Source organism: Aphelocoma coerulescens, assembly GCF_041296385.1.
Source record: "Aphelocoma coerulescens isolate FSJ_1873_10779 chromosome Z unlocalized genomic scaffold, UR_Acoe_1.0 ChrZ, whole genome shotgun sequence".
NCBI classification, from domain to species: domain Eukaryota; kingdom Metazoa; phylum Chordata; class Aves; order Passeriformes; family Corvidae; genus Aphelocoma; species Aphelocoma coerulescens.
The window spans coordinates 28,019,002-28,149,317 of NW_027184085.1; the positions used below are offsets into that span (position 1 = coordinate 28,019,002).

Genomic DNA, 130,316 nt, shown 5'->3' on the forward strand with positions numbered 1-130,316 from the left:
GCTTTGTGATGTAATCTGGAAACAAAGTATGTAATGAGGTGATCTAGAGAAATGGGAGTTTTAATAAATCCAGTGATGCAGATAAACACTGCTGCTTTCTACCCTGCCCTTGTTGCTAAATGAAAACTAATAGGATTTGCAATACCCTTTGGAATTAAAAAGTCTGAAAAAGTGGTGAACTGAAAGGTGATGACTATGCTCTCTGCACACCCCAGGTGCTTTAGGAAATTTCCATATTCAGGCTTAGTGAGTTTTCTCATTTGCTTCACTGCATACTCAGTACAGACAAGATTATTCATGATAATTTATGATTTACAACTCCAGATTATGCTATGACCCAGTAATATAGTTCTGGGCTGAGAGATTTGGTTTATTCTGTTTTGTTCAGTTTTTTTTCCTTTCTGCTTTTGTCTCACTTACCTATGTTACCTCTCTCTTCACAAGCAGACAAACAAACCTACAGATTAGGTTCTCAAAAGCAGATTTTACATTAGAAACTACTATGAAAAATTCCAGTATACATTTTTTTCTTAAAACTAACAATGCATAATTAGTCCAGTGAAAGGCTTGCAACACAAATAACAAAACAAAACAAAAAAATAAAATGTGATCCCCCAATATGGAATGGAATGGAATGGAATGGAATGGAATGGAATGGAATGGAATGGAATGGAATGGAAATTGCCCTTTGAAAATGTTATATTCATAATCTGGATGATGTTAAGGTAGTATCAGAAATACACATAAGAAAATATGGTTTTAAAGAAAGGTCACTATTGAGTGTACATCTCGGTTTCTCCTTTGAAATTCTTGTGTAGGTCTTGAAGTTGTATAGAGAAGGCAAACAAAGAGTCAAATATGGATTTTCGTATTTTATTTTGATTTCATGGAAAATATCATCAGTGCTAAAGTACTAGGGGCCACCACTCCTGAAAGACTCACCTAAGCAGCTTTTTGCAGGGCCAGTTGCTCTCCAGCAACATATTTTGTTATATACCAGTTTTACTATGCCTGCATTATTGATCTGGAGCATTGTGCACAGTTTGAGAAAGAGGAGCTACACATCATTTATTTCTTTTGATTCTATGCTTACCTGAGGATTGGAACTGTAGAAAAATTTCATTGTTTTCTTAATTGTCTTTTTCCTTTTATTCTTTGGGCAATATAGGAACATTAAACCATCCCCAGTTAAGAAAAAGACTTGACTGTACTGGTTTTGGTGACAGTCATATTCTATAGATCAAAACAATTTTTAAAATTCTGTCAATTCAAAATTCAGAAGTAATTTTCTGCTTTAGATCAGAAAGATTTCCCATGTTTGAAAGACCGACAGCCCTTTTATCATCTGTTCTGAGCAAAGCATTTGGGAGGGTACTGTGTGATATGAATTATAGTGCTTACATGTTTTGACATGAGTATGACATCAGGGTCAAATACATCAACAAACACAGTGCCCTTTATTGCTCTGTTAGTCTGGAATGGCCAATTTAAGATAATTGGATTTAATTTTCAATCAAATTATTCAGCATAAATTCAGTTTGACTTTATGTCAAGAAGGCTGGTGTTTAACCTAGTATCTTGCAATCCAAGCTAGTTCATTTTGTCAGCTCACAAAAGAGGAAAATCCTGTGTTCACTGAGCATAAATCATACTTGTAAACCTTATTTTAAGCAGAAAAAGTAAAAAGGCAATTCCTTATCCATAAGGACTACGGGTTGGATTTGTTTTTCCTAATTTAGTAGCAGACACAAGTGAAGTCATAGCAGGTTAACATTCTTGCTTAACAGAAAAGTACAGATATGAATGTTTTATATGCTAAGGCCACCATCAGCTATTTACGGTAAGAGAACTAGAACGCTATCTTCAGAATACCATTCAGTTTTGATTAAAAATAAACAGTGATGAAGTAATAGGTAAATTGTTCCCATTGTCACCTTTCTTATTCAAATGTGACTTACTTGCAGTATTAATTTCTTAGCTTCCATTTCCTATACATCAAATCCTCCTGCATCATTGACCGATACATTGAAAATCCCTTTGTTGCAAGATTTCTAGTCCACTGTAGGTATTAATACATTGTGATCAAGACCCCTTTTACATTCATCATTGAGTTTTACAAACTGTTGATTTTCAAGCCCTTTCATTCTCCTACTAACCATTCTGATGATTTCAAGTTTTCTAGTAACTTTCCTGCATTGCTAAACCAAAAGAAGTGGTATCACGGCACCTACACCGGTGACAAATACAAAGGTAAAATCATTGCTACTCTGCAGAGAGTCAGAGATGTTTATTTGCTTTAACGTAAGCATGTTGCCACAGCTTTGAAGTGACAGTTCTGTCCAACTCTCTTGGGAATCTGGTTCTGTCACTGCAGCATGTTCCAGCCATCCACTTAGTGTCCCACAGTTTCTCTGACAGACTAGCTTGAAATGAAATTTGGACTGAGCAGGAAACCCTGTGAGGAAGAAGAATGAGATTTTACATTCTGAGTTTCCAGGGCCTATTATGTCAGTCTTTCTTCAGTGACACATGTGGGCTTGGAAAAATCTTTCTTCCCTGTACAGAAGGTGGTGTTGGATCACTGAGCCTTCCTGCCATAATGGAGATCAATCTTCACTCCTCCCTCAGACACAGATCTATCATCTCTTCAACCATATATCCATCAGTTACCTCACTCCTGTAGCCACAGTGTTGTAACTAGAAGCTCGTATTAAATCAATTTCCTGCCCTGTCTTCAAGGTGGGTTTTTTGGTCACTACTACTGACAGTCCAGCTCCCATCCCATAATTGTGGCCTGGCTCTCATTCTGTGTACTGCAAGCTTGAAAATGTTTGCCTTGCAAACTTGGTAAGCATTCAGTATTGCTCTGAGTCGACAGGCATTCTTCTTCATTGTCTGTTGCCATCCTAGTCTTAGAAACGAAACTAGGAAGAATATTTTAAGGCCTCAGTGCAAGAATCCATTCTTACAGAAATACAGGGTACCCTTGTGTAACCTTGTATTCAGTTCAATACAAGCAGCTGTTCACTGTGAAAACTCTTCTATACAGGCACACGTCACGCTGTCAAGGAAGCTTGCATTTCTTCTTCTTGGGCTTTATTTCCTCACTTTATCATAACTTCACAATGGATAGCACAGTGTGTCACAGGCTAGTTTAAGAAAATAGCGCAGGAAGTCTAATGAGCTTATATCCCTTAATGTCTGTGTTCTCAGCTGACTCCTTGTAAAAATCCTTCCCAGGTATCAACCAGACAACATTTAGGGCTCATTTAGCCAACACATCCATCTCTTTCCTAAGGTACGAGGACAGAAAATGCCTCATTGACACTCCTGACATACCCAAGAATTGGGCATTTTCACCTTCATCCTGTAATTAAAGCAGAATGATTAAACTCTGGTCACTTATTTCAGAACAGGAAGTGGAAGAAGCCACCCACAGATGCTAGATTGATAGGGCACAGAGAGACTCTTGTTTGCATCAGCACTGTACTTAACCATTTTGTTTTGATAAGGTTAAGCAGTGCCTTTGCCTCTTCCCTGTTTAGCAGTACTCATTTTCTGTGCCCCCTCTTCTTCTTACCCTATTATTTTGTAATGGAAGCTATAATCACAACCAAGAATTACACAGAGAAAATGAACTGATTATTGCTTGTTGAAAAACAAAACAAACAACCTTTGTTTAGATGAATATACCTTCCCTTCACAGCCAAATCAGGCTCTATGTAACCTTCTTCCCTGTAGATACCCTGCCCCCCCTTTCCATGCAGGCTGAGCATTCCCTTTGTTATAAAGGAAGGCCAGGGATTGATATTGCCCTGGACAGGGGAGCAATCAGCACACCTGACTGTAATTTCAGGACAGAAGGCTTTTTCTTCATTTGTTGCAAGCCTGTAAAGCTTCAGTCAATCTTAAACTAGTAAGAATTTGTTAAACTGATAACAGGATAGCCAGAACCCAGTCCAAAATCAAGCCACTTATTCATCTTTATCTATTAAATAGCTCACTTTTTACAGTCTGACAGATTCTGACAAACCCTAATCACTCACTTGTTTGCTACCTCATTCTGCTCTTTAGCCCCTCTGGTATCTGCCAGCTATCACTGCCAGCTATCCTATCTCCATAAAATGCTAGCAGTCACCTCCTTCGTCATCCTAACTTTATGCAACTGAATCACCACCCTGGTTGTTCTTCTCTAATCACATCAAGATAAAACTGTTTTTTTCCTTCAAGACCTTGAGTACCTCCACACTCATTCACATTTCTTACCCAGGTTCATTTAGCATCCCATGTCATCTATTTTGATAGTAATGTCAGCCTGTTTATTTCTTATGTAATAGTTTCCCAGTCCTTTCATCTGCTATCTCCCCTGCACACAGTCCGGAGAATATTTATGTTCAGGCTACTCATATTACATCAGTAATCACTTAACACCACAAATCAGTAATTTTGATTCAGTTATTCAATCAATATTCTCTTAGCTGACAAATCATATGACCTGGTGATGTTTTATCTTGGTTTACTATCTGTTTGTCAATGCTGCGGGAGGCTTTGGTCAGGGAAAAAAAAAGAGGATATATGTGATAAGAGCTGGTAGTTCCAGGTAGAAGGACAAGCATGATTACCACCAAGGACTGATGAATGCAGGAGGCATGGTTTCATAAGGTCTCTGCCTTTCCATCTGAGCACAGCTGACTACAAGGAGACTTTGCCAGGATCTGTGTGTATTTGTGCCAGGCTGGCTTTCTACATTTGTGCAGTTTATTTAAATAAGAATTACATTTCAGAGACTTGTTTCCCACATTTTATATATACTACAGTAATAATAATAAACAGGCAATAGATAGAGATGTTGTATCTTCTTCAAAGGCAGCCCTGTTCCAAGTGAGAAATCTGTGAAGAAATTCTCTGGTGGTGAAAGGGGTGAAGTAAATTTGAAATTAGGGAAGCTGAAATAATTTACAGCAGCAGAGAACACAGTCACTATCAGTTTTGAGAATATTGAGAAAAAGGCATTTTAGAAATACATATATATCCAGCCTCTGTTTAAACCATTGCCAATTTCATTCTGTGAGTCTAGTAATAAAAGCCAAGACCCACTAACTCCTGGATGGTTAAATATTTCTTTATGACTTGACTGGACAGCATGTAAGCATAATCTCTTCATAATCATGAATCACTGTTATTATCTGAAGTACAGATGTTCCAGGGAGATTCTCATTTCACTCTACACCAAATATTTCATGAAGCAGTCTACCTGTGAACATATTTTGTGCTTACTCAAGCACTCAAAGTGGAAGCTAACCCTTGGAATTAGTGAAAGCTGAGCTGACAAACTAGATCTGAGCAGAAGTGACTCTTCTTGCCACCTGGAATAAACTTTTTCTTTCTCCAGTGTATGAATGTAAACCTGACGTTTTCTAACCTAAGAGTTTTCTAAAATGCTTAAATGTTGAACAAGAAACAGTATAAGCAGTATTAATACAAGTGCAGTCTACAGTTTTCTAATTTCTTAAGTAGAAATAAGAGATACTTAAATTTTATTTGTAAATTTGACATGTGGAGAAAAGCGATAGATGATTAAGGAGAAGTACTGTACACAGGTGTAGCATAAAGATTCCATGTGTTGCCAGAAAATTGGGAAAATATTTTAGCCTGATCAGATGAGCAAATTCTACTATGGTATTAACTCATAACAGTAATTCTGGAAACCCAAACTGAATGGTATGAGTAAAGACTAAATGTATTTAGTAGGAAGGACTGTAGAAAATGAACATTCAGTGTAGTCCCACTAAGACCATTCTGTTTTTAAGCCAGAGTCATGACAGGCCATGATGGTATTCCTTTGCACGTAATCCCCAGTAATTTCAGTGAATATAATGTTAAAAATAGTCTGATGGATTGACCAGTGAAATATTCTAGACTTTATTATTTTGTCTGTAGACTTGAACTCCCATGACTATAATATAACATTCAAGGGCCACCTATATTCCAAGCATCCCGACAATGAGGAAGTCAGACGAAAACCCAGGCGGCTTGTCTGGATGAGCTGCGGATTCTGAGGGAATGGGCAGGGGACATGGCTAAGCCAGGATGTCCTATTTGAGAAGTAAGTCGTGGCAGTCTGGTGATGTTGTCAATGACTGGCAAAGGGGAAGCATAACCACTGTTTTTAGAGAAGCAATCAGGAACACCAGGGGAACTGTAGGCCAATTAGTCACACCCATGGGTCAGAATTTGGTTGGCTCATGGGGCATGTGGATAAACTAATTGTATACAACTGCCATGTGAATTTCTTCTCTGGATTAAGCAGTCTCATCTGCCAAGTTTCATTCCTAGCTACTTTTTTTCTGCCTTCTGCATTGTAAAAAATGCAGAGTGAATTTCTCCAAATCGGGAAACTGCCCCAGTGTAGTGAGAGGAAGGGTCAGTTCACCAGTCTGGTTCACTGCATGAAAACCCACATGGTAGCAGGAAGGTGGAGTGGCAGCAACTTTTATATCAAGACTGCACACTAATTCCACTTCAAAAACTACCCCATAATTTTCCTTTGCCATGATTTTGACTTCTCCAGCCCTAAAAAATAGCTCTAGAGAATTTTCCCAGCAAAAGAAAATTAGGATGTCACCACACAAACTTGCTGGCTTCCCATTCAAATATGCCAAAAATATGAAATATATATGTTTCTTAGTTATGCAGGTCAACTGCATATTTATACTTCCCCTTAGCACACACAAATTACACAGGTTACTGATCAAGTCATGAAGTAAGTACACAAACATGTAAATAAAAATATTACAAAAAGCAACAAGCTACTGAAACAACCCACCCTGCCTCCCCAACAATTACAGTAGCAGTACAGCCACCACAACCTTGGTGCAAGGCAAATTGGTAGGAAAGGGAATAAGTTACAATAAACTAGCAGTGAGAGCTGGGAGAGGAAAGTTTTGTGAGGTCCAGCAGTATTTAACTGTGGGCCCTTAAATCACAGAACTAAGGCACTGCTCTGATGTGGTGAAAGGTTCTGAACATGCATGTATCGTGCTCAGGAGAGCACATTCAGGCTTCCTATAACTTCTTTAGTTGCTGCAGGCTATGTGATGCTCACTGTAGCCAGTATCTGCCCAACAGCACAATCATAGGGAAGCCACAAATGAATTTCAAATTTAAATAAACATTTTCAGTAAATGCAATAGAACACGGGAGTTTGAAGCCAGCTGACACATCTGAACTTTCTGGCTGGTCCAATAGTTGAGTTCAATAAAAAACGTGGACAGCAGTCCAAGGCTAGTATAAGTACAGGGCAGATACATAACAAAATCTGCCTACCTCCTCTAGTTTCCTCCACCCACTCCTGATTTTGTTTCTCTGATCTCTAGTCAGGACAGAACTTTGTTTTTCTGAATATAGGTGGAGTCAAATGACTTTTGAGGAGGGGAGGAGGGGATTCTTATAAAATCTGATGCTTATGCATTCTGAGGGAGACAGATTGGTTTGTTCAGATAGCCAGATGGTAGTTCAGGTGAGAAAGATGACCTGGTGGTTTGCAGCACAACTCATGAACTTACATACAACTGGAAGGTGAAGGAAGAGCTTCGTATCACATACAAGCCTTGGCTACCTGAATAAGGTAATTTCTTGATGCAATACTTGATTTTTGTTACTTCTAAGTGGTTGCTCAGAGCATTCAGCCCCGCTTTTCCATCCTAATGTGCTTTGTCAATAAACTGTTATAGATCGTGTTAGACTGACTCCTTCTAAAATGATGTTCTGAAGTTAGAAAGGAAATGAAGAGTTAATGAAGAGTTCCTCCTGAATTTGTGTCTGAGGAGCAGTGATTAGTACGACTCTATTGTAGTTGAGGCTCTAGTGACAGGTGAGCATCAGCCAGAGCCAGTCTGAGTGTTAGATGAAAATCCCAGGGTATCTGAATGTGACACAGTGCCTGTTCCTTGCCTGAATACCAAGGCACAAGTGTGGAGGAAGTTTCAGCATAAATGACAATTGATTTCCTTTTTTATTTCCATCTTACTTCTAACAAAACCAATAAAACAAGACTATATTATTTAATCTGTTGTTAATTAATTAAAGTTCTATTTTGTATTTAGTTTTATATAGTTCCTGTTTCAAGGTATCAGCCTTTAGTAAAAGTAGTTTTGTGTCTGTATATGTTAAGTATGTTTTTCTTCCTTTTCTCTTTTTTTGGTAAGTCCAAATCCAAGGTAAAGTACAATACTTGTACTGGAAACCCAAACCAAATACCCATTACCAAGTCACATTTCTTTATCTCAGTGTAGAAAAACTAAAAACTTGCCTTTCTTTGTCTTCTTGGGGAACCTATATCTGTAAAGTATCACCAGCTCACAAGAAGCCCACTCAGCCTCCATTCAGAGAGAGTGAATACACTTACTTGGGGAGTGTTATGTATGAGCTGCATTAGAACAAGAAGTTTAGGATTCGTACTAACAACAGTCTTTTCTTGATTCTACCACCAAGTTGTTTTGCAATGGGCAGCAAATGTATTCAACTCATTTGCTCTTTTGTAAAAAGTAAATTAGAATATGGAGCACAAGATAACCAAGTATCCATCTTTACAAGTTTATGTGGCACCCTAAAATGCAAGCAGTGAGATAAGCATTTTATAATTTATTTTTAGAATTGTCTGATAAGCTTTTTGAATCACTGACATGAATCAAAGCAGAAACAGCTTGGAGAACTTGCATAGCATGAATAGAGGAACAGCCCCGGTGCCTCAGAATGTGCCTTTGTAGCTATCCATGTGCAAAGATAAAGGTTGCACTCTTGCCCACGTTCCTGCTGGCAAATTTTGCCATGTGCATAATGACACTACTAACAGAGCTGCCTGCTCTTGGTGATGCACACACCAAGCACAGGCTTTTCTGATTTAAGCCCCTGTCTCACAGGACATCTGTTCCAGCTGCCAGGACAAATCTTGGAGGTAGGAGTCAGTGGGATGCTAGACAGAATGATTATGCTTCAAGGCACAGCTTTAAATTTTTGAGGGATCTTGTGTATGGCCAGGCACAACAGAAGGAGCAGTTTCTCTACAGGTCTTTACTCCTTTTTATTTAGAAGGTTAGCTCCAGGGAAAAAATGAGTAAGTGAAGATATTAATACCTTACTGCTTACCATTACTCAATAGCTAAGAGCAAAAGGAGATCCTATGTAGGTTTTTTTCAGCTTAGGGTGTTTGCATTGCATCATCTTATAATAAACTTTCTCTTGCAAGTGAAGGAGGAAGAAAGCAAACCATGGTGTCAGAAACAAGTTCTCTTATTGTAATATCTATGCTTTCTTCTGCCCTCTTCTGGCATTCCAACAATTCCCTTAAGTATGTAGCTGCACTGCTTTCGAATCTGTAGGGCTGCTGGAAAATAACAACCTCATTAATTAATCATGCAACTGAAATAGTAATTTTATTTTGGAGTTACACATAACATTGGAAGGAACTGAAGGTTGAATTCTGAGCTGTGACATAAAAGATGTATTTGTCGTAAGGAAACATGCTGTTCATTTAAGTTTTGTGAGCAGTAAGGCCCAGTTTATACTCCTACTGGGAAAGTGAAAGGTGCTGGGTGGTGTCAGGAAATAGATTTTATCATGCCTGTTTTAGTCTGGGTGCTGCCTGGTAAGTAGCAGGATTTCTTCTATCTGACTTGTGGCACAAATCGTAATCCCTTGCCCAGGCATGTTCATGCAGAATGCAGAAATATCAGTATCACTCTACCTAGGCAGGCTCATTTAGCTTGAGTGTTGCATCCTTTTTATGTTCTTCCGGGCCTCAAACAAATTTATGACCGTGCTGCTTCAATTGTCAGAAGACATGGCTACAGCTTGATATAATTTCTGTATTTTCTTATAGTAACTGAGCACTAATAAAAGTATTAATGCTTCCAACTTTACAAAATTTATGACCTTTGAAAGCATCAGCTGCATTTGACAACTGAGAAAACAAGCACAGCAAGATCAAACAACTTGCTTAAGGTCACTCAGAAACTGTGGGAATGAAAACCTACATGATTCTTTCATATAGACCTCAACACAAAGCAGTCTCTCCCTCTCTTGTGGCTGTTCTAAGATTTTTTAGGACGTGCAAATGTGTCCAGTGCCGCATCAGTCCAGACCCATGGCAGTAGAATGATCTTTATTCTGATCCCTACAAGGCTCTGATGGCTTCTTTTCCCCATTCTGCTGCAGTGATTCAAGTCCTCCTGTGATCATGTACCTCAATGGAGCACATCACAGGACTAGTGACTGCTCCTTTGAAAATTTCAAGTGGTATGGATTCCCTCATGCAGCTCATTTTTCCCAGCTGCACAGAGGGAAGAATAATTTTAAGTACAGTACATCTTCAGCTATCTCAAGTTTCCATTCTCCTCCTGAGATAGGTCTTTTTTGGTCTTCTGCATCTTGTACAACATGCCTGCTCAGAATTTAGTGTCCATGAAGAAACCAGAAAAATATATGAATGTTTCTCTCCCTCCAGCCACATCCCGTGTCCTCCATGCACTGCATGATTACTGCAAGTTTGTCACAGAACTTTTAAGGGGAAATACACTTTTTCAATTTTGTGTTTAATAAGATGTTCTTGCCTATGAATATAACTTCACAAGGATGGATGTGAACCATTTTGGCAAAAAAGCTTAGTGGTGCAGGAACAATTAATAATTATAAATGCTAAAATTTTGAGGACCCTAAAATTCTTCTATCTTTGAAAATCTTCATGTCTGAATCTTTTCCCATTGTCTTCTCTCCTTTGTTCACATCTGCATGCTTCTTTTGTTTTTTTCACTCTGTACTTGAATTATTATTTTTTTTCTTTAATTTCTTTATTCAGTTTTCTGTCTTTTGGGGCATCTGTTCCCCAGGTAATATTTTCAGTCAAACCACTGTAATGCATGTTGTGTTTTAACTTGGTAATTACTTGTGTAAGCCATTCCTAGAATATTTTAATTAATTTCTTTAACAATGGGCCTTCTACCAATTTGCAGATATTTTAAAAAACCTCATCACCATCACTATCACTCCAGGAAAAAAAAAAAAAAGAAAAAACAACTCAAAATCCAGAGAAGATCTGAGAATTAGAAAACATGCAGGCTAAAGACAGCAATCCACCAGACGGTGGCTATGGATGGATTGTGGTAGTGTCAGCCTTCATGGTGATGGGCCTCACTGTTGCTGTCCTCAAGACTTTTGGTCTATTCTTTGTTGAAATCCAGCAGCACTTTGATGAACTTGCAAGCACCACTTCCTGGATCACATCAGTAACTATTGCTGTCTTTCATTTAGGAGGTAGGTAGTAGTGCTCCTCTAGCATTTTATTTTAATGTATTAACTACCCGAGCAAGTTTGCAAATTTTCCTTAAAAAAACCCACCCAGAAACATATAAGGTCTAGACTTCCTTCTTCTGTCTCTATCAAAAACACAGAAAATTTTCTTACAGAAAATTGGCATTTGCTGCCTCAGATATGGAATGGGCTAATAACAGAACTCTATAGACACAGGAATCTGATTGCCTGAAAAAACATCACGTACCTAAACTCATGATTAAGTTTTGCTACAGGCTTTGAGTTAAACTCATTAGAGATAATTCTAATAGCCACAGAGCTTGTTGAATCAAGCTCTTAAACCAGTTTGTGCAAGTTCACTGATCTCTCAGAGTGACTGTCACTTTTTCAAAGTACTTCAAAACATAAGGATTGTGACCCTGTCTGGCAGGTAAACCATCTGCTACCAGAATGAATGTCAGTCCTGCTTTTTCCCACTTCTCCTTTTATCTTCACCAAGATCCCCTTTCTTTGCATGTATTACCAATCCTGTATCTTCTTTACCCCTGTATGATTCCAAGTTACTGATCTACCAGAAGACTCCAAGAGTTAAAAAGAAAAAGAAAAAAAAAAAACTTCAGCTCACCCAGAGAGAGGTCAATAAAGACATGACCATGCAAGCAGAGAGTAGGAGAAGAGAGAGTGAACTATCCCAGTTAAAGGCAGTGAGCTATGAGAACAGGTCAAATACCACATCTCACCAAATGAAGGAAGGAAAAATAGGAAACATTCTGCATTTGACTCAACTTGGTTGTTTAGAGAGTCCTTAGTGCCCTTGTAAACTGCATGATCCTTCACATGATGGTGAGGATTCCAAACATGTGCAGGCTTGAACTCTACAGAATTTGTGAAGTCTGCTCTGCATATTCTCATAGAGATACATGGTTGCAATAGGTAAATATCCTTACATAATAAATGCTATCATAATTTTGTTTATGAAGACACTTCATTACATAGACACTGTATAATTACATGCATCCTACTCAGTCCACACCTATCAGTACTATTGCTTGGAACTGCAGTACTTCCAAACATCAAGAGCAGCTGATCTTGCTTTGAAAAGTGTATTCAGAAGGAAAAAAGAGTAACCCCAAGTCAAAGTAAAAAGATAAAGTAAGTCATGAGTTGAAAAGATTTTATCAGTTCCATAAACTGCTATCCTTGATGCTTGCTTTACAGTGACAGATGTAATTAACTGAAAAAAAATCATTGAAAAACCTGCTTCACAGGCCACAGAAATTAATAAATGGTAATCTATCTATTTGGTTTACAAATTAGACATATCACTGACATACTGTGATACTATTTTGTCATTCAGGCATTTGAGCTTCATGAGAAGAAAAAGCCACCATAGGAGGAAAAAACCTCTAAGTCCTGTTTTAGTTAGGTTTTGTTTTGTTATAACATATATTTACATTATATAGGAATGTATCAAGGAAAACAGCTTAAGACACATTAATATCAAGTATAAACCAGCAAAAAAGTATTTGCCTAGCCAAGTGTGAGGCCAGCCTACTTCAAAAAGGGCAGCTATAATTTTCAGCAGAAACTGTTTTTCATCCTTTGAAACACTTTGAAAATAATCCTCTTTCAGTGAATAAAGCTTGATGGTCAAACATTCCAAACCCCTTCTGTATAGTAGTTTATAAATGTCTCAGGTCAATACATAATTGTCCTCATCTTCTCCTGCCTTTGCTTCATTTATAGGGACCACAAGACTTCCTGATGAAGATCACCTGAGCCTCCAGTTCTTTGATCATGTTTCCATGCCTGGCTTAGTCTTTCTTAATATGTATCTCTGGGAAACCTTAAGTGTCATTTGGCTCAGTATGAAGGATGATCACTGAATTATTATTTTTTCCCATTTGGATCCTTTCAACAGCAGGTCTGTTTCTTGTGTCGAAGGAGAGCATGTGCTTCCACTCGCAAGGTCTGCACTTGCAACAGGCTGTTCAGTTTACTACAGCAAGGATTCTCCCCATCACCTTGACCAGCCTTCTCTCGGTACTGATGTACACCTCCCAACACCTTTCTCTTTGCACTCTGGTTGTCATCCCTTTCCATTGCTTGTGTGTTTTCTGTGTATTGCCCTTACTCTTTCAGACTCTGGAGTCTAGCTGTTCTACCCATTTCCAGTTCTGTGGCTAGTTTCTTTCTCTTGCTACCCCATGTTTAATGTCTGCCTGTTTATTCTTATTTGCTATTTAAAAATTGAGGTTTGGTAGTATTCCTGCTCCAACTGCAGATCTTTTTCTTGTCTTCAAGCACTTTCATGGAAGTTATCCTGTGTCCTTGCTAGCTGCTCTCTCTTAATCATTGTCTTCCTACTTATTTCAATTTAGACGCCTGGTCCTCGTTAATGGAATTCCGTTTTATGCACCAACTCCAGCTGCCAGGATATTTAACACATTGTAGGGAGCTGGTGGTACTTGGGAATCCCCTAGTGGCCATGGCTATTTAAAGAAATCCTACGGCCTTGAACTCAACTCTGTGATGCTGATGGAAAAACAGCCAGGCAGTAAAACTAATCCTTAATTAAGCAAAAATATGCCTGACATTTCAGGTGCTTCCAGACAGCGACTAGAGACCAAAGCAGCAGCTGCACCATCAGATCTGTACCACCTACACCTTTGCCCTTCTGTTGAAGAGTCCCTGCAGTCTCTTGAGAGAAACTGTACCACTAAAATAATTATTTAAGAAATGAACTGCCAATTTTCTGTGAAAAGAATAACCACAAAATAAACCCTAATTTTTGGTCCTTTATAAACTTTTAAAATTGCATTAAGGGTTGATTTTTGCAAAATTCTAGAAAACAAAAGTTAGTTTTCTCCAGAAAGTTTTCATGCCAGCCACATCAATAATATATTCTCAATAATACAGTTTTTATAGATGAACCTATAGATTCTATGGCTGAAGTTTCACTTTCTGCTAAAACAGTCCATGAGGTTCTGTCATGGTGGTAGTTGCATACTTACATGAAAATCAGTAGAACTGTCCTACAATAAGGAAGGCACTAAAATGCTCTTTCCCTTTAAAAGAGTCCACATATGTTAAATATATTTTCAAATCTGTGCCTCAGGGACAGTCATTTCTCTAACAGCAAGGATACAATTTTGAAATTTTGATTGACCTCCTACCCCATCCAGCAGAGTTAAGGCTGTTTGTGTCAAGCATTATAAGGCTAGTCCTCCTCCAAATGTTTTATTTATTTGGCTGTGTTAATCAGATTATTGTTCCTAATGTATTTTTCTTTCTCCAATTTTGCTGCTGATCCAGCCCCTGTTGCCAGTTCACTATGTGTACAATACACCCATCGGACAGTTGTGATCACTGGAGGACTTCTGGCTTTTTCAGGAATGGCACTGGGGTTTTTTGGATTCAACATGGTCTGGATGTATGCAACGACCGGCTTCCTACAAGGTATGAATTTATGGCTTTATGGCTTTCTTCCAACAACATATTATTTGAGGGTGCTAGTGGTAGGAGTTTTAAAATCTGGTATCTATCTTGATTTTATGAGCAGCTAGAACCAGCAATGCTCTTTAAAAGAGATTTCCCTCCCGTCCCACTTTGGAAACAAGAATTTGTACAGGAAACCTGCAACAATGAAGATGACAAATAGATGCCAGTAATTTGCACCTGCAAATGATATGCAAGCAGAAAATTAAGTATTTTATTTTTCATTCAGAGACAAGAGCTTTGTGAAGGTTTAAAGAATCTTCATAAAGGGTGCTGAAGTTATAAGACATGGAGATTTTGTACTTTCTATCATCTTATGTTTTGAACAAAGTCCCAGGCTTCCATTTGATTCCAGTCCTTTCCTTTACTCCAGGCAAAACCAGGCCAGAAAATTGTCTCCAACAGCTAGCAGATTTTCCTGGAACAGGAAGCAAAGCTAGCAGGGAATAATATAAACCATTCTGAATTCCATACTGGATGCCTGAGAAAATGTCTGGAATTTGAGCCCGTTGGCAGTCCTGGGCTGCTGAAGTCTAGGGAGACATCAAAATAACTCTAAGTTAGAGCAGGTTTTAAGTTTGCTCAAAGCAGTCAAGCGAGAAAATGAAGAGCAAACAGAGGCAATACACCAGCTTCCTTCATGTCCTGCCTCGCTTTCTACCCTGAACACAGCTCAGCTTAACCTGCTGGTCTGACCTAGTACCAACCTTAGCGCAGACAGCATGGGCACTGAGATCTGTCTAGCTTCAACCCCATGACCATGTGATTTCTCATGCACTGACAAGGCTGTGAAACCAACTTCTTTTTTTTTTTTTTTTTAAAGTGAGAATGTAATAATATATATACTTCATGTTCCTGCTTTTTCGCTTGAATATATACAACTTACAGAATATAACATCACAAATATACTCTTACATCTAATCCAGCTAAGCTCATGCTTCTGCTAGGCAAAAATGTTTTCCTTCTAACACTTTTTAACTTTGTAAATGTAGGAGCACTGACTGCTTTAATGTCCACCTTCACAAAATACCTCAACAGTATCTAACCAGTGCTATTTCTATTGGTGATTTTCAGGTCTTGGCATTTCCTTTTCGTGGACACCAGCCATTAGCATTGTTAGCCACTATTTCTCCAAGAAAAGGGCTTTGGCCAATGCTATTGCCAGTGCTGGAGAATGTGCCTTTGCATTCACGTTTGGGCCATTTTTCCAGTGGTTGATTAGTCAATATGGATGGAAAGGTGCCCTCTTGATCATAGGTGGCATCCAACTCAATATTTGTGTCTGTGGAACACTGATGCGACCCCTGGCAAGCAGCTGCCTTGAGGCCAGCCATTGTAAAACTGAAACACCACTTCACAACAGCACATCCAGGAGAGACAAAGAAGATAAGTCTCCTATCACACACAAAACTTTCAACTGGATGCTTGTGAGGCGACCAGAATTTGCACTTTATGCCATTTTTGGCGTATTAGCCGCTATGAGTTTTTTTGTTCCTCCATTATTTTTAGTTCCACTTAGCTACAGCCTGGGAATAGATGAATCATGGACTGCATCTCTCCTATCCATTTTGGCTATAGTGGACTTTGGAGGCAGATTGCTGTGTGGCTGGTATGCCAACCTCCATATTACCAAAACCATTCATTTGCTGGCAATGACGATTACATTGATCAGTACTTCCCTGATGCTGTTGCCACTGGCTAACAATTACCTTTCCTTGGCAATATTCACTGGCTTCTACGGATTCTTCTTTGGTACAACAGTCGCCATTCACATTACAGTGCTGGCAGATGTTGTAGGCATGCCAGAATTCGACAGTGCTCTAGGGCTTTTCATGCTCATCCGAAGCACTGGAGGTTTTGTGGGGCCTCCTCTTGCGGGTAAGTTAAGACAACTCTATGCCAAATACAGTTTACAAGAAGAAAGGGGAATGGTAATACAAACTGGAAAGATCTGGATCTGCACTCAAAATTCCCTGTTTTTTAGCTCAGGGGTATCTGAGCAAGACGTATATAAAAAAGAAATAGTCAGTTTAAATCCTCTTCAAAATATCTTGCTCCCTCTCTTCTCTGTGATTTCAGAGATACCTTTTCAATGAGAAAACAGGGATGAAAGGCAGGGTTCACATGGTGGAACTTCCTGCTTCCTGAATCTCACATAATGCCACTTGATGGCCACCAACTGTCTTGCTATGAAAGTGTGCCTCTGGGACAAACAGCAGACCCACACTTTCAGAGGAGAAACTGAAATCTGAGACTAGTGATGTTGCAGAAATGCTGGTATTGTTGGGAGGGTTTCTACAGAAGTTCAAATTGAACAGCCTGAAACATTAGGCTATTAAACCTCAAGGAAATACTCAGAGAGATGCCTGCTGTTTTTAGACAGCATTTGCGCCAACTAGTATAATAAGTGGGGAAGGCAGCACATAAGAGCAGTGGGAAGAAAGACTAGACAATGAGACAGCACATGGATTTATGGGCTGGCAACGAGATATAGTCATCTTGGAAAAATGCAAGACAAAGGAACTGCAAGCTGTAGCGACTTTAAAAAGTGATATGGCAAAAAAAATTGACCTGTGTGTTCTGTACAATGCAGATCTGATTCCTCATCCAAAGACCATTGTTCATGCACTACAAGTGACTTTTGTGGTAATGACATCGCTGATAGGTTGCAAATGAGTCCGACTGAATACTAGAACATTTTAATTCACTTTTGAAAATACAGGAATCAGGAAGATTTGTAGAGGGTTTGAAACAGAACAGTATCAAAAGTGTGTTGGAAAGATCTGAATAAAATACAGATTATAGTGGCTGGTCACCAGTACTAACTATCTGGGGACCAGTGTGGCCCCTTTTTGTCTATTTAGTAATCTACAAAAAAGGCATGGAAGAGCAGGGAACCCTAAGTGCCTCTCAAGCTCTCCTCTCCTCCTTTAAGTGTAAAATGTAAAACATTTGAGTTCATGGTTCCTGGGCTGATGTTAGTTTAGAATGTGGGCTAGGAAGTACCCTAAGCATGGACAAACTTCCCACAAGCAAGCAGCCTTCATCAGCCCACAAAAGAATGTGCCATCATACCCACAGGGCAGCTGACACACTGCTGCAGCGCTACTACTATACTAGATTTCTCAGTACAGTACACAATGGCATTACATACTTTGGTTGGCTTAAAGCTCCCTGAAAACCAAGGTCTTTTTGTTAACATCTGTGACTCTTTGTAAAATGACGAACCAGAAACCCATAACACGTCAGACAAATTCTCCAGCTCTGTCTCCAGCAGACGAATCTCCTTTCCTTCTTTAAACTAACTCGTGCTGTAGTTATGGTCCAAATTACAGCAACAGCTACACCACAGAACATGGAGCTACTCAGATACACAGCTGCATGGTCTGTCTTTTTTTCTGCCAGTACCTGCACTGTCTGCCACACTTTAGGTGGGAAAGTGCTTCAAACTGTGTAGTATATTGTTTCACTAGTAATGCACATATACAAAGCAATGAGATGTGAATTGTATTTCAAAAATGCTTTAGTGGGGTGATGTTCCATGTGCTCATGATGTAGAACTCTGCAAGACAAACACATAGCCAGCACACTGTCTTTGTGAGAGGATATATTCACACTGCTGAGCTAATTTGCATTAGCCTGTTCTCCATCAATCACATTGCTGTCATTTGTTTCTCCCCAGGTCTGATTGTGGACATGGCTGGAGATTACAGAGCATGCTTCTACATGGCAGGAGCCACTCTTGTCCTATCAGCTGGATTTTTAGTTATTTTAGATCGACTCCAACAGAGAAAAAATAAAGGAAGCAAGATTAGAGCTAAACCAGAAAAGTCAACATTACCTTACCCTTCCCTCCATCTCCTGAAACATCAAACCAGAAGGTTGAGAGCATGATGTTGTGGTGTGACTACATGAGACCTCTGACAACATTTCAGGACATATGGAAGTATTTTATTTTTTGCCAAACTCACTACTAGTAGGATTTACAAAACAACAGAAGTTTTGGGTAGGAATGTTTGAAACAAAGGAAGAAAGTAATTAATGTACATGCAAACTAGAGCAGTAACCATTACCATATTATTTCGATATTGAAGTTGCATTTTGACTATGCAAGTCTTCAGCAGAGTCCCACAGGGCAGTGCTAAATGAACTAGGGAAACCATGGTGTAAATTAAATTGCCATGAAGCATGTACGCAGCAGATAGAAACTCTACCCCCAAATGCAGACTGCAGCTATCACTGAAAAAGAGGAAAAGGCATCAGCTCACAGATATTTACTTGGGGAAGTAGTGCCCAGTATTTTCAGTAAACAAGCTGGATGTGAAAGCACAAGTAAATGAATACAGTTTTGAGCTAAAGGGTTTGCAGGTACTCTACAGAGCAGGGCTGGAATAAGATAAATAAATAAACCTGATATAAGGTAAAAGTTACATGAGTAATAGAATACAGTAGAGAGAAATGCAGTCCTAGATATCAGAAGTAAAAAGCAAAATATACCCACATAAAATGGAGAAAGATTGATGAATATTAGAGAAGACCTAAGGCCACAGTGGACTTCAAACTGAGTAACAATCCCAAATGCAACCCTGTATTAAAAATAGTAAATGCCTTTGTGTGTTACAGTAATATAGAGGAGATAATGATGCTTGCAAGGCTTTAACTGGAAGAAGTACGTGAGTTGCAAAGAATTAATTGGAACATAAATGAGAAGATTAAGAAAGCACAGTCAAGGAAAAAGTGTAAGAAATAAAGTTTGTCTGATTTAGAAGACAAAACTTTTTACAGGGCACGAGAACAGCCTTCAAATCTGTAATAGGTTGAGATAAAGAAGACATGATTAATTCCTTTCCTTGTTAAGACAATTGGTAATTGATATCATTCACAGAAAGGCAGAGTTATGTAACTCTGTACAAGCTTCCTTGTAGCCTGTTAAGTCACAATGCAGACTATGGGGAGAATATGAAAACACAGAGGCATCAGAGAATAAGTAACACATGATCAAGAATCTAAATATATGTGCTTCCAAGTAGTAGTATGGACTAGATGACTTCCTGAGGTCCCCTTCAGTCCCATGTTCCAATTATCCTAAGGCAAATACTTTGAGTAAATACTCTACTTATAAGAATAAAAAAGAGTCTGTATCCAAACAACTGGTTTTTTTGTAATTTTATTTTATCAGGGGGAAGACAGAACTTAAGGAAGAAAAGGCTGAATCACATTTAGAAAGAAACATTAAAAGGAAAAAAACCATAGCAACTGTTTAAAGCTTTCAAACTATTATGAATGTCATATCTGCTCTACTTACAAACTTCAGAAATTTTTACCATTGAAACACTTCCTCTGTGAAGCCAAGTTGACATAAATCTCTCATGGGAAATAATTACTTCTTGTCTCATAAGAACAAGTATTTCAAAAATTTAATGTAACTTACAGGGAATCAGCAGAATCATTAATAAATCAACTACCTGTAAGAGCTTGATTGCAGAACATATTGGGAGGAACACACCTGGGTGGGCAAAGTCTTGTAGTAAGGCTCTGAAATACCTGACAAAATCCTTTTCAAATTTATCAATTGAAAAATTTGAATTTTTCTAGGAGTATTATTCTTCAGTCTTCTGCAGTTTTCCACTACTTAGTATAACTCTTCATAAAATAGAAGTGGTATTGCTGGAGGTGGGAAGAATGGGGAAATGTTTAATAGATGCAGTTTCCATCTCTGACATTCTGTTAAAATTCTATATTTTATTTACAAGCCCTGTCACTAATTTATTTTGACATGTCCTGATGTTTGACATGGGCAGTAAAGAAGGCATTTAGTGGCATGCTGTGCTGGATGAACAGGGGCACAAGGAATAGATCAAGCGAGATGATTGTTCCCCTCTGCTTCACAGTTATGCATACATTTTGGAGCAGCAAGCACAGGAAAGAAGTTGACAAAGATGACTGATCTCAGCAGAGGATCACTGAGAGGCTATGGAACCAGGACTGGTTCAGCCAGGGGGAGCAGCAGCTTTGGGGCACCAAGCAACATCCCCAGCATCAACAGGAAGGATAGAGGAGGTGCAGCTGGGCTGTTCACAGCAGTGCATGGTGTGAGGGTGAGGCAGCAGCAAAGCTGAACAGGAGGAGCTCAGGCTGAAGCCAGAGGACAGCCCAGCAGCAGGGACATAGTCCAGCGTGGTCATGCTGATGCCATCCTTGGGGCTTTCATGGCCCAACAGAGTGAAGTCTTGAGCAGCCTAGTCTGAGCTCAGAACCGGCTCTGTCAGGGCTCAGGCTGGAGATTTCCCCAGGTTCCCACCAGCCTGCACAGGATCTTGTGAGAAATGAAAAGTCATGCTTATATTTTCTTTGCTAAATGCACTAAATAGTATTAGTCGCTTGGACACTGTCATCATGTTGCTATGTATTTGTTTAATGGCACAAAAGAAGTCAAATCATAGACTCATAGGATTTACTGAATTGGAAAAGCTCAATCAGGATTATCAAAGTTCAGCTCCTGACCACCCCAAGAGTCACACCGTGTGCCTGAGAGTGTTGTCTGAATGCTTCTTGAACACTGTCAGGCTGGTGCTGTGACCACTTCCCTGGGGAGCCTGGTCCAGTGCCCAGACACCATCCGGTTGAAGAACTTCTTCCTGATACCCAACCTAACCCTCCCCTGACACAACTTCAGGCCATTCCCTTGGGTCCTGTCACTGGTCTCCAGAGAGAAGAGATCAGTGCCTGCCCCTCCTCTTCCTCTCATGAGGATGCTGAAGACTACAATGAGGTTTCCCCTCAGTCAATTTACTTTTGACGCTGTTGCTACAGGATTAAGACTACCATTCCTTCCTTACTGTAAGATTCAGGGATGGAGCAGAGGAAGATGGGTCTGACAGTAAGGACCACAGCTTCACTTGGAAATTACTTGAGGAGGAAGTTTCTGTCATGAACCAAGCTTTCAGGATGAATGTATTTATGGTGTTTGAGCAAGGCAGTCTACAGGATATGTTACTCCCTGGAAGGGCCTTCAGTCAAGGCAGGAACAAGTTGAGGAATAGTTTATTTTCAAAAAGCTTCAAATCTGGCCTATAGCGGAACTCTTCAGCCTGGAAGCCAAATACCTCCTTCAAAGTAAGTCCCCAAACCATGGAGAGATACAGATCCTCAGGACGAACTGAAAGGGATATAATTCCTTATTCTCTCTTACTGTACTGTGTTACTGTTAATGTAGATTTAGCAGTGAAATACTTGTTTCCACTGAATTTCCCATAAAACTCAAAACTAAAGTCTTTACTATATCAGGTGTCAAGGTACTTGTGTTTCTTTGCTCTGTCTGCTGTAGGAAGCCTCAAATGTCAGAGAAAAATAATTATCAATTAATGGAAGTAAATTAATAAAAATCCTAGGATCTTGTCCTAGAAAGATGGAATCACAATGTCAACATCACAAAACCAATCAACAGCTATTCTTTTTCAAAGGTCAGGCCTGTCATTTTCAGTTACACTACAAGCATTTATTTCCTACCTTTCACCAAGATTCATCAGTGTCCTGGGTTTGCCACAGGTTTAGCAATCACAAAAAAACCTGGGTTACTTCGGGGTTTCTCCAAAGTACTCCTCTTCCACCCACTTCTCCTGAAATACTATTTTTGAAAAGGTAGCACCTTTGGAATCTATATAGTCAATACCAGTGACTTTACAATGATGGAGTTAGCAGCACTACATCAGAGAAGTAAGATTTTGTAAAAAGCTTGAGATCAGAATCAGGATGTGGTGATTCACGTCCTCATCCATCCATTCAACTCCTCAATAGCAGCATTCTGCATTTACATTCCAGATGGCACCACAGATCCATGAAAAGTTGTTATTTTTTCCCCTTTTTTGTTGTACTATTAACAACAGATTCATTCAGAACACAAAATATTCAAGCAGTTGACATTTTGCCCCACACATCATTTGAGGCAAATAAGGGTAGGAGACTGATTTTGCTACACAAACAAATCACATGGATTTTCTTTATTACCATTTTGATTCTCACAAGATCAAACAGTGCCCTTCAGTTAACATCCTCTTCCAGAAGCTTTTCTTCAGGAAAACACATGACTTGATAAGGAACTCTATAATATTTTCAAAATGCACAAAGGCTGGCATGTTTTTTGGGAGCTTGGCAGACTGTGATAGCGTCCATTTACAGTTTTACCCACATGGATATTTACAAAAACTTCCCTGCACCTCTTTCACCTTTGAAATTCCTACTGAGTTCATCTGGGATAACTTGGCCAAATTAGTAACTTTATGCTCCTCACTGTTCATTTTTCTTGTACCCTTTATTTTCCCCTCTGAAAAAACTGTGTTGTTTCAAACTTTAATGGGTGTAGCAAAACCAACTAGATCCTTCTGGTGCTAATCACAGAATGACTGAGTTTGGAAGGCACCTCTGGAGATCCTGTGGTCTAAGCCCCTGCTGCAGCAGAGCCACCTGGAGCTGGTTGCCCATGACTGTGTCCAGATGGCTTTTGCAGATCTCCAGTGAGGGAGACTCAACAAACTGTATGGGCAACATGTGCCAGTGCCCAGTAACCCTCACAGAAAAAAAAGTTTCCTGTTGTTCAGAGAGCACAGCCTGTGTTTCAGTCTGTGCCCACTGCCTCTGGTCCTGTCATTAGGCACTCTAATGGAAAAAGTATATAAAGACAGGTCAGATTTTTACTATCATTAGGAAAAATACATAAGCAGAAAAAAAAATACCGATGTTAATACTTTTCATCTGACTTCCTAATGAAATGGATGTTGGTCACTCACATTATCTGTTCTTTCCTATTTTCTTTGGAGTGTGTCAGCCATTTTCAGCACATTTAGAGCCTGGTGCACAGCTTCAAAGACAAGTGAAAACTTAAAAATGTTTAATCCTTCAAACTTAAAAAATCTGTGGAAGGACAGAGAGGCTCAGATTAATGATTCATTAGGATAAATGACAAGCAGAACGTAGTTCTTGTATCTTGTCTCTCTTCTAGCAGTAACTAACTGCTGGTATATCATAGTACCCAGACCTCTGAACCAACCACAGACTGCCATTTCTTGCCTGATCTTGTCAATGGAACACACTTACCACAGGCAAAGGCCAGGCTTCATTAGTTCTGCAGCCCATGGGACAGACTCTCTTTTTGTTGCAGTGTTTGCTTCTCTGTATAGAATTAAACTGTATTTACCTTAATCTAAGACACTTTTGTCATAGTATAATGAATTTTGGTCCACATATGCTAGTTTGCACAGTGTTAAAATGGTGCAAAAAGTGTGCATAAACAAAGCTGTAGTAAATACATGCAAATATACCAGTCCTCTGTAACAAAATAACCAGCCTTAGATCAAAATATGTTTGAATCTATAAACAGTCTGCCCACTCTAGGAGCTTGTACTTACTGGACAGGTAAAAAGGTGTCGGTCTGTCTCTCAGAGCACACGTAAATAATCAAGTAATAACAGATTTTTCTGCTACTTTTTAAGAGAGAAGAATGCAGAAGAAAATGAGAAGTTGTGTCCTCAGCCCTTTCAAGCTAATTAATGCATTCAGAGGCTGTACTGAAAGGAATTTAAACTCGTGATAGTCATAAGAGGACAGATCAAAGGAGAAAAAACCAGACCAAGTCAAAGAAAGCTGCACATGCCTTCAGTTAACAGACAGAATACAGGTCCGAAGGAGGTAAGATTTATATTTTTTTATTTTACACAAAATTTTCAGTTTTGCTTTAAAGTTATGCTTTAGAAGAGGCTTGACTGTCTCTAAGTGAACTCATGTTTTCTTTCATTGGCTAGAATTCTCTTCAGTAAAGTCATCATGTTTTATAATTTACCTCTATAGGATAGGTAGTTTAGCCAGATACTATCAAGTAGCATCCGTTGTTGTGCTCTTCAGATTATAGAAACATGATTACTTGTGGATTCCTTCTTCATTATATTTGATTGAATGTATTTTTAACTGTTCAAACAGCTGTGATCCTCACCTTAAGACTGGGAATTAAGATTGTAAAGATTGGGAATTAAGACTGTAATATAAATTCCCTACACATCTGAGTTTAGACTGTCAGCAGACATAAATCAGTATTTCCATCTGAAGTTCAACAGATCTCTGAGAGTCTTCAGTGACTGAAAACCTGTCCCCTGAGTGTTTACAGGGAATAACAGAATAGACAAACAACTATTTGTAAGAACAATATTCGTTTTTCTTAATAGATTTTCTTGACCAGGTAAATTGCCCTTTTTTCTATAGCTGCAAACACCTTGATGTCAGTGGTGATACTCATATATATAGTTACGGTTTTGAGTTTTATCTTAAATTGGGACACTTGCATATGTATATGGATCTAATTGATTCTGAAGGTATCAGATTATCCTGCCTCTCTAAAAAGTTTCCGTTAAAACAAAGAAGCTGATAATACTATGCTTTAAAGGTAATAAACTGTTTATCACACTGAGACACTATGGTTCTACCCTGTAGGTTTGAGCTGGACCAACCTCACAAAATGTCCAGAAGATATAACCACCTGGATGGCAACTATTTCAAAGGGAAAGGACACACCTATTTTGCAGCAGAAGAGTAAGCACAAATCAAAACCTATGTTAGCATGTAAGCTGGTGAAAAAATTTGCATTGAAAGAAAACCAGAAAACTGTATTAAAAAAGTCACTGTTGGATACAGAGTGAGTGCATTTAACGATCTTTAAGATTGCACAATGACAAACATTAGAGACAACTGCCTCTAATGTCTCTGTTTGTCATTGTGCAATCTTAAAGAGCCCTCAAAGTTAAGAAAAAACAGAACTGTAGAATTCAAAAATCAAAAGTTAAATCATATGATCACAAGTCATTAGCCTTTACCAGGTTTATTGAGGCTTATTTAAAATTTACTTTTGACGCTGTTGCAATGTGATCTGTATACTAAATTTATCCTTAGATTCACAGACCTCTCTTAGGAACCTCAAAGGGACATTGTCTCACCCTAAAGAAACTCCGTGGAGAAATGGTTAAAATAAAAAGCAGATGAAGACATCAATGCCATACAAAAGTGACTTCCAAACTATTTCTGGCTAATATTTTTTATCTTTGAATTACAATAAAATATGTTTGGTCTGGGATTATTAGAGACACCACCCAGCTGGTGATGTTTTATTACATTAGACAAATAATTCCAGTGTGCTTCAGATATCTCTATGTGGATTGTACTGCTGGTACTGGCTTACTGGGCCTCAAACTTAATTACTTGTTCATACTGCAAGATAGTTGCTCCTCCAGGATCAGCTCTGGGAAAAAGAATAAATAAAGAGGAAAGCTCTCTCATAGTACATACAAAGCAGTTCCGTTCTTTATAAAAAAAAAGCTGGTTAGTCATGTTTCAGCACTTGAAACTAGGCATGCTCACCTCTAACTGCTGTGAATTCTAGTGGCTGCAATTATAAGTAGTTTTTCTAGATATGCAAAAATGACACGCTCAGTACAAAGTGTAGTCCAGATATGAGCCCAGATTCCAAGTAGCACAGCTTCAGCTTTAACTGGAATTGCAAGAAGTTGCATACACGCTTTCCTTACTAGCCCCTGAGTAGTTAGGGAAGGAGTTAGATGGCAAATGTGCAGTCAAAAGTACCAGCTCCAGAAATGACATACGTTCTGGGGGCATGCAGGTTAATGGATAGCTAAAACTACTCAACATGTGAAAAGCAGAAAGTCTAAAAATGTAGAGAGGGCAGCTGCCTGGAGAAGCGGTCTCTCCAAGTTTAAACCATCCTGGCAAGAGTAGCAAAACCAGTGGAGCCATCTCATATCTTTGGCTGCATCAGAAAGTGACTGCTGTGAGCTCTGTTCTTGGGTTAAACAGGCCTCCAGGCCACACAAAGTCTTCAAGGGACAGGAGCACCTTACAAGAGCCATGTACTTCGGAAAAAGAAAATCCCTTTGTCTCCAAGGGGCCTCATGATTGAAATAGCACACGAGATGTTCAGACAAAAAGGCAGCCTGTTCTGCCACACAAATCTCCTTGCATCTCCTTTCAGGCTTCTTTGTTCACTCCTTCATGAGACTTGGGGTCAGTGAAAATGACAGCAAATAGATATAAAACCTCTCTGATAAGTCACATATGCCACTACTCAGTCCCAATGGAAAAGCCTGGGGTAATTACTGCAAGGCAACTGGGCATAAGATACACAGAAGTATGTTAGAATGGGTTTATCCTGATTCACATAGTAATTTTTTCCCTGCATACTCTTTTCCCTTTAACCATTTCACCATATTCTTCTGTTCCTGAATAGGCAAAGAACAAAAAAAAGGGAATTAATTACATATGTCTCAACAGGGAGGATATTAACACTGAAGGAAGGGTTTTTGTGACTAGGAAATTTGCAATTACTTTGTCAGCTTGCTTTTTGACATAGAGTGGAACTGTGCTGCTTTTGCCAAGTGCCCAGTGAGCAGTGGGAAGGATGTTTTACAGCACAGTTTGCAAAGTGCATCTTCCCTAAAATGACCCAGTGACACCAATACTGTGCCTGGTATGTCACACAAGAACTAAATCCTTATAGAGCCCTTTATGAATAATGCAAAGTTTCTTAGACATGTTTTAAGGTTGTAATGTGTTTTATGTATCCAAAAAGCCCTTCCATCAATAGCAGTTGTTGCAGTATGATGCAATTAGTATAATTTTTAAATACTTGTTGCCTAGAGAAATTTAGCAAATAAACATAAGCTGCATCATTGCATATGTGGCATTTAATTTATTTCACATTCACTTGCAATATCACAATGCTGTGATTTGCTAGATTTACAGACAGGCATCTTTTTGGAATCAGTAGTCACTGGAAGATAATTATTTTCAAAGAAATATATTTTTAAAATGCTTAAGAACTTGGTAGAGAAATTAGCTAACTGCTAAATCTACAGAAACTGGCTGAAGTTGCTGATACTTTGCCTATTTTCTGAGGTAAATTCTGCTCCATGCCTTCCTCTTACAACAGGATGATGACACAAACTTTTGGCCTAACCATTCTTGCTCCTGGGAAGATGCATCTAGTTGCAGTGCTAATGATTTTATTTTGCTTTCCCAACAGAGCTCTGGGTATTGGACTTTTCATTTTGGTGCTGGCAATTTTACTTGCCTTTGGCTGCTGGTATTACAAAAGACGTAGTGGCTACAAAAGTCTGCGGGTAAGTGTGGCAGCTCATTTTCTATCATGCTATTATTTTGACAATATATTACCTTGACTTGCATGACATTGATGCAGAGAACATCAAATCTGTAACATGACATCATTATCTCAGGTAGTGTTTTCACTGACATATGTCACAGACAAAACCACACAATATGAAACACAACCTTTCCTGAAGAACTTGCAAGCCAGACAAAGTGGTAAGAGGAACCAGAAACAAAGGGACATGAAACCAGTTGCCCAACTTTGCACAACATGTCAGTAGAAAAATTTATTTCTAGGAATTATTATATTAATATTTACACAAAATGAAGAGGTGTTCTGTGTCCTTTCACTTAAATAAAAGTAATATATTCACTATTCATAAGATTTACCCCTAAATAAGGACAGATATGATTAGAGTAAATCTAGGAAGCAGAGAAGAAAAATAACTAACTTGTTACAAGCAAGTAAATATGCTCACATATGGGTGGTGTGTGATTCATCCATATTGAAATTTGACTTGCAGTTTTAAGGTTTACAACAAAAATGGGGCAGGTTTGAGATTTGTTTTCTAAACACTACTTTAAAATATTCTAATTTGTGTCTTCTTAGAAAATATTTTTAAAAAAGGTACGATCCTTCTCATAACATCTGCTGTTAGAAGTCCCAAACCTTTATTTTTGAAGTTTTGCTCCCCCTCCTAACAAAGGAGGTCTATTTTAATCCTTTAAAGTGAAAGCTTGTTACGGTTTAACCCCAGACAGCAATTAATCACTATGCAGACACTTGCTTACTTCCCACTGCCACCCTGGTGTGGAGGAGAATCAGAAAGAAAAGGTGAACTTCATGGGTTGAGATAAGAACAGTTAAATAATTGAAACAAAATATAATAATCTATTACTACTACTACAACTCATAATAATGAAAAAGAGACAGAGAGAGGAGTAAAACCCCGAAGGAACAAGTGATGCCCAATACAGTTTCTCACACCCAACTGATGCCCATCTCATTCCTGAGCAGCGATCAGCCCCTCCCAGAAAAATCCCTCATTTATATACTGGGCGTGATGTTCTCTGGTATGGAATATCCCTTTGGCTAGTTCAGGTCAGGTGTCCCAGACATGAGCCCTCCCACCTTCTTGTGCACCTGCTCTGTGACAGAGCATGAGTCACTGAAAAGTGCATGACTTAGAGTAAGAGCTACTGAGCAAAAACCAAATCATCACTGTGTTATCAGCATAAGTCTCATAACGAATCCAAAACAAAGCACCGTACCAGCTGTTTAAAAGAAAATTAACTCTGCTCCAGCTGAAACCAGGACAAAGCTTTATCCAAATATATGTTTTACAGTAAGTATCTTTTAGTTTTCCTAATATTTTGAAGAAGATATGAGTAACTATTTGGGATTAAAAAACCCAGCAGAGCTCTCATCTAAGTCAGCAAATCCATTTCCTTGCTGTTTCTGATAACTTTGTCCCATTCCCTTTCCAATTACCTATCCAATACACGTATCAACTGGCAGAATATCTAAAAACTGAACTTTCATAGTGAAATGTTGCAAAAATGAAATTAATACTCAAAAAACCCTTTCAAAAATCAAACCAAATGCCTGCTTTATACAGCCTGGCAAAAAGCATAATCTGTTTTTTAATTCTTGCTCATCACAGATTACTACTTTCTGGTTTGGAAAATCACATTTTACTTAGGCTATTTTTGGCTAAGGGAGAACTGGTACAGCATGTGTACAAAAGAAATGTGGAAAAAATGGAAAACAAAAAGGTTGGGGATTAAGGAAAGAAATGGGTGGCATAAAAAGGAGGAGGCATTTGGGTACATGAGATGTCAGTTCCTGCATCAGTCCAGGACCTAAAAAATGTGATACTTATTTTTCTGGCAGTGTAATTGGATTACATAGGAGAGAGAGAGAGTATGTCTCAGCAGAGACAGCATGAAGTGTTAGGTAAACACACTTGCATTGTGTCTGGCCCTAATCCCAGATTCTAATACGTACTGTAAATGTGCTGTCAAATTTTAAATTATGCATAATTTGCTCCAACTTCACAGTCTTTTCTTCCTTTTGCTTTCCCCGTATTTTTTTAATGATCTGTCACAGAGCAAAAACACTAGTATGAGCACAATACGAAAGGTGGTAGGTGAGGAAGCAATACTGGACTGCAAAATGGCTCTGCAGGACTACAGAGACTTTAATTCTGTGGTAAGTTGAAACTCAAGATCTTACTTACTTAAAACTGAGTAAGACATGGTGAGACAATATTGTTAAACAGGCACTTGATGACTTCCCCCTTGGTGTATGCTCTCATAGACTGAGTCTTCAGTGCCTCAACTTATAAAATAGTATTTTGAAAAATTTGTACTATGAAAAATATAAAAAATGTTAAAAATCTACTATTTAGAATTCTTATTTCAAAAATTACTTTCTTCAACTTACATTTATTCTTAAGTCATATGATCATTATGTAATCTATTAGAATAAGGCAAGGCTGAAATATACTGAAAAAACCCAAATATCTCCCTAATTGATTTTCTGCCATTCTGACAAACAACAAATGGATTGTGTCTGGTATACTATACTCTGACAAACATTGTCAGGGAACATTATAAAACTTCAAGGAATTAGCTCTTCTAAGCATTATGGAAAGATGAACATTTAAACTTTCAATTTTCAAAAAGGTAAATTAAGTGATAAATATATATAAATGGGTGTGTTCAAATTGCTTTAGAATTAAGAAAATGCTAACTTACAACCAATTTCAAATAAGCTGCTCAAGTTTTTAACACTAGAAATAAGACAATGTGCTTGCATCAGGACTCTCAACGAAAAGCTTCAATATTTATCTGAATTATCAATATAAAACACCCCAGATATACATAAGAAAAATATTCCTGCCTTTATAACACTGGAAGTTCTCTCTTTGGATGAACAATAGCAATAAAATGAATCTGATGCAAAACCAGAAAACATACTACCAAAAAGGTAACCTTAAAAAAATAGACACGATGAATGAGCTCAGCTACTTTAAGTCATAGAACTGTAACTAATATGGGGGTAAACAGCTTAATGCATGTTTAATGTAATTTTCTTGTCATTTTTATTGTAACTCAATTGGTTTTTTTGATCTTTCACACCCATTTTCCTTACCATAGGTACCTGATGCTCCACCAGCTTATGACAAAATTGCTGCAGATCAGAGACCACCACCTTATTCACCATGATAACATGAAATTTGAAGTCCTAAACATACTGATTACATTTCTTCATGCTCGCTATTAATTTCCCGTATATGCTTAACTTTCTCGAAGCTCAAATCAAACAAAAGAAAACAACATGTTTTCATTAGCAGTTGCTGAAAAGTATTCCCGCTTAATTTACAGAACTGGTCCTTGAAATGCCTTAATAAATCTGAATGTGCTTTCGTTTAAAGCTTTTTACTTCTTGTAGTCAGATTAATACATTAGGGTCTGGTCATCTTGAATTCTTTATAGGTCTACAGAGATCTGTAATCACATACTATTCAGTATCAGAGTAAAAAGTGATGGCACCTTTGTTTTCATCTTCCTCATTTAGTCTCCGTTTCTTTAAAAAATTTTTAAAAACCCAAACCAACTATTCCTTAGAATGTGAGGTACAAGAATCTGAAACAAAATGAACCAAACCATTTGACTATGTCTTCTTACAGACTGTTTTCTTCACCAGCAGTTTTAAAATTAACTTCCAAAAAGCGACTGTTTTACAACACACTTTTACCTCACATCAGTTGTTTATGTACCTGTAATTGATTAATTCCTTACCAAAAAAAAAAAAGATCAGTGTAGGCAATCTAGGAGTTTCTGCTTGGAGTCCATATTATTTCATACCTGTGAATGGGTATAATGACATTACCTTTAGTTCCTTGTGGCAGTCATGTGAGAGAGCAAAAGAACTTTGTAAATACAAAGCTTTACATGTAATTTCTTTCTAATATGATGAAACTATATAAGAAAATGCATGAAAACCATGTTTCTTGAAGAATACAGAAGACAGCAGACTCCAAGATGTTAATTTTCCCAGCTTGCCAGAACACTAGCAGTAATTAAAAACAATGAATTTTGATATGCATAAATTGGCTACAGACATTTGTAGTTATTGTTTATTTAGCTTTTTTGTTACTGCTTGCTTGCCAGATTATTACTTAGTATTATATGCAGATCAACAAATTTATAAACAAGGCGTGGTATTTCACATGGTATATAGGAGGCAGCTAAAACTATTCAACACTCATTAGAATCAAAAGTAGTTACAGAAGAAAACTAATTTCATAAAGTAATTATTAACTATTAGTAAAGAATCTAGTTCTTTGTCATCAATTATGCACATACAAACACCTTAAAACAAAAAAAGTTTTAAACACAAGGCACATTTACTTGCCTAACAAACTCCATCTATGTTGATAAATAATAAGACATAGCTTTTTTTAAATGTTTCTTTTGTAATAAAAATGTTTATATAGATTAGTAAAATTGTTGGAAGGTAATAAATATCAGTAATTGCTGTGAAAGGTTATAATCTATCCAAAAATTTTCATAAATTTAGTTGATACATTTATTTAGAAACTTAAGAGATACACTTTGACTTAAAAAGCTGTCTTACCTGTGTCATTTCTGCCCGTCAGGAAAAAGACTATGGAATTATTTAGCAACAGGAAGAAGAATACACAGGAAAATATTAAAAATTCCAGCTTATAGCTAGTAAGCACTAGAGATGTAGAACACAACGGCTGATTAATTTTTTTGCAGGACTGGTAAGCTAAAGCTTGGGGCTGATATATTAAGCAACTCAGCACTCTGCATTTCTCTACTCTAGGGCAGCATTCTTTTAAAAAACTGTAGTGCTACAGTGGAATAGAACTGACATACGCATTCATGTCTGAGAAAAAAATTATTAAAAAATTAATAGAGATTATTTACTATAAAGTAATAAAGTGCTTAGGGTTCAAAAAGCTTCACTTAATTTCACACATTTTTAGTGTCAGAATTAAATATATTACCAGCTGTTGCAAAAGCCCATGAGGAAGTTAACATTGATGAAGTAGGAATATTAATTTCTTTGTGGAACTATGTAAGGCCAAATTGTTAGAACTCGTCAGCAGCCACAGCTAGAGCAATTAAACTTAGACGTGAATTTATAGATACTCAAAGGATAGATAAGCCCTCTTGGAAATCTACCCTTAGTTTTCACAAAGTCCTCTCCTTTCTTCTCCCTGTGAAAGCACTAGTTTTGCTTTATAGACACAGTTAGACAGTGGTCTCAGATTTAAGTGCATTAAAATAAGAGCATGAAATAGAGCTACACAGACAGAGCACTCTATTAAATAGGTGTAAACGTCATCACTCATGCTGACCATCACTCTAAATTCCGTTTTTCAAATCTGGCTCTATACCCACTGATGGTACACTGCAGAGTCTCGTTGCTGACTCATTAAATAAACACTGATACAAGACAGATCAGACCTTGAAAACAAGAGACCTGTAATTGTCAAAGCTGCATGCTGCAAGAACTGGTACTTTTGTATTACAATTACACTCAATAACACTGCACTTTACCAAAGACTAGTTAAAACATTCCAGGACATCTGTTCCTTTAAAGAGAAAGGCATAGAAATGTCTCGACTACCATACATGGAGAACATTGTATAGGGTGTTCAACCCCCTTGAAAGTCTTTCAGATTAGACAGTTGTATGACCCCAGAGTAGCAACTGGTCACCAAATTTTAAATTCATGATTTCTTTAGTTTGGTCATGTATGTAACAGGGAGGATGTAAAAGTCACAGACCTTCTACTCCTCTGGTTTTTACCCTCTTTGCAATCAGGCTGCAATCAGATGCTTTGTATTACAACCATAATTCTGAACAAACATGGTATTTGTGCTTCATTTTCTTCCATCAAAAAAACCTAATAAAGAAATTCATGTGTAATTTGAGTTTTTCCCCAGGATGCTGATGAAGAGGTGCCTGGTCATAGCTGGAGAATGAAGCTCTGCTTGCTGCTCATCTGCACTATCAGAGCAGCAGACAGACTGTTATTAAAGCTTACCTGTACAAAAGGATCTTAGGAACTTCTCCATATCTATGCATGCAACCCTTACATAGATGCAATTAATACTGCAAAAACAGACCCCTTGCTAATATAGTGTGCTTTGGTCCGATCAGTAAATTAGAATGGCAACAGGAGTTACATTGTCTGCGTTTGGATTCCTGGTAAGATCCTGCTGGATCACCTACTTTCTAAGGGAGCTACAAGCCTCAGTGTAGTCTTCAAAGATTCTAGAATATTGGTGAGCCATCCCAGCCATTGAACAAAGGTAAAATGCAGCAGGTCCTGATGAGTTCAATCTTCCTGGCTTTCTGCACCATGCAGCAGAACACTCGCTGAGCCAAGAGCCAAAAGGTATATTCTACACGTCAGAGAAATATGCTGAAAGAAAGAACCATAAACTTCCCATAGGAAGCACTTGCTTTTTTAGAGTCTCACTAGTCCAGTGTAACATGACTGGTATTTGCATCTGGTTGGTAGGACAATCCAGTGACATTGACCTCAGCAATCTCTTTTGGCTTAACTCCTGCTAGAGCTGGGGATGTATGTATATTATCCTGGCCCTAAGAACTGTATTAGTATTAGCCATATTCCTTGTAATTTTTCAGTGACATCTTTTGATTCATGTTTATGTCTAATCTTGGTAAAATATCCATTACTTTGTTATTGTTATGTCAATGTACTCACATGACATAAGAGTATATATATTTTGCCTTTAAAAGCAAACTTCTTTTCACTTCTTATGTAAAGGAAAAGGTTAAGGAGTTTCTCAGTCTTTGGAGAAGTAGCATTTATTCACTTTTACTTTTCTGCTGACTTCATACTGAACTGTGCAACAAGGTTGAAAGTTTGTTGTGTGTTCACGGCATTTCATTAAACATATTTTACTGCCTGTTAGAGCTGAAAAGTGCTTGAAAATTTCCAATGTTGTCTTTTGGACACACATCTGCACTGAACTTCATATGCAGTAATAAAGGTAAACTAGCAGCTGTATAAATTTTAAAAAGCTATCTACAGCTATTATCTACACATCCCATACGTGATGCCAGCTAAAATCCAGCACTTGTGCACTTTTTGGAATTGACACTCCATATTTTGCATCCTTAGAGAACCTCCAATTTTCACTTTACTTCCTTTCCCCAAAAAGTCTTTGGCTCAAGGCAGCAGCCTTAGATTTCTAATGAACAGAATAAACTATTGCTTCCCTTGCTGTCAAAATCTAGCTCTTCTAGATGTTATGTCCATGTAGACTCTACTCTTGTGCCAGTACAGAAGACTACATTTTTGGGGGTAGTGGTGTTCCTAACTGCCTTGTGCTCGAAGCAATATGAAGGAGAAAGGCTTATTATCCATCTCATCCTCATCCACCATGAACCATCTCTCAAATCACACTGGATCACATCTCTCACACTTTAACAGATTGCCCAGAGAGGCTGTGGAGTCTCCCTCACCGGAAATATTAAAACCATCTGGAGCAATCCTATGCAATGTGCTCTGGGATGATCCTGGTCGAGCAGAGAGATCGGACCAGGTGACCTGCTGTGGTCCCTGCCAACCTGACCCATTCTCTAATTCTGTGATTTTATTACATTTATTCATCAAAAAAAGAACCAGAGACTACTGGGCCCTATTTAACTAGAGAAAAAAGGGCAGAATGTATAATCCCTTGTGGCAACACTATTGACATTAAATGCCACAAATACTATTGACATTAAATGTCACAGTTATTGCCTCCTCTAGTTGCCCCAGAAAGCTCTTTGCATGGGATAGCTGCAAACTCCAGTCTTGGTGGATTCACATGGATGAAAATCTGAACAATGCTTGAACAGCACATGTGCCTTCACAATTCCAAACCATTTTAGTATAGCCCCAATTACATGTTGGACCACGTGCTTTACTTGCTCCTTTCCTGAGAGATACACCACAAGAACTCAAATCAGTACAAAACAAAGAGTGATGGCCTAATATAAATACTTCAGTCTTTCTATACTAATGTTATAAAGTCTTTTCAACTCCATTAGCTTCCATCTCTGGAGGCGAGAAACAGAATTCTCTGCTGCACGTTTGCTATGTTCTCTGCTTACACGGAAAAGCAGCCTTCCCTCTTCACAGTTTTTTTCATTTACCTCACCATCAGCTGCATTCTTGTAGCTATAAGGGGAAAGATCTGACTCATTTTTGTTGAAAATAATTTTCTTAAGAAAAAGGTGTAATTTTCCAAGTTCTATCAAGTTGTCCTTTCCCACTTACCTTGGCAAAAGTAATTGATTTCTGTTTCTCCATAGCACCACATACACCTCAAGTAACTCATTGCTCCTGACACTCTGGAGCAAAAGAGTGGCCCTTTTTAGACACTCTTCAGTGCTAGGTTTGATTCTATAGTTGTTTGCAGGAGTAATTTTAGGATTGTCATCTGGTAGCCATACTCAAAAAAACCTTAGAACTGCTTCAGAATTTGCATTAAAACAACAAAATCATACGGTAAGTGTGAATATTCCCTGACATTGATCTCCTGTAGAGAAATCCTTGCAAGGATTAAAAGGTGTCTGTCTTGAAATAAATTACTCCAATTTCTGTATCTCCAGGAAACTCAACCTGAATGTTTTTGGTATTGATCCAGATTTAAGAAGGCTGTCTTTCTTACATTTGTAATTCCCAGGATATGCAGCCCACATGACCTTCACTTACTGGATTTTGGCCCCAACAACAATTTTGCTCAACTCCTCATTCCAAACTTCTGCTGTTTAACAGGATTCATGCACATCTCCTACCACTTCTTATAAATGGAGAAGCAGTTTTATGCTTTTATATCACTGTTTTTCTGCTCTGATTCTCTGAATCACTGCTCACCTTTTTCCAGTACCTCTTTCTTTGGCTGCAAAATCGGCCCTTTCACGTCACAGACAAGCTCAGGCTGAATTCACACAATTCTCCTGGAATTACTGTTGGAGGCTGTGTATACATACTGGGAAAATTAACTCATACTTCACTTTCTTAATTCTTTCCACTAAGCATTCTCTACTGGCCACTACAGTGAGTGAAACGCCCAGCCCAAGGTGCAGCTCATACAAGGACAGAACTGCTGCACCAGTCATATCACTTGCATTTCATGTGCCTAAGTAAGAAACTCACTTTCAGACATGGGCTCTCTTTTAACAAAATGTTTTGGTTTTCCATCAGTTTCTTAGGCCACGGCAGGAGGCAAATATTTCAGACAGGCCTCTGCCACTTTTTGTTCTAAGTTCACATTGCAAAAAGCACCCTACTGGCAAGAAAAATATTTTGAAGGCATAACATGTAGTTGAACTGTAGAATACTGTCCAGACAAGCCTCAATCACGCTACTGTAACTTTAGTATTGGTGTGTTGCTAATATGAGTTGACAAGGTTTTTTAAAAATAGACAAAGCAATTCCTCCTTCCCAGTAGCTAAAACTGATTATAATACTCAAAATACCTGCTTTTTATATTGTGTAAATGGAATCCACCATGATTATTTATTATAAGGAAGACACCCTGTGGCTACATAGTAGTACCCAGTCACTAATCCCTCTCTGTTATTCAATGTCACTTCTGCATGTGATTTTTAAAGAGAGTGAAAAATGATTTTAAAAATAACAGCATGTTACGTGGACAGATCTCAATGTATATGCTGGCACCAGATGCCAATGACCTACTGACAGCCAAAATAGTCTGATTTTATAGTTGTTTATTATGAGATGGAATCAATATGAACAACTAATTAAAGAAGTATATTGTCTTCTTTTCATGATATCGGCATTGACAAGCAAAGCTCTAAAGCCTGAAGACAACCACAAAAATCACAGTTGCTCCTTTACTATCTTGCTTCCTTTTGCTATTTAATTTTTATAAATGCTATTTGTCAATGCTCCTCACATTCTTGAAAATAATTGCATTTTCCAGACATTTTCTTCATTGTTAAAAGTCAGGGGAAAAGAAAGCAGTAATCTAGGTATCTAACCTTTAGTTATGGATGGGATGCTGGAAGGAGTCAGGACCAAGGATTCTATTCCCAGTTCCTTCATGTTGCTAAGAGAACTCAAAACTTCATTGTCTTCATCTGTAAAAAGTGGGAAATCATATTTATGCACTGTTTAATAGACCTTCTGTGTAGCAAACATAATTTCAAGAAATATTATAAGCAATTAATTACATTTTCTTTGCATTACTTTTACATACCATTTTCATTTAATGTGTTTGGTTCAGCTGAGATTTTAATAAAAGATACTGTAAAGAACACCAACTTTCTGAAGAACTTCTGGACCAGTCACATATGAAAGAATGAAGCTTCCCGGTTTCCAAGTTTATGCAAGACACTCAGGTGCGATTACTGACCAAACAATTCAGTATTTTGAGAAAAGAAGAGAATACATAGAGATTTATCAAGATCTTAAAGTCTGCTTTTATGCCATTGTAGTTTCAAGAAAAAATTTTTTAAAAAACATTGCTCTGTGTCACATTTACAAAGTGGCTTCTTCAACAACTAAAAAATCTTTATGTGGATGCCAATCTGTATAAAATGACCATATACAGACTTTATCTTGTATCCTATGCACAAAAATGAGATTTGAAAAGCATCATGTTGAAAATCATTACAGCAGTTTGTCCTTTTACATCTTCAAGAGAGCTAAACCAAGCAAAAATAGGAATAGAGTGCCAGACTTGCAGTCTTCAATAATCTGGTTTAAAGATCATGACTTTACAGCTACAATATTCTACAAGTGGTATAGTTTTATTGGATGAGTTGGGTTGACACTGATGCGAAGTTGGTTTACAATTTATATTTTTACAAAAATGTTAGTACGAGGCTAAATAATAGTCAGAAACCAACCCACAAACATTGAAATAATTATTATGAAAGAAAAGTCATCAACACACTGCTGAATAGCTCATAGGGCTTTTAGAACATGCACTCTTCTGATACCACATCTCAAGGATATAGTGAAATTGAAAAGGTACACACAGCAATGACAGCAACTGATTACTTCCATAAAATAAATAATTGAATTCACAATTTCTCTTTATTCTAGAAAAGAGACAACCAACATGGCAAAGGTCTACATAGGCCACATGGAAAAATAACAAAGAGCAAAGGTTTATTGTATCTTACAATATAAATATTATTTGCATCAAACAAAACTAGCAGGTACCAGGTTTGGAAACCAAAAACGAGATTTATTTACAAACTCCTTACCACCGGATGCTGTGAATGGTAATAGTTTGTTTACATGCTTCCATGAATTCTTGAAAGGATTGGTAGATTTCATCAAGAGAAATACACTGAAAGCTATTAAATTGAAAAAAAATCACAGCTGTGTGAGGAAGACTCTGGCTTAGTGGATAGTAAAAGACTATTCAGGCCTGTTATTGTGTTCTTTTGGAATGCTGTTCCTGAGTGCTTCAAGAGACTAGGTGATGCTGGGATAGATAGCCATAATAATCAGATAGACAGACCTTAAGTCTGATGCAGTATTATTAATCTTATTTTTCTTATTATTTGAGTCAGTAAACTCATTTGAGGTGCAGCTTACAGGGAGCAGTCTACATGAGTTTAAGTCTTTGTGTGCACCTCTGGCCATTCTATTTAAAAGAAACAGTCCTTAACAAATGCAACAAATATTCATGCTTTAATAAAAATAATTAATTTACTTTAAAATTCATTTGGGCTATTAAAATTCTGCACTACAACAAAGTACAAGCAAAATCAACTGTGAACCACACACACTGTGGGAGCTATGAACACCCTTCAAATACTAGTTTTTATAATTTTCTGACCTACTCCAATGGACTGATTCTCTTCACTCACCAGGAGAATTTTTGCTTCCCTTTTTGCATTGAACCCTTTGCTATGTCGCATAGTGAAATCAGTACAGGTTTGAATGACTTGATAGTAACACACTTGGCTTGAACAGGTACTTCTATGACCCCTAAGACTTGTGAAATTTAATTCCTTCTAGTGTGGCAGAATCCCTATGAGAAAATGGCAGCACACATGGGGGTTTGAACTGTGGAGCAATATTAGTGTCGTTTTCTACTCATAACAAAGCAAAACTATTGTGCAGAACATGTCCATTCAGGTAAATGAAAGGATGTAATTCAAAACATTCGAAGTCATTATTAAACCTATAATTTTGAATGTAATATAGTGTATGAATACTTGTATACAATATCTGAGGGTGTCTAAAAGGAAGGCATTTTACAAGCTCTGAAAAGCTGAACATGTTTTCTTAAAAGGCTGATTTATATATCTATGTTTATATGTTTCATTAAATGTCTTTTTAACTTCAAGTCAAGATGCAGGCAGTTCTGCTTTTTCATTGTGTCTGTGAATATAATTTACTTTTTTACAGTTCTTTTTGTGGTACTGGTAGCACTACACATTTGCTAGAGAGCAAAATGTACATAGCAAATTGTCAATGGGTATTTACGTTCATCTGAAAAAAAAGCCTTATCTCTGGCAGACATTCATACTATCAGAGAAGAGTATTGGGAATAGGAATTTTATTCACAAAAATTACTAAAATTTGGTTTTACATAATGAATGTTGCAAGTCCATTACATAGTAAGTCTCAAGACTTTCTCCAATAGGATTTGGAATTTGAACACATGTCTAGCAGAGAATAAAAATCCATGAAAACGCTAATCAAACGGACTCAAACTATTCATGTTGTAAAGTTTATGTCTGCCAAATTATAAAATATTTATGAAAATCATAAAATACTATAATATTAATTCAAAAAACTTCTTGGAAATCATTCAAGCAAGTTACTCGAGTCCTGAGTTCCTAAGTTCAGCTTTTCTAAGTTTTCTCTTTATTAGAACCAATTATAGCATAAATCTTCCTACTACATTAGCACACAGAAAAATGCCACACAATAATTTTTTCTCCATCAGAACAACTCCAATACTAGAACCAAGTCTTGAGTTCTCCAAACAATGTAGAGAACTCATGCTACAGTAAATATATAAATTTTAAAAAAATAGGAAAAAACAACCACTGCAAGAAAAGAGAAAAATCCAAAAAACCAACTCCCAAGGTTCAACCAGTGAAATGGAAATAAGATGAGTTGCTGGTATATATGGTTTTAGAGTATGTAAAATGTCCATGAAGAAACTGCCATTCTCTGCCATCTCCCTCTGTTGGAAAAGTCACCTGCAGCATTCAACTGTAAAATGCAGTCAGACTTAAAAATCTGTAGTACTGTGAACTCTGGCAGGCAGACACCCTTATTACCAGGTGTCTTCAAAATCAGTTACAAAACACCTTTCATGAGAAGTAGGAAAAGCATAACAGGTAGCTTTCTCTAAATTTAAACAAACCTTCTCTCCTTCCAAAACTGACAGCTTCCATCTTTCCCAGTCCTGAGGTAAGATGGAGATTTCTGGTCCACAAAGATGCAATTTCCCAATGCAATTCTTTCAGTTAGTGCAAAAGGAAAGGTCCCTATGGAAGGCACAAGCCTTTCTTCCCCCCACTTTCCCAGAACTTTAGCTAAATACCTACCAGGTTACTTTTCAGAACAATTTAAAGGCAGCCGACACAGAGGAAGTAAGATGTGGTCCTGTTCTTCAACCCAACATCTGAACTGCCAAACTGTGTACAGCAAAAAGGGAAGGGAAGTAGAAAATTCAACAGGATGAGGAGCAAAGGTTGAAGTTTCATCTTTATGAAACTCAGTCTAAGAACACTACTAAATACAGATATATAAGCTTTTATCCCCTTTGAAGTCATAGCTATTTAGAAGGCAACTATCATTCATAAACTCTTCTGAAATCTTCCCTTCTAGTTTCTAAAAAAACCCCAAACCAACAAACTCCACAGAAAAATTCAACACATACGAAGACAGCAATTCTAAAATCATCATCTTCCATAAGATGGGCACCCTTTTTCTGTACGCAAAGCCACAAAAGATATCAAAAATCTTATCGCCATGAGCACTGCAGCAGGCAGCTGTGAACTCAGCAGATCTGCAGAAAATAACCCAAAGGCTTTATCAGATCAAATGCTGAAATCTAAGCCAATAAATACTGAATACACTGTACAAAAAGGGAAGGTTTATGCAATGTGTGAATTATCCCCATTCAAAGCATTAATAAAGCTTCTTTTAATCTCATGTGATGTTTTAGCACTCTCCTTCCACATAGACCACTTACAAGCTAAAGAAAAAATACAGATCTAGAAAGCATGACCAGTGAAAAAAATGGGTAGTTTGTTATGGCTAGATGGAAGATAAGTGAGTGACCTTGTTACAGTTCAGACATGTGGAAATGCATACAAGGCTGTAAAACAGAGAACAATGAATTGTTCAACAGATCTTTGAACTTTAAGACAAAGCATGGCAGTCAGTGTGACTTAGACTGGTGTTTAGGAAGCCATTGTAGCCTTACCACTTCACTGGAGTTATTCAGGCAACATAACCAAATCATTAAGAATGGATGAAGTATGGGTTATCCTGCCCTATATCATGAGGAACAATAAGGAGGCCTTCCTTCCAAATCCTGTCAAATCATGTGAAATGTAAAATCAGAGAAGAACAGAAGAGATTAAATAATTTCATTCTACCATACACCAAAAGAAGGATGTATATATACACACACACACATATATATATTTATGCATGTACATATATGTATGTATGTATGTATTATCCCACGGTGTAATATACATATTTTTAACTACTGCCAACACAAAGCAGTACAGCAACTTGATTTATTACATGCAGATTCCTCTGCATTGTTGCTAAACAGTACACTGGTCCAATGTTACTAAAATACTTAAAAAACTATACATTATGTAAACAAAACATAAATAAGACAGCATAGTTCTTTGTACATATTGTTTAGTTCAGGTTTTTAGGAGTTCAGGAATATGTACAATTCTATACTACTGATTTGCATTTTTACAATGCATAATTTTTTTTTTAAAGAAACAAGTCAAAAATAAATTTGACAAATAAAAAGGAGATATATACTGTCATAAACACACTGGCAAACAGTCAACAATGTAAGATGGAACATGTGCAAAAGGCGAGATTTCACCAAACTGTTTAATGAATTCATTGGTCATTTCTTAGCCTTTTACTAGAGAACTCTCTGAAAACTTCTGGCAAACTAAAATTTTTCTTTCTCCAAATCCCCACATGTAAACAGGTAAGGACCGTAACCTTAGTAATATTGAGTAAATCAATGTTTAAAACATTGTAAGAAATTATTCAATAGTTACAACTTCCAAAGTTTGAAGAATGCCCCAGAATTTCAAAGTGGCTCATTTGCAGTAAATTCAGGATGCAGCTTTGTCAGGTTTATCAAGGCAAGATGACTGAGATGCAGGGAAGACAGTGGTAGGATTTCTGCTTGTGGAAACAACAACAGGAAGCAGTGATGAAGACAGGGAAGAAACTTTTGGTGCTGGAGTATTTAGAGCATTCAATATGGCTCCCTCTGGACTAACCAACAGTTTTTTGATAGAAGTGTCCGAGTGATACACTGAAGTGTTGCTTGGTAAATGAGAATTTGGAGGATGAACAGCAGAAACAGAAGATGTAGCAACATTAACAGGAGATTTTGTCACTGAAGATACAGGCAGAGTTACCGCAGACAGTGGAGTGCATGATCCAGCTGGAGTACTAAATATCTGGGGTGTTGCATGTACGATGGGTAAAGCATCTGAAGCTCCAAAAGAGTTCACAATTTTTGTAGAGCTTTTCAAAGGATGTTTTGGTATCTGCCAACTTAATGAATGACTTGGTGCTAGGACAATTTTCGAGGTTATTGTATTAACAGTTGGTATACCTTGAGGCTCTTGACCATGGTTAATTGTTAAAGGAGTCTGTTTTGTATTACAGGAGAGAAGAAGAACATGGCTGCCAGTTCCAAGGCCTTGCAGTGGAACAACAAAACGAGTACCATTAATCACTATCTGAGTTCCAGGTGCCAAAGGCACACAGGTGTTAATGACTATTTTCTGTTGAATGGAAGGTTCATTTAACTGACCTCCTGTTTTGCTTGTTACAGGCGGCGAAGCTCCAGATATCTGAACGGTAGAAGCACAAGTGTAAGCATGACTTTGTTTCTCTGTACTGGGAGGCACCTGCTGGCAGTTTAGGGCAGAAAAATTGGGAAAACTAATGACTTCACCTGTATTTGGTGATGGAGGGGGCAACACACCCTGAGATTTGTGAATACTTGCATGACTTGACACAGCAGTTGAAATTCCTGATGACTGAAACTGAACCAGTGTGGGCAACTGGCTTTTTGGTACTGGAAGAGGAGCTGGAACTGCTGCCAACTGAGGAACTGTATGTAACATCTTGTGGGGGGTGGCTGCAGATCCAGGCAAGCTAATGACTGGAAATTGCAGAGCAGATGCTAAATTTTGAGGAGATGCTGTTGGCTGTGTTGAAATCAGCACAGATGAAGCAAGATGTCCTGTTTTCACAGTGGATATACCCACAGTATTTCCAATATTTGATGTACAAAGTCGATTACCCAAAACTGGCCTTATTCTTGAGGGATCATTGCCACCAATCAAGACAGTAGGCTGTGTCCCAGAGGAAGTCCCACTTGATGTTACTGAAACAGATTCTACATGTGCACTTGATGTTGTTATTGTAAAGGCATTTTCGGCTTTTGTTGCAACACAAACAGATTCATTAGCTGACAGAGTAAAACTTGGAACAGGAACCACACTACTACTTGTCAAGGATGGGGCCAAGGCTGTGCTCTTTTTGTCTTCTCCTTTAGAAATGCCAGAGTGCAATATATTAACTGGTAGGCCCTCCTGTGCACTGCCTTTAGTATTTACAATGGTCTGACCTATATTTAGTCCAATTTTCACATCTTTTACTTGAGCAGTAGTTGGTGTTGAATTAATTTTTATCGGTGCTCCTACTGTAGATGGGATCAAAACCAACTGTGGTTGCTCTGCAGCATTAACAAAGGTTTTGGTTAGGGAAGAAGGAAGGTTCTGTTTCAATGTCTCTGCAGGTAGATTGGTGGTTGATGGGCCATTGGCAATTTGTGTGTTAATGAAAACCAGCTTCTGAGCATTAACAGCAGTGGATGCTGGAGAGGGTATAATACTGACCCCTGATGCCCTAGAGGGAGATAAAATTGGTGGATTTGTGATTAATGTAAATTTCTGGACTGGAGTACCACTGATTAAATCTCCATTTGTTGTGGAATTAGACTCAGATTGTGTAACAGATTTTGTTTTGGTTTTAGTATCCTCTTGATGCTGCACAGAAGAATTTGGAGTTTTGATATTATTACTTTGTCCAGTGCTAGTCACACTAACAGGACTGTGTGGAGTCACAGACACCAAACTGCTAGCTAATGAAATGGAGGATAAAGGAGAAGACATATGGCAGGAGTTCTCTCTTACTTGACACAAAGAATCCCGAACAGCTGGCTGCTGTAGTGTGAATTTGGTATTTTTCTCCATTGTCTGGGTAATATCAGCAGGGAAAGCTGAAACGTTAACAGAAGAAGCTGTTGAGGGGGCAAATCCAGAAGGAGATGATTGTCCAATATGCGGGAGACCAGATGTGGCTGTTGCTACAGATGGAAGACTAGAGCATGGTACTGCTGTGGTTTTTGGCACAAGAAAGGCCTGAAGCTGAGATGCGTAAGTGAAAACTGAACTAGGACATAAACTACTAGGTGAAATCTGACCTGGGTTTGTTTGCACTTTAACAATTCCGGTGTTTCCACCTCGTGTTGTGACCAGAATAGATTGTGATTCTCTTACACACACTGTCTTCAGCTCTTGCTTAGTTTCAAGGGATTCAGTTTGCTGCTGTGATGCAAGACTATGAGAGGCAGAATCAGTGTTTGTAGATGCACTTAATCCTGTTGCTGTCAATGACTGGCTAGCTGTGGAAAGAGTAGGTGAAGCCAAAGACACAGGCAATGTAGCAGTTGAAACTGTAGGCTTGATTTTGTCACTTTCAGTTTGGCTTACCTTAATTGTTGATGATAATAAGTTATCTGCTGAAGTTACATCAGGCAATGGTTGTGTAGTGTTCATGGGACCAGTCACTTGTGATGAGTGGGTAGTATTCATGTTAAAAATTGTAGTGGGTGACTGAGTGGCATTTGCAGGGCCTGTTACCAGAACAGGTGTTAAAGAAACACTGATGTTTGACATTTTTGGTAAAGATGTACAATGCATCTCAAATGATTTTTGTTGTAGTGACTGAATGTCCTTGGACACAATTTTTTCTTCCTTCTCCTGAAGAAGAAAATTCTTAGGTAAAATAAGAACTTGTTGCATGACTTTTTCTCCAGTTTTAGGGTCAATCATAGCTTGCATTTGAATTTTCACTGAGCTGTTGGGAACGTCTATTGGTACACAGTGGCCATTTGGCATTTTGTATACCATTTGTAAAGGAGTCTTAGAACTGGCCTGGCAGGGCAATGCTGGTTTGATCAGTGATGATTCCAAAGGTGGTAAAACTGACTTTTCAGAAGAAGATACGTTCATGCCTGCAGGAGGCAACAGTTGATTTGTTAAGGTCACTTTGTTCCCAGTATTCTTGGCAAGCAAGGCCTGGATGGGTTTGGTCCCTTTTGGAAAGTTTGTTACTAATGTTGCAGGATCTGTCAAGGAAAGCAACTCTAGAGTTGACCCTTCAAATTGTTTCAGCTCAGTCACGCAATCTGACTGCAGGCTACTTTCTGAACTCTGGACCACAGCCTCATTAGTGTTCAGTTTAGCTTTCTTCCTTGGTGAAAGCTCATTAGTGCTTTGATCAAGACAACTATTTTGCTTGAACTGTCGTTTAATGCATTTGGGCAGTGTCTTCTGTATTTCTTTAGAAGCTGATTCTTTTTTCAGAATTCTGTTTTTTCCTGAAGGTAAATTCATCTCTAATAGTTTCGTTTCATCTGCAAGGATATTAAAACACAAACACTGTTTTACATGTTTGCAACTGATACCCCTATAAAATAGTTTTACAGTGTCTCGCTAAAGGCAATACACTAGTTTGCAAGAACAAAGGTATGTGGAAGGAAACGTCTGATTTTTTAAGGGCATCTGGTCAAGGACCTTTGCAATACAAAACCAGGGTAATCAAGAAAGGAGGAAGTAATAAACAAGAACATACACAGATTGAAACCTGACCAGCAATGGGAAACAGTGAGGAAGACCAAATCTGGTCATTCACATTAATTGATAATAGAATGTGAGAGCATGAGAATGTATATTCCAGCAAGGTAATCTGGAGGGGAAAAAGGGAAAAGCTAGGAAAAAATACACAGAGACACAGATCTAACCAAACAAAAATGGAGACAAAGTCAAGAAACAACTTCATCAATCACAGCAACTGATCGGTTATCAGGAAAGGCCTCTTGCAGGAAGATCAAATTTTTGAACCTAATATGATTATAAACCAAGGGAGATCCTGGCAACGAGGCCGGGAAGGGTGAGGAAATTGGCTCAGCTATACAAACCCATGAAGCGATGTGTAGAGGTAAGGGGGGAGCTGCAAGGACAGCTGCAAGAGGTTACAGCATGTGGACCTGGTGCCAACTGCTGGGGGGTGAGTGTCTGTATCCTCCCCAAATCCAGTATGAGTGTATTCACTGATAAACTTCACGCCGATTAGCTGGTGAGTAGGAAGGCCTGGGGGTCTGGGCTGGCCTAACAGGTGGACTTGGGAGTGGGGGATGCCTGTGCGACACAGATGTGAATGCCATGTTTCATACTGAGCATCAAGCTGGACTAGCCAGTAAGCAGGGGATGCATGAAGTGGTAACACAGCTGAGGATGCATGGAGGAGGGCCAGGTGGACACAAGGGCCATGCACTGAGGCTTTGGTTGCATGGGGCTGCAAGGAGTCCTCTGTGAAGAGAGAGGCCAGGAACTGCCTTGTGCCAGACACAGCTGGCTCTAAAACAAATCCACTGCAAGACACAGTTGAGCCTGTCAGCCAAGCTGGTGATGTCTCACGGATAATGCTTTGCAGAAGAGTGTGACAGAATGGACTGAGGAAAAAACGTAGAGACACAATCCTGTAGACATCAAGGTCAGCAAAGAAGGAGGGGTAACTGGAATGGATTCTCCTGCAATCCAGTAAGACCCCTGATCAAGCAGGTTGACCTGCTCCCATGCAGGATCATGCTGGAACAGGTATGCACATTGCAAATGCTTGAGGACCCCATTCTAAGCAGGTGAGTGTGCCTTGATGGAAGTTGCAGCCCATGAAGAGCCCACTCTGGAGCAGGCTCCTGACAGGAACTGTGGCATATGGGGGACCCACACTGGAGCAGGCTTATGCTGAAAAACTCTAGCCTATGGAGAGGACCCACACTGGAGCAGTCTGTGAAGGACTGTATTCCACAGGAGGGACCCCACACTGGAGCAGGGATGAAGAAGGAGAAGAGAACTGATCTCAATCCCCAGACTCAATCCCTCCTGTGCCACTTGACAAGGGAGGAGGTGGAAGAATTGGGAATGAAGATGAGCCTTGAAAGAATGTGGATTTGTGAAAGGGAGGAGGTTTAGCTTTTGTATTTGTTTCTCACCATCCTACTCTTTTTTTAATTGACAACAAATTAAATTAATTCTCCTCAAGTGAGTCTGTTTTGACTGTGACGGAAATTGATGAGTAATCTCCCTGCCTGTATCTCGTTCCTTGAGCTTTTCCATATTATTTTCTTTCCCTATCATATTAAGGAAATGGGGGGGGGGGAGGGTGACAGTGGCTGGATCTGGCAGCCAGCCAAGGTCAAACCACCATAAAAGTAAATTCCACACAGACCTACCATGTTATCACAGAAATAGTTAAGCAAAAAAATGGTGAACACTTGAATAAAGCAGAATTTTCATTTTGGTGATGTCTGCCCTCTTCAAGCCTACATCTGACAGATATGCACCACAAGCTATTTTCATATTATCACAGTAGTAGAATTGAGGTAAAAAGTAGGACACAAGCTCACATGGAAAAATTAGCTTGATTCAGCTCCTGAATCAAATTCAAGCTACTGATTTCCAGTAAATGCTTACCATTGTCTGAGTGATCTTTTTTGGGAACTTCCATATGTTCTGCAGAGTCTGATGATTTAGTGCATACTACTGCAAAAGATTCTTTGCCAGAATCAACTTCACTTTCATCATTACTCCACAATTCTCTGGTAAATTTATCATGGTCTGGATGTCTTTTAAAGTCATCATAGTCCTTCTTCAACCTAGACCTTAAAAATAACAAAACTAACTTTACTAAAAAACCACACTGTTTTAAACATGATTTTTATTTGTATTTGCTGCCAAATGAAAAGTTTGTGTAGATTTAATTGCCTGTGCCTTCAAAAAATTACAGTGTAGCCCTGTCTGCAAGTCTCTAAAACCCAGAAAATGTGAAGTGACAGCAATGTCCCTTACTTTACAAAAACTGAATTCTATGTCATTAAGTCCTCTAGGCAAAAAGACTGAGTCAAATGACCATTACCGTTTTACTGCATCCATCTTCCATTTCTTCCTTCATCTTTCATGTGACAAATACATCTGCATGGACTTGAGTATTAACTGTAAAAAGTTTACTTCTTACTTTGAAGACAACCCCAAAAAGAGAATTAAGTGAATCTTGTTTTTCTTAAGCACATCACACTTCTGGCTCAGCTATGAGACTGCAATGCAACTTTCTCCTTAAGAACACTTTCTTTTCTCTGGTCCATTAGAACAGCTGCTGCTATTATATCCATAGGTTCACACTCCATTAAAGAATGTGCATACGACAGAAATACATAGGTACTTCACTTACTTGAACGCCATTCAGAAACACATCCACTTACCTTGATACTGCTAACCTCCTACATGTTTTCATTGTCCCTTCTTCTAAACCACTGTTTAGATGGGAGGTAGTAGCTATTTTAGTGTACAAATACATTGAACTTCAGGATTCAGCTGGTTGAAATCAACACAATGCCCAGAAGGATTATTCAGCAAATGAGTAAACAGATTATAGCAATTAACACCTTGTGCGGAATAGAATCTAGACTGTTCTGGACCTAACCCTTATGACAGTAAGAATAAGATCTTAAATTTACTCATTCTTTTGTATTAGTGTAACAGTTACTTGCATTGAATGCAGCAATCACCAGCTGCTGTCTATGAGATGGGGAGGTAGGAGCCAAGACTGATGTTACAGCTGGCAGGGCATGAGCCTCACCAGCCAACAAGCCATTCCACTTGCCCTGAATGAGGCAGCAGGGCATGCCTAGGGATGGTAATTGGGTTCAACCAAGAGCCCAGATCAACAAGCAAGTTCCCGGTGCTGAGGCAGGTCTGAGATAAAACTGGGAAGTCAATTCAAATTTTAAGATCAGGACCAGGTCCAGTGATGGCTGCCAGGGTCAGGATCCAGTTGAGTGATTTCTGGGCATCTCCACAGTGATGATGCAGGTAGAAGGTCAGTCTGAGGGTCAGTCCAGATCAGTAGGACCCATGGGCAGGCACAGTAACTGCTGTAGTTGAGATGAAAACTGTCATACCTACAGCAGAGATTGAAGACTGCAGAATGACCTGAAATGGGGATCCTGGACCAATGGACAGGTGGCATAGATGGATGGCCAGGTGGGGCTGCTAAGGGTCAATGAGATCTAGTCATTTACTCCCAGCTGTCACACTCTCAACTCAGAGCAGACAATATTGAAGCCTGTAGGAAGATGTAGTGTGAACAATACTTCAAATCTGTCATCAGGATTTTGAGCCTGAAGTCTAGGTGTAGAAGAACTATAGGAGGACACCAGGGAACCACTGCTGTACAAAAGTTTTCTTTTGAGGAACCTCTGCTTGTGAGGCCAGTGAACAACTGTAATCAGTGGGCACAAGTAACCTTCCCTTTTAAGCCTTCCTGCTATTCAAATACAATTCAACATTATACTCTGTCATAAACATGAAAAGACCAGAGGACCTTTCAGAAGGGAAAGAAAAGGATTTTGATCATGAAGTCTGCTCCTACTAGTTAAATAACAAAGGAAGGAAGGAAAACTCCAGTCTCTTATTCCATGCTGTGGCATATGGAGGAAGAAGCGCTGCCCAGCCCTTCATGGCTTAGAAGTTAAATACTGTTATTCAATTAGTATATGTTAGTACCTCGCTGACACACCCTACAGACACAGAAACTTCAGTGAGACTTCTGGGGGAATCGATGTTTACATGACCGTAAGCAAATTTTACTCAACTGCTTTTTCCCTTTTACATGACACCTTTCTTCACTACTGTGCTACACTACTGCCTAGCAGCTGCACAATGAACCAGATCAAGACAGTGATCTAGAATCCCCCATCCATCTTTCTTTCCTCTCCACGATTTGTAAACATTGTTCTTCAGATGGACATGCTATGTGTATGTCCAAACAGTTACGTCATGGAAACACTCAGGCTTTCCTTGTTGAATAAACTAGGGTTACAGCCTAAAACATACATACTAAAAACATGAGTTGAATTAAGTTAATTTCATAAGTTATCCTGTACTCCAAATGCATGCTTCTCTAGCTACCAGCACATACATACATATGATCTCAACTACCCTGTTCCAGACTAAAATTTACTCCTATCAGTTGCAGCTCATATATAGCACTCAAGACACTCTGCATGATAGTTCTGTGTTCTATAACCACATTGGTGCAGCACAGGCAACAAACAGAAGCTGGAAGCCACTGTGCCACTAGAAAGTTGTGACCTTCTTGCCATTACTGAAACTTGGTGGGATGTGACTGGAGTGTGACTATCGATGGCTACAGGCTCTCCAGAAGAGACAGGTGAGGAAAGAGAGAGGCAGAGGGGTTGCCCTCTACATCAGGAGGTAGACTGAGTGTGAAGAGCTGTCTCTGAGGAACAGCCATGAGCAGGTCAAAAGCCTGTGGGTAAGAATCAGGGACCGAGGCAACAAAGGGAACCTTGTGGATGGTTTTAAGTACAGAGCCCTGATCAAAGGGAGCCTACTGATGAAGCCTTCTTGTTCCACCTACAGGAGGCATCATGCTCGCAGGCTCTTTTCCTGCTGGGGCACCTCAACCATCCCAAAATCTGCTGGGAGAGCAGCATAGCAAGCTGCAGGCAAGCCAGGAGACTCTTGGAAAGCATGAGGGATAACTTCTTGAGCCAGGGAATAGACAGCAGCCCAGAGAGGATACAATTCAGGATGTTATGGGCACCAGTGTAAGTGAGCTAATCCTGAACATCAAGATTGGAGGGAGCCTGGGCTGCCAATCACGCACTGGTGGAGTTTGCAGTCCTGAGGAATATGGGCCAGGTGAGGAACAAAGTTATGCCCCTTAACTTTAGGAAAACAGACTTCCAGCTCTTCAAGGAGATAACCAGTGGGATCCACTAGGAGACTTCTCTCAGGGACAAGGGAGTGGAATAGAGCTGGTAGATGTTTAAGGAAGTCTTCCACAGAGTGCAAGAGCTGGCAATCCCCAGGAGCAAGAAACTGGGCAAGGAAGGCAAGAGAACGGCAGGGCTGAGTAGGGAACTGCTGCACAGACTGAAGTGAAAGAAGCAGATGCACAGGCAGTTGAAACTAGGATGGGTGGCCCAGGAAGAGCACAGAGATCCAGTCTGGTTGTGTAGGGTCAGGGTGAGGAAGTCCAAGGCAAAGCTGGAATTGAACTTGGCAAAGGACACAAAGAATAGCAGGAAGGGCTTCTATAGGTACATTAACCAGAAAAGGAAGGCCAAGGAAGGTGACCCCTTCTGATAAACAAGGGTGGAAAGCAACACGAGGAAAAGGCTGAGGTACTCAACAACTTTTTACCTCAGTCTTCAAGGGCAACATTTCTTCCACACCCCTTGAGTGGATGGACAGCAGGATAGGGACTGGGGGAGCAGAGTCTCTCCCACTGTAAGTTAAGACCAAGTTCATGATCACCTGAAGAACCTGAAAGTACAGAAGAGATGGAAATGGCTGATGTATTTGCCAAGCCACTCTCCATGATATTTGAAAAAGTCTTGGCAGTCAGTTGAAATCCCAGGTGACAAGAAAAAGTGAAACATTGTACCCATCTTAAAAAAAAGGTTGAAAGGAGGACCCTGGGGACTATTGACCTGTCAGCCTCACCTCTGTGCCTGGGAAGATCATGGAACAGACCCTCCCAGAAGCTGTGCTAAGGCACAAGGAGATGATTCAGGACAGGCAGCATGGCTGCACCAAGGGCAGGTCCTCCCTGACCAATTCAGCGGCCTTCTGTGATGGACGGACTACATCAGTGGACAAGGGAAGGGCTACAGCTGTCATTTATCTGGACTTCCGTAAAGCCTTTGACATGGTCCCCCACAACATCCTTCTCTCTTAAACTGGAGAGACTGGGATTTGATAAGCAGACTGTTAGATGGATAAGAAATTGGTTGGATGATGGCATCCAGAGGGTAGTGGTCGATGGCACAGAGTCCTGATGGACATCAGGGACAAGTGGTGTCCCTCAAGGGTCCATACTCAAACCAGAGTTATTTATTATCATCATTAATGACATAGATAGAGGGACTGAGGGCACTCTCAGCAAGTTTACAGATGACACCAACCTGAGTGGTGCAGCTGACACATCTGAAGGACAGGATGCCATCCACAGGGACCTGAGCAAGCTTGAGAAATGAGGTCCATGGGAAAACTTCATGAGATTTAATAAGATTAATTGCAAGGTCCTGCACCTGGATCAGGGCAACCCTCAGTGTCAGCACAGGCTGGGGATGAACAGATCAGAGCAGCCCTGCCCAGAAGGACTTGGGGGTGCTGGTGCGTGAGAGGCTGGACATGACCCAGCCATGGGCACTCACAGCCCAGAGAGCCAAACGTGTCCTGGGCTGCATCCAAAGCAGCGTGGGCAGCAGGGCCAGGGAGGGGATTCTGCCCCTCTGCTCTGCTGTGCTGAGACCCCACCTGCAGTGCTGCATCCACCTCTGGGGTCCCAGCACAGGAAGGACATGGAACTGTTGGAGCAAGTCCAGAGGAGGCCACCAAGACGAGCAAAGAGATGGAACACCTCTCCTGTACAGAAAGACCAAGAGGTATTGGTCAGCCTGGAAAAGAGGAAGCTTCAAGGAAACCTAATTGCAGCCTTCCAGTACCTTAAGGGAGCCTTCCAAAAAGCTGGAGAGAGACTTTGTACAAGAGCTTGTAGTGAGAGGAAAAGGGGCAATGGCTTCAAATTGAAAGAGAGTAGGTTTGGATTAGAAATTGGGAAGAAATTCTTAAGTGCGAGGGTGGTGAGGCACTGGAACAGGTTGTCCAGAGAAGCTGTTGAAGCCTGATCCCCAGAAGGCCAGATTGGATGGGGTTCTGAGCAGCCTGGTGTATGAAAGGTGTCCCTGCCCATGGCAGGAGGATTGGAACTAGATGATCTCTAAGGTCCCTTCTAACCCAAACCATTCTATAATTCTATGATTCTATGATTCAACAAACAAGAAGTAATACTGGGCACCAAACCATTCCACAGCAGAATTTACAAAAAGAATAAAATTGTAAACTTCACATACTGGAAAATTCAATTCTTCCTGACAGTAATACTGTCTGCCATGTTTCCAGAAGGATTCTGAATTGCGAAAGAAAGGAAGAAATTAAAAGCTAAGGAAAACGAACAGAAATGAGAACAGAAAACAATAGAAAAAAACCCAGAACTTGTACTTGGGTCCATTATTTAAAGCAAGATATTCAATAATATCCCAGACTTCCAAATAAGAATTTTAATTCATGCATGGTATTCACAAAATGAGCTACCAAGGAACCAATTTATTGTCTTTGGTATGTCCCTGTGTTTTTTTAAACATAATACCTTTCACACATTTCAGCATTAGCTCTGCATCATGTAACTGTGTAACTTGCTTCCTTCACACTCAGCATTTAAGAAGCAGCCTCTTTTCCTATCCTTTGTCACAGAGCTCAAGCCTCTAATCATTCCTTGCTTTTTAATTCTCTACATGGCAAAACTAAGGTATGACTATAGCAATACCTGAATGGCTAACAGACAGGAATGGCACTGAGCTTCAAGACAGTATCTAATCTCTCCATGACTTATATCAGGGTAGCACCTTCACCGTTACTAATACTTGCACTTTAGTAGATTTAAACCCATCACTGCTTCACCCGTATTCCTCTGACATACTTCTTTCCAGATGCATTTCTAATTTACTGGGTTACAAAGACTTCAAAACAATGCTTCAAGAATTGCTCCATGGAGAATTCATTAATAGCTGATTTATGTAGCTTTAGAAAGTAAATACTCAAGAGTATTCTAAAAAGCCCTAGTATTGTTTTCTAAAGAAAGGCTTTCAGCACCTCTTAACCAAATATGCAGCAATACAAATCCTACTTTGTGATATCCTATTGGTCAGGATGCTTAAGGATTCTACAGCGTTTTAGAGGAAAAAAAAAATAGGGGGTTAAGCTCAAATTTTTTAGAGACAGTAACTCTGGAATATAAGATACTTCTTCCAACTAAAGTACTGCCAGTGCCTCACTCCTCTCCTCAAACTATTTCCATTTTATTTATTTAAGAAGCGAACTTATTGATCAGTTTTTAAAATGTGAATTTTGTTCTGTTTTTCATCCCATGCACCACTGTTGAAAAAAAAAGAGCAGGTAATTACCTGTTTCTTTGAAATGCTTTAATTAGCTTTGGTTCCCATGGTAACAGTTCATTAAGCAGTCGTAACAACGTACCATGCAATTCCTTTACTGCTTGCTTCCGGTGGTACCATCTTCCCTGAAAACATAAATTCCATTTATTTATCATTGCATTAGACCTAAATCTTGTTAGATTCTATTAGTACTACAATAATCCCAGTAGACTAATATAAGGAAAATAACTGGAAGAAAAGACTGGAAACTTTCAGAGTTACACATACCATTAACCTATGTAAGAAATTATTACTTTTATTTTAACACTACAGAGGGATAATGTCCTAATTGGAAAAGTAATACTGCAAGGACTCTCACTTTTTACAGGTCAAAATTAAAACTGAAATAGTATTCTACAAATACACCATGTGTTTAAAAGTACTTAAATAAGTAACTAACATAGGTAGTAATCAACTCAGGTCAGGAAAATCAACCATGTATGTACACTTTTCTGAGTTAGAGATAAAATTTTTACAGAAAACATCACCACAATCTAATTTAAGAGAAGTGATATAAATTATAACATTACTATTTGCAAAAAAAAACCCCCAACTTACTACAATTTTCAAGGATAAAAATCCTACAGTTTTTCCATTACATTTTATTGAATGTTCAAGAGAAAGGCTTTTTTAAAAGAGAAGTTTAGCAAATTTGTCCTTCATGAAGCAACAGACTGTGCAGCAAAGACCAGTTTTCCAACATAAAATCCTTTAAGCTTTTAATTAAAATGTATAATTAAAAAGTTTTATTTTCAAAAGTGATATATGTAATCTTATATTCATGTTTTCATAAATCTAGAAAGTCTGAATAAGGAGAGAAGACATTAGGAAATGACAATCATGCTGGCCTTGGTGTTACAGAACACACCCCATAGCACTCACAGAAACCCCTTGTACATATTTCTTCCCAAAACCTTATTCTGTAGTTCACCGCATAAAAGACTGAACAATGCATATATATGTAACTGATATAAAAGAGATGTGGTATAGCACTTCTGCCACTCTAGTAACTGTGCATTTTATGTAAATGAGGATTTTAGCTCTTGACTGGTTAGAGAAGATTTAAAACAGTAAAGAGACTATGGTTCTGCAAGAAAAAGAAGCAAGACTTGGGAACTTACTCATTTCATATATATATTTAGCTTTTGATAGCGCACATATCCTTCACAGCTTCCTGTGGTCTAGCACATCAAGAAACGTAAGGCAGGAAAATCTGGATAAAGCTTGTCACGGCTGCCTTTCAGCAGTCTACAAGATTGATCTTCCTAAGGACTTTGGAACAATTTCTCTCTACACATTTCAGCAGATCTCTCCAATGTACAGCAAGATCACTCATGTTGAATGCTTGTTTGAAGACCGGGTATCTATTTTTTTATGGATAATCATTTACATGTTACATAACAAAACAAATAGTTACCTTCATGCTTGAATTAAAATTACAAAAGCAAAGATTTTAAGTAGGTAATTATGCTACATTACCACACAACAATCACTGCTGAATACACAGACAAGCCAGTAAACTGTATTATAACTTCCTTCTCTTGTAGTCAGTTACATGTGTAAACCTGTCACTAATCACTACAACAAAAACCAAACCTTGTGCATACTGTAGCCTACCAGGGCATTTGGAATCATCTCTTAATGTGAGCAAACAACAGAACTAATTGTTAACATATGAAAGAATATTATGTGCACATATTTCTTTTTCTTGCAAGATAAACAAAACATTTTGCAGACTGTTTTAAAAGAATGAATTTATATACTACAGAGCATTAGTGCATTGCCTCAAAACAAAAATCAAATAGCAAAAAAACCCAATGCTACTACTACTGTGAAACAGAAATGCTGTACATGTAGTTGATATAGCAAAGAAGATGTGTGAAAATGTAATATTGAAAAGATATTAAAAATCACTGCAAAGTAAAAAACCCAAGAAATTATTGATTTCTGAGACTAATTTGTCTTTAAATAAGGCTAAGATCTTGGCTCAAGCAGAAAAAAAAAAGAGTTTTTATAAGAAAGATAAATATCAGCTAACCACTGAATAAATTTGAAGCAGCAACTGTTATGCAGCCAGCATATGTACAATATGTTTAGTCAAGAACAGACTTCAAGACTTTACTGACTTCATTAATACTTAAAAAACCCCAAATATGTTACTTTTCTCTCTGCTTACAAAAACAAACATAAAAACCTAAGCAATTCCTGGTCCCTAATTCTACATCTAGCTCTAGTTGGAGGCCTGTCTCTAGAGCTGTCCCCAAGGGGTCAATACTGGTCCAGTATTGTTTAACTTGTTCGTCAGTGACTTGGATGAAGGGGCAGATACCTCCTCAGTGAGTTCACTGATGATGGAGAGCTGGAAGGAGTGGCCAGTACCCCAGAGAGCTGTGCAACTCTTCAGAAGGACCTCAACAAGGTGGAGAAACAGGCAGAGAGGAACCATACTTCCAACTAATTTAATGAAAATTTTATAGCAACATAATTTTAAAAAACATAAATTAATTATTTCATTTTATCTCAATTACTTTTCTTAGTGGGGTTTTGGGGTTTTAACAATAAACCTGTTAATGGAAGCATAGACAAATTTAAGCCATGAGAAGAATCTTTTTTCCTCAGAAGTAGTCAAGACAGAACTAATACAGGCCAAGAAAGATTGGAATAAAAATAAATCCTTATCTTTTAAATTACTGTGGTTCAGTTGGTTTTCTGTGCAAACCCATAAAGGTTAGATGTTATTATTCCTTAAATACTAAATAGTAAAAAGAGATATTAAAAAAATGTATATAACCTTAAGACCCATCACTACAAAATTTAGCAATTCTTTTCATATGCAATTTGATTCTCTAACACAGTGTTGTGTTTGTCTTTTATTTGGGGGGCCAGGGGGAAGGCAAATCAATAATTGATAAAGCTATGAGTTAACTCCCTATTATATAGCTGCCTAATAGTTTCTGTAGATAATAAACTTGTTTTCACAAATGTCTGTGTTGCAAATTCTTAGAAATACCAAATGATATAATGTAAGAGATCAGCTACAAACTGAAGCTTAGGAGGTTCAGGCTGGACCTCCAAAAGTATATGTTCATCAGGAACATACAGCACTTGTTCCCTGGGAGAAGAGGCCAACCCCCACCAGGCTACACCCTCCTTTCAGGCAGTTCTGGTCTCCCCTGAACCTCCTTTTATCCAGGCTCAACACCCCCAGCTCCTTCATCTGCTTCTTACAGGATTTATGTTTCAGACTCTTCCCCAGCTCTGGTCTCACTTCAGCACCTCAGTGTCTTTTCTGGAGTGAGGGGCCCAGAACTGAACACAGGATTTGAGGTGTGGCCTCACCAGTGCTGAGTACAGGGGGACAATCCCTGCCCTGGTCCTGCTGGCCACACTGTTGCTGCTACAGGCCAGGATGCCATTGGCCTTCTTGGCCACCTGGGCACACCCTGGCTCATGTTCAGCTGCTGTCACCAGCACCCCCAGGTCCTTTTCCTGTGGGCAGCTTTGCAGCCACTCTGCCCCAGCCTGTGGCGCTGCCTGGGGTTGTTGTGACCCAAGGGCAGGACCCAGCACTGGGCCTTGTTGAACCTCACACCACTGGCCTTGGCCCATCGATCCAGCCTGCCCAGATCCCTCTGCAGAGCCCTCCTACCCTCCAGCAGATCAGCACTCCCACCCAACTTGGTACTGTCTGTGAACTGACTGAGGGTGCCCTTGAACCCCTTGTCCAGATCACTGAGAATGATGTTAAACAGAATTTAGTTACCATCTTGTTCCAAGTAGTGACAAACAAGACACTATTTGTTTTCTAGAAACACAATATAAGGTATTAACACAGGAAAATAAAAAGAGAAAAAAAGGACTAAACAGGGAAATGTAAAATACGACTTTGTGCTGTGTCAAGTTGTAAGTAAATTTCAAAAATGCAAACACAATGAAAACACATTTTAGAAATGGGCTGAATGTTTCCATATAAATGCAGACACATTCAACACATTCAACTGAAAACTTACCTTTTAAAACAAGGTTTCTGACATCCAGAGCAGCCAGGAAATGCTGACTCCACTCTCTGTGATTGATGCCCCAGCATACATTATTCTGGTATACTTATCATGGAACCCCAAAGCAGACTGGAGCCAGGATATTGATACATGGGGTAAGGACTGAACTTTTTATAAGAGTTTTTGTTTTGCTTTTAAATAAACACACACACACAACACCACAATATTATGCAGTTTTATAAGATTGTCTGTAATCTTTACTTTCTATCCCAGGGACATAAAGTAAAGAAAATTAGTAATCTTATAAAACAATGCAATATTGTTGAAAAGGGGTGGTGGTGGAGGGAGAAAACTTACCCTTAGTAGGCCTGCTCCATTCTGCTGCGGGGTTCTGTGGTATGTGTGACATCACCAGTCTAGCGTTTTCTAGTGATGTCACACAGAGAGGGAGTTGGTGATCTCCAGCTGCTTTGGACACCAGATACCTAAAGAAAAGAGATCAGTAACTTTTTCAAATCATATATGGATTAATGCTGAATGTTCTTAATAACTGATTTATGGGCCAAATGCTACACTTACTTCCAATTTTGACTGAATAAGAATGCATTACAAGATCATGTATTCATACTATGCAAACTCATCTATTACTGAAAGTGTTTTAATTTTGAAAATGCTTAGAGTTATCTTGTACAATAAATTTCCTGAAAGTTACTATCTTGTATTTTACCTTCAGCAACATAATTCTGAACATTATAAATGTATATCAACAGCTAACTTCTGACACTGTTTGAAGACTGGGATTAAGCAGAGTCAGAAAGAATGACTTGTAGTAAATTATAGAACAAATTCACTTATGACATCTCTGAATCAATTTTATCTTTGAGCATTTACCAGCAACTAGTGAAAAATCCTGAGTCCAGCTTGCACTTCCATGACCTAGATATCTGATCGCACCAAGTTATATCCTAAAATGGCATCTCATACTCTCTTCTTATACACTACAAGCAAATACAGTAAAACAAAAACCAACACCACCAAAACGAAGTGCAATGAATTTCTTGCTACCAAGACTGTCTTTGTCTCCTGATTTAGCTCTGATTTAGTTCATTACTATGAAATGGCTTTTCATTCAGATGTTTAGCTACATGTTCTAATTTTCTTTAGGGAAAATTACTACACAATCATCATTGTATTGATCAATATGTCACACTTTTTTTAAAGATATAAACCACAAAAACACAACAGAAAGTTTATCATCAGGATGAACTTACTGTTGAACTCAGAACTATGAAATTATTCAAGCACTGAATTGTCACATTTTACTCCTCCATTAGAAGACCTTCAAAGTTATTAACTGATTTACACTTCTGCAACTTAAAAAGAAATTTGATGTATGCAGTATCTTAAACTATTTACAAAAAAGCTATGTCTTTTAAGTTGTTAAGATCTTACTTAACTCCCTCTCATATATCTGAGTATTTTATTGCATTAACTCTGAATATGTAAGTGTGTCTTTATTCTTCAGCTGAGCATCTTAAAAACAGCTGTTTTGCTATGACTGTGTGCTGACAGGAATGCCTTGAATTATTTCCTCAAAACAACATACAAACTGACCAAAATCCAAAGCACTGTGAAACGTTCTGAATACATAGTAGTATTTCTGTGACAAAAATGTATAAGTACACATTCACCTCTGATGCAGAACCCACACTTTCACATTTGGAACTGTAGAAAGGTATGTGGTAAAAGTGACTTAAAGCTTGTTAGCATACATTTATTGAAGGTTTAGTCAGTCACACAAGGAAAGGCATGAAAGATTGAGAGAAAATAGTTGAGAAAAAAGTAGACAATAAAGACAGAAAGCTGGAGAAGCTAAGAAAAACTGAAGACTGACAAAAATATTGAATGTGAGTGAGATAAGCCAAAGTTAAAAATATCAGAGAAGACAAATTAAGTCTTGTGGAGAAGATTTCAAAAATTGAAGCCTAAAATTGGCTTTATTCATTCATATTAAACAACTAAATATTACAAATGCTCCACATCTTCCATCTGTCCTCAGAAGTACAAGAAGCTGCATGGATGTAAACATGTAAATTTCTGTCTCAAAATTCAGTATTTTGGGCTCATATTAGTGTTTTCAAGAGATGCAGGCAAGACACAGAGAAGCAATAACAGTATCTGGAAGTGACTAAAGCACAAACCAAGTGCTCAGGATAAGGGTGGAAAAAGAGAGTGTTAGACACGTTATAGATGAAGCTACATACTAACAGAGAACCCAGGCTTGAATTAATAGGAACCGTTCCAGCTGCAAGACTTCAAGTGTGTATATTAATACTCGCAAACTCTAAGTATTTATTGGTGTCTCTTTTATTGTAGCTCTCTTTACCTGCAGTTTAAACCTGCAAATGTGTGTGCAGACACAGATTTCTCAGATTATAGTATTTTCTGTTTGTGTGTACATTAACGTAAATATAGTAAAGCTGATGAAAACAAGTGTAACTGAAAACTGTTTACATCCAAAAGTCTCAAGCATAGTACATATTTCATTGGGGAGGGAGGAACTGGTCAGGACAAGAGGAGGCAGGAATGGGGGGAAGGAAGTCAACCTCTGAATAAAAACTGAAAAAGATTTAATCCAAAAATAAAAATGTCTCCCTGGGCCCCAAATGAAAAGACACAGTAGGTTTTTCCACTTAATTGTTTCTAAAATTAAGGTCTGATTGACTAAAATATTAGTAAGAGCCCTAAGCTATTTCTGATGTTTACATGAATTTCTGCTGAAGGGAAGTTCTTCGGAAGTCCCTGTACAGTCTTGTCTAAAGACGGTTTCCCTGCCAAACACTTTCAAACATGTGACAGTTTTTCCCATTTCTTCACTGAACAGAGAGGGAAAATTTTATAAACTTTTTAAATGAACCATTTTGCATTCTTTTTCCCACATATTAACATATTTTTAAAATAAAATGTAGCCAATCAATAAAAAAGCTCAGAAAGCAGTCTTCTAGTTTAGATGCTTACACCTCCCAGGAACAAATTTAACAGCACCCTATTTGGAATCTCAAAAAAAATAATCAGACAAGGGAAGTATGTTCCACCCTGGATCAATATATTCCTTTGAATAACCCCACAAATTAATTTCTGTCTGAGGTTTTAAATATTTCTGACCTAAATCAGTGGGTTTTTCACTTTAAATTTTCAGGCAGGCTCTGAAATACATTTGCAGAAAACCTCAGTTTGCTTTCAGATCTTTTGACTCACCTGCCAAAAACCAATATCCACTTCCAAAGATAGACAAAGGCATTCAACCTCCTGGGACCATCTCATTATAAACTCCAGGAACAACAGCAGAACATAAAACCTTGAAAAGGGAGGATTTTACTTTTTTTTACTTTGACTCTACTAAGACAAGAACATCAGGATGTTACAGACCTCTGCAAACTATAAAACCTTCACAGCCTTTTCTCCAAACCATAATTAGTTGTTACCTTGCCTGGTGTCCTTTGACTAAGTAATTCTCCTTCCCTTAACCTTTGTCCAACTTTCTCTCTCTATAGGGACAATGTGATTTGCTTCTCAGGAAGGTACTGCCCTTTATTCATTTTAACCTTCTCAGCTTAACTGTGGGAATCCTGGACTCCAGCCTCCCGTCTCACCTCCTAGACAGCTATGCATTAGTCCATCAGACTTAGACAGCATGATTCAAATCCAATGGTGCTACGAAAATAAAGTCTTGCACTTCATAAACAAGAAATCTTTCCACATTCACGTTAAAAACCCCATTAATCTTACTGCAAGTTCAGCTGGCACCTGCAAAAAAGCCCTAAGTTCATTATTTTATACAAGTACCCGCAGTCCTGTCACTTTAATACTACACAATGTCAAGAAGGGTCTGAAAAAAATTTAAAAATGAAAAATAAATTTCTGCTATGATATGCAACAGCTAAGTACATGCAACTGATCTACTAAGTAGCTTAATTAACAGTTTCACACACACAGAAAATCACTTCAGATCACAAGAGAAGTTGATTATCTGAAAGGCAGTAAGAAGACTTCAATTCACACTGCAACTTCCACTGATTTGACCAGACAGAGAAGACCTAGGGAAAAATGGGATCCAAAACGCCACAGACTGATAGTTGTTAACTTGCGTACTGATCTGACAGAATGAGTTATTTTACTGCCTCTTCTCATAAAAGAAATTTCATATATTAGATAGAAGTCTTCTTGTGATCCTAAATACACTAGCAAAATGCTTCCCTATCACGTGTTTGTCAAAATTATTTTTTCAGCAATACCACTGCAAGTGTGGAATTAAGCTACTTTGCATACCTTGGTCAACTTGCTAGTTACAGCAAATGTCTAGGAGGTCACATTCAACAGAATGGTCACACATATTATATATCAAGCCCAAATTTTACAAAAACAAACAAGAGGTAAAAATGCAACAAAATATCAATAGAATTTTTAGCCAGTATGTTCCTCTACTTCAGGTTTATAATTATCTACTGACTGCTTGTAATTTCACCCACATCTTTTCTATGTAAGTACTAGCAACAAAAGAGACCTAATTTCTACTACCATCTAATTTTTGTTGCTGTAAATTCTGTTTTTTTTCCTATTGATTCAACTTTTACTCCAGTTTTTAGCCACACTATTTTAAAATTAAAGGATGCTGCTTCACATGTCCTAAGCAATGTACAAGACCTAGAAGATACTCTAGCTTAGACATTCCCTAGGGTATCAGCCTTTCACTAGGCAGTGCACAACACATTAAACTTTAAGTCCCCTTTCTGCACCTTTCACACTCTTATTTCTAGTCAGGTACTTAAACAAATAGTAAATCTAACTGATTTCTCCTCTCCCTCTGGATATGTAATATGTGGTAAGGAGAAGAACTGTTCAGTAGCTGAAGAATAAACTTTTTAGAGCACCCCGATAGTAATATCACATACAACTTCACCTGCCACACAAAGGCACTTTTTCTGTCAAAATCAGTCCCACTTTCTCTTGCCCACTTTCATCCTGTTAGATGGCTGTTTCTGTTCTTACAAGGACCACTCAACCTGTAGCAGAATACAAGCACAGGTATATTTGCAACTCCATGATAAATTGCATTAGAAAACTGGTCTGGCTTACAAACAAATCACCAGCAGAAATAAGTAGTTTGGTTTATCACAATCTCTCACCACACAACTGAACAAAGAATTTTGCTACCTTCTCTCATGGGATAGGACAGAAAATAGGAGCTTCCAGAGACACAGGAAGTAGGAACTATTTATTTGGCAGCAGTTTTGGCTTATGTCAGTTGAAAGCCTATGTGAAATTGCAGCATCACTTCAGAACTGTGGCTAGACTTCAAGAGCAGAGGGGAACTCTTCAAAATTAAAGAACTGAGGTCAAATTTAATTTTCCACTCTTAACAGTCGCAGCAAACTAGCACAAAGCAAATCTCATCGTGGGTATAACAAACTCACCAGTAATCAAGAAAAAGCATAAGGCTTTTTAAAAGGAAAAATACTACTCATACCTAATTCAAAAGACTTTAGAGGTGTACAAGAGTAGAGAACCAAACTAATCAACCAAACAGAGAAAATATTTTCCAACAGGTTTATTATTGTATTGTTCTAAAAGAAACTTGTAAAAATGCCAAAATTTAAAATTATCCATTATTTTCTACTACACAACCCTATTCTAAGTTTCTTCTAACTTGCCAAACAAAAATCTGCCGTGTCATTTGTTGTCCCAAGTTGATGTTCTGAAAAGTATCAGATACAACCAGTCCAACTACCTACAAAAAATGAGGGAAAATAGTGTAAGTTTATTCATATTAAAAAGGTACTGTAGCTCAGCTCTTTCATTATACTCTCCACTACTTCCAAGTTCAGGAGAAGGAATTCCTTTTATATTCTCTAGAATGGTCTTCTAGGTAACAAAAGGGAGGTTACGACTAAAAAAAGGTTATACTTGAAAGGCTTAATATGAAGTTAAATAAGTGGTACTTGTAATATGTGTTAGTATTTAACATAACAGTAAAGCTTGCCTTGAAGGTTTTTTTCAGTATCATGTGCTAGCAACTACTGCAACTGAAATTACCAAGGAGATTAGTTGTGAAGAAGAAAGATTCCTATGGCTTCACCCAGGTCATTATTGCAAACAAAAATCAATATTAAATTATCATGAAGTAGTAAGAACATCACCACCTTTCAGTCAAAACAAGAAAGAAGTCCATGAACAGCATGTAAGTGCCATCATATTAAAATAAACCTTCACATTAGGTCAAATTTCCATTATCAAATTAAAAAAAATGTTTTACTTAACAGACTATGCACTTCAGAAAAACTGACCAAACTTTATTCTGGATGCTTCTGAAACTGACAATGTCATTTGGTTAGAGCTGAAGAATGGAAGTCTGCATTTTCTCCAGTTTTTAGATAGTTAACACAATTACATGTTGTGTTAGACATCAAAAATAAATCCTAAAGACTTTCCTTACAAAGCAAAACCTCATTTTAGCAAGTCAAATTTATGATTATTCACCTAATTTAGTACCTTTCTATTTGTATGTTTAAAAGGTAAACACGAAGTTTCTCTGATAATTATTTTTTTCAAAATCAGTATCTCGCTTTACTGTTTCCTTACAACCGCTTCTTCAGCAATTAATCCTAACCCTTTTTCTTTACATAAAACTTCTAACAACACAAGTGTTTAGAGATCCAGAATCGTGATCTGATAGGTCTACAAAAGCACAATGAAAAATTGTCCTTACCTCGTAACTTCTGAATGCAGAATGAGTTGTATCTTAACTCCCCTGTACTTAAGTGTTTGGTATTTTTAAGATGGTGCAATTCGAACTAAACATAGTATTCCTGCTGAAGTCATGCAACTTACTTACATAATGACATTATCAGATTTCAGTTTGAAGAGCAATTATGACATATTTAGCATTTGTCCACCCTTGAAGAAGTCTTGCTCCTGCAGTTTTACTAGCAGACTGAAAGTCTCATCTATACTAAGATTATTGATACGCTGCCGCACACTCTCATTTTTGGCTTTTTATCCTGTTGCTGACATAGCTTTTTTGATGATCTCTTGGAATTCTTATGATAAAACCAGTTTGAAATTTAGCAAGTACAAAATAATTTCAAGATTAGGCTGGTATTATTCCTTTGCCTACATTAACAATTATTATGCTAATTGTCTCCCCTGATACTTGTCTTTCAGAATCCTAATTTATATTGTCTCTCTCCTACCACATCTCTCTCCCCTATTTAAATAACTTAAGAATACATTGATTCTGCATGGGACTATAAACTTTCACTTGAATTAAAAGCAGCCTAATTTCTAACATACAGAAAAATCAACACCTCTATCTACTTCTTTTTCATAGAAATGCCACCACAGAAGTTACTACCAAAGGTTCAATAAACAGAACTACAATGAAAAAAGTAGTGAGAGTTCACTGTAGAGGGATGTTTAAATGAGTAGTAGTCATGTCTTTAAACCCATTCATCAAGTTAATTAGAATCACTGTTTCCTACAAAAGCCCAAACATGCTGAATTCTCTTATCTGTTACTCTTTTGAGGTTTTCAGTTGCATAGACTCAGTGATCCAGTGTATATTGGTAAAATTTGTATCTCAATCTGATATCAAAAGCTAGACAGCATGCTTTCTGGTACAAACTCCTTCAATAAATATTAAACAAAGTAAATTTTAATAACACATGCCAAAAAAAGGAATTAAGAACTCTATCTCACTCGAAGTTCTGATCAACACTGCATAGACAGATACAAGAATTCTATCCTGTAATTATTTGTTGGGAAGAATTTGTCCTCAGGGCAAAATAGTCATATGTTTAATGGAAATGAACGACTCATTCTAAGGTATTACCACTATCCATCGTTTGTTTCAGCAGGGAAAAGTGCTAACACAGTTATTGAATTCACTTATCATAAAAACATTGAGAACAGAGCATTATATACAGAAAAGATTAAGATTACAGTCCCCAGGTATCAGCCTTAGGATGTTTCATGCAGTTACTGAACAGCATAAAAAACTTCAGTTGACAGGCCTCAGCAAGTAACTGGCACTGTTTCATATCCATACAAGAGAAAGCTTTTAACGTCACATACCGATTTCTTTTTAATGTCCTCCAGATCTTTGAGTTCATTCTCAATCTTTGTGATTAATTCCCTGAGTTCATCAAGATTAGTGCAAATAAGCTAAAAAAACAAATGAACACAAACACTTGGTGATGTGGGACTTGGAAAATGTACAATGAAATTAAATAAAATTTAAAAGCACATTATTACTTAGTGCCACCATGTGATTTTTATTTTCTCATAGTATTTTTAACCGTAAAAAAAAAAAAAACAAACAAAAAACCAGGACTTGTTGAGAGGAAGAAAATCTAAGAAGAAAATACTCTTATTCTTCAGACATAAACCACATCTCTACCTGTAAGCTTCCATTTCAAAATATAGGTATTTTCTTAAAACTTCTGTGAATAACAACCACCAAATTTGTCTCAAGTACAGTAATGAGTTAGAACAGCTCTGAGTATCAAACAAGTCCTTGGTGAACTAAGTATACTAGCTTTGTAGTATGCTGTGGTTATAACACTTGTTACAACTTTTCCTGAACATACCTTTAAATGCTTACACAGAGTATTCCAACCCTGGATATGTTCAAGAGGCATCTGGATCTGGTGATGGGGTTTGGTGATTTAGGAGTGACAGTGGTAGTGCTGGGGGGACAATTGGACTGGATGATCTTGAAGGTCTCTTCCAACCTTGATGATTCTAAGGCAGCCTAGTCATCTACCAAATCTACCTACTTAACATACGTTTTGAAAAAGTATTACATTCTTCTTATTCTTGTCTTTAGAAACCAGCTTTTAACATTTTTTTCCTTTCAGAAAATGGACGATATTTTCTTGAAAAAACTGTCAAACAAAGGTGATCTTACGTATTTTGTCTTACCATCATCTAGGGCAAGCTAAGACTTAAAAAACTAGACATTATTAAGATGTTAGGTTCTTTCAGGTTATCCAATATTAAGAAAGACTTGCTTTTTCTGAACAACCTTATTATTGAAAACATGTTGAAAAAGTTTAAGAAAATTAAATAAAAAAACCCCATACAAAACTCACCCTAAACATTAAAACATTTTTATCAAGCAACTGCTAAGTATTTTTTCCAAATCAGCAATTTATAACAATATATTTTATTTCAAATTCATGTGCAGTTCCAGATTTTCAGCAAATTCATATTGAAAAAGCACCTTTGCTAGTCACAATTAAAACACTGAATCGACACTTTTAGCAAAACAAATTTCAGAAACCTCTAATGCACACATGCCATTATTTTCGTAACATTTGTGTGCATTTGAAGCATTGAGGAAATGGAGTGACTCAAACCAAAGCTTACAGTTTTCTCATTTATCATGTTAGAATAGGAAATTAATAAGGAAATTGCAGTGTCTTGCCACAGACAGTATATACAAAATTTGCTTAGGAAGGTATCTCTCTTGACCCAGAAAACAGAATTACTAATGTGCAACTCTACTAGGTTCAACATGCACGTCCTGCACTTAAAGAATACATAAAATACAAACTGAATACATATAATACATAAAATATAAACTGAAGCCAAATACTGGCTTTGTCTGGCCTGTGAAGAAACCTATGACACTGCATTATTAAGCAAAAAAGTACATCACAAAGTCCTTGACAAAAGTCAATAAAGGCATGGATAAAAGTTTTCCCTACACAATTATAATCCACTTGTTTTGACTATACATACACCTGACAATTCAGTTACTAAATTTTATTGCTGCTTTTTATTTTTCCTATGTGACCAATACAAACTACATCAATGGGAAAAACAATGCCAATAAATAAAGTTTAACTTTCTTGGGGTTGGGGGTGACAGGCAAGAGTAATCAAATCTCTAAGTCACAATTTTCATCCGATGAGATGTACATTTGAGGGTCATAACTCTGTGTCAACTACCTACTGGTAAAACAAGGAAAGTAACAGCAGCTGAGTTTGGAGGATTTACGGTCAAAATTAGTTTAGTATTTGAAATACTCCAATACTGTACTGAAAAGCACTATAAAAAGGGTTCAAGAAAAAACTTTGATTTTTTCATTCACAGTATGACTTGAGATGAGAAAATAAAGATGCATGCTGACTGGGAAGAAGCTAATTCTTAAACTTCTCTCACATGGTTAACATTTCCTATCTTATAGAATGAAGCTAGTATTTTGAAGAAAGGATGAAAAAAACAGTAATGAAAATAACGAAGTGTACTTCACATGATCATTTTGATATGGACTCTAGATGCTATTTCTCCCAATGAAATTCTTATTTATATTTCAGTGTTCTTTGCTCATGGTTGGTAATTGGTGGAACTTAGCAATTCAATTTCCTGCAAACAAGATTGCCTTCTGACTTGTTTTGTATGTTTTTATGGGTAAGTTAACATTAAGGCAAAAAAAAAAAAGTATTAATGTTACAATCTAATAATTCTGTCAGATTCTGATAGCTTACTGGCAGTTTCACATATGGCTCCTGAAGAACACACTTTCTAATCACTTATCATGAAAAAAATAATCAGAAGTGAAAAAATATTTCCTTTTTCAAATACCAGAGAGAGTGAAATATTTGCCCCTATTCTCTAGAACACTACATGGTGGCTTAAAGATTCAGGTTGTAAACATTCACATTAATGTAATCTCATTAGTTGTGTACATGTTAACATGAGTACATGCAACACAGACACCATCACATCCAGCACAATACTTACTACATAGGGACTTATTTTTCATAGGCAATAAGCATCCTGTTTTTCAACTGTGTAGAGTGGAAGCTTCAGGTACTCAGTATTCAGTAAAATTTCAAATTCAGTGTTCAACTTTCATGTTATGATACAACCTCAGATCTCAGTAATCTCTCAAAGACTCTCATTGACTCCTAAAACTTCAAGGAAGAAATACAAAGAAGTCCCCCCTGAACTTTTAAAGGAAAGACGGGGAACCAAGCTCCACTCCAGCTTGGGACTCTCCTGTAATCAATTTATAAATGAACTCTTTAGCATCATAGAACCATATCTAATCTGTGGATCTATTGATAAATACAAACCTAGTGTACTCCCCCAGATCACTGATGTCTTTCCTTGCCCCCTTAACTTCAGACAAACTTTTCACACAATTTTTACACACTTGAACAGGGTCTTATCTTTATTTCAGGTTATTTGTGTAATGACTGTTATTTATAATTGCATTTCCTACGAAGCTGCTCTTTTATCACTGATATCTACACGTGGAAAACGTTCAGATATCCCCCTTTTGAGATCTGCATTTAATATAGACCACAGCTGATAAAACTGAAATTGTTCAAGACACACTGAAACAGAGTGTTCACGATCCTTTTCTCCTTAATTATCATACATGTAGGTCCATATGGCTAGGTGTGAATGTACATGAGGTGAAAGGAGAAAAGACTGAGGGAAGTACTGGTTACCAAACCTAAATGTACTCTGTAACTGGAAAAAAACCCCAAAACACATTAATGTCCCTTCTGTACAGCAGTGCAATTACTGTTAATTTCTTTAAAATGTTAATGAGCAACAGTAATAAGTAGCTTGGAACTCAATAATAAGCAAGAGACAACTAAATCATGATCTATGAAGCTGTAAACTCACTTCTCCGATAATTTTTAAAATATTAAAACCAGGACTTGGTTTTTGTGCCTTTTTATTTGGTAAAAAGCATTTAATTTGCATCTGCTTTTGATTTGAGTTTGTTTTGTTTTGGTTGCTTTTAGGGGTTTTGTGGGTTTTTTTTAAAGCAGCCTTGAGCTATATATTATAAAAATGGCATTCTAAATATTAGATTAGGTAGCACTATCATCTCCTGAATTTTTGTTAGTAATTGATTTTGATTTGTGTCACCGCACACATTAGAAGACTTATTAATAGTAATTTACTCAGCTCTAAAGCTAAGTCATAATTTTCAGGTAAAAGATCTATCTATACTTAAGTATAGAACCTAATCTTACAAAATAAAGTGCCTTCTGGTTGGGTTTGGGGTTTTTTTACATTTGTAGGCTGCATATTATGAAGGCTGCATATGTAGGGAACATGTTATACTTTTTAATTTATTAACTTTCACTCCAAAAGAACTGATGGGTAGACGTGAATAGCAATATTCTTGTGGTTATACCCTCTTCTTGTGGTTATACCCTCCAGCATATCTCACAGGGCCTATAAGCTCTAAGCTGTTTTACCAAGCATTTGAAAAATATACTTGCATTTTTAACCAGTTACATCATTTCATAGTTTGGCCATTCATGCATGTGGGGAAGAATGTATTGAAGCACACCTTACCAGACTCCAAAAGTCTAAGTATTCTTCCAAATACAAACATTTTAATATTTGCAAATTCTTCTAACAGTCATACCTCTTGAAAGAGTCAGCTTAAGTTGCTAAAAACTGCTGTTAAAAAGCTCCTCAATAAGATTAAACTGCTCAATACTAATCAGTCTGAGCCTCACCTAAAACAGATATGAGTCCTAGCTTTGATCAAAAGAGCCAGAAGTATTTTATTACATTCTAATGTAAGGTTTTACAGATGATAATTAATATACACTTAGATACGTAAATGTACCTATGTTTTATCTACTAAAGCTAAAAGGTTGGGCTAAGTTTTAGACAGTGTTTTAGACAGACTACTTAACTGTAATAGTTTAATTATGTAAGAATTTATTTCTAACCTTACTGTATATATCCATGGCATGCAGGTAATGTGCTTGGAAAAAAAAAAATTTAGACACCACACCTATTTTTGGAGCTATTAGGAAACATTTTACTCACCCCCATTACAATATAGACAAAGTCAGTTTACACTTAAACATGAGTTGTTTCTCAACACTGACTGCTACTAACCATTTTTAACACCAGAAATTCTACTAGTTCCATCTGAAACACATGATAACGATGGAATCAGCTGATTCAGGGTGACGGTATTACAAAACAGTCATGATTCAGCGAGAGTCTACTGGCCAAACTAGCAGAGATTGCTTTCTGAAGAAAAAAAAAGATAGCCAAAGGAGAACTTCAATGGAAGCAGCCTTGCACACATAGAGAGCAACTTAGAACTGAAGTGCCGTAACACTTCTACTACAGCACCATAAAACCGTACTAGCATAATTCATACTCTTGGTGCTTTCTAGAGCCTAAGAGATCCTAGAGGCCTAGAAATCACATGGTGATAAGGAATAACAGTTGTAAGCAGGGTGAGCACTGTTGCTTATCTTGCAAGTCCTTCAGTTAACCAAGCCAAATTTCAGCTCAAGAACCACATTGTCACACCTCAAACAAAACCAAGTAATTTTATCCCAGAGAATTACATCTACCTTGAAAATGTTTTTAACAAGTCCTAGTATTTACAGGTTTTATACTGTAACAGATATATCTAGGATCATAAACAACACTGAAAATAGTGTTCAAGCTGCATATAATAAAAATTGTAAAATGTTTTTTACCAAGAGAAGGTGAAATGTACTTCTAAAAATACTATCAGTTTAAGCCTTTAAAACTAGAAGAAGCTTCAGTTAATATTTGCAAGGTCTCCATCAGAAACTAAAGGATTTATTTAACAGACATTCAGATTTCAACTGCTTAAAACAAAAATTAAAATAATAATTTACCTGAAATTCTGGTATGGTAGACTTTCTGACACCTTTCCTCTTCTTTGTGATTGCTTTTTTAGATAGCGATTTTTTTCCTTGTAAGATTAAAAGAGAAAAGCTTCATAATGCTGTTTGTTTTACTTTATTAATAAAACCAAATTACATACAGACTTGAAAGTTAAACTGCAACTGATGATAGCTTTCAGTAAAGCATGTAAACACGATGCATAAGAACTAGACTCAGCAGAAGCAAACATTAAACAAGTATCTGTGTACTGCAGTCTTTTGTGTGGGGTGGAAGGAAAAAAAAAGAAAAAGCCTACTACAATTTCAATAATACAGCCTCTAAAAATCTAAGTCATAAAAGTAACATTCACACCACTCTTCTGAAAGAAGTGAAATCTAGAACTTAAGGCACAAACATAAGAAATATAGCATCTTACCTGCAAGATTTTTTTCTCTAACACTGTAAAGAATCACATTAGGATCTGGGATCTCAGTATCTAATAGTAAAAAGACACACTCAAAAGACAAGCAGTATCTAGAAATTCCTGATCGAACATACTGAATTTACCAAGGAAATCAGACTGATTTGTTTCTTCTGCCTGTGGCAATACCTAACATTTTTAGAAGAATGCAAACAACTTCCTATAGTGCACTTCACATGCAGCTGTGCTATATACAAACCCGGATGTAACAAAAAATCTCTTTGAAGGTAAGGCAAGTGCTCTACTGCCTACAGTATCAGACTTCACAAGTCATATACATTTCTCAAATCAAGTAGTTATGTCACAGCAAGACAGCAAGGTTTCTTATATGGTTATTTCTACATTCATACCATAAATTTGAACAAGATCACTTTTGACTTGTTCACTCAGGCCAAAACCATCACTCTAACATTATCACTTGTTCACATTCTGGAATCCTAAACAATAATTAAAAACCTTAAACAAAGAGAGAGCATGAAGAAAATAATCATACAATGTAGAATTTGTTGTCAACTAGCATGATTGCAGACACTTGGTAATAAGCACAGGCAGATTTGATATTTATATGAATGAAAATATTGGCAAAAATTGCACTTAACCTTCTTCCTAACAGATGCTTTAGGTGTGTGCATATGTGTATGCACATGTACATACAAATATTTATAGATGCCTATGCAACTATATTTCCAGTTTATTACACTGTGAATTTCCTGAACGTCTTACCTGACTCTGAAATAAACACAGCTATGGGACAAGGCACTCGGCTTGAAGAATCTATAGCTGAAACTCCACACAAAATCAAACTATATTAAAATCAATAAAACAACCTAGAAACTCCCCATACCAAACATATTAAAAAAATTAAAGAGCCCTCAACTACCAAAACCAAACACTTATATATTTCACATTAGAGAGCAAGTGATAACACAGAGAAGCTTATTTATTAGAACAATAACCCAAACATTCTGACAATGGGCAAAAAAGCCAGCATTTTTGTTATACACTTTATGAATACAGCTGCGTGCTACTACTGAGAACAGTGCTGTTCATTGAATGAACTAAAGCTAACACTTAGAAGCTTTCTTGACAAACTGACTCAAAAAGAAGTCTAGTCATATGGCGGCTCGTTGTTATAGCCCTGTAAAAAAATGTTATCTGGAAATAAAATGAAAAGACAAAAAAATAAGGCAGCTAGACTGTCTTGCTTCTTTACAAAAAAGAAAAATTTTAATATGTTTAAAATAAAATTTTCATTTTACTTGAACACTTTCAACATATTTTTCAACAAGTATTTCCTTGACAATTTTCAGCATCCAGTGCTACATGATGTATGATGCAGTATAATTCAAGATGTAACAGTTAAACAGAAATATCCTCTTTTCCCCGATATATCCTTATGAAAATGACGAGGAAAATTTTTAGAAAGAGTTACAAATAATTAGAAACCCAAATAAAATAAACATTTCTTCCTTCACATCAGCATGAAAAGCTGAAAAGCATGAAGTAGGAAATACATGGAGATACAGACACACCAAGAATTCTTGTCCAGAAGCACAAGAAATATGAGCCTTACGTCATTAAAATAAAAATAGAATCTGACATATCATGAAGCATACCTGTTGGAATATATACCAAAAGACCTACACAACTCCCAGGCTAGTAACTTGTGCGAGCTAAGCATGAATCTGTATAGACCAGCAACACAGTCTTTTTCCCATCTTTTTGACACCAGATGTCCTATGGTGCAGGCATTTTTTGATATCATGAATTAAAAGCTAAGAAAAAGCTACAGATATTTGTGTGAAGGGAGAGAATTAATATATACAGCAAACTAATTACAGCAAATTCATCTTCCGCCTCAGTAACACCCTTTTAAAATACAAAATTGATATTAGAAAGAAGTTGCAGTGGTAGTACTGGTAATTTCTCCCTTTAAAAAAAACTTGTGTATGGTTTTCCAAAAATCATTTCTCAGCTTCAAACAGTGGTAACAAAACCAAATCTTTCACAACTGGCAGTTATCCATAATTCATATGTATTACATAGGTGAAATACATTATTAAAAAGTGTATAAAAACCCATCTTTGTAACCCAGAGGTGTGATGGTTTTGTGGATTTCCTCTTAGCATCCAGACTTGCAACCGTGTAATAAACTTAAGTATCTTGTCTATGTAATTGGTTATACACACCCAGCTACTAACCCTGACTGGGTTAACAAAATCACTAGTGAGAGGCAACTTCTCAAATCACTTCACTGAGGTCTGCTAGAGATCTTTGGCCCATAACCCCAGGTGAAGAAACTATTTCAAGGGCTTATATTAATTCCTGAGCAGATCAAGTAATGTTTCTGAGAGCAGTTAGATCACAGTGCATTTTGAATCATGGTGTACTGTACCTTTCAGAGCATACTCAATTACAAATATATTTAACTGCTGACTAAAAGCAATAAATTAGAAAAACCTTAGAACCTTATTAGAACCTTATTAAACCTTAGTAGAACCCTAAGTCCTTACTAGAAAAGTATTTCTAATTAAGAATCTCATATACATAATCTGTTTAGTTCACTGACTCAATTCAACTCAGCCTGCTTCCTTCCCACATTGAAAGACATTCCTGTGTAACTTTACATTTACTAACAATTTACTGTGATATAATTACTAATTATGTCTCCACACAGCCTTTTCCAAAAGGCTCCACACTTCAGTTGGTTTCAGTTCAGAGTGGAAGAGACAATGAGGCTCCACACTTCAGTTGGTTTCAGTTCAGAGTGGAAGAGACAATGAGGCATCTCATCCCCAAAAGGAGTTCACAGGAAATCAACATTTTATTAACCAAGAGCCCCGTAGCCAGCTCTGTGAAAATTCTTATACATTAAACTTAAATTCAGTAGGTGCAGGAGATACCTGACTGCTATAGGTTTTCGTTTCAAGCCAAAACAAATTCTACAGATAATATCAGTGAATAGATATACAAGCAATTAATAAAGTAACATAACAACTAGGAACTGAACACTAATTATGAGCATCCAAAAAACACACTAGAGAAATTAAATGCAACTAAAACATAAACCATCTCAAGTTGGTCTTGCATCTAAAGGTGAAAAAGGGGAAACAAAGAAGTAATTCAGATCTCTTCTAGTACTAGTTTAGGGGCAAAAAAATGAGACTAATAAAACACTAAACCCCAAAAATGCTCTTGACACTTGTAAATTACTTCAGCAAGATCAGAACAATACAACCTATTTATAACTTGTTCACATTGGGATCAATTGATTTGAAAACAGAAACTTTTTTACAGATCTAGTAAAACTTTTTATTGTGAACTCTGCTATTTGAGTTCTTGTGGCTTCTCCTTGAAGAACAAAAGCAATGCCAATCCATGCTTCAAATTATAAAGTGACAACACAGAGCAATTTTGAATAAATACTTATTTTAATAATTATTTTTATAAGAATGCCACTTATTTGTTGGATATAGAGCAGATTATTGTTATCCCAGATGGGGCAACAGATGTTTTTAATATCAAACACTAACTCAGAAGTATTTGTCATGGTAGAATACAGTTAAGTTAGCCCTGTCCAACTGCAAGAATTTCTCTTTTTTCATTACATTCTAGCAGCAACTGCAGTGTTCTCAAATTAAATAACAGGCCCTGTATCTTTCTGTTAACAAATTTGTAAGACACACTTCATGTCTTTCAAAGATTTGGCAACTACTGAGCATATCCTGTTTCCTTTTACTCTCCTATTCTTCTATCTTGCTTCCAACAGCTCTTCTTTTAGAAAATACAACATGGTACAATCTGGAAAATGAAGCATTATTACATTTTGAAACTTCCATATTGACACAGCATACACTTTTACATAGTCAAATGAGCTAAGTCAGTCCGAACAAGTGCATTAATATTGCTGATTTACGGAACAACGTAAAGAAACCCTATAAAACCTGTATCTCTGAAGACAGCGGCACTGAAGCTTAATGCATGGAGTACATTGTTACAACTTGCTGGAATACCTCACAATGTTTCAACATGATCAACAGGCTGTTCCTTTATCTACAGGCTTGACAACACGACAAAGTTTTTACAACACTGAAAAGTCTCCAAAAGACTTCTGAAGATTAAACTCCCAAGGACAGTAAACCAGGCACTACAAAGTTGCTGCAAGGCTGTTAAATTTATTTTCTTACGTTCAAGCAATGTTTGACTTCACACACAAAATGCAATGGTACTCTAAAGAAATAAAATATATAGTAAAATTGACTTCAAGCAGGCAGACTATTATGAATCTTCCAGAGCATGAGTACAGGGTATGGAATTTACGACCAAGGTTCTTCTAAACTAGTGTGCTGTACTGGTGTTTTCTATACCAATTGGAATAAAAGAGATTCAATTTACACTTACTTCAACCTCTCTTTCAGGCACATCACAGTTATTTCATATAGCCTCTGGTCCCTCCTATTTTCTCAACCCTACAGATGTTCTGAATTTCATCCAATCCCCTTTTCAAACATGCAATTGTAGGATTCTTATGCTCTTGTACTGTGCCTTGCACTGAAACTTTTATTTATCTAACTCCAGTAAGAAAATAACATTCAAAAATGAATGCATAGCATGCAGTTGTTTACAGAACTGTTCTCTCTGATTCTGTCTTTCCATTACGTTCAGTACTACTCTGTCAATAATACTGACACAGAACACTGCCACAATAATAACCATCACCTTGTTTCAAAGACATTCAGTAAAGTGGTTATACCTTTTCATAAACTGTAAGAAAACTGTGTCTTATGGTAAAGGTCGTAACATAGCTGTAGTCTCCAGTAAGTTTTGCTCACAATATTTCTGTGAGGTTTTCAGATGGAAAAACTGTCTGACCATTCTATATTCATGATGGGTACCACTGCCACAGCAAGTCAGGAGTATGCAAATCATCCCAATAGAACCACAAACTGTGACTCAGTTACTTTTAGCTGCCTAAGACAACTAACAGCAGGGGAAAAAAAAATTGTTGAAAACTAATGAAAGGTATTCACTTTTACATTCCTGATGTTCTCTTCTATTCACTGTACTTTTAAAGAACATTGTAAAGAGTTACTACGGCTAGGATCAGATTTAAATCAAGTGTCTTTGTGGACTCAGAACAAGATTTACTAAATCACTTTTTCTGCTCTACATTGTAAGGGAATCTTTAAATAGAAGATTTAATTTCAGACAATCTTTAAGAAGTATTACTTAGCCTTAAACATTATGAAATACTACAAAACAAGAAGGTATTAGCATTAGTTGAATCCAATCCTACCCATTTCAGCCTAGCAGCTACAGGAGCAATGGACATTTAACAACCATAGGAAAAAAAGTGCTTTCTTGCAATGCTGTAAAGTTATTGCAAAATTTTCTCCAGCAAGGTCAAATGAAGAAGTAGTCAGAGTAAGATGGGAAATGCCTCAACATATCAGGAGATAAAGAACAACAGTTCCATAAACTAGAGTCCTTGTTTGCCATTTGGGTTATTATTCAGTTTGCTTGGTTTTAAGAAGAATGAAAACAGTGACACATTTATGGAACTAACAGTCACAAAGGTGAATGTAAAATACATTAGTTTCCCTGAATACTACATATATGAACTTCAACTGCAACTCCTAAAGTCTCTGTTTAGATGTGGGCAGTGAAATATTTTGGAAGGAGGAATTTATGATTTAAATGGTAAAACAGTTCTTTGGATGTTATGTGCAAATATTTAGGATCTAAATATTACTTGTTCTCTCAGCCTTAGATTTTGACTTCTAGCTAAATGCACTGCCAGCAGATCTTGGCTAGCTTCTTACTCTACAGAAGACAATTTTTTGTCACCCAGATTCTTGGTTTTGGCTTTCTGCTTTTCAGATGAAATCCAGTATTTATCTGTCAGTCTACACCATTCTGAAGAGCAGCCTCACACTTCAAAAAATATAATGTTTGAAGAAGTCTGCTAAAATCTAGCACAAATAACTCAGCCCAGGACTCAACAGGATGAAGCTTCTTTGGTGCTTCACTTGACATCAAAAACACTACAGCTACCTGAACAATTCAAACTGACTTAAGGATTTTGTAACTTTACTGTTTGCAAATACCTTTGAAATTTTCCAATGAGTTAACTGAAATCTGGGTTGTATATCACTTACCTGAAACACTTAACTAGATGCTATCCAATTCTGTAACAAAAACGTCGTCAGCATAAAATCTGACGCTGATGCATCCCTATTGTTGGACTCAATCAGGCCCACAGTCAAAGCAGTACTGTTCGGTGACCTAAGACTGCACAGTTCCACTGAGTGATTTTAGATTTATGATCTCATGTAATTACTCTGTGTTTCTTCATAATTTGGACAAGGTAGTATTACCAAAAAGGGGAGAAACATTTCCACAATCACTGTAATATAATTACCATTTTTGTGGTAATATACCACAAAATGCCTTCAAGTGACACTCTCTGATGCTAACCAGTCAGTCACATTCATTCTCCTCAATATTTTTTGCAACAAGTGAAGTCTTCCAATTAATTATGTTCTCTAAAGATACATTCTGCAAATTAATCACAGTTTAATCAGCTGATGTTTTATATGCTTGTGTTATCAGGGAGGTAACTTTGACTCTAAAATCAATATCCAAGTTGTTTAATGCAATAAGGTTCTGCTTTTTCACAAAATAAAATGTAGACTTATCAACTAAGGAAAAAAGCTTTAAAAAAATCTGTGTCCTCCTAATTTTTACTGTAAGTAAAAACGTCAACTTACCAGACTTGTGCTTCTTATGTTTTGCTTTCTTTTTAATTATAAACAACTTGTTCTGGATCTCAGATTTATATGATTTGAATGAATGAAGATGAATCTCACGCTTTCTTTGCAAGTCATCAAGTTTTCTCTGTAGATTTTCATTCAGAATATCCTTCAACTTCTTTTTTTTTTTTTTCTTTTTTTTTGCCAGCATCTTACTTAGTTTCCTATTATTTTGCAGTGAGGTTCCTAGCACCACTTCTTTAGTAGATTCATGGTAATTTCTGTCTTGGTTGTCATTATAAGTGCCGTTGACGTGCATTTGGCAAGCTTTCAGTGTGTTCTCCTCTAACAGACTCAGCTCAGACCTTACTCCGTCCATTTCAGTGCAACCTTGTCCATTCTCCACATCTGTTACTTCTTCCGAACTAGGGTGACCACCCATATCAACAATCTCTCCTGAAGTAATCAAATTCCTGAAGTTCTCTATAAAACAACCAGGTTTTTTGATGTCACAAACTCTTGAGGCTTTTATTTCACAGTCAATCTTCATCTCCTCTGTAGTGACTCTAAAGCTACCTAAACATGTTTTTTTTTCTGGACAGGTAACAATGGAGTCCATACTTTTCTCTCCTTCTGTCTTGGAATGACACAGCAGTCCTCTACCAGCAGAACTGATCTCCCCATTGCTTTTGCTTCCGTATTCATGTTTTACTCTTTCTGATTTAATACGTGGCACTTTTTTAACTTTGATGGGAAGAGATGGGAATTCAGGAGCCTGAAAAGGTTTTTGTTTGTAAATTCGAACATCTGCACCACAGAACTGTGGAAAGTGAACATATGCATTCTCCAAGCAGTCATAACCAAGAATTACTTCTCTGCATTCATGGATAGGCTGACCTAGCACCGCATCCTGAACATCCTTTTGTGTTTCATACACGAAGTCACAGAGACCTTTTAGCAGCCATACTTTTTGGTAGAATGGTAGCTCATGAAATGGTTTTTCCCCCAAGGGATTAACTTCTCCAAGCACTTTGAAAAACTGGGGACATAATCCAAGTTTTTCTGCAGCACCATTAGGATTGTCAGTTTGCCCTACAATGGTATACCAGTGTTGCACTTTCTTTCTGAGTGCTGCTTCCCAAGTCCTGTAGGAAAATGTAGGCCTGCGATGTAATGTAGATCTGCGATGAGGAGGACTTAACAAAGAAGTCATTATTTTAGATAAAAAAACATTACACTGAGGCATCAGAAGACAACGTTCCAATTCATAGAATACTATTTCAGGTAAATTTAAAATCTGTTGTGCTAAACAAAGAAAATGACCAATAGATGGAATCTCCCACATTGTCTCCATCCTTGTAGGTGCTGCTTGAGCTAAAAGTGATTTTTCCCATTCTTCTATTTCTTTCTGAGTAGCTTCTTCTGCTTCTTTTCTTTCTTGATCTCTCTGCCTATTAAAAGAAATTTCATGAAAATTCAGATATTGGGTGAACAAAAAGAAATGAGGGAGAAAAAAACCCAAAACTACAGTATGACAAACATATTTCTCTTGAAGTAATAAAGAGCACAGTAAAACTGAAGTTTTACTTCAGTTTGTCTTACTTTGCAGTGCACAACACATCACTGGACCAAAATGGGAATTTATAGTCTTTTGTTTCTATCACCACTAGTTTAAAAAAGGGAAAAAGGTTAGAAAAAAGCCTGGCAAATATCAATAGTTTGAGTTCTTTAGATTTTTGGATTTTAACAAAAATGTATTTCCTTCCCCAACCCTTTTTTATCAGAATTAAGTGTTTCCAACAAACTATCCATGTAAAAATCTCTGAAACAAATTCCAGGTAAATCTCGTTTTCAAATGGTTGCCCTGTGGCTTGCATCACCTGCATTGTACCTTCCTTGCTCAGCCCACAAGTGTACATACAAAGTCCTTCACTTAAATGCACAACAGCCATTTTCCCTCCCACCCAAGGGCGTGCTACAAGTTAGCTTGCAATGGTGGTCAAAAAAGAAACAAGTATCAGGACGCATGAAGAATGTGATGGAAAATAATACCGAAAATAAAATGTTATTACATTAATTGGTTTGCCCTCACCTGAAAAAATGTATTCAGCTCTGGTCCCCCTATCTAAAAAACAGGATAGAGCAGAAGTAACGTGCATTCAGAGAAAGAGGTTATCAGTAATCAGAGGCCTCTAAAAACTTCTGAGTAATCTGGGAGTCCACACAAAACACTAGCAAGAGGAAATGTGACAGCAATATGTAAACTTCATATGATAGACTGGGAACTTCTAATTGCTTTTATTTGTAAATTCATCATGAAATTTAAGGGCAACAAGTGTCAGAAAAAGAAATGCTTCCATTTCAGATAATCAATTACATGCAGCTTACCATCTATCTAAAACAGAATATATGTTAATTTATTTCCAAAGCAGAAAACTAGATATCTGAATGAATCACACAAATATCAAAGATTACCAACAGAAGGATATTTTCTTTAATGCTGCACTAACATTTTTGCCTGAAGGCATGACCAGATTCCAAAAGACAGGATTAGGATATAGCTGCACTTACAGAAAATTCATTAGAGCTCATCCTAAGCTTCTCCTACCTTTTTCTCTGAAGTTTCTATCACTGGTAAAAACTATAATCTAACTCTTACACAAATGTGACCTGCTACCAGAATTTACACATCCTCATTTCCAAATTGCAAACCTCCAATTTTATTTCTTCATAAACAAGTAGCAAATAAATGTCATGTATCCATTCAAAGCATCAATGTCTTCCAAATTCAGCAAAAGAGAAATGATAAATTGTTTCTTTTGACAACATGAAGCTAATAGTGGCTTCTAGCTTGAAGGGCATGATTTCAAGCATTAACTATTGACTAGCTATCTTAACAATGTAAAAAATGCAACAAACCTAGCTTAGCCCATATTTTAGTATCAGCACAGGAGAAACATGTCATATGTATGCAAAATAACATAAAATACAGTTATGATTCCACCGAATACTTTATATTCTATAATCAAATTAAATTTTCAGTGACTTGTTACCATACTTAGAACAAAAATTTTTAATACCACACACGTGCATTCTTGTTATTGAAACATCTAGTAAGTGCAGAAAGACAGACTCATGTAAAACAAAAAAGGTAAAAGCAAACAGGTCAGTAAATTCTTAACTTCAGTCTCCCAATGCAGCATTAACTGCATCGAATAGAATATAAATTATGACATATAAAGAATGGAATATAAAAAAAAAATCTCACTTTTCAGCACAAAATCTTATTAGCCATTCTTGGTGAATAAATCACTAAATTCAACAATACTACTTGCACAGGTAAAGTGGGCATTATTTTATTCTGATTTATGTTCTATTTCAATGTGCTAATATTGCATTGATATAATAAATAAAAATAACTGAAAATAATAAATAAAAATAACTAATGTCCAAGTGAGGCAGAGGGAGAAATGATATTAAGCAGAGTGGTCTCAAATGTAAATCTCATAGCACTCCTGGATCCCACTCCCTCATTCCTCCTAAATGTATGACATACTTCCTAATAACCTCCTGCGTTCAAAAGGTGTGAAACCTATTAACATAATATGGAAATGAGACTAAATCAGTGAGTACATGGTGAGATGGAACATATGTAGAAACAATAGCATTTCAGTATTGTCTAATAAAAAAAAGCTGTAGATGATGCAAAAATACCATCTTTGCAAAGAGTTTCAACTTCTTACCAAGTAATAATTTAAATCAAAGCAGGATTATCAAAATAAATACAATACCCTAGATTCACCTCTGTCTAGATAAAATTACAATTACTGTATCACTTTTAAGAACGCTTAAAAAGGTTCTTTAAAAAGAAAAATATAAGTTTTTTCACTAGTAAAAATTTTTCCTTGTTTTTACACTGTTGTTTTATCATAATATCTGTTGTCATTCCATTCTCAGCAGACATTCAAGAAAAAATTTCATATCTTCATTATTGAAGTCTTCCTGCTAGCATCTTTTGGAGGGCACAGCCTTTTCCTGGGGTGGTTTTTTTAAGAGGATAAAGGGAAGTAAAGAGGGAATAGGAGACAGGGCAAGGGAGCAGGGATGAAGGAAGAAAGAAACTGGAGAGGGGGGTAAGAGAAAGACATTTGATATTTTAGTGGCACAAATATCTTTACACTGAGAAATTCTCTGGACATACAAATTTGGCTTTTATGCCGACAGCAGCTGTAAAAAACCCTGTTGTTTCATACTTTCATTTACATTTACCAGAAATATGTTTGCAGATATGTATTGGACTTACAGAAATAGCAGAACTATTCTAAGGTGAAGCTGACTTTCCTAGACTAACAACAGCCATATTTCTAGAACACACCTGCATCAGTTGTTTTGCAGCTCTCGTGTGGCATCTGACCTTAAAACCCATCAAACGTGATACCCAAGTAGAGATAACACCTAAAAGAGAGTCCAGACATAACTCACTACTTTTCTTATAATTTCCTCCCTTATTTAAGGCAGCAGACACAAATCACCAGCGAATTCCTTCTTGCTTGCAACAGGAGACTTCTTGGTGAGGAAAGGAGACAAAGACTAGATTTTACTTTGTTCTCCCAATTATCATTTCTAACCTACTTAGGTGTTGATTCACTGGTAAAAGGTCAGACACTGGAATCTAATGACAAGACACAGAGAACTGTTTTAATTCTACAATAACTTGTTTTTTCAAATTTTCTTTTAAAAAATAAAGCAGAAAGTTACATACAGACTAGCAATACATATTATTCTAAACTAAACCAAGATTTAGTAATCAGAAGATATTAAATTTAGAGATGTCCATGCAACCTTATTTCTGTACCCCCAATATCTTAAATCATATTATTACATACTCTATATTTTTTCATAGAAGCCAGTTAATTCCATACTAACATCCTCATAAAAAGCAAAACCGATTATATAGGCATACCTTGTTCCACAATTTCCTTAATTAAATTACCAAGTTGCAGCCAGAATTCAATTCTCTAAATGTTTTAATGAGCATGTCTGAAACTTATCCCAGGATCATGTTTTCAGAGATGGTAAAGACACAGAACTGCCTAGCATAATTTTCAACGAACTAAAGCCACACAGACACTTAATTCCCACTGAAATCAACCAGTTAATTATCTGCCATTCACTGGTGGTTTTGAAAATTTCAGTAGGAATCTACCTTTGTATTTCAGTATCTAACTAGTCACGCATTTCCAATTATAAAATAATTCCACAATTACTTACTGTTAACTAATATGTAAACTAGTTGATTTGTTACTTACTTAGCGTGTAGCCAACCAACTGGGTAGAAACTCATAGAAAAGTAATTAATAATTCGAAAAATATAGTCAATATTCTGACAATTACAACAACTGAACAAAAGGAATGCTTAAAAACAAGACTGACAATAATAATAAATCAGATGTTGTCATATATGTACTTTGGCAGGAGAGGAAGTGCTTCTTCCACTGTACAAAAACTATTAGGTGCAAAATAGTGAAATCAGCTTTGCAATGATATTTTCTCAGTTTTTCACATGTTGAGTCTACCATTATGAATGTATCACCAGGGGAAAGTTACAAAACATTACATAAAGAAAAGTGTAACTGATTGTGCAAGAAATGGATAAATTACAAGAAAAAGAGAACTCTCAACAAAGGATACCTATATAACAACAGTAACGAATGGATTTGAAGTAGAATTTCCCTGAAGATAACTGCAGAAGAGAAGATAAAAATCCCACTTCAGCATGTTCTTCCAAAATATACAGTTGAAAAAAGCTCACAAAATCAATTTCAAGGGTTTTGTGGGGAAGAAATAATCAAACATTATTTTAAGGATTTAATTTACAAATTTAGTTTGTATTTTATTTTTATTTCTGTACAATATGCATTATAATATTTGTTTATATTTTTGAATATTTAATTTTAGTTTTATTTAATTCTCATCATAAGGTGCTTGTGTCTTATGACAGTACCTAAACATCTAAAACAAAGAATTTATATATAAACTTGGACTTCAACAGACAATTTCTTTAGATATGAGGCTAAGTTATGTAGAAAGGCCCTTGCATTTATACCCTTATTTATTTGGGACTGAAAGCATGCAACTCTTAGACATTCTAAACTAAGATAATTTATGGCTAGTAAGTACAAGCACACTGAGTAACCCACTAGACGGCCAGAAATGGAGCCCTTTTCTTTATGTTCCTGATAACTCATCTGAAAGTTGGGTGAAGAGCAAGTGCTGCCTATCCAAACATAACTGATTTGTCAGTACTGTGCTCTCCAACTAAAATACCCAAGGCTGCAATCTTCCATATTGTTTAGAAAGTACCTCTTCTGTTCCAACCTCAGTGTACCAGATTTCTAAAAAAGCAAAAAAAAAAGTAGAATAACCATTTTCTCTTCTTAATAACATAATACATGCTTTAGCAATAAGCCAAAGTAAGTTTAGAAAGTTGCAATACATTTTCAAATAAAAATAGTGTTGAAAGTATGTGCATTTATATATGCATCACTTTGAAAATTTATATACACTATAAAATGTGATCTCCACTGGAAATGTACAATGAATTTTACAGGCCTTCCAATTTCCAAGCCCTTTTCATAAAACTGCTCAAAAACTTTGGAAACATTTTTGGTGAGTTGGGAAACAATTGGTACAGAGAGGTCCAAATTACTTTGAAAACATGGTGCGATTAGGCAAGAAAACTTAGACAAGATATCCAAAGCATGATTACTTGAGGAGGTCAAGAAAGTCAAAAACCCATTGAACCAGCTATCTACTGACAGATTTTTATTGCCTCTTAATAAGTGGTACGGTTCAAAATTTTAAGGTGTAAAGAGGCAAGCTAGTCGTGGTCTTTTTCTGTTATCATGGAACATTCTGTAGAATCAACCATCCTTTGCATAGGTTCTGGGACTTTTGAGTATATCCAGATACACAGATTTAACAGTTTACTACAGTTTTGCAGCAATGTGCTTAAAACAGGTGTATGAAAGCATAATTTTTACTTTGTTTGGTAAACTGTTCTACAGACTCTATCAGTGAATTAAAATCCAATCAAAATGTCCTTTTCCATAAAACTGTTATCAAATTCTGAGTTTTAGAACACAGAGTTGAGCAAAATTCAAGAGAATTTTACCAAAGAAACAAATCTTTGATCTTTTTTTTTTTTTTTTTTTGCAAAGTGTGATTAGAAGATTATTGGCTTAGAAGAAAGAAGAAAGTTCTAGAGAAAAAAGTACTAACAGTCAAGTCAGCCATAAAGCTCCAAATCTGTTGAAAATGAAGATTACCTGCAAAATTAAGAGTGAGCTGGTTACATATGGGAAAAAGTCTACAAAGCTGTAAACTTTGGAAAAAGCTAGAAACATTTTGCTTCCTAAAGCAAATACTGTCTTACCATTTTGCTTCATGTTCAGACAGTCACTCAAATTACTGTTAAAGTATACAAACTTATAAGGTTCACTTTCCTCAAAGTGAAACACATTAACATTAAACACTGCCTAGAATTATTTCTCTCTTAAATTTAAGAAGACCACAAAATCGCAGAGTTATTTACACATACTATCTAAAGTTGTTACCTAACTGACAAGCTGAAATGCCACATCAGTGAGGTAACAGCAGTGGCACTGGCAGAGATAATTTGCTTCTGGCTGTCAGTGAGGGAAGCAGTGACAAGATCATGAAATTAGACTGTAGTTAAGCATTCTGGTAGTTTTTAATCTAATTGTTGCATGAAAAACTGTCCAAGGATACGTATGAGAAACTGTAAGTGCATTAGCAGGAAATTACTGTGGATGCTTTTAGTTAATATTAGAAGTTTCACAACACTAAAATAAGAGCATCTGTAATTTAATTCAAAGCTTAAATGACTTCAGCAATTTTTCAAGGAAGCAGTACTAATTTTTTGTTTTGTGTATGCACTGTATTGAAGTAATGAACTTAAGACCATAAGAGCACCACAACATTTATTTACCTAAAAAAGCCATAAGGAGCTAGCCTCTTTAGAAAAAGCTAAAAAGCCTCTTCATATCTTTAGGACAATACAATGATTTAAAACTAAAGCAAAGCAGTTTTGCTTATTACCTCTTTTCCTCTTTTGCTCTCAGTTGCTCCTCTTGTCTTAGAACCTGAACCATCACAGACTCAAACATGCCTGTTGACAGGCCTACTAAATTTCGAGGCGTGGAACGACGTCTTGTAGAAATGCATGCTGTTGCTTTCTCATCCTCCTGCCCATAGCATCCTCTAGATGTTACAGCTAATGATGTTTTCTCTCTTAAATGCCTAGAAGAAAAAAGCAATCCAATTCACAACTACAAACTTCTGTACCAGTGACACATCAACACCTAGCCTACGAACTATGAATTGAGCATGTTTACTCAGATAAAAAGTTATTTTTTCACCTGTCATTTTTTCCACTTTGAAAGTTCCTTTATTAAATTTTAAACTTAAACCCAACACACTAATACGACCTATGTTTACACACCAGTTAAAAACAGTGTATATTTACTACAAATTACCAAATATTATTTGGAGATTGAATTATCTATCTTAATCCACATGTATTTAGAAAGAAAAAACTTCCACAAGGCCTAAGATAAGAAAGTATCCTTTTTAGCAGACACCTAAAAATAGGGGGCTGGATGGTGGGCACAAAGGTGTATTAGTTGTTTTAGGTTGGGGAAGAGTATGTTAAACACCAGTTTTGTTCTATTTAAAACTACAAAAAATGAAAGACAAAATGCTACAAATTTGTCTGCAAAGTTACATTTCTTCTTATATTGTTTCAAAATACTTCATTAAAACTAGTACGAGTTTTTCACCACCTGTGAAAACATTTGAGGGACAGAGGAGAAAAATCCAATCCCGTTCAAAAGGAATCTTCATTCTAAGGTAATTTTCTGTGGCTTGTAGGATCCAAGAATTACACAACCAATATTGACTGATTCCCTTGAGTCACTTGAAGGGGATCATTGACCTAAACACTGCGCTGTAATGATGTGAGTGTTCCAAGAAGTAGTTCTTCAAATTCATTTTACAAATAAAATTATGTTAAACACTTCAAGCAAATTTGTCTGATTAAAAATTGTAAAAGAACTTTGAGACTTTTATGTTCCATAATCCTCTAAACTTACAGTTACTAGAAACTTATTACTAAGCTAGTGCACACAGACATATGGAATAAATCTTAACAAATATCTGAGGAGCTAATACAAGACACATTCTCTATATACTGAGGCAAGACTATTTTTAGACAGTTCAGTATTTCCTAATATTTATTTGAAAAAGACCATGCATTGAATGGAAGAAGGACAAGAGCAACTGAATTTATTTTTTTAGTAAATACCTATATTGCTATTTGTTAACACAGTGCATGAACTAATTACACTTTCTCACAGAGTTTCTAATAAAAAGGCATCAAGCATTCTCAGGTCCTACTAAATCCAATGAGGAGTCATTTAATTCAACAAAGAGCCTTCAACAAAATGCCCCTCAATTCAATACAGTACAGATGTTACAGTCATACAATATACAGAAATCAACACAGCACAAATCTTCCAAGTTGCTATTGGTTATTTATCTGCCTGCAGTAACTCTATTAAGCCAGGAATTCTGGTATTTTTTTTTTAAATCAGGTTTTACTCAAGCAAACTAGGAACCCTCCTGCCCTCATGCCCCATGCTCCTTCCCTTCTAGGATTTACCAGACTGTCCCAAAACTGCTGTTACACAGAAGCAGTGTCAAATATACTGTTGCTACCGCAGCACTGAATACATTAACTCTGCTTTCAGGTAACTTCTTCACCACTCTCCTCAAGTGTTCTTACTACACGAGCAAGGTTCTTACCAGCTGGCAGTTCATACTGTGTGTCACTAGCAAACTTAAAGCTGATGGACATGCACAGCTTTACACGTTTCCTAATACTGTTCCTTCCTCACCTTTATCCTTCACCAAAAACACCTCTTGGTTTCTACATGCAGAATACGATGTCATTCAGAAGACCGGTGGGCTTTTCACTGTAAGAAGCCACCACGGTTTTCTGACAATGACTAAACTGTGCCTATGCTGATGAGAAAGCATGTACTTCAGTTGTGATTTAAACTCGGCTTTCCACTATGAGCTCGAGAGCTTTCTATGTTTTAGCTGCTTTGGCTGATAAGAAAGTTCCTGCCAGGGACTTACATTTCAACTTACCATGATTTCCATTTTGCCATTTAAGACTATAGTATGTCAAGCATTGTCTCTCATTTTATGATTATCAAAAAATACACCATTTCAAGGCAGGTAACTTCGGCTTAATATTTTATTCCTACATATTTTAAGGGCGGTAAAAATTTCACAGATCGTAAAAATAACAATTTCAAAGAGCCAAATATTCATGCAGAGTTTAGGTAGTTTCACGACAGAATAAAATAAAGAAAGAAGCATTTGACATCTTGTGTAAACAAGTGTCCCTCCATGTTCACAAAAGGCTTCTTTCAGAAGGAAAATCTTAGCCAGGAAATGCTGTGCTCTATTTGGTATTTTGAGGTTTGGAATTTCCGAAGGGTTTTGAATTAAGATTTGAATAGTTCTCAGTAGGAAACGTTCATCTGCATGAAAGTATTGAAAGTTCCAGTGTTCTTTCTGTTGTGGGGTTTTGTTTGATGCCCGTTTTCTTTTAACGAAACTTTTTACGTAAAGAAACACACCCTCCTGTTCTACTTTATGTAAACAACACGTGGCACGGACCCTATAGAGTTTTCTACACCTACCGGGATAGCAGCGCCAGCTTCTGTTCCAGCATCATCTCCAGCTTCTGGGCCTGTTTGGAGAGCCAGTGATCCACACCGTGCAGCCGGTAGCAAGTCTCCAGCATGAGCCGGAAATCACACACGAAATCTGCTATCCCTGTGTACTGCCCACTGGAAAATTTCTCTTCCATTTTCAATAGCCATATTCCAGCTGGCAACTGCTGCAAGGACTGGCTGCTCTTACGGCCCGAGAAGGATCCAGCGCCTTCTTCTCCGAAAAATGCCTGATCGGCGAGGGGCTTCAGGAACGGCGCCGTCAGAGGCCGGTACTTCTCCAGCAGGAACTCGCGCAGGATGCGGTACCCCTGCTGCAGCTCGGGGTTCAGGCTCTGCTGCCAGGCAGTCTGCCCTCCCGCACCATCTGCCTCCTTCGCGGGCTCCTCCATCCCGCTCCGAAGGGCCGAGGGCCGATCCACCGGCAGGTCTCCGCCGGAGTCCATGTCTCCCGCCCCGGGCCCGTTCTCCGGCACCTGTCGGGGACCGCGGCGCTGCGCCTCGCCCGGCCGCCGCATCCGCACGGGGCTCACCTGCGCACACAGACACCGCTCAGTGCCCCGCCGGCCCGGGGGGCGGGACGCGGCCGCCGTGGGGGAGGCACCGACCGGGCTCGCGCGCGGCCCCGCCCGCCCGGGGACCGCGCCCTCGCCCTCAGGGCCCGCCCCCTTCTCCCCCCACCGCCGCCGGCGGCACCGGCGCATCCCGCCCCCCGCGTGCGCCCTTCCCGCCGGGCCGGGCCCTCCCTCCGCGCCGCGCGCGCGCTCCCGACGGGCAGGCGGCGCGTGCCGGCCCCGCTCAGCGTCCGTCGGGTAACGGGCGGCGCGCGCGGCAGCGCGGGCGGCGGGGAGGGAGGGGCGCGGCCCCCCCGGCCCGGAAGGGACGCGGCGCCTCTCACCCCAGCGCGCATGCGCGGTCCCGGCCAGCGGCGGCGCACCTGCGGGTGCGTCGGAGGCCGGGGCTGTGTGACGTCATCCGAGAGCGCCCAGCACGGAGCCGGCGGGGGCGGGGCGGTGCCTCGCGGTGGGGGCGGGGCGGGGCAGCGAGCCCCTCACGGGCCCGGGGCGGGCGGGGCTGCTCTCGCCGCTTTCCCTCGGCGCGGGTGGCCGTGGCAGCGCACGCCGGCCCCGCAGAGCTCTGCTGCTGTGCTGCGGCTGGTAGGTTTCGGACAGGTAATGGGTCTATCGTCCCATGTCAGAGGTGTGCCACCATAAGTGTTCAGCCGTCGAAGCGAGGCAGCAGCTCACAAAAGCACTCAGCTCTATATTCGGTTCTGCCTGACTTGCCTTAGGAGTTGGTGCCTTTTGATGGGAGGCTGCTACTAACGAAGCTCACCTGGCCTGGGGTACACTTGTAGTCCTTGCACGTTTGCCCTCACTCACCTTCCAGTCCTGCTCACCCCTGAGATCCCAAGGGACATTTCCCGGGCACCAAGGAACTCCACAGTAGTTGTTGTCTCCACAGCAGTGCAAAGCACCTGGAGACTCAGATGTGTGTGTGGTTTTGGTATTATCCTTTTCACATTCCTACCTACACGAAAAGCTGAGGGCACCCTGCTGAGAGAGAGCGAGAGAGAAAGAAAGTATGTAAGGGAGCATGAAAAAAACCCCCCTTCTACTTCTGTAGGAGCATTCTTGTTCTTCAGAGATCACTCAGAGATGTTGCTAACAATGGAGTTCTCTTAATGGGAATAAATGCCTCCAACACTGCAGGAAGGTGAACCTTCTCAGAAGGGCCATTGGACATTGAGACTGTAGTGATCCATGCAATAGTCTACCCAAGTGTAGCTACATACAGGATGGCCTTCGGGTCTGTGTTGTGCTGTGTGTATCCCACGGCCACAGGACAAATTCAGGCAGCACATCGTTAGAGCAGCTATAGGCAGCTCCCACACTCTGCTGGCATCTCGGTGATCTTGCTGCTATCTAAAACTGCAGCAAGAAGTCCTTGTGCAAACATACTCTCTGACAGTAGAAATGATTAATAAAATTGTTCTCTTTTAAGGAAATCCTCTTATAGCTTGAATGACCACAATGGGAAGCCCTTCCACAGACAGGGTCTTTGTGATGCACCCTCGTTACAGACCCTCATTTGATGCTGCATTGCTCATGGTTTGTGGGATCTGAAGTGCTGTAGGATAACAGTTACCTCTTACTTATGGTGTTAACTCTAAAAAATGGCATTTGAAGTCATACTTTGCAGAGTTTGGATGTCTTTCTTGTACTGGGACCAGAAGGACCAGTATGTCCTGTTGCAAAACAGAGGGAAGGCTGTGTTGTGTTTTCTTCAATAACTGATCTCAGGAACAGTGTTCATCTTGTCTAAGTTCCACTCCAAGCTGAAGGTGGAGGGTCATCATCAGAGAGATGGAGGAATTCCAACAACATGTGTGGAGATTAAATCAACTATAGGAAAAATGTAATTGAAGAAAGCAACTGTTCAAGTTACAGTGGGAATTTCTAGTACAAATTAAATAAAACTAGGTTAGGCTGGCAGCTCTTTTAGAAGCTTTGTGCCTTTTGGATGTCTGGTCTGCAACACTCACTTCCTGGCTCATTTATACTTTCTGCAAGAATACCCGGTAGCCTAATAAAAGTTTTTGCTTCTTGCTCAATATGAGGCCTTGCTTTGTGAATATAAGAACTTGTATTTATAATTCTGCATACAATTCATAGGCTGAGTAGCCACAAAATGTGATGTTCAGAGATAACATCTCAGCTATATTCAGATCTCCTGTCAGAAATGTAACTTTTATGGTAATGAAAGAAATACAGATACCGAGTTTACACTCTAAAATTAAATTTCAGTGAAGAAGGGGCCATGTATGATGAAACAAGATTATATCCTTTATTGGGAGCTCTGACTTGTATCACCAAAATATACGAATGAGAATTTTTTTCCCAGGTATGCAATCAAAGTAGGTTAAAAAAAATTTAAAGAAAGGATTGTACTGGGAAACATCACTGTGTCGATCTACAAGACTTTTTTGTATTTTCCTCTGTAATAAGAAAAATACATTGTATTCAGGGATACTTTATGTATGTACTTCCTGAGTTTGCCACACGAGTGCACTGTTGAATAAATGCCATGTACCGTTCCTGCCTTAAATTAGAGGTAATACTCCCATCTCAATGGAACCAGGGTAGAACTGCTGAGGCAGAAGCAAACATTTTGGAAAACCTGTGACAATGGAGTTTCGTTTTACATATTCAGTATTAATAGGAGCTATGACTCACATATCAGAAAAAAATTTCACAGAATCACAGTATAGTTGAGGTTGAAACAGACCTCTGTGTGTCTGTTGCCTCCATGTCTCCATGCTCGAGGCAGGAGCAAATAGAACTGCTTGTTCAGGGCCTTGCTCAGTTGGGTTTTGAGTACCTTCAAGGATGGAGGCTCCACAAAAATTTTGCTTGCAAAAAAGACAAACTACTGTAGTCCAAGAAGGTATCCTGATAGCCTCCATATTTTCCTCTATTTGCAGTTAAAGTACAGGGCTTATAGCACCACAGGGTGTTATCAACACAGAATATCCTGAGTTGGAAGGGACCCGCAAGGATCATTGAGTCCACCTCCTGGCTCTGCTCAAGACACCCCAAGAGTCACACCGTGTGCCTGAGAGCATTGTCCAAATGCTTCATGAGCTCTCTCGGGCTGATGCTGTGACCACGTCCCTGGGGAGCCTGGTCCAGTGCCCAGCCACCCTCTGGGTGAAGAACCTCTTCCTAATACCCAACCTAACCCTCCCCTGATACAATTTCAAGCCGTTTGCTTGGGTCCTGTAACCAGTCCTGTCACAGAAAAGAGATCAGCGCCTGCCCCTGCTCTTCCCCTCATGAGGAAGTTGAAACTGCAGTGAGGTCTCCCCTCCATCTCCTCATCTCCAGGCTGAACAGACCAAGTGACCTCAGCCACTCCTCGTATGGCTTCAATATGTTACTGTCCAGTGGACCCCTTTTGCTGAATGCCTTTTGTGGTCCTGCGTGTCCCCTAGCAAGTGAAGGGAGGACATCTTTTGTGATCTCAATTTCAAGAGGCACCATCCTTCTCTTATTCCAAGAAACACCAAAAATAATATAACCCATCACGAGTAAAAAACATTTACAGAAGCATTTGATGTAAGAACTCTAGACTTTGAGAAGTGTTAAAAAATAGTAATTTAGCATTGAAGCAGAAATAGTTTTCATTTATACACGCCATTTTTTCACTTCTGTGTGTATGTTTTTAAGAACAAACTTTAAAAAAATTGTAGATTTTTCAGCAGCGGTCAGCATAGACTTTACTATGTCATAAGTCTTCTGTTGTAAACAGAAACACATGACGGTTTAAGTAAGTTCCCACTCTTTTGAGTAGTAGAAGTCTTCACTACACATAGAACTATTTAATGACAGTGTGGAAGTACTGGGAGCAATAGATAGGCTACAGTAGGCTCCGTTTAGTCCTATATATGTCTTTGGCATGCCATGTTAACAGGATGTGAAACAAGATTAGGTTGGAAGTTAAGTGCTCATGTTATAATGTTCTTAGAATATTAAAAAACCCAACAGTTTCCAAGAAAAAATGCATTGATAGATTACCATGTTAGTTTCTGTCAGTTAGAAAATATATAACTGTTAAATATATTCGGTTTGGTATTTTTATACCTTTGGGGGAGAAAGACCTCAGTGTGAAAAAAAACAAGAACTTCTCATACAAATGTTAATATATATTCTGGACTTTAGAATAGAAACCCTGTATTCAAAACGAGAGCAAGTTTTTGTGAGCTGACATCTCCAAAATCTGAAAACCCTACCTTGCACCATCTATTTTAATGTTTTCAATCACTTTCACTGAAAATGTTTAGAATAGGCTTTCTTCACAGTATTACTACTTGTAATCAACCTTTTCCCCAATGTAAATCTGACTATTCAGACTAGAGTCTGAATTATAAATATCTAATCTTTTTGTCTGGTGCCATCCATTGGCTATGTTTCAGTTTTGTTCCATCTTGAGAGATTTTGAGTTAGGTCTCCTGTAAATTGTTTGCAGATTAAGTGGCTGATAAAATGGCTGGTATTTACTGTATGCTCAAAATTATTCATGCAGTACCATGTGGTACCAGGAAACTTTTCCTTCTTCTCTTTTCTGCGAAAAGGTACTTTTTGCAGATGAATATCTAAAACCAATAAAACAAACCAGTTGTCGACAGCTGCTTTCCTTGTTACTTTACATGCCAATAAAGTTATGCATAAAATATTTTTTTAGTAATTTCATTGATTTTTTTCTCTCTATCACCGTTTTCTAGAAACTGTTGCCTTTCAAGGTAATTTAATATGACATATTAATTTGAATTAGAAGAGAATTTTGAAAACCTGTCCAGTGATGGACTGAACATAATGTTACAACTGTAGGGATACAGTTATTAAGAGGGGTCCATGACTGATGAAATACATTAACTCTAATGGTGAAGCTTGGGAAAGAAAGGAGAAAGAGAGAAAGAAAGAATGAAAGAACGAAAAAAAGAGTGAGATTGAGAAAGGGAAAGGGAGACATAGGTGCCAGGGAGTAGGGGTGGAGCAGGCAGTGCTGGAAAAAGACAGAGAATGGAAAATGCTTCCCAGTGGCCAACCTAGAAGAGAAGTATTCAGGGTTGCCCAGATGAGCATCCTCCTCTGTTTCACTTCTAACATGGTAACTTGATACTTTTCATCAGGGTCTGCACAAAGTTGTCTTTGGGCTTTTCTGCTGTTGGTGCTGTTATTGCTGATGGGACCAATAAAACAATAAAGTTTAAAATAAACTGTAAAGATTAAGGTGAAAGACCAGCTGCAATGTAAACGCATCCTCAATATTTCTATGGCTTAATCCCCCCAGATTGTATCAATTACAATTAGCTTTTGTGTGCGTGTGGCTGCTGATGGCATATATTATTATTTAGCTCTTCAAGAGTAGTGCTGATGTACCGCATTATGATGTCCCTACAGTTGTTCATTTAAAATAAGAAGTTGTTCTGTGCTATGGCTATGGGGATGACACACTTAAACATGGAATTTTACCTCCTGGCCCAGGTACATGTGCAGCTTGCAAGCATGGTTCATGTGGTATGCAGTCTACCTTTTATAGCCTCTATCCTTACCAAAAAATGCAGTAGCAGCAGCAGCAGCAGCACCACCACCACCACCACCACCAAATCTTGACTCAGTATAGTCTCTGAACAACTGCATTAAAATAAATTACAATGCTTTTTCCACATGATATGTTTTTCATTGCATTTGTCCTTGTTGTGGTTTAATCTGGAAGGTAGCTAAACAGCTGTGGGCTCACTTTCCACCACCACCCTCTCCCTGTGTCTCCTCGAGCTCCTTGTGCCCCATGTTCCTCATTGGTGTGGCAATGTGAGGACCTAAAAATTCCATGACTTAGTGTAAATACCGCTTAGCTATATCTAAAACATCAGTGTCTTATCAACATTATTTTTGTCCAAAAGCTGTAACACAGTACTATACTAGCTAGGGCAAAAATTAACTCTGTCCCAGATAAAACCAGAACAATATCCACCCTTTATTCTATATCACTTGTCATGCCCAAGTTCCACTCTTCCCAATACATCCTTTCCTGTCTTTTGATACATACACGCAGGTATCATTTCCTTAGTCTGTGGGTCATCCCTCTAAAATGTCTGTTGAGTAAATTTAGTCCATGACTTTGGGCTTCATCTGTCGTAGTAGACCTTCTGGGCTGAAGAGATGGTGCATGGTATTGGACAGTGTCCATGATAAGTCCATCCTTCATGCACAAACCCATTTGTATGTTGCATCTCTTCCTTGATGGCCCAAGGTGTCATAGGCCCACCAAACTACCTATCTTCCTCCTTCTCTTCTTGTGATTGCCCTGTTTTGGAGTAGTCTGCTTCCTGGTCCCTCTTAGAAGCAGCTCCTTCATCCCTTATCAAATGAGTCAACTTCTGTTTCCAGTATTTCTCCTTGCGTCCAGGGGCCGATAATACTGGCACAGGTTGGTGTTGTGGTTCAGCCATGGGCTCTGTCACTTTGCTCTCGGTCCCAGAGACCTTCCCTCCCTGCCGTGGGCACTGAGCACTGTTGAACTCAGGCCCAGGCCTGGCCCCAGCACATTGCAGTGATTTGTGTCTCTCTGGAATTATCTGGTGACAGTTCATCTTTTCCAAATATTTTAATACATTTTTCTGCACTTGTTCAGAGATGAAGTTCCAAAACACTGGAGGTTCCCACTGTCCTAGGCACTTGCTCATCCTTCACCACACTCCCTGCCACTTATAACATTCCAGCCTTGGGGCAGATCCCTGGGTGATGTTCTTATCTAGTTGTGTAAACTTACGCAAGACCTCAGACACATTCATGCGTCATAGCAATGCAAAGGTGCTGGTTTGGACATGCTGGGGTTACTTCCCAAGAGCTGTTGTAACTCACCTGGAGGAGAAGGGAATGATGGCAGAGGGTGTCATTCCCATTGATGGGCTCTTGGAGGTGTAGTTAAGGGTCATTCCCAACAAGGAGCTCCTGCCATGCGGGTGCAGTGACAATGCCGAGTGCACACACTGCCTCAGTCCTGCCAACAGGTATCATATCAAAACCCCGTGTTATAAAGTACAGCATCATAATCTTAACGCAGAGCTGAGATGTAGGTACAAAAATGCTGCTAGCGAGGATTTTCTTGCTCTTTTCTAAGTCCGTGAGAGACTTTTCTCTCTCACAGAAGAGGTAGCAGAGTATGTGAACAACCAAGCCACCTGCAACCTTGAAAAGTCTTGTTTATGGTATAGTAGAAAAATATTTTGACAATGGATGTTTTAGGATTTTAGCCAATCACCCCAAGGGGTGGCTGGTCCTTTGTCCAATTAGACTATGAAGAAAAAAGTCTATAAAAGAGTTTGCAAAATAATTCAATCAATCAATCTTGCTGCACAATTCCTGCCTGCTGGATCTTCTCTCCTCCTCCTCCCTATGGCTGCGGGACACGGTGATATACCGTAGGAACCAGGCCTGCGGTAATACTGAGAAATGACACAACAGGGATTGCACACAGCAAGTAAGATGTTACATAACGCAACCCTGAGAACACACGACAACACTGAGATCAAATAAATCAACACTGTGACCAGTGACTATTAAACCAATACAACTAACTGCTTATGATAAATTTGTTTTAACATGTTAGCACTGTGGTTATCTTAACCCTTCACACTCCAAGGGCTGGGTGCCAAAAGAGACTGCAGTGGTTTAACCCAGCAGGCAGCTAAACACCACACAAACCACTTGCTCACTCCCCTGTCACCACCCCAGGATGGGGAAGAGAACTGGGGGGGGAAAAACATAAAGTTCACCCATTGAGATAAAGACAGCTTAACAGGCCAGAAACAGGTGGGGAAACAAAAATAACTATCATAAAAAGATTGGAATATACAAACCAATAATGCGCAATGCAACTGCTAGCCACCCGCTGGCTGATACCCAGCCAGTTCCCAAGCAGTAGCCCCCAGCCAGCTTTATCTCTAGCTGGTATTACTGAACTTTACACCATATAGTATGGAATATCCCTTCAGTCAGTCAGGGGCAGCTATATCACTTGTGTCTCCTCCCAGCTACTTGTGCCTCCCAGCCTCCTCACTGGTGGTGTGGTGTAAGAAACAGAAAAGTTCTTGTCTTAATGCTTAATACTTCATCCAGCAGTGGGTTATCAACATCATTCTCATCCTAAATCTAAACCACAGCATGATACCATCTACCACAATGAAGCTTACCTCTATCTCACACGAAATTAGGACAATTGTGTACTGAAAGGACAAGCTTACATCATGCCATTTAGAAACTTTCCCACATTTTTCAGACTGGTTGGGTAATGGACAAAGACTTGAGATTTCAAAGTTTCACATTGCATTGTCATTAAATATGCATTTTAATAAAATCTTTCTGCTGACCTGATACATTACCAGTGTCTGGTGATGGCTTAAAAAATTAATAAAGACTTTCCTAAACCAAACATAGCTAAAATATAGAACTTTGTTTACATCGCAAACAAACTCTAGGTACAAGAGTAGCTCCTTGATTTTAAGAAAACTTTGGCAAAAAATAGTCAATATCATTGTTTTTAGAGGAGTTTCATCATTTCAGTGAGGTAAATAAAAGTGTTATTCACTCCTATAAAAATGCAAGGCTCACTAATTAAAAAAAAAGTTAGATAATGTGATAGGGAGGCCTCACCAATAGGTGAGTGAAGGGTTAGAAATGTAAATATGTAGGTAGATAAAGCCAACTGAACATACTAAATTTGATAATAAAAACCTACATATTACCTGTGCTTCACAGGCAGAGAAATGTATCACATCCGCTTTGGCCAGTTCACTCATGTCACAAGCAGTCCAAGTATTCCCATTGATGCAATGCCTGCAAAGCCCATTTGATAGCTGGGTAAATGTTTTAGCAGTAAGTTTGTTTTGAGTGAATTGCCCCAAACCAGGCCAAGAGACACTTCAGAGACAGAGTCCAAGAAGTGGGTATTTGCTTTATTCGGTGTGCCGGGTGTGGGGGATTACTCCTCCAAACACACACAGTGGCACTTCCTACAACACCATATTATGGGTAAAATTCATGAATTGTCATCACATTCCCTGGGATAGGAGTGGTTATACAAATCGTTCTCGGAAGTCATTAATATCCTTAGCATATGTGTCACACATGCGTGGTGTTTCCTGGTGGTTGCACTGAGGAAGGCTCCTCTTCTTCCTCGGGGGTCTTTCTGATGAAGGTCAGTAGTCTTTATCACAATGCACTTTTCACCTTTCTTTCTGGAGCATGCGCAGTCCTTTGTGGAATGATTCAGCAGTTTCTGTGTTGGTTTCAAGGAAATTAATTGTTCCTCTAATCTTGACAAGATTAAAGTGAATCCTGCTTCTTAGGTTTTGTAATTAACATTTGCTGTCTCTTAATAGTTAACTCTGCTTACATGAGTTAACTATTGATCAACCCATTTCTCATGACCTCCCTGAAACAGAGGCTACAGTTCTTCTTTTAATATGTTTATATTGCTATAAACCCAGTATCTGCACATGGCTCAGCCTTGGAAGAATGACAGAAAACAAGGACAATGTTAGTGACATAAAATATAGGAACAGAATACACAGAACTAGTGGCTAAAAATTCACATGCAGTTCTAGGCACAAAATCTTCTCTGGCATCTTATCGAAACAGACATTTAAAAGTTTGTTCCTGCAATTTCCAACACTCCTGTAATTCCAGGAGCAGTTAAAACCATTAGAATGTGTATATAAACGAAAGTATGTAGAGATCTAGGAGATTAGGTCCACGTCAGACTTTTGTTTTATTCAGAGGTTTGGCTTCCTGCCCTCTGTTCAGGCAATAAATTGGCTGTAACAGAGCTGCTTCTAGCATTCTGTTCAGTAGAAGTATCTCAGCAGAGACAAAAACACACACAAACTAAGGTAAGAAAGAGTGGAAGATTACAGCAGGGTTAAATAATTTAAGATAATATTATCAGAATGTTTGTTGAGATTCTATGAGATAGCAATTTTTTCAGTTGTCTTTAAAGTTTTCTTTAAAAATCTCTTCATCTATTTTATGTGTATTTTTGTGTATTCCTCTGCCTAGTTTAGATGATAGATTTTGTAAAATCTTATTTGAGAGAGACTATAACCTCATTTTTTATTAGCTATAGGATGCCAAAGATTCTTTTTAATCAAGTGTTAAATTGGAGCAAACTTGGAGGAGTTTGTTACTATCTTTGCTAGCAGACTAACAGCTGCAACCCAACACACTCAACAAAAACAGTTCTGACCCTGTAAGGATCTTAGGCATATCTTGTTATGAATTTATCAATACCATATGAGATAATATTTGGGACATACCACCATATGAATGAACTTCAAAATTTTAAATGTTGTTTTCATGTACTGAATTTAGTTTTATGATCACATGTGTTTTGGGGTTAAATGAAAGCGAGAGTGAAGGCTAAGAACAAACAATATCACTAAGGGGGCAAGAGAGGCTATGTAACAGATTTTCTTTTCTGTCTTCATATCAAGGAATTCATATAATCTATGTAGTACAAAAAAATTACAAATTTCCTCTGCTTTTAGTGTGATCTTGTTGTCATTGGCCGTAAACATACTCACTAGTCTCTGATTTCAGCAGTTTAAAGAGCTTTAATTCCCTTCTTCTTAGCTTAGATGCGAAATGAAATGAATCAGATCCAAGTTTCCAAAACAGTGGTTGACATGTCTGCAGCCCAGAACAATATCCAGATCTTCCTAGTCCTCTTCAATGTATACATTACAGAAGAGAGAAAAGGAAGAAATAGGTATGAAAGACCTTAAGATACAGAAATCAACATAGGGAGATATACACAGCGTAAAAAACTATGACAAAGAATGAAAAACATGGGCTTGGGCAACATCTATATAAGAACATGTCATGACAGGAAAGGTCTATTGAAGTGGGAGTATTTTTATGTCACTCAGTCTTAAGGAATATATGAGGCATTTCAAGGTGTGAAAGCTTCTGTTATTTATTGTAGGGAGTTTTATTGTTCTGGAGAGCCAATAGAAGAGAAGTTCCACCATAGACTTTTCTATTTTCTACTTGTTTAAACAAGACAAAATAATTAAACTTTAGCACTGTCCTTCAGAACATCACTTGTCCATCATTCATCATAGAAAGTTTCTTAAGAATTTATCCACTGCCTAAATATATTTCTGAAAATATCTTTGACCTGTTCTGCCCTCTTCAGGAATCCTTCAGTCCTGACTTGTGAACATTCTCCTTTTCTTACAGCTGTGAGTGTAAGTAATGCAGGTGCAAGACTCTAAACATAGATAAAAATCAGGAATTGGGATCTTCAGAACTTCTGATCAAGAGCAGCCAAACTAGCATTACACTTGTTTTCAGTAGGAATCTTGAGTAAGTGATTGTCTGTTCTTGAGCCTCATAGACGTAGCAAAGTCTGAACGCTTTGTTAATGAACACCGACAGACTTACATCTCTCAAGATTCACAAGGTGGTATTACTGTCCAAACACACCACAGAGCCCGATTCAGGTAGAAGTTTCCAGAGACCAGGTTCCAGTTAGGGCACAAAGAATGTTTTCTTTTGTTTAGAATGCTCAGTGATAAAGCAGTTTCAGCAATATGAGGAAGACCCAGCCCTTTCTTTCTACCTCTGACTACAAGTTATCAGATACTCAAAATCCAAGACCTATTTACTAGGAAGAGCAACCCCATACAGTAAGTGTTTCACTTTCCAGTGTCCTAATTGAATGTTGTTAGAACTAGAGTTGAAGAGAGTGAATAAGAGCCTTAGTTATCCCTTTTAGTCTATTAACAAGAGAATTGACAGGGACAGAAGTCTTTCATTTCATGTAAAAATTTAATATGAAGTTTTGTATCAGGGAAGTGAACCAAATCAGAAAACAGAACTGCCCTACCCTTCCTTGGGTGAATTCACAAGCCATTACACTTGTGTCAGAGCCATGATCTCTCTGGCCTAACAGATATTTAGTTAGTCCATGCAAAGCTGCACGGGGCTAAAATTGTACCCACGTTCACTTGGTTCATTCACCAGGATACCAAACAGAATTGAAGCTCCTTGTTTTCTTTGGTCTGCACTTGTTATAAAGACTTGTCATAAACAGGTGACTTCAGGAGAGCATGTAGACTTCAGAACTTCAGTTTCCCTTTCTTCAAACCGGAGTAAGGTCTTTAGCTTTTCTGAAATGCAGTGATTTAACTTGCAACTTCAGGATATCTTGATAGCTGCCTGTGTGGTTTCACCATCAAAGTAGTTAATATTTTTAGACATCAACCTCTCCTCCAGATATCTAACCTTACTGATATCTCTTAATAATTATAATATATTCCTCAAATTTCCAAATTCCAGTCCTCAAGATTTCCTGAACCTTGGTTTAAGATTGCAATATACTGCATATACCTCTGAGAGTCAGATTATGTTTTGTTCAAGTTAGCATCATTTTCAATCACTTATGAATACTTTGACAATTATCTTAGACTGAATTCACAAAATGAATGTGATTTTTCAATTCAGTTAGCAAAATGTAGCTAACTTCCTATGATTGACAAACATAAAGAAATTGAAGTCACAAACACTGCTTATGTTTTATCTAAGGGGAAGTCTTTCAAAATATATTCTTTCAACACAACTGTGTTATCCATGTTAGCATGCGTCTTAGTGGAAGTTTAGAACAGTTAACTGATTTGCCATCACTGGAAACACACTGTTCTTGCTTTGCAAGTCAAAGGCTTGGGTCATGCAAGCAGTCAAACATTTATTGAGTTTATCTGCTTCCATTAACTGTCATCTATCAAAATTATATTTGAAAATTTGTTTCTCAATGGAAACATAAAGTCCTGTGAAAAATTCTAACTCCTACTTTAGGACTGGAAAAGGAAGTCAACTGATGTCATCATCATCAGTATTTCTTGAGTGCCTCTGCAATGCTGCTCCGCTCAGGCCGTGAAAAACCATATCAAATGCCTCTCCATGGAAGCCAGTCTGTGGAGAAGCAATTACTGCTTACAAATATGAAAACAGCTCCTGGAAAGCCAGGTAACTCTTACCTGAGTGACAGGTATGTCTGTAATCTTGAAGAGAATATTCCAATCCAAGGTAAAATCCAATGAAATTAAGCATGTGGAACAATTTTTCTGTAATGCTGTCAAAAATAAAAATATTTGGTGAAAACAAGACCCCAAAAGCTACCTTTAAAATAACCACAATAACAATACTCCTTAAAATACTGACATTAGATTTTTCTCACCACCATGTTCAGGCCAGTAGTTCCTTATGTACAAATGTACCTCCCTGGGAAAGAGTGAATGATATAAGCAGACCTGCCAAAAATTTTAGTTTGGGTGCTGCACTAGTTCTTGTAATTCTAGTTATAAGTAGAATTCTTACACTATAACTTCTACAATACACAATTTTTAAAAGGTTTGCTGTATTGATTATTGTAGCTGTTGCCCTGTTGCTTTTTTAGAATAACCCATCATTTTTTTCTGGAAGCCTGATCACCAGTTGCCTTTGAAGAGAAAACCTTTGTCCAACCATAAATTAGCTAGGCATGTAATCAAAGGTCCAACACAGAACTTGTCAGACGTGCCACTTCTGGAGGATGTGACTCAGGTTGTCAGAATGTGCATCATCCTTCTCTTTGATTGCAAGTGCAGAGTTTCTGCTCAGCCTAAACAGGCTGGAAAGAAAACTTCTTGGAAACAACATAATTTTTTCAAAATACTTGCTTAAATACAGATGTTCCAGATGAGGTATCTCTATATAAAATAAGCAACAAAGTTTTTGGTGAAGTCAGACATTCCTAAAACATTATGCCACTGCTGGTGCATTCTGTGTATCCTGTTGTTTTGCTTGCCTAATTATTCTGGCAAAGACAGAATTTTTTGTCTTGGAGCATACCCTGAAGCTGTGTGTGATCTCAGAAATGTCTGAACTGGATTTGAAAGTATCAAACGTCTTCCAGTAAAACGATGTTCAGCTGAACATAATCAAAATTGTGCCTTAAAGTGTTATTCTGTAGGTGTCTGACATCCAAGTATCTGGATATCCAGAACAGCACAGTTGTGTTCAGGAGTGAAAGGGAACAATTTCCCTCCTGGCAGCTTTCAGCTAGAAAGACCTGGGGTTCTTTTGTTTTATTTTCAGTAAGAGATGTCTGATCCCCCAAATAAATGCTGCTGGTTTAGGTAGCTGTATGCACTCTGACCTAAAAGTCCTGTTTATACCCAGATCCAATTTTCAAAATGCATAATTGGGAAACGGGCAAGTACTTACCTATGAAATACAGGAAACTAGTCTATAAACGGTAGGCTGCAGAGAAACATTCCCTACTTTACCTCTTCTTTTCTTCATAATGAAGCTTACAACTTTATTTTTCACATCTCTCCATTCAAAGACTTCTGTGAACAGCCTTGCTTTGGCTCAGGCTTCCCACAGAGCTCCATTGGCTACTCTAAGTCTACTCATTCACCAGCCAACTGCAAATGTGGACCCACTCTCCCATGTTCAAACTCATCCTGTCCCTGTTAGTCTTTAGTCTTTTTCAACACAGCTATCTGCACGTTGCCCACCATCCCTCTTTTTACGCTACCCTCAGGCTCTTGGTTTGGAAGCTGTTTTGTCAAACTCAAGTTTTCACATGTTATCTCTCTGAAAGTTTGAGATACATATTTTCTGTTCACTGGCATAACCTTCTAAGCAAAGAAATACTTATTTTCCTTCTTCACACTGACATCAAGCTCCCAAAACAGCTGCTTGAGCCCACTGTGAAACTTCTCGTACATGTTGGCTATATTGCTCACAGTTCAAATATACATAGATTATCAAGTTAAGATTAAGAAACCGCACTTAATCTTTTTCTAATGAAATGTTGCCATTTTTCTGTTGACAGTAAAATTAATTACAACTCATTTTTTATTAGTGTTTAGCCTGCGAGAAACAGTGAAATGTTACATACTAACTGAAGACTCAAAACCAGTGCATTTTGACATAGATGAAGATGGTCATCATGAAATATCTACCAAGGATTCACAATCCCATGAAGGTAGTGTTCTTTATGTACCAAAACTCGCCAACTGTATGTATAGTACTCAGGACATTTTAAAATGTACTATTATGTACATTTTATTATGTAATGTGTCCAGCCCTGGGACCCTCACTCCAGGAAAGACATGGAGGTGCTGGTGCATGTCTAGAGAAGGGCAACACAGCTGGTGAAGGGTCTGTAGCACAAGTCCTTTGAGGAGCAGCTGAGGGAGCTGGGGTTGTTTAGCCTGGAGGAAAAGAGGCTCAGGTGTGACCTTATCACTCTCTTCAACTGCCTGAAAGGAGGGTGTAGCCAGGTGGGGGTCAGTTTCTTCTCCCAGGTAGCAAGAGACAGGATGAGGGGAAATGGCCTCAGGTTGTGCCAGGGGCGCTTTAGATTAGATATTAGGAAAAATTTCTCTACTGAAAGTGCTGCCAAACTCCGGAACAGGCTGCCCAAGGAAGTGGTTGAGTCGCCACCCCTGTAGGGATTTAGGTGTGTGGATGTGGTGATTAGGAACATGGTGTACTTGGCAGTGTCAGATTAGTGGTTGGATTCAATGATCATAAGGGTATTTTCCAACCTAAATGATTCTATGATCCTATTCTCTGTAGACATTACTTTATACTGGATCTGAATGAATATTGATAATGATAAAAGAAAATTTTTATCCTGATTTACAGCGGGTACATAATATACATAAATGACAAGATTATATTGTTCATGCTCATTTGACTTAGCAGGAAGTCCAGACTAAAGAGAGAGAAAAGAAAGATAATCCTCAAGAACAAGTGCAAAATAGAGAAAATTAGAGCATAATTTAGAATTTATGGGGTTATTTTATTTTTCATGGAACTCTTTTGTCTCAAATGGGGTTTCTCTATTTGACACCAAGGATGTTATCACAGCTATCATCATGCGAACACTTGTTAGAGGATGTAATGTTGGTAGAGAAGAGATAAATAATATCAAATGCAGTTATTCTAGAATGATGCAATTATTCTAGAATGGTACAATTTCCAAGATTTGAAACTAGGGAAAAAACCCAATAAAACATATTTTTGACAAAACCAGAGGAGAAAGTTGAAATCTTTAAGTTAGCTATTGAATTACTAAAACTTTTAGTCTATTAAATTGTGAATAATAACAGCTGCACTGATAGGGTACTTAAGTGTGCTTTATGTATTTTTCAGTATCTTTTTCTTGATAACTCCATAGAATTTTGAACTCACTCAGACAATTAGTATTGTTATTTTATGAACAGAACCAAAACCTGTATAGGTATACAATGGAAGCAGTTTGTGAACAGATACATAGTCTGACAAGCCTGATGTAGAAGATAGTGATATTCCTAGAACACAAAAATAAAAAAAGGAAATTCTGTGTAATGTTATTGTGCACACAAGCACCACAGACATATATATTCATGATACAGTTAAGACAACATAATATTACGTACCAGCTGTAACCAGGATGTTTGTGATTTTGACCTGAAGTGGGTGATGTTTTCCCCAGCTGACTGGCTGTGTGATTCAGGCTGTAGAAAAGCCAGAAACCACCTGCTACCTCCTGTTACCTCCCAATCTCGTACATTTCGTATTAAGGTCCTCACTTTCACTGCCAAGGCACTTCAGGCTCCTCTTTAACAGCACACTAGGCTTTACATCGGGTCACCAACCTCTTGTTTCTCAGGTGCATTCTCTGTAGCAAAAGATATTTAAGCAATCAATATGCTTTTTAGACTCAGACTTCACAGTACCTGTTCACAAGTCTAACTGTACAGCCCTCCAGGGTTAAATGAATTCAGAAACCCTCAAGAAAAGAAATCTGATGTCTGTTGCTATTATACACTCCTTCTCAGATTATGTTTCAAAACAATTCTTTAAATAATTTGTATTATTTTTAAATTTGAGGAATGTAGCTCTCTAATTCCACGTATTTGTTAAATACATTCTATTTTAGATATTGCGTGGTTAAGCGTGTTCACAAGGAATGAAGCAGCAGTTACTGATAAGCCTCTTGTGGGATTAAAAGGTATCATTTCTTTGTTAGGGTCTGGTTTTGAAAATACATTTGAGAGTAGGAAATGAAGGTAGTAGTATTTTACACATAGACTTGACATTAGAAGTAACATGTTGTACCAGGTTTTTCACTTAGCTCACGTTACTGGACAGCTCTAGAAATAAAAGAGCCTTTCTGTGTTCCGTAAGAAGAAATCTTCTAAGTTACAAAATTTGCAAATTAGGAGTAGTGGCTTGGACTGAACACAAATGCATATAATGAAATACATTGCGTGCAAACTAGAACATACAATTTGTTTTGTAGAAAAGTGTGGGTGTTCTATTACTGGCATATGAGTCTTAACTAGCAAAGACCTGTTTTAGCAGGACAGGAAAACCAAAAAGAAGTGAATATGAGGAAAGAGGAGGCACACTTTTGGAACTTTCATATTGCACATATAAGAAATGGTTGAGAAAATCAAAGATATATCAGTTCAGGTATTACAGTGGAAGAAAAACGCACTCGAATTCCAGCCATTGAGGGCTCCTGTAACCGATGAGAACAAATATCCATCTGGTCCAGTACTGCACCTTGAAGAAGGGCCAAATGAGGATTTCTAGGGAACAGTACAAAAATACTGATATCCTCCCAAATACCAAAGCTTTGCATTTCAGGGATATCCCAAGCAAGAAGTTATTTAATTTATTTAATGTCAAGACATTTTATTTGCATGAATTTTAAAATTTCCCCTTAGACACTGGTGAGGTTTTAGTGACTAGAGAGATGAGGTAATTCATTCACAAGCCATCAGAGATTGGAAGCATCACGTATGCAATCATGGAAAGGTTCCTTACTTTCATTGCCATTCACTGGCTGTGTGATAGACCACTTGTCATGTCTTTCAGAGGCGATAGAGAAAGTTAGGCTCCTTTGGACTTACTTAGACTAAACATATGCAAGCAAGTCACAATAAAAGCTATTGATGGAGAAAGCCAAGGATAGTTAGGATACAAGTCATGTTGATAGATGTCCCTGGTCAACAGGATGGACTCCTGCATACCTTTTTTGTTATCACCCTTTCTTCCAAATGAGAACACTCTTGACTTGGATAAGAAGTTTCTCTTGCCTGTTATGTGTCTCTTTAAATGCCCCAACTGAAATTGGACAATTGCAGCTGAGACAATCTAAGGTGATGTTACAAAAAGTAATAAAAATGACAGAATTGTAGACCTAGTCTATTGTATCTATCTGAATACCCATGTAAACTGAGTAAAGCACACTCAGTTTAGCCTAGAGAGTTTTTTCTCAATTTTTGACAAGAATTTTAATGCTATTTTCATGCTATAGCTATCTCAGAAAATTTGCTTCAGAAGAATAATACAAAAGCATTACAGTCAAGGAAAGTTAAGGCAATTAAAATCAGGGCCAAGAGCAGCTAAAATTAGTCAGGTGGGATTAATATGGTCTGCTAATTCTGAATATACTTCAGAGGCTAGAAAATGCCTTTGGTAATATATAAAAAAACCCCAAAGTCCTTAACTACAGCTGTTAATGCATAAAAATCTAACATCTTTAAAATTTGTATTCAGTTGCTGCAGTGGTAAACATATAGATCAACTGCCACTTTCTTTTATATTTTTTGCATTAAATGGTACACTTGAGATACTTCTAAAAGCACAAGTGCTATTATTTGAAATAAGTCTGAAAGTCAGTCAGATAGGTATAGCATCACTGAGTAGTCATTAATGTAATGGGTTTTGCCCGGTAATGTTCTTGTGTGCTGTATCCGCTGGCCAAGGGTACCTTTGTTTACTTTTCGCTGAGGCCTTGAAGTACCAGAAAGTAGCAACGAACATTGTCAGTTTATCAGGCTGAAGAATGTCCCATATGATTGATATTGTCTTACTTCCTGCAGCTGAAAAAAACGGTATTAGCTCAAAAATTTAATTAATCCAATGCATTCACAATTATGATAGTAGGAGGATTTTGATCTAGAAACATACAGAAAATAAAAGGGAAAAAAATTCTACATTTTCCATAGTGACATATACATAGTCAAGTAAATACCATAAACATGCTTATTACACATATGTGTTATCTATCTATTGCATATGCCTTTGTGGTTCATATGACATATATTGATGTATAACTGATATTTCACACATTGAATATAAAAGTAGAGAAATAAAATGTATATTTGGTAAATTTAAAGCCTCACAGAGGCATAGGCTTTAAACACTTTAGACAAGAGAATGGTATCAAAAGTGATTTTATTTATTTCCATTTCTATGCCGATAAACGAATGTTTTCTCTTTGTAGTGTATTCAGCTCTGCTTCATTTAGTAAAGTAATATATTATTACAGTATTCTCCTCTGTGTAAAACAGATTCAAAAAATTTGGTGATCCTCACACAGAGATCAAAGCTTAATGAATTTGTTCTGTTGTGCAAGGGTAAGAAGCATCTGTCTCTGAAGGTAAGAAGTCATTTATTTTCTTTATAACATGTGGGTGCTCTTCCTTGCTATAGGACAATTTCCCCCACAGACCTTTTCAAATTCATTTTACTTACCACCTTCCACATTTCATAACTTCCAAGTACATCCCTTTATTCTGTCTTGGGAAATACTCAGAGAAGGTTATTGCAAAAATTTTTGGGTTGGGTAGTTGACTACTATGACTAGAAGACAGTCAGGGATGTTGGGGTCCAGTCTCTGCGGAGGAAGAGGGAGCTTCTTAGCCAGAACACATACAGGAAAATAAGAGGGGAGTAAACAGCAGGAATCTTGCCTTGGAAAGAGATGAGTTTAAATGGAAATTATTTTCTTCCAATGAACCCACATTACAAGATAAGGAATGTGATGAAAAGAAAACACAGCTGAACATCCTGTTTCAAGCATTTACTGGTGTCTAAGCATCCTCATTTTCTCCAGTCCTGTGAAGGTTTGTTTCTGATAGGAAGAGAAGGCAAGGATAGTTTTCCCTAGTGAGGGATTATAACCATTGTTAAAATCTGTCTGAGGAAGAGTGCTGTGTTGTAGTTTACCCTCTTTAGAGGAAAGGTTCAAGAAGCTCTGTTTACACAGGTATGTTGAGATAAAGAATGACAGTTCATCTAATGTCAGCCATGCATGATGGTGTAAAACATCAGATGCTTCCTCAAAAAGTCTTGGATGTTTTTCATTTGTTTTTAACTTACAAACAACTATAAAATCTATTACCTGAATTTTTCTAGGGAAATGTATGGTGTAATATTACCGCAGGCCTAGGCCCTAGGGTATATCACCGTGTCCTGCAGCCATAGGGAGGAGGAGGAGGAGAAGATCCACAGGCAGGAATTGTGCAGCAAGATTGATTGATTGAATTATTTTACAAACTCTTTTATAGACTTTTTTCTTCATAGCCTAATTGGACAAAGGACCAGCCACCCCTTGGGGTGATTGGCTAAAATCCTAAAACATCCATTGTCAAAATATTTTTCTACTATACCATAAACAAGACTTTTCAAGGTTGCAGGTGGCTTGGTTGTTCACATACTCTGCTACCTCTTCTGTGAGAGAGAAAAGTCTCTCACAGGCTTAGAAAACAGCAAGAAAATCCTTGCTAGCAGCATTTTTGTATCTACAGTGTAAGATGCATACATCATATTTATAGCCTATTACTCACAGAGAGGGATTTTCCTTTCTGTCCCTAAAACAGCAACTATTTAAAAAGGATTTTTCTGGTTCAGAGGTTACTTTTTCATAAATTAGTTGTTTGAAGGGTGTTCCAGCAAATCAGGAGAAGAACTGAGTGTGTTGAGCCCTAATGGATTTTACTTTCCAATGGGCTATTTTAAGATTCCTGGTCATACCAGATTATGTTTCTTGACATAATTGAAAGCCGTTCTTATCTGAAGATGAGGTAAGACATACTTGGTGTCTACCAAATATGTGAAAACCTTGGAATGATCACAGACCTTTCTTTTTCCAGCACAATACAAATAATTTCCCTAATCTCAACAGGAATTCTGGTATGGAACACGACAAGGCTTCTTATCTGGAACAAAGTTTTGGTATCCTGGTACAATATGGTTTGATCAGGGCTGCATTTCTAAATAGAATCTGGGCAAGTGTGAAGGACTGCCTTGAGTGTTTGCTTTCAACCCAATTCATTTTGCTTTGCAAATGGTAAAGGAGGAATATAGTAATAGAAGTTTTTCGAGAACTTATCAATTTATTTATTTTGCATAATTTGAATGCAATAATTAATGAACTTCAAAAAATAGTTTTCTTTAGAATTAATGCCACATTTGAAGGGTTTAAAAAGCAAAATATGAAGAAAAAATTACCAAATTAAATTACAAAGTTAACCAATCTGTGTGGTTGTAAACACAGGTCTTAAAAGCATCCTGTTCAGAGCCAGATTATCCTTCAATGGAGAGATGCAATATGAAAACCTGCAACCATGAAGATCCTGACTTTAAACAGGTATACAATCATGATCAAACAAATAAAAACCTGTGTGTGAGACTGGGTATGCAAACATAGGTGTGTAAAAAGAGCTGCTAAATTCATCCTGTTACTCATTAAGTGACAAATTGCTTACTTTTCTTTCAACTGATCTTTTGAATTTTCCTCAGAAAAAGGAAAATAAGGCATTTTCCCTTGACTTGTATTTATGAGAACATCCTTCAATCTCCAGGCAAAATATTTGACTTTCAGTTAAAACATGAAAGGTAGATATGTTTCTTGTATTATTATGCTTATACAAAATGGAGGGAGATACAAAGTAGATTTCATCCAATACAAATTCTTAGGCAAGACCTTGAAAATCTGGATGAGTGTATTAGCAGATCTAGAAGGATCAGATCGCAAAAGTTATGGCATTTTAAGAACTAATGAATCCATCAGCCATAAACTTCTGGGAAATAATAAAGTCCTGTCTTATTTTCAGACTGATTTTCTTATCGTCAGATGATTATAAAACAGGAGTGATGCATTGTGGACAGAAATACAGATAGCTGGGTCGTTTCTTAACATGTTTTTGTGACAAAAGCTTGGTTTTGTTGGCTCTTCTCTAGATAGAAATGATAAAACATAGTACGCACATGAAGGAAATTATTTGCTCTTTAGGATACCTTACCTAGACATGTAAGGTTTAGACCTTAAAACTGAGAGAAAATGCAAAACTAAGGAAATGTAACTAATAATAATTTCTATAAGGGTTGTAGCCCTGTGGGTTTATTATTCGACTGAAAAGACAATCTTTCCAATTTCAATAGGCAAAATTAGAGCTATTTGGGCTCAGATAGTTTCAGAACTTCATAATAGGGACTGTGAAACCATGAAAGCCTGAAATTTACAGCCTAAATTTTCTAAAATTTCTAATCTTTCTCCTAAACCAGAAATTATTGAATTACCAATTCTGGGAAATTGAAGTCTCTCTGAAATTTTTTTCGAAAGGTATGAGCTACACTACTAGTAATTAATGAATAAATCTCCTGAATTCTGGGCCTGGAAAATCTAAGTGGGTCCTTCAGTTTAAGTTCTGCTGATTACTCATCTGCCACTAATATTCCTTGGCTCCATACAGAAGGAGAAAGCTACAAAACTTAGGAAAATTACGAGGCAACTTCTAGTCCCCTCCTTGTATGCTGTAAACTATCACAGTCATATTGATTCTTGCAAATTATATTTCATACACTCTTTTATTTCAAGCACTTTGTTTTTAAGATAAAAATACATGTCTTTTCTGTGGAGCTGTTCACAAAGAAAGACTTGGTGTCTTTATGCCTTCAAGTTTTGGGGGAACATCTGAAAGAGCTGTAACAGTTGCCTGTAGAGACATATTTATCACTTTGGGTTTTTAAATATAGTTAAAATGAAAAATTCTTTCTGAGAACCCATTCCTTTCCTAACAAAATCTGGTCATCATGGTTTCTTGCTGATACCCTGAAATAGAAGAAAAAATGTTACTTGTTTGTATGAGCAGAAATCAGAAGCCTGCACTTGAATCACATCTGGTGGGAGAAAGAGGCAAAATCATACGCAACTCTGAATCATGAGATTCTTAATAAACCTTCTAAAATGAGTGTACTGGTCAGTAAATATTTTCTGGTGTGATGAATAAAGCCTGCATTGTCCTTAGGATGAGAAAGTGTGGGAGTAGTACACTGAGATGGAGAAATATTTCTCATGGATAATGACAATGCTATGCAAGGCTGGAATGTGATATTTAATCTGCTAGCTTTGAATAGTTAATTGCAAGGCTGGAATGTGATATTTAATCTGCTAGCTTTGAATAGTTAATCTTAAAGACAGTAATTTTCCTGGTTTTTATTTGAAGACTGCCAGTAGAATTATCAGAAATGTGAGAATCTGTGGACCCTGTTGTTATACCAGGAAGAGTTGCATACAGTGTTGTAAACATTCATTTCTGTAACCAAGGCTATAGAAATACGGTTCACAATCACTATTAATTGAAACATCTTTTATTAAATTGAATAAAAATATTAATTAGGTTGTTATAACAATAAAATAATTTTTTAAATTTACAGCAAGTAATACTCTACAATAACATCAGATTCTGATTGGGGATTAAGTCAGAAAGGTAACACAGGTGACAACCAATATGTATTGCAATGCTGTTGTGGTAAGAATGGAAAACTGCACAGTAGACACAACTACGGTCACACACAGTTCACACAGTGGCAGCATCCCAGCCAGAGCAGCAGTAGAGAAGCCAACCCCAGCAATTCACTCAGGAGCATTTACTTACAACTGTGATTATTCTAGCTCTATAATAGAGCACGCTTTTCATAATTAATAATATCATTGAAGCAAATGCAGTTAACTGTGGGGTATGCCCAGCCCCTGCCCTGGAGGGATGTCTTCTGAGATAAGGAGATTTCGCAGTCGCCCAGCAGGACTCCCTGGAAAGACAACCACTTCTTTAGTCACAGCGAGAAAAGACAGACCCACAATCCTTTAGGAGACCCTGTGCAGATCCTTTGTAACCCACTGGCCTTTACCCATCCCCTGTATCCCTATAAAAGCTGCCCTCTGCCCCTGCAAGACAGAGCTGTCGTCCCTGGCTTTCCCCATCGCTGGAGTACAGATAATAAAGCTACCTGGTGTGGAACCAGCCACACGAGCCTCTTGTCTCTCTCAGGTCTGGCTTGGCCTGGAGGCTGCCCTGCAGAGCTGAGCTGGAATCATGAGCTGACAATCACTAAAGAGCTGACAGCCTCTGCACGGGCCCTCCTGCCAGCAGCTGAGGGAAGACACTGGGCCTCAGGAAGGTGATTCCTTTCGGGACCATCTCTCTGGACTGGTCACCTCTTCCTGGGTCAGAGTTACTGACCCCATCTCCAGCTGTAATAGTTAACCACACAACAGGATGAACTAAGAGCTGCAGAACAGTATTTCCCTTTAGATCCTGCACTGAAAAGGTTTTCCCAGTTCCCCCACCCCTACGAATATTTCTCCTGGTTGGCAAGAGAGATCTCATTTTACCATTTTCATTAATTATATGTAAATTTTTACTACTCTTCTTTTTCACTCTTCCAGAAGTGCAGGAATTAGTGAGTATATACTGGTTATCAAAGAAGTACATATCATCTTCAGTATGTATCTCTAGTATCTCACTTCAGTGTAATTTCTGTTCCTGTTCAACCATAATATTTTACTATTCTTGACCTATTACTACCCTCAGACTTTTGCAGATGTATTCTTTACTCTCTCAGCTTTTCTTAAGTACTAGTAGCACTCAGTTTTCGCTCAGTTTCAGATCTTCACGAATTAACACATTTGCTTAAAAGATGACCAAAAGATAGAATTCAACAATTTGAATCACTGGATCTGGCTGCTTCTCTTCAAGTTGTTGTTCCTTGCTGGATAATGCAAGGTTATTAGGTGATTGTATCTGGACAGCATTTTCCCAAAATTTTGACTGGAATACCCCAGCCTGGATGGACTGGAATGTGAAGGACTGCAGCTGTAAAAGTCCTATAAAGAGCTGTAAGAGTTTTTATTCTGTAGTCCTCTCTATTTTACTGAATAGCTTAATGAACCTAAATACGAGAGAGATTACACCAGAGGCTATGCAGTCATGAAAGACCTTATTAAGAGACTTACTCTTTACTCCAGTTAAGTAGGCCAAAATAAACTCTAAACAGGTAAAATCTGGCATGAAAGGCCCACTAAGATGTCCTTGTTCAGAAGTTTTGACCTTGTAAGTAGTGACAATGTCATGTTTACTGTGCTTGGCAGCAGGTTGTGGGGACACAGTCCTTTTTGGCACCCAGCATGCAGCTAGAGGGGTTTTCTTTTTTGGCTCTGAAAGTTGATTCATCTATTGAAAAGCCAAGGAGTGATCAGCAAACCTCACTCACCCTTCAGTAGTCATGTATGGCCAGTGTGGAAGACTGATGGAGGGTGGAAGTGGACTGTTCTGGGCTGAACAAAGTCACGTCACCATTGATGGCTGCTGTATCAGAGATCCTATACCTTTAGTATGAAAGGAGTCAAAGGTGGCAGAGTGAATGCTACAGCTGATTATGCCAAAGCATTTTTCTTGATCCCCTTGGCAGCAGTGTGCAGGCCAAAGTTTACTTTCAGTGGAGTGATGTCCAATACACCTGGAGCTGACTGACCCAGGGCTGGAAGCACAGTCCTACCATTTGTCAGAACAGGACCAGCTGTGGTAAAAAAAAGCACTGAGGGGTGCTGACTCCAGTCAGCATCCAAACCCCTGCCCCAGATATTCACTGAGACCCACTCCCTGCCAGTGGACAGGGGAGAGAATGGCAAGAGCAAAAGTAAGAAAACTTTTGAGTCAAGAAAAAACTCAAAAGCAAAACATATGTAGGTCAGAAAAACCATCACAAGTGATGCAAAAGTACTTAGTCATTTCCTCCCATAAGCGACCAATGCCCAGCCAGTCTCTGAGCAGTAGCCTTCTTGGAAGCAAACACCCATTCCCTCAGCCCCACATTCTCCTTCCTCTACACCAGGCTTTATGACTGGCCATGATGTTACATGGCATAGAGTATCCCTTTGGCTACTCTGGGACAGCTGTCCCAGCTGTGTTCCAGCCTCTTGCCCATCCCAGCCTATTCACTGAGGCTGAGTGGGCAGAAAGAGAAACGAGTGATGTTGTGCATGCACTGCACAACAGCCAAAATTTTTACTGGCGTGTCATCAACCCTGTTTTAGCCACAAACCACATAATTAATTTGTAATACCTTCCAAAGTCCATAACTTCTCTGATGTAATTGGGATGGCAGCTCAGTTTTACTAGTTTGCGTATCATCATTGTATGACTCGTGTCTCTTTGATCACGTGCTCATTTCCTTGCTTCATCTGAGGCAAAATGTAGATTGCAGTGTAGCCTATGCTCCTTTGTGTAATGTGTCAACACAAGATACTCTGTTTCAGCTGGCCTTCAAATCCATTCCTTTTTATCTTCTAGTTTCTTCCTAGTTTAGAGTGCAGCACTTTAACCAAGCTTGGAGTAATGCTCATTGTGCCATATTCAATCTGACTTTATATAACGTTGAGTCTATTTATTTTAAAACTTGTATACTACTCTCTCACATCTCTTTCTGTAGTTCCCATCACTGACATGTTTTTCTTTAGCCTGTGAAGACAATATTTGTAGCATTTTTCTGACATGAGCATATGTATTCTATTTCAAATGCATTGTGAATCACCTGTGGGACATGAATAAAGGTGTAATTTTTGTCATTAAATATGAAACCTAAGCTGTATATTGGTTCTTCATTTAATGCAATGGAAAACAAATTATCAGATTTTAACTAAAAATCAGTAGCTTTTTTCTTGGAATTTGCAAATTATCTTGACTGCTACTGTAGAAGCTGTCCTGAGGAGGACCTTATTCTGACACTAGTCCACTACATTCTCCAAGTTTCCTCATCATCCTTCCTTACAGGTCATAATAGAAAATTTCCTCTGCCATGATTTCTTGCAAAACATTTTGTTCTTCAATGACCTGCTCCACCTCCCAGCCCTGATGGTGTTTCATTATGCTTCTAGTTGGAGTTCCTCTTTCTTCTTACATAATGTCATTCATCAAATCATTTTCCTCTTATAGTTTTCCATCTAATTTTCCATCATTTCATGCAGGTACAGCAGGTATTTTAAATTTCTGGATCTCAATCTGCTTTTGCAAGCATGTAATTTTTGCTTTCCATTTACAAGAGCCCATTGGATTCTCCCTTGTTCTAGCATGAATTTCTGCATTATACGTATGAATCTCCTTGCTTCTGCAGGTTTTCTTTCAGCAAACATTCTTATTCCATTTATGTTTACTTTTTACCATTCCTAGTCCCTAGAAGGTATTTCATTCCCAAAGACAAATTTTCTTCAACTTTCTTAATAGTACTTTTAAAAACAGACTAACTGTTGGATTGAAGCTCCTGATACACTGTTGTTACATTGGCTTGATCAGGACAGAATGTTTTAGCTGCTTCCCATTACAGCTTTGCTGATAATAGAAGGTGTGTCCTCAAGTTTCTTTCAGGGTACTCTGCAATAACTGCAGGATATTTTCTTTCCATCCCCTGTTGTCATATGGGCTGAAAGAACACATTGCTCCTTCCATGGAAAGGTTGTTATTGACAATGCTGTAATCTCAGGCATAGATGGTACCTTTAAATGTGCTCCTGCTTTTCCCTCAAGCATTCAGTTTTCTTTTAGAGGTCCCCTTAAGCTATGATAATACACCAGACTGGTCAGAGTTATAGAACTGTCTCATGGGTAGGATGAGAGCGTTCAAAGAGGTCACTTAGAAGGAAAGTTTAAATAGTTTGATTATGATACGTTCACTCTTTCCCAAAAGATACTATAAATTCCCTGCTCTCTGACAGGAGTTTGAGGAAACACAAATCTCAACCTTCTATTAGTTAATATCTTACTATTAGGAGCAGATAACTGTTCACACAGTATTCTCAGTGCACGCAGGCAGGAGCAGGGACTCACACCCACACTCCAGAGGGTTCCAAGCAGCTGTGCACAGTCACACCCAGGGGCCCCAGTTTCAGGAGCTGTGTTCACATACACTGCCCTGTAATCTTCATCCAGCTGTAGCAGCTGCTGCCCCCTTGGATGTGGTGTGGATTACACGACCCGTGGTAGGTGCTGGAGGTGTGCTGGAGACCACTGGCAGGTTCAGCAGCCCTTTGGTGCATCAAGCTTATTGGTTTCTGCAGATTTCAGCACATACTCTTCCTCTCTCCGGCATGAGGTGTTCTTGTAACTACTTCTCCATCCCCACCCTGAGGTGCCTAGTGAGCCCAAATACATACATACATAGACACACACACACACACACACACACACACACACACACACACACACAAAGGAGCTCATTAGACAATAGCTATTGCTCCAGAGATGGATCTTAAAAAAAAAGTGCATTGGAAACTAGAGATGTACAGAAAAGCCATAGGTAACAGAACAGTTTTTTAAGAGTAATTTCTTCTGTAACAATCTAATTTTACTTCAAAAGAGGCAAGAAAGCTGCGGATTGACATTTTATTGCTAGTGGCAGTTGACAGGGTAGGCCAATAGTAAGAAAATAACCAGATGAAAAACCTAAGTTATTGTCATGACACTGGGGAAACTGTGCTGGTGTTTTTGTGAAGCAAAGGAATGCATCTGTTAGTCTGGTATTACTCAGTCCTTTGAGGGAGATGGGTATTATTTATTCATAGTTATCACAGAATTTATCCCAAAATGATTAGCTGTTGTCTAAGGTTTATTTAAAAATTGGTATATATGAGTCACTAGGGAAAAGCATAAGAAGCATAAAATACAACAAGCCAACAACATCCATGATTTTTGTCACATTTAGCATTATAGAAAGGCATTAGAAATATAACGTGTTCTTTACTTTGTGTGTTTTCATAGCTGAGTGAAGATAATAACTTTTTCATCATGCATTACCAAGGAGATTCAGTGCAGTTCCAATGCTATGAAGATACAAGTTACTATCTGTGTGTGAACGACGACTCACTTGATATTCGCAAGCTGGAAAACAAAGAACCCAAGGAGGACAAAAAGTTTCACTTCAGGGTGTCATATTTACAAGAAAAGTAACTTGTCTATCTTTCAGTGGCCTAAGTGCCCATACAGCTCCTAAGAAGAGGAGGAAGTTTGAAATCAACTAATTTCTGTTTGAGCTAAATTCTTGCATTTTCATGATTTCTAAGTCACCAACATCCTTCATTTCTGTGCTTTCAGTAGCAAAAGACGAAGGCTAAATTTGAAAAACATATGAACTGATCAGTCTCTGTGTCTTACCTACACAATTATGTTTTTAAGGAAACAAAATATTCTGGTATGGGAAAATATACAGGGGATATTTCAAGGATGGCAACAATAATGAACATATTTGAATATGATCATAAAATGTGCAGTTAATTCTCCATGTGGTAACATTTTACTTTTTAAAAATGTCTCTTATAAGCTCACCTGAATTTGACAAGAAAACATTTAGAAGTTGTTAAACTCATATGTGCATATTCTGACTGACTGACTTAAGAAAGAGGTAGAAAAGGTGTCTTGGGTCTATCTGAGCATAAGGGAAGATGCTGAAAGTTAGAAGATCTCTCTGCATCTGTAGCTAGCTCCAAGTCAGTCCATATACTCCATTAGGCAATTTCAGCATCTGTCCAGCGTGGCAGCTTTCTAAGAAAATACACAGAGCATCAGATGCAAAATGTGCAGGCAGAGGGAGGGAGTCACATTGAACTGACGGGTCATAAGAGATGCCTGTGAACACAGCAGAAAATTGCTCTGACATACTGGCTTCCACTTCTGAGTCATACAGGGAAATACAATCACATGTTCTTTGAAAAGCAGCATGCAGAACAACATCAGAAAAAACAAGAATGTTCAAAATTACTGGATAAAATAAGCACTAGGTGCTTATGTGGGGTACACTGGAGGAGACATAAGAGTACCTACCTTGAACAGCAGGGTCTGTCAGTGTCAAATGGAAGATGTTGACACTTAAATGTCCATAGACCATACTCTGCAAAGCATAACACATTTGAAATACTTGAGAAAACAACAAAAAAGTTATCAGGATCACTAGGTGTTAGAGATCTGGTTCTTCACTGCTGTACGTGGAATTCCACTGTGATTTAGTGGCAATTTCTGTGATGCAAGTCATTTGAGACTGTATGAGTACAAACGATAGACGTGATGCACCTATGCCAAGAGTCGCAGCAAAACAGCCTACGAGATAACACAACACTTACAAGAACTGTCCTGTGTAAATATAATAAACAATGCACACCTGAAATAGGAATCCTAACCTCAGTCAGTCGCACCAATGAACATTGCAATAAGGCAATTTTCTGCTGTAGACTTAACTACAAAAGTCTATGAGATCTTAAAAGATTTCATGGCTTGCTTGTTGTATTCTTCAAACCGGGAAAATCATTATGTTTATTATAATGTGGATTGAAGAGAGCTTTTAAGTATTTTATACATAATACTTACAACTTCTGGACCTGCCAAGAATTGATGAAAGTTAGTGTGAAGAAAAAAAACCCCAAACTCTAGATACTAATTTCAGCATTTTTTACACTAGAATCAAGTTATTTTAGCACTACCTAAGATCTTGCACAAAAAAAAGATTCAGTCATGTAGTAGGTACATTAATTTCACTATGTGATACACCAGTATTTTATAGTCATGCATTTATTATTGGTAGTGTAATCATCTCACTAAATTACAGAACGCGCTAGATGGCAAATTGATGAAAAGATGACAAGACACCATAAAGCTTGTACAAAGCACATTAATGAAATCAGCATTGCTGATCTCACCACAAAAGTATCATTTACCTCAGTTAAATTTGAATCTGTTTTATAGTTAAAATTTAAATTATGGTTATATGGAGAATTTTGTACTTTTACCATCTACCATCTTAATTTTTTTAACAATTCAAGGAAAAAAAGCCCTTATGGAAAACAGCAGTGGCAATTTTGTAAAATTTCAGATTTGATATCTAAGATAGTAACATGATTTTACTTATTTTCTCATAAAACAAAATAAAATCAGACATCTTTTTAACTCTAAATGTACACAGTAAAGCAAGTTACAAAATTCTCTATCCTAATCTTTTCTGGAGTCTTATTTTGATCATAAAATACCTTCAAACTGACATTTTCCAATTCCCACTAATATAAGTGTCTAGTGAGTGGCAGATAAACTTTTATTATGTGAGGTGGAAATCATACAGAAATTTTATTTTAAAATAGAAAAGGAAAGCCCATTAGTCTTTTAGAAAAATATAGTTTCTAACACTTTACAATTAAAAAAATCCAATCTAACATTTGAATATGAAATTTAATTACTCTTTTGCTGTCAAAACCAACAATGATATTCTTTAGCTTTTATTTAGCAGATGTGATTAATAAATAATAATATCGATGTTTTTCTCTTGTATTTCTGCCCTTCTAAAGCTGTGCCTTAAAGAAAGTACTGCATTTTTTTTTTCTGTAGACCAATGGAATGCAAGTATTTTTCATATATAACTTCTAGTATATTGACCATATTTGTGACTTTCTACAATAAAATCTGTGAGAAGAACAACAACAGCTGTAAAGTAGGTGATCCTTCTCTATGTTACACAGTATCTTCATTATAGGGAGGCAACAGAACTAGAAACTGGAGTTGGAAATTGTCAGTCTACTGTATGTCTCTACAGTCTACACAAAATATTACAATCTTGGGTTGGTGCGATTGCAATACTGCTAAAACTTGTAAGTAATCCAAATTATGCTGTTTCAGTTAAGGATCTTCAGTAACACAACACTTCAGTAGATGGACTCATTTATGCCTCTTCCCTGGTGTTAAGTTCTCACTTTGCAGTCACTCACAATCTGGTGTCAAGGTTCTTTTTTCTTAAATAGGATGTTGTGGTCAGGGTGCCATTACAGTAAACACAACACACGTATATCTTGTAATTCCCAGCTGATTTAAACAGAAGAGTACTCTGCCTTGAGTGTTACTACTTTTATGCATACACAGCATGAATTTTGAAGATGTGTATAAACAGACATTATTTTAAGTGTCATTTTGGTTTTGATTCTGCTTGTTCATAATTTGTCTAACCAATAGTTTGTGTGCTTTAAATGCGACTCCTCATATTCCCTGTTTATACAAAGAGACTGCAGAGAAGATGATTCTCTACTAGCCCTCCGTTCATTGCTTCTGGCAAATTACATGGGCTAGCTGGTCACCAGAAGGAAGAAACAGCAGCTGCTGTTGTACAGTTCCTTGAAGTCGTCCGTCTCTAGCACCATCTCGTGGTCTGTTGTAAACTGCTATCCACACTTCATTACACCAGCAAGCTATAGCAAGTTCTCATTAGCTGAAAGAAAAATAAGTATTTCTTTTTCCAAACCTTGCTATTAATTTCCAGATGACATAAAGCCTAGCTTTCCTGTGTCTGGAATGACTAAAGGGTGCAGACAAGCAACTCAAGGAAAGAAAATTTTCCCCTCTATTTGGCATTTTCAAGGCTATGCCTGCATGTGATGGTGTGCCCTCACTTCCCCATTTCTGCTTGAGCAACGGCCACCAGTGATGTTTGTGGTGCATCTGACTGATAGATACAACAGTTCAGGGCCACTAACCTTGGTGTCCGCAGAGTTGTTCTCACATGTTTTCACTCTGCTCTTCTCTTGCTGATACTGAAACTGTGCAACAATTTTTTGGTTTTATTTCTTCTTAAATCTGTTATCACAGAGGCATTTATCACCATTTCTAATCGGCCCAGCCTTGGCCAGATGCATGTGAGTCTTTGGAGACACCAGGGACTGGCTCTGCTGGGCATGGAAGAAGCTTCAAGCAGCTTCTCACAGAAGCCAGCCCTGTACTCCACACTTACACACACACACACACACATCCTTCCCCCACTACCAAAACCAGGCCATGCAAATCCAATACAGTTGTTGAAACTGGAGTTTACAGTGTAACCTGGATACACCACAAACCTCAGTTCTTGCATTAGATGAAAAGAGCTCTAAGATTGGTTACGGATGGTCAGATGGATTTCCAGGTCAGTCACGAATTAGCCAAAAAAGTGATGATGCTCATCACAAGCAATGAGTAATATGTTAGCATTCCACCTGCTTGAACAGCAGAGCTGACTACATGATTTCTGGAGGTCTCTTCCAACCTCAGTTACTCTATGATAACTGCTATGATAACTGGTGATTCTATTCTGTAAGAGGAATTTATGCCAGGAAAACTTGAAGCTTCTGGGAGAACCCTCAAGGACACAGAAATGGGGTATAAATACTTTGGGTGAGAATAAAACATTTGTTCATATAAAATTTTCCTTTCAGGACACTGAGATAAATCCTCAAATATCAACCTTGAGCAATCTCTTTGTTGGTAGATTATGTTACTGTAAAAGTTCTACAATGTCTTCATTCCGTGTCCAGTGTTTTCAGTACTATCTACTTTTTTTAGAGGTAACTGAAACATTCATTCTGACAACAGTGGTTTAACTGTCTGTATTCAAACTATAAATTTAGCCCCCTAACTCTCATTGTATTCATACATATACACCTTTCCAAGGTATAATAGGATATGTATCATGCTCCAAACATACTGATTGAGTGAAAATCCATACTTACTCCTCATGCTAGAATTGTAAATAAACAAGATGGTTGAAGATGTGGTATTGTAAAAAGTGACATACCCTGCAATAGCACTCACAGTTCCCTAATAAATTCTGAATCAGTTTCATAAAATAAAGATAGAGACAAAGTTCATTGTGTACATTTTAAATAAACTACAGACAGAAAAATTACTTAACCAATACCAGGCAAATCTATAATTCTAACTTACGATTTCCAGATTCCTACATGCATTCCTCTGGTCTCTTTCTAATGCATAATTGAAGATCCATGGTACGTCTGAAATTCATGTGCATTCTCACAGGTAAACAACAAGGTTCTAACAGATTCTCCATATCTATCAGAGAATAAGCACTTTAGAGGATGAATTCCAAAGCAAAGCAAAGTGTTTTGCAAATGTTCGTCGATCAGGATTGATTTTGACCTTTTAGCTGATTTTTTCAAAGCTGAAATAAAGTAATTTTGTATTGTTTTTATTCTAATGAAACATAACAAGTCCATCGCTCAGTGAGAGGAAGAGTTTACACAGGGGGCATACAGAGAAAGAGGGTTACAGGCTTCTCATGGCAATTAGAACCTGCTGATGTGTTCAAGGACATGACACAATTTTCCTTAAAAAACCATAAAAAAGAATTGGTTTGTTATAAAACAGCTAGTTGATTACTGTACTTTGTCTTATTACACATACTTAATCATGGTTTTGCTTTTATTTTAGCATTTAAGTTATATATAATTGTCTTAAGCCTGTTATAGCAATTTCTAATAGGTGGCAAAGATCTGAAAAATTATTTGAACTTTACATAGCTTTCCTCTTGATTAGTCAAAACACATATAAGGCTCTGATAGCTTTGAAATTACAATTTAGAAATACAGATACACCATATCCTTACTATAAACCTTCTGCAAATCTAAGTGACAGTATATTTAGCTTTGCATCAAAGGGTATACCTCTTGGGTTTCAGTCCTGTAGTCTTCATGGCAGGGATATGGTATTTTTATGGGCAAACAAATGTTATAACTATGTTCTGTTTTGTCTTTTAGTCCTGTTCAATTTCTGAAAGCACTATTTTAATTCATGATGATGAACTCTTTTTATTTACAGCCTAAGATTAATCTCTATATATTTGTCAGAATTTTTCAGCTTCCATTTGGCAATACCCTAAACCTAGTAATATGACTTGAAATTAACTTTCAAATTTAATTTCATAGGGCCAGGAATTTACCATGGATTGCTGAGTTATGAACTACCTGTGTAAATAGAGAACAACCATGAAAATGAAAGGAATCAGCTGAGCAACAAATTCTGGTTGTGAAATTAGAGACAAAATAGACATTCAGTTTCTAGTTGTATAGCCCAGAAGAACTTTCATTCCTTATGCTTCCCCTTAAATCTGAAAATGTACTAAAATCCACAAAAAGTATAATGCTCCACAGGAGAGAGCTTGTCAGACAAAGAAACAACTATAACCCTTATCCTTTCTTGCCTGAAATCCTAGTCTCTATCCTTTGTTGTACTTTCTTACCATGTCTGACCTTAAACAGACATCTAAAAAAAACTGTTGGAGTAACATTTCAGTGAGGTCCAAGTTCTGACTATGGACCCTTAATCACACAATAAATGGAAATGAAGATGTTTACTCTTTCAACAGCTCTAATAATTATATATTTATCAAAAATAAGGTTGAAGTAGGCTGCTGAAAAGCAATTCTACCACCTCTACACAGACTAGCTAATTTGTGGGCAATTTTGTGGTTTTGTCACCAGCAAACAGAAGAACCACTATTTAATGCTGGTAGGAGAACAGACATACTAGTATAATTGCACTATTATTTCCAATTATACACCTTAACAGAGCAGAATATGCTTTTGGCAAAGAGGTCATTGGCTGTACAGTGAAGTGTTAATTTATAAATGGTTAATATTTTATAACATAAATCTACTATATGTGTTACTTAACTGTCAAAGAGAGCAGAAGGCATTCTGATGAAAGTATTTTTGGGGGGGTAAAGACAGAGAGATTGCAGCATCAGTTATAACCTGAGATATAATAATGGCACTTGCAATGCTTTTTAGCCAGTCCCCTCCTCCCTGGGGGATACAGCACCATCCTTTTCTGTGATTACGAAGACCTTATTGCTTGCATTTACTGTTTCTCTCTGTGTTCAGCACAAAGAAAATAAAGATATTAACAAGTGATTTCTAACCGTGGATTTCAGCTACATTTAAAATAGTTTAGTACAGCTGTACTGCTTAAGGCAGTGGTACTGCCACTATCAGTTTCCTTGGGTTTGAATGTTATGCTTCCCCTTGTATAAGAACACAACTGTTTTTAATTCTGCTCTTAACTTTGGTCCTAAATAGGGCAAATCACCAATCACACTTTTACCAACATGATACACACTGGTAATGCCTGAGACAATTAAAAAACAAGGGCATAATTTTCTTGGCCAGATCAACCAGGGTGATTGAAGGGCTGAGAAGCTGGCATTTGGAAAACAGTGACTCCGAGGTTTTTCATTTGGAACCTGCTAGTGTTGGCAGAGGCAGACTCTAGAAGGCTTTAGGGCTACTGTGAATTATGGTTTCTCAGATCTCCTAGTAACTGTTCTGTTTCTTGAACCCTTGCCACTTCAGCTACACAATGAAGACTGTAGTTGAGCAGTCTTCTGTTTGAATGGGTTTTTAACACAAGAAAATGACCAAAACATGAAAATACAGCACTAAAGCCTTGTAGAAGCAGGTCAGATGCAGTTGTAAAACCTGAAAGAATTTTACCTTACCCTTTGAAAACAATTTGCTTTGAAAGTAGGTCCTTACCTGGAATGTGATTTCATAGGTTGAAAATTTAATCTCAGAAATAAAGTGCCTCTTTCTCAGGATGTGCTATGAAAATGTTTTATATTGGCCACTAACTGATTAGTTCAGCAAACAGAGGAGTCAGATATAGCTTGGTGCTGTCTCATAACCGAAAGTCTAAGAAAAGATCAGCTATTTGACTTCGTTTCTAGCAGAAGCACGGAAAGATGATGAAAAAATTGAAACTTGAGATGGAAAGATATGTCCCTTTTCACTGTAGATGCTGGAAGAAGGAACTGTTTTACATTCTCATCTAGCAGTCTAGTTCATATAGTGTAGCTGCTCATATAGTAGTTGTGAATCCTATAGCATTCTGATATATTTCTAGCAGTAAACATATACTAATGAAATATAGTGTATGTCAAAACAGTCTTTTTAGTTTATTTATCAGTTTCACTCTTTTATGTTCTTAAATTCCCATTTTAAAAAACTCTGTTACTAGATTTTAAAGGTAGACTTCATCACCTCCCCCAGACCTTTGCAAAGAGATTCAGGAAGAACACGTTTTGGACTGCTTGCTTCCTCTCGGTTCTCTTGGAAATCAATACAGAAGGTCTATTTGTTGATCTCTCCTCCCTCAACATACAAAATAGCCCAGCATTGGCAAGAAACTGTATTCTTGTAGCCAAAGCTACTCTCCCCAGCCCTCCCCTCAAACCACCCCCACTCCACCACCCCCCCAAAAAAAAGGAATAGAAACAGAAAAACAAGAATCAAGGAAGTCAAGGAATAAAATTACCATGGAAAAGGAGAAATCATTTTACATTTGTTTTGAGTTATGAGGAAATGTGTCATGCAGTATACACTACAACAGGTCTGAAAGCCTTTTTTTCAAATAGCAGCACGAATTGTGGTGGTCATGTAAAAAACAGGAAACAAACTGCATTTAAGAACAGCACCTGCTCACTTACCAGCCAACCATCCCCAAATAACAAGTCAGTAAAAGGCTGAAAAAGGAGGTATTCTCCTGAAATAAATTATTTTCAACTGCTTTAATTCTCAATGAAAAGGACTTATTAATACTAGTATAACTATACAAAGAACTGTCTAATCCAGTCTTTCCTTCTCTCTGAAATATAAAATAACTATATTTTGAATGCAACAAGCAGAAAATACTTTCTTGTAAGATAAGGGAGTTCTTACAAACTAGTCCAAGAATCAAGTGTAACAGCAAAAAACTATGACTGCAACAATTTTACAGAATTCTGAGTGCTTTTGAGCCAAAGCTGAGAAAGACAAATTTTACCAGGGCTTTTATTGGTCCAACATAAAAATTTGCACAGACATATATGGCAAAATTCACAGGAGAAAATTGTTGACAAAAATTATGTAGGGCTTTGCAATGCTATGTTAGCCAGAGACATCCTTTGTATACTACAGCATTAAGAAATGATACCCTGAGCTACTGTAGCTACAGCATACATAGTTTCCAAGTTTGTATGTGCATTTGTTTCAGACTTGTAAGAGACTTACAGGCTTTCAGACACTATACTAAAAGAAATAAACAAATTTAAAAGAGTGATTAAAACATCATGAAATATCTCAAATTTTATATAAAATAGGCAGTGAAGTAACAAGTACCACAACCTACATTTCATATTGTATTCATAAGACAATGATATTACATTTTATGAACATGATTGCAATATATTTTTGCTCATTGTGGAACTACACTGATTATTTGATACTATAACATAGCTAAATTCAGGGGGTTTTGCATAGGTACCTAGACTACTTATAAATGTTATCCAAAATTTGATTTGCTCATAA

General features: G+C 37.9%; 4 protein-coding genes across 5 annotated transcripts; 3 read left to right on the forward strand and 1 right to left on the reverse strand.

The window, feature by feature from the left end:
* Positions 1-13,182: 13,182 nt before the first annotated feature.
* Positions 13,183-18,699, forward strand: LOC138103019 (monocarboxylate transporter 2-like). The gene is made up of 4 exons (XM_069000955.1): positions 13,183-13,231; positions 14,623-14,766; positions 15,880-16,683; positions 18,488-18,699. The coding sequence occupies exons 1-4, from the start codon at positions 13,183-13,185 to the stop codon at positions 18,697-18,699; spliced, it is 1,209 nt and encodes a 402-aa protein (XP_068857056.1).
* Positions 18,700-24,337: 5,638 nt separating this feature from the next.
* On the forward strand, positions 24,338-31,405 carry MLANA (melan-A). The gene is made up of 5 exons (XM_069001431.1): positions 24,338-24,489; positions 25,285-25,383; positions 27,884-27,980; positions 30,077-30,178; positions 31,129-31,405. Exons 2-5 carry the CDS (start codon positions 25,310-25,312, stop codon positions 31,195-31,197), a joined length of 342 nt encoding a protein of 113 aa, XP_068857532.1. The 5' UTR covers positions 24,338-24,489; positions 25,285-25,309; the 3' UTR covers positions 31,198-31,405.
* Positions 31,406-37,779: 6,374 nt separating this feature from the next.
* On the reverse strand, positions 37,780-92,377 carry BRD10 (bromodomain containing 10). Its single transcript, XM_069001210.1, has 9 exons — positions 92,342-92,377; positions 91,411-91,976; positions 88,739-88,939; positions 80,636-82,068; positions 73,396-73,472; positions 67,817-67,906; positions 55,659-55,774; positions 49,081-49,268; positions 37,780-46,961 (listed from the first exon to the last, which is right to left on the reverse strand). The coding sequence occupies exons 1-9, from the start codon at positions 92,351-92,353 to the stop codon at positions 43,354-43,356; spliced, it is 6,291 nt and encodes a 2,096-aa protein (XP_068857311.1). The 5' UTR covers positions 92,354-92,377; the 3' UTR covers positions 37,780-43,353.
* Positions 92,378-101,815: 9,438 nt separating this feature from the next.
* Positions 101,816-125,821, forward strand: LOC138103629 (uncharacterized). 2 transcript variants are annotated; one of them, XM_069002070.1, is made up of 7 exons: positions 101,816-101,899; positions 104,865-105,035; positions 106,921-107,043; positions 108,988-109,059; positions 111,413-111,501; positions 113,401-113,493; positions 120,937-125,821. In XM_069002070.1, the coding sequence occupies exons 2-7, from the start codon at positions 104,924-104,926 to the stop codon at positions 121,123-121,125; spliced, it is 678 nt and encodes a 225-aa protein (XP_068858171.1). In that variant the 5' UTR covers positions 101,816-101,899; positions 104,865-104,923; the 3' UTR covers positions 121,126-125,821. The 2 variants fall into 2 exon arrangements, with proteins under 2 accessions (XP_068858171.1, XP_068858172.1); XM_069002071.1 differs by lacking the exon at positions 108,988-109,059.
* The last annotated feature ends 4,495 nt before the right edge of the window (positions 125,822-130,316 follow it).

Excerpts from the sequence above, each read along its gene's own strand:
- LOC138103019 (XM_069000955.1), top strand. The coding sequence starts at position 13,183 with ATGATCACTGAATTATTATTTTTTCCCATTTGGATCCTTTCAACAGCA. Across the intron at positions 13,232-14,622 it reads TTGGATCCTTTCAACAGCAG|CCCCTGTTGCCAGTTCACTA; the intron begins GTCTGTTTCTTG and ends CTGCTGATCCAG. Across the intron at positions 14,767-15,879 it reads AACGACCGGCTTCCTACAAG|GTCTTGGCATTTCCTTTTCG; the intron begins GTATGAATTTAT and ends GGTGATTTTCAG.
- MLANA (XM_069001431.1), top strand. The coding sequence starts at position 25,310 with ATGTCCAGAAGATATAACCACCTGGATGGCAACTATTTCAAAGGGAAA. Across the intron at positions 25,384-27,883 it reads ACCTATTTTGCAGCAGAAGA|AGCTCTGGGTATTGGACTTT; the intron begins GTAAGCACAAAT and ends CTTTCCCAACAG. Across the intron at positions 30,179-31,128 it reads ACAGAGACTTTAATTCTGTG|GTACCTGATGCTCCACCAGC; the intron begins GTAAGTTGAAAC and ends TCCTTACCATAG.
- BRD10 (XM_069001210.1), bottom strand. Across the intron at positions 73,473-80,635 it reads ACATAAGAAGCACAAGTCTG|GAAAAAAATCGCTATCTAAA; the intron begins GTAAGTTGACGT and ends TAATCTTACAAG. Across the intron at positions 46,962-49,080 it reads AAAAGATCACTCAGACAATG|ATGAAACGAAACTATTAGAG; the intron begins GTAAGCATTTAC and ends ATATCCTTGCAG.
- LOC138103629 (XM_069002070.1), top strand. The coding sequence starts at position 104,924 with ATGCTGCTCCGCTCAGGCCGTGAAAAACCATATCAAATGCCTCTCCAT. Across the intron at positions 105,036-106,920 it reads AACAGCTCCTGGAAAGCCAG|TGTTTAGCCTGCGAGAAACA; the intron begins GTAACTCTTACC and ends ATTTTTTATTAG. Across the intron at positions 111,502-113,400 it reads AGAAGCATCTGTCTCTGAAG|GTCTTAAAAGCATCCTGTTC; the intron begins GTAAGAAGTCAT and ends TTGTAAACACAG.